The following is a 139,605-nucleotide window of genomic DNA, read 5'->3' as shown; positions in this document are numbered from 1 at the left end:
CAGAGCGAATCGGTGGTGGAGCTGCAGCACGTGCCCCCCTGGGTGTGAGTCGTGTGGAACGTCGAGATGGAGTCACCTGTTCAGCTGAAGCTGTGGGTGTGAAAGGATGGGCAGCTTGGAGTGGCACTGACGTGGAGGCAGAAAGGGCACCGCTGCGTGGGGAGGTTAGGGAGACCGGAGGGCAAACCAGGGCAGACGAAGATGATGAGGCAGAAAGGAGCTGTAAGACGGGAGAAAGAGCTGGAGCTAGCAGGAGAGGGCACTGATGTTAAACTGACATTTTTGTAGGTCAAACACAATGAAAAATCAGCAATTTCATTCAACACACACAGAGTAGAGCTGAAAGAGTCTGCATGAAAATTCGTGCATAAAGACGTCCGTTTCCACATCACTTATGACAGTGGAAATTCTCAGTTAATCTAGTGGCCTAATAAGAAGGAACTGATCGAGCAAATAAATGATGCCATTGTATTAGAACATGTGACAAACCCTCTAAATAATGTTCAAGAAAACATTTTAGAGGCTACAGGCTATAAAAGGATCGAGCACTTCTGAAAAAAGCCGCCTTCATTACAATAATCCGTCACGGTCACCACGTTAAAGGACTGTGATGGAGCCAGTGAGCACATTCTGGGGTGTGTAGGGTGCAGGGCACAGAGGTTATTTACCTTGGAAAGACGGGCTTTTAGGATTCGCGACTGTCTCTAAGCATTTGCAGGGTGATTTGAAAGACTGTGGCGGCCTGCCGTCCTCCATGTCCACAGAGAACTCTGCTTTGGGTACAAACTCGGGGCTCTTAGAAGGCAGCAGCACCTGGCTGGGGGTGTGACCAGCAGAAGCAGAGGATGCAGGACACAGGAGGACATGACCCTCCACGCTCTTCCCAGATCCTGGGCCCAGGGGTCTGCCAGCAGAAAAACGAAACCCTATCCTGGAAAACCTCCTGGAAATGGAACTTTTGAGAACCGCCTGGCACAGGCCCTGGGGCACGGCCACTCCGCCAGGAAGCTGTGCTCCCCCACCTTCTAGCTGCCGCCCCGCCGCGTTCTGTGGCCGCTGGGCCTCAGTTTCCTCATCTGTAAACTGGGAATGCAGTGGTCTCTCCGTCTCTGGGTCACTGTGAGGATTAAAGAGTCCCGGCTTTAACGGGCTCGTAAGGGTCCATGTGGACCGGCAACCCCTGGCCACAAGACCTATTGCGCGGGTCCCGGGTTTGCCGTAGGTGGGGAAACAGCCCGGGTCCGGGTAAGACCTCGATTCACAGACAGGGTGCAGGTCTCTCTGGAGAGGGCAGAGGCGCCTGGCTCTGGCTCGTGGGCAGAACCTGCTCGCCCTGCACCCAGGCTCCGTGCCCACCCGGCTCTGGTGCTGCCTGTGGATGGGGGCCCCTGATCTCCCATGCACGCAGGCGTCTCTGCCACAGGTCTGCACCCCAGTCCTCATGCTGCAGGAGCCCCTCCACGGCAGCAGACGGTTGTCCCTGTCGATGGCGGGCAGCCGGCCCTCCTCCAGCTGTGCAGACCCACGGGGGCTGTGCCCGGGCCACCCTGTGCACAGGTCTATCTGGAGGATCCCTTCGACCCCACCGTTCCTGGGCCTTAGGCCGCCTCCTCACGCGCCAGCCAGCGCTGCCGCAGCAGCTTCCTGTGTGACGCCGTGGGTTCCTGTGTTTCGGAACTGGGACCCATTAGGATGGGGCCAAACTCCACATGCTCGGAGTGGAAGTAACGGTGAGGATGACGTGATTCTTCGTGAAATTAGGTCATCCTCAGAAACTCTGAGCTGTGTCAGTGAAATATAAAGGAAATCACTTTGTATTTTAAGAGATAGATTTTACACTGTCCAGAAGAAGAGATTTGAGGCCAGAGGAACGAAATGTCCTCTTGCTCTAGGGTTTAAACTGATTGATCTGTTGGTCTCCTTCTCTTTTGTTCTGCCCAGTTAGGCAGGCACCCGGCGGCACATAAAGAACACACAGCATTCTGCTTCTGGAGGCTTGACCACCAGTACAACCATGTGATTCCTGCTCTCATCAAGTGGCTTACACGTCAAGAAATAAATATTCGGAGGTGGGCACAGAATGGTCTGGTTTAACGGAACGACGCTAATTCATTACTCGAGATCTGCACTGAATACATTGCCACGCCCCCTGTTCCCGGCTTCCTGCCAGGTCAGCAGGGAGACTAGAGAAGATTTCTGGTGCAGTTACCACCACTCCTTTCCAGGTGAGACAGGCTTAACTGGTTACTTAGAGGTATTTTATTTTTGATACGTGACTTGTTTCTTCCTTATGAGAAACCTGCCTTTTCCATTTTCCTGGGTTTTAAGCTGACATCTTCAGTGTTGTGTTAGTTTAGCCGTAACAGTAACTGGAGCAGAACCGCAAGTTACCTTGACTTCCCGAGCTTCAGGCGGAGGTGGCTAAGGGTCCACGGGGCGCAGGGGTCCACCAGCGGCCGGGCCTCCTGCACCTGTGCCGAGCAGGCAGTGTGACCCAGGCACACTCTTACCAGGCAATTAACGTAGCTTTGATCGGGCAGCTCCTTGGCGGCAGGCACTGGGAACGTGTATAGATCGTCATTCACGGCACCAGAGCTTTCAAGTTGGCCTGGGCAGAAAGTTCTGAATGAGGCTCAGGCCTTGATTCAGAGCCTGAGCAGCCCCTGGAGGCAGCCGGGCAGCCCTCGGGAATGAGCCTACGTGGTCATTTTCAAGTAGAGAATCAGGTGCATGTGGAGGGCAGCTGACCTTCTGCTCTGCACTCTGTGGCCAAAGCGCTCTGAGACAGTGCATCATGTCCCTGAACCCACCTGACTCCAATTTCTGAGCCTCTGGCAGTGTTTTCAGAATGAGAACCTTAGCCATTGATTAAGTGCAAAACGATCCATGCGGAGTTTCCCATCAGAAAGTGTACAAACAAGGGAAGAATTTATACTGTAAAATGTGGTGGACTAAACGCGCAAGGGCCGTAGGTATTACCGCTTCCAATAAGAAGGCGCCCCCACATTCTAGACACGAGCTCCCAAATCACCGGCTGACCTGGAAGCGGCAGCTCCCCCCGCATCTGTCCAACGTGCCGGCTGAGTACCAGGCAGCCGGGACCCGAACCCACAGAGCCGCGTGGCGACGGAGCAGGCACGCGCGCAGAGAGCCAGGAGATGGCCAGAGGGTTTGGCTACCGTGCTCAGGAAGCAGCACTTGTGTCCGGAAGTAAGGGGGCCCCTGGAGAGCAGAGGCAAGGGAGAGGTCCTCTGCCACTGCTGCGGAGCGGGACAAGGCCTCACGCGCGCGGTCACCATGGGGACCAGGGGAGTGACCCAGGCTCGGGGGCGAGCCTGCTGGGGGGGGAGGGGGAGGGGAGGGGTGGAGACGGCCCCAGGCTTACGTTAAGGAAACATCAATAGCAATTTCTGTTTTGTTATTTATTGTTTATCTTTGGCATGAATGAGTGTTGAGGTTCCGAGGCTGAGGCCCTGCTGAGACGCGGGGCTGGGGGAGGGGTCTGAATCTGCAGGTGCTGTGGGCGCCGCCCTCCTACAAGTTGCACCAAAGTCCCTTCCATCCCCATCCATGCTGATATGGAAGAAGAACCGGGGAGATATCAGGTGGTGAACCCTTCCCCACCGACAGCTCTCTGCTGAGCGCGCATGACATACCCTGGGTGACAGGACCAGGCCACCGCCCTCCCAGACTGGGGGACACAAACAAGAGAACCGAGCGAACGCTTTCCATCCGCTACGCAGCGACGCGAAGCAGGAGAGCAAGATGCAGAGTGAGAGGCTGCGCGCCCGTCCCTGTTCTCAGAGAGCTGGCGGGGAGGCTGCAGAACCGGAGGTCGCAGTGAGCCCAGGACGTGGCCAAGAGGCTCCACGGGGCTCCCATGGGGACACGGGTGCAGGGCCACGTGAGGGGGCCCTGGGCCAGCCTTGCACCCAGGCACGCAGCACCCCGGGAGGAGCGGGAATCTTGGGTTCACTCCTGGGTGGCCCCCCAGATCATCCCAGGGCACCCCAGTTCCCAGAACGGCCGCTTCTTCAGAGCATTTCTCAGCCTTGACGGCCAGCCCGCACCCTGCACTTGGACGACTCCGCGAGGTCTCGGGGGCAGAAGACCGCCGGGCTGTTTGGGACCACAGAGCCGCCTTCTCAGACGAGTTCCAAGTTTGCATCAGGTAAGTGGAAAGAATAACATGTGTCCTAACAGAGACAAAAGTCAGCTTGCAGTCCCCACTGGAGTGTGCTGTTTGGATAGGGGAAAGGGTCCCTGGGATCTCTTTGCCTTTTGGGTCATTTAGGAAAAGCTAAGTACTTTATAAACACGTGCCACGTTTGAGAAAGGATGGTCCTAACACGTAGCACTTGAAAACCGTAGTCTGTTTAATGGAATTTTTATTGTATGGCAACATACATGACCAAGCTTTTAAGGAAATGCCATTTCAACTATTCCATCTCTGAAAAGAAAATTCGCCTTTGGCTTCCAGGGGAGCCCTGGCATCCGGAGTCCTGCTCTGCGCACCTGGCCCCTACCTTCCTCCTGAGATCCGGGTAGGCTTTCTCCCACGTGCCCTGAAGGCAGCCCCTGCCATGGGGAAGAGTCAGCCGGGGGGCTCTGGGTATCTCCCACAGCAGAGAGGAGCCCCCGGCCGTGCAGCCCTGGAGGGACTGTGTTTGCTGGGTCACATGACAGTCGTCATGGCTTCCAAGCTCTGGGGAGGGCAAGAGAGCAGAGGGTGGCCTGTGCACTTGGCAGGAAGAGCTGAACGTCCTTCCCTCCAGTGGGCATTTTCTCAGAGATGCCATTTTGAGGAGCGCCCCTCACCACCGCACACTCACGAATAAGGTAAAGAATTTCTCCCCCAGCTAACCTCTCCCCACCCCATCTTTTCCTCCCCTCCTTCCCCACATTATCCTCCCCTTCCTTAGCCCCTTCCTCTTCTGTCTTTGAATTTGATAATAATTTGGACAACTCCAGATATTTTTATTTGCAGCTTAGGTGGCAGGTCTTCATTAAATTTGTTTGTTTGTTTGTTTTTATTTTTGGCTGCGTTGGGTCTTCGTGGCTGTGCGCGGGCTTTCTCTAGTTGCGGCAAGCGGGGGCGACTCCTCATTGCGGTGCGCGGGCTTCTCATTGTCGTGGCTTCTCTTGTTGCAGAGCACGGGCTCTAGGCACGCAGGTTTCAGTAGTTGTGGCTCGCGGGCTCAGTTGCTCTGCGGCATGTGGGATCTTCCCGCACCAGGGATCGAACCCGTGTCCCCTGCGTTGGCAGACAGATTCTTAACCACCGCGCCACCAGGGAAGCCCCTTCGTTAAACGTTTTGGCAATGGACTTGAAGATTAGCTATAGAAAGCTTTAGCCATTTTAGGCCATTCCTCTCTCTCTGGCTTTTTTCTGGTTGGGGTGGGTTTTCCGTGAGACAAATGAAGTAAAGCGATGGGAGCATATCTGTTGAGCCATTCATCTTTGTCAAAATCATATGCTTCATTTTGGAGATGGCATGATTAGAGGAATTGGTTAATGACAAAGTAGCAGTATCGTTTTCAGAATTCTGGTCTTCATTACATTACAGAATCCATTACAAACACTTTGCGGTGTGGCATTAGCGAATGGGAGCTCACTGTTCAGCTATGTGTAAGTAAAGTGTCGAAAAGAGGCATTTTGTGAGGAATCGAGCTCTGCATATTAACATGACTCAGCGGCTGTCAGTCTGAGAGAGAATTAGCCAAGCTTAAGTTGAATCAGATTTGGGAAAAGTAAGATGAGAATAAAACCTGAATATGACTCTCTCCTGTCCTGCTCCAGGCGCCTGAGCTGCAACGTACTTAAAAGTTATCTGAGTAGAATAAATTATTAAAAGAACTAATTTATTTTAGTTCAGGATTGTTCACAAGTATTAACTTTAGAAAACTATACACATACAGTAGAAGACAGATGTAAGAATTACTGCCTAAAAAATACAGGCGGCACCTTAAGACATAGGCTTCGTTAAGACTTCTTAGCCTATAAAACCTGCACGTCACAGTCAGAGGAATTCTGTTAAAGTAGTTCATTGTCTTTACCCAGTTACAGTCATCGATCAAACCCGATATCTGCCATTAATGATGATGGAAGATGGGACTGACGGTAGGCGCTGAGTCCCCAGTTGGGAAGCCGAGACTTCTTGTTCCACCGTCACATCACTCTTGTCTTTCGTTTCCTGAAGCCCGTTGGCCTCACAGGCTGAGAGATATTTGACGACCTCAGAGTCCTGCCAGGTGCCTGGGGGTGGAGGCCACTCTGTCCAGTTTGCTCGAGGTCGTGTGGACAGCCTGGGGATTGAGGACAAAGCAGAAACGGGACAGGATAAAGGATGTTTGAGGGCTTTTGAATATGTGCTTTTGCTGCACACGTTGGTACGGATTCGCCCGTCCAGCTGTGTGCTGACCGTCCACCTGGGCTTGCTCTCGACTGACCAGCCCCTCGATTCACGTTTGCTGTTTGATTTGACTGGAAGGCGGGACCCAGGGCAGAGGACCTGGAGAAGGTAGATGTGGCCCCATGAACCAGAAAGGCCACCATCAAGCTACGTGGCCTGGCTCCCATGTGCCTGCCCACCCAGGCTCGAGCTAAGTTGTAGTTTTCAACACGTTTTCAACAAGATCAGACAGAAAAGACAGTTAGCCAGGAGCCCCTTGGGGTTTGTCCCGAGGAAAGACTCTGAAACACTGACAAGGATTTACACACATCAAAGAATTACTCATAAAAGTGGGAGATTAGAAGGCCTGGAGTTTAATTAGTCACAAGAGCCCACGTTAGCTTCCACTGATGGTCCTTTTCTGCCCAAGACCCAATCCGTGACACCACTTTGCATTTTGTGAACTTTTAAGTAGAGAATTTTTTTTATATGGTCCTAGGTTTGAATGTTGAATATTATACAGTTTCCTCCTATGCTCTGCAGAAAATAAACACCAAAGCCTGATTTCGATTTGATTTTTCACATGACACCTGTGTGTTCGGCTCAGCCGTACTCAGCGTTTTGGCCCAATATTGACCTGAAAATTGAGTTTATTAATAATGCCTTGAAACGTTACCCAGTGATACGATGACTGCGTGAAGCCCTTGCACGTGATTGGTTATGATGTATACACGGGATCAAGCATTTGTGCTATAATATGTGTTAATTAAATCCTTAATAGTCATAATTCCTTGCTTGTGTCCTATGACTGTAATTGGTTTTTCTGTTCCTTTGCCCTCCCACAGGGGCGGCGAGAGCCACGCAGAGCAACGGGCTTCGTTCTTATTTCACAGGACACAGTAGTTTAGGAACAATCTCAAATTGCCTCAGACTCATTCACTTTTGGAGGGAAACTGGCCCACAGATGTTTGTTCTCAGAAACAAGGAGGTGGCCCCAGTGGCCACTGATGAGTGCAGGTCACTGGGAGGCCTTGGTGAAGCCACTGGGCACCTACATCCAGTAAGGGGTTGGCTGTTCCCCCAGCACTGAGAACACCTGAAAACATGGATAGCGTCTTAAATGCACCAAGGAGCTGACTTAGGGGTCAGGAGTTTCGAGGCTACAGTCAAAGAAACCAGAGTCCTGAGCCAGCCCATGGGGAGCTCTTCCTGGGGGCACTCACGGTCCCCAAAATTGGGGTCTCTGCAAGTGAGAGACATGGGGAGCCCAATAGGAGACCACGGCTGCACCCTTGGGAAAAGGTGAATCAGAAACAATCTCCAGGACTTCCCTGGTGGCACAGTGGTTAAGAATCCGCCTGCCAGTGCAGGGGACATGGGTTCAATCCCTGGTCCGGGAAGATCCCACATGCCACAGAGCGACTAAGCCCGTGCGCCACAACTACTGAGCCCGCGAGCCACGACTACTGAAGCCCCACGCCCTAGAGCCCATGCTCCGCAACAAGAGAAGCCACCGCAATGAGAAGCCCACACCCCGCAACGAAGAGTAGCCCCCACTCGCCGCAACTAGAGAAACCCCGCACACAGCAACAAAGACCCAACGCAGCCAAAAAACAAAAGAAACAATCTCCAAAAGCAACTGGCAGGTTCCTGCAGAGCAGGCCAGAGAGGCGGAGACCCTGCAGCCCATCTCGAGTGCCTGGCAGCCACACACCCTCACCTGGGGCACGGGCTGAAACAGCCCTGGACGGAGACGTCCCAAGATGCCGAGAAAAAGCGATGGCCTCCCTCCAAGGCCCCGAACTTTCCCAGTGTCTCCAGGGCACGACCGTCTTACAAAGTGAGTCGATGTGAGTAGAGCCAGCAGAAGCCTCAGAACCGACGCCCAGAGATGACAGCTACCGAAATCATGAGACGATTATGGGACAACGGTGCTTACTGTGTTTTAAGGGGGAAAAAAAGCCGAAATCTGAAATACCTGCAGGATACAGGAAACCACAAAACTTTTCAATACAGGAAGACCATTTACAGAATTTGCAAAATTTGACCATATGCTGAGCTATAAAAATATCTCCACAAGTTTCAAAGGACCACAATCATACAGATAACATTAAAGTGAGATTGGGCTAAGAATTAACGACAGAGCTCGCTAGGAATCGCGTGTATTTGGATGAGCTCTAAGGTCAGGAACAGGGGTGTTCCTGTGACCTGCGTGTGCTTTTAGGATAAACTGGATGTATTTGTTGGGTGTTTTGAAACCAAGGAATTTTAGTTGCCAGTAATTAGTGATGTTGGGCTTATTTGTAGCCTCAGTTATGCAACCACTTCTCAAGAATGTTAGTCCCAGAAAGATTCACTTAGGTCTGTTAATCCTACTCTGAAGATGGTCTTACAGGGAGTTAATCCAGAAAAAAAAGAAAAGCTAAATATACACGGACGACGAACTTCAATGTTTCTAATTTTACTGCTAGCGGAGCGATGCGCCTGCAGTGTCCTCTGCGGGGGAAGGTCACCTGTGCACATCACATGATGGGATATAGTGCAGCCGAACTACTACGATTACAAAGATTGTAAACCCACTAAAGCAGATACACAATTGTTCCTCTTCCAGCACATAGGCGTCAGGAGAGCTCACAGAGCCTAGAGGACGTCCTGGAAAGGCTGATTTGTTATAGGTGGGAATGAAGCAGGTGTTGATCTTTAAAATGGACCTATCATATGGATGTGAGTACTTAAAAAGTCTCCTTGGGGTGCAGAGTGGGCCTTGTTGACACCATCTGCAGCCCACCCGGCTCCCTAACCCCTGCTCTCATCCACTGAGCCTGGAGAGTTCCAACCGCGGGCCACCCCCCATGACAGAGCCTCTGGTGAAGCGCACAGAATCCCCGGGGCCTCCCATCTGAACAGGGCCTCCCTGGGGTCTCCTGTTTTCCGGTCACGCGGCCTCCCGCTGCTTTCAGGGCGTTCGGCTGCCCCGGGCCCTGCAGCGGGGAGCCCACGTATGGAGGAAGAACCAAACACGGAGAAGTTTTCAGGCCACAGAGCATTCCCGGGAAGAGTGCCTGGAAGGATGTGAGGGGCACCTCCCTTCTGTGCCTTCCTGCCTCTTCCAAGCCAGGCTGAGTGAGAGTGGATTTGAATTTTCAGGCAACTGGGAAAAAGGCAAAGAAGTGACACGTGAGCGGCTCCCAGTGGGCTCCTCCAAGGCCAGGCCGGGTGCCCGGGTTTGCACAAGGAACCAGTCCTGCAGGGCCTCTACCCCGGTTCACTTTTCCATCTGGCTCGAGAAGGCTTTTGTGCAGCTAGATAATTTTGTCGCCAGTTATGGGTCCTGCGGTGTGGCCTCTGGCAAAGCCCTGCCTCTGCAGGGCAGGGATGCGGATGCTGGCGGGACCTGTAGGACCACCTGCCGGGAGGCCCCCGGGAGAGCCTTTGACCCACCGGCGGCCGCAGACACTGTCTCAATAGCCCTGAAGTTCGGGCTCTGCAGGGGCGCAGGCTGAACAGGATGTGTGTGTTCTGGGCCCCAGGGCTGCGTCCAGGGGACCCTCCAGATGCTCGTGAGCTCGTCGGGAGCCCAGGGAAGGAGCGGGTCCCAGGTCTCAATCCCACCGTCCCTTGCTGCCATTTTAACGTAGATGCCACTGTACGATAAGAAGCCATTTCCTCCCTCATGGAAACAAGGAGACAAGGAAGCGGTTGACCAGTAGTCTTGGCAGCACGTTGAGGAAAAGGAGAAAATGTACCTGGAAAGAAAACTGCACCCCCCCAACTAGAAGAAAAAGGAGATGTGAGAAGAGTGCCGTTCACCCACGCCGTAACAAAGGGCCTCGGCCTCCGTGTGGGAAAGCAGTTCTGGGGGCATCTGCTGCCCCGTCCGCACCTCTGTGCGGCCACCCTGGGGGGCGGCTGGCTCGGCCGGGGGAGGCCGCATCTCAGCGCAGCTGGCGAAGCCAGTTGAAGTAGTTATGTGTATGGTCTCCCTCCTTCCACACTCTCCCCCAACAGTGAGTGGATGAGTTCTTAAAGCTTGTTTCCTCTAGGACAAAATTGAGGTTAAATGCCAGAAAAGTGTCGTGTTGTCATCTTGTCCTCGGGCCAGAGGCACTCGTGAGCTACTTAATTTTTAAAAATGGAAGTGATTGCTGTCAAAGTGGCAGCAGATCCAGTTAGCAGTAATAATAACAAGGGTTCCAACCTTACACAGTAGGCCCGGCTCTGGTGGAGACAGAGCTGGGCCCAGGGGCTCTGACTCTTGGTCCAGTGATGTCTCCCTCTGCCTAGATCTCGGTGTCTGTCGTGTCTTGGTGAAATAAGCCAGATGTGTCACTGGTAATAGCTTACCTTCTTCTACAGACATCACAGTAGCTATCTTGGTGTCAAGGACATACAAGTTAGAAGGTCTGACCAGGTCTCTCGTTGAAGATGAGCTGTTGCTTTCCTTGAGGCCATGATGTGCAGGCGAAGTGTGTTCACTCTGCAGTGTCACTGACAGTGGCCTGGAAAGGGGAGGGCAGGGCTGGGCTGTGGTTTCCCCCGCTCCTTCCCCTGGCTCACCAGCTGCTACAAGCTGTTTCCTCTGCTGTGTGAGCTTCCAGGGCCCTTTCAGTCAGGCTCCTGACCGTGAGTCTCCATGGAGACCACACCAATGAAAATCTCCAAAATCTGACCTGCTCACTGCCCAGCCCGAAGGTTCCTGTCCCGCCCCTGACCTCGCCTCGCTTCTCTCCCACCTGCTTCTGTACCACTGGTCCCTCCGCAGGAAAAATGCAAGTTCACCCTGAAGCTGAGGAAGCTGACGTCCGGAGCCTACACTGCACCCCCCAGACCCCAACCCCGAGGCCTTGGGAAGAGGCTGCCATTTTCTCTTTGTAACTTTAACCCCTTTTCTTTTTGACAGACAACCTCTCCCAATGTCAAATCATATCGGCTTCAGGGTCTCCCTACCTTTTCCTTCTCTGCAAAATGCTTCCTGTTCCCGTGTTCTCTGCCGGGTAGACGTCTCCTGAGGTGGCCCCTGAGCCACCAGAGGGGGTGAGGCTGACACGGCAGGACCCCGGGCGCCTTCCAAACCCAAGCAGAGCAACTCCTCCTGAACACGCTTAAATATGTTGGTTCTGTGCTTTTGTTGGAAGAAAACGTCCTGACGCTCACAGGAACTATGAAAAGCTAAGTGATCCGTAGCTGGACTATCAAGTGGTCAAGCTAATAACTGGTGCGTGTGACGTGTGATATTTGCCCATAAACAAGGGCAAAAAATCTGCTGTGATGTCTAATTTTAAAAGATGTCAGTGAATTGGGCAATGAATCAGCACAATTCTGCCCAATTCAGTGGAGCTGCTGAGCTCACACATGCAGGTAAGTAGAAGACACGGTCGTAGATACTGTTTTCCCCTCTCTGTCCTCGAGTATAGGGATTTGGCCTATTAGTGAGGCCAGGAGATTCTTACCCATGCCACAAGGCACCCTCACAGAGATGAGTGGCACAGGGAGGGTTGATGGGACCTGCGACATCCTGCAGGCCGTCCAGGAGAGCGTGACGGGTCTTCTGGGAGCGCCACACAGACCAATTCAGAACGGAGCAGGCAGAGCCCTTCCCCGTAACCCCACAGGTATGTTAGGCCCCCCGCTCCGAGCCTGGCCTTTACTAGAAAACCGATTCACCCAAAAGGTCGACAGTCAATAGTGACAGAGCGGCGTCTGAAGACCCCAAGTGTCCAAGCACTTCCGCACAAGCTGAACCTTAATGACCAGACAACAGGACAAAGGAAAGACGAGCGAGGGTCCTGTTGTGTTGAAGGTGGATCAGCAACAGAGGCGATTTTGAAAAGATGATAACCTGCTGCCCAGTGTTGTTTCCAGGGAAAGACCAGAGAGAGTAACTACCCCGTCTCAGCACTTCTCGAGCTCCTAGAAGAGTGACAGGTCAGTTTCGCTCCACACCGGGGGTCGTGAAGTGGCAGGACGCCCCCAGACATCTGGGCCTCCCCCCGCCTCAGGCCTCACCAGCGGGGAAGGAGACACACGCAGGCAGGATGACCCCAGCGCTGCGGAGGCTGCGCTCACCCGTGGGAAGGGCCCTAGGCCCGAGGTGTGGGCGTCACGGGGCGTGGTTTTGTGCACGAGCTCCCGCGCCTGCCCCCTGCCCCCCCAGCCCCTCGGCTCGCCCGTGGGGCAGACACAGAGGGCCCTCCTTCAAAGACCTGGGTTGGGCTGCAGCTTCTAACCGTGTCTGTGGACCCCCGAGTAAAGGCTTCCTTATTCTGCTTGGGTTGGGATATGGTGGGGGTGGGGGAGGGGGATGGCCCGTCTACTTCCCAGCTGACTCCTCGCCCATCTACCCAAATAAAGCAGCAAAACCCATCTGTGGACGCACAACCCCAGCTAACCTCTCCACTTTGAGCACCCAGGGGAACCCACAGCTGCTCTCCAGAAACAGCCTGATTCTTAACCTAGAGCCTTCCAGAAGAAAGTCAACACAGAGGAGAGACATGAATCTCTACAGAGACGCTGACCTTGGAGCAGACAGCTAAGTAGAAAACAAAAGAGAATTAAAAGTCCAATTATTGTCCTCAGAAACGTTCCAGAAAATATTGCATGTCCATAACGTAAGAACAGGATGCTCTTTTCAAACAGGCAGAGAACAGGAAAGAAATTAAAGAATGACTGCTGAACTTAAATCCCACGGAAAAGCTGGCGGCCAGGATGGAGCTCAAATGGGGAGAGATGGGGAAACACACAAGGAGAGGAAGGGCGATCGATGATCAGCCTGGGAGCGATACGCCTGACTACTAGGGTGTCAGAGAGAAAAAAGAAGGGTGAGTACTCACTGGCACGTAACAGAGAAAACTTCCCAAGCAGGAAGAAGCCGTGGCTAAGGAGACTGACCCCACGGAGGCTGAGGACGTCAGGAGTGGGACGGGCTACCCAGACCCGGCCCGAGGGGATCTGGGGACACCGGACCCGTCAACGCCAGTTCACAGGACGCGAGCCATCAAGCCACACAGGGTGAAACAGCAGAGGGGAGGTGATGTCCACCCCCACTTCTGGGAACAGAAATACACACAGGGTGAAACAGCAGAGGGGAGGTGATGTCCATCCCCACTTCTGGGAACAGAAATACACACAGAAAAGGAGAAGAAACACATTCCACCTCCAGCGAGACAAGGAGCCAGCCGAGAGTCTGAACTACGCGGACTGGAGACATGCGAGGGGCAGGAGACTGCGGGCCACGAACCTTCGGAGTCAACGCCAGGCCCCCAGCGAGGAACAGAGCGTGGGCGTCAGGGCTCGCGGCGCGAAAAAGCAGCGGTTAGAGCCACCAGACCAGGCCTCGCGCCTCGCGCCTGCCAGCGGGCTGGGGGTCACCCGGGCCCAGCCCTGGTCTGGGGCGGGTGCTGCCAGCTGGACAGGCCCCACCCCCGATGGAGCCCCCTGTAAATAGCTGATCCAGGGAGGACTTGCTACGCACAGGTGAGTCATCATCAGAAAGGAACCAGCACAGGACCTGTGCAAAGACACGGTGAGAATAAAACACACAAAATAAAGGGAAGAGAGCAAGCAAAACACAGCAGAAGGAGCAGAAAAAATGGCCATGAAGGGGGTGAAAACTGAGCAGACACCCCTTCGGGAACAAAAAGATTGCCCTTCCAAACGAGAACACGCAGCAAATGAGAGGCACAGCGTGAAGTTTCTTAAGGAGAATTAATTATAACCAGAAGCTATAACAAGAAATATGATGACAAAACTAAGACTAACCGTGTCCTTGATATCAACAAATGTCCTTAGTTCAGCTCAGCTCGCCTTTTAAAAGAAGAAGGCCGTCAGGTCGAATCACAAAGCAGGAACCTGCCTAAAGCAGAGGGATTCAGGGTTTGCAATGAGAGGACGGGCAGAGGCATGCCAGGCAAATGATCCCGAAAAGAACATCAGAACGGGGTTGCATATTTTTTTAACTATAGACAAGGTAAAGAACCAAAGATAGCCGCAAAAAATATGTGAGGAAAAAGAATCATGGTGGTGGGGTGGTGCTGGTCTATAAATAGACCCATTAACAAGTTAGAAAACCCAGAACTACCCTCAAGTTTATACAAGAATCTATAATAAAAATGGTGCTTCAAATAACCAGGGAAAGGATTAGTCCTCATGTGGTCCTGAGAGAAGTAAATAGCCATCTGAAAAATCAACTTCAGTCCACACCAAAATAAATCCTAGAGGAATCAGAATTTAACTGGAGGAAATGAAAGCATGAAAGTAGTAAATGAAAATATGAATGACTTTTAAAATAATATGAGAGGGGAATTTCTTTCTAAAGTATGATACAGAACTCCAGAAGATAAAGATTAATAAAAATAATTTTTAACATAAAATATCAATAAATCTTATCACATAAAAATAAAATATATCTTCAACAAAACACAAGCCAAAGACAAAAATTGCAACCTATAAGCATAAACAAAAGGTTAATTTCTTTAACAAATGAGGATACCAACAAATCAGTACAAAAGACCGCAGACCCAACAGAAAAGTGAGCAACAATTACGGACAGACATTCCACAGCAAAGGAAATGCGTTGGCCTTAAAACTGTGAAAAGATTCACGACCCCAAGAAACACACACAAACGTTACGAGGAGTGTGGGGTGGGGTCTGCTGTGGTCCTGCTGGGCGTGTGGCTGAGTGCCTCTGTGCCCCCGTTCCTCAAAGCATTTTTACACTTCTTCAGAGCCAGCCGTGCCTTCTTTGGAGTATCCTTATATATGGCAAATCTCTGTCATTGAAGGTAAGTGTGAATTTTATTTTTCAACACAGACCACAGTAATTTGGAATCATGACTTTAAGTGACGCGAGTGTCGAGGACAAGGCAGCAGCACTTCCCAGAGCTGAAGGTGCCGCGCAGTGGTTCCAGGAGATGCCGTGGCGGCTACGGCTCTGGGCTCCGCCGCTGGACGGGTCCAGCCTCAGCCTGTGGCTTACTCACAAGAGCATCTGGGACAATCCGTTCATGCCCCCAGGCCCCGTTTCCTCCCCTGCAAGATGGGGTAACAGTGGGTGGGAGTCACGGGGTGATTACAGGGTGACTGCTGTCTCAGTTTGCCCAGGCTGAGGGGTGTCCTTGGACACTAGATGGGGGCTGTGCTGGGGGACTGTCTGATCGGCCCCAAGGAACTAGAACTGGACGTGCCTCTCGGCACGGATTTGGGGGGCACTCTGCTGGTGAGTGCCCTGCTGGTGAGTGCTCTGCTGGTTAGAGCCCTGCTGGTGCGTGCCCTGCTGGTTAGAGCTCTGCTGGTTAGAGCTCTGCTGGTGAGTGCCCTGCTGGTGAGTGCCCTGCTGGTTAGAGCTCTGCTGGTTAGAGCTCTGCTGGTGAGTGCCCTGCTGGTGAGTGCCCTGCTGGTTAGAGCTCTGCTGGTGAGCCTCTCCTTTCTCACAAGTTGCTTTGAAAGACAATTCAGAAACCATGAAGTTTTTGTTCAGAAATTGTGGCAAACTGCTTAAGGGTTTGTGGCTGAGCACAGGTGGTCCCTTTCCATGCTGTTTCTGGGCTCGGCCAGGTGACTTGGTTCGGCCGATGGGACAAAAGCAGATGCTTGAAACGTGCATGGATCTTGGGGTTTGCCACCTGTGCTGTGGGGAACCCCTTGGTACCGAGTTAGCAAGCCCACTTTGCTGGCCTGAGAACGAGTGACCAAATGGTGGGGCCAGCCCTGCACTGGTGAGTGAGGCCCTCCTAGGCCACCAGCCTGGCCACCAGGAGAACTGCCCACCAACCCCAGAATGAGAGAGCGACGCCGCTTTAAGCCACAAGATGTGTGGCGGTTGTTTTATAACCGGCAGAGAGATTTTGTTAAAAAGTTAGTGGTTGAAGCTACAGTTGCTTAGTGCATAAAATGAAGATGTGGAATGATTCTATGCGTGGACGTTAGAAAAGAACATAACACTTTATAAAGTGCAGAGCTAAGACCTAAAGAAGTGAAGTGTATAAAATACATCTTTAGCTTAGATGCACAATGGTCTCTGAAAGGTTTTTTACCCCCGTTTGAATGGTTACGTCTTTCAAAGTTCCTCTTTGTAAGAGAAACTTTCTTGTAAACAAATCCAGGTTAGGTGTTGGGGCTTGTTCTGCTGTCTTCCTGGTGCGTTTATATCTCAGGAGAATGTCTGCCATGAACGCAACAACGTTCTGGACGATTCATTGGTACTACAGGTAGAACTCCATCACTGGGGTGGGTGCTCAGGTCAGGGTCTCAAAGTGCCCTCCCAGGTTTGCCCCAGGATGCTCCAGTTTTAAAACTGAAGTCCCATGTCCTGAGAACCCCCTTTGTCCCTGGCAGACCAGGACTGCTGGTCATACCTTTCCAGGAACAACAGTGAAGAATCCTTTGGGACCTGACAGAAATGTCAATTCTGGGCCTGCCTTGGACCTGCTGAGTCAGAACCTCAGGCCGTGCTGTGCAGCTAAGGGTTGTGCGCTGGCTCCAGGAGGGGCTGGGGTCCAGGCGCGTCTGGCAGGGGCCCAGGGAGGGCTGGAGTTTAGCAGAAGCACCTCAGGAGCCCAGTGGCTGGGCAAGCCGGCAGACCTGTGGTCTGACCACCGGCTCTCAGCCCTAAGCAGCCAAGACTCAGGAAGCTGGGTTTTCCCGGCTGGCTCCAGGCCACCTTCCAGGCTTCCTTTTCACGTGGGGACATTGTCAATGTTTCCAGCAGGTGGCCCATGCTAATCACCCCGTCAGAAATCTGAGTAAACCCAGTGGTTGACTTGGTTGCTGAAGCATCAGGTGTCTCTATTGGCAAAGCACACGCGGTCAATCGCGCCATCAGCGGTGATGAAGAGAAACGTATAATTGGCGTAATTAGCGCTGCAGCGCGGTCGTGTGTAATTACAAAGAACTCTCTCCGGCTCCAGTCAGGCTGAAACTGGTAAGCACAGATTTTTGAGGAAAAAGAATAAAGGAGGATATTCTGAAATTCAGCCCATTTACTCAATCACATTTTAGCTTTTACTTTGCTTTGGAGGTGATGCGCCAATGTTGCCCGGTCCTGGTAAAGACCTATGGGGTACCTTCACCAGGACAGAGAAGAAAGTAAGATGGTTTAGTGACGAGTGTGGCCAAAAATGCAATCTCTTTTTTATTTCTTAAGGAGGAAATTTGAGACAAAGTAAAGACAGTAGCTGTATAAATTTTTGTAGTATTCCCGTTACTTCACAGTTGGCTTAAAATAAAACACACATAGTATAGGTTATTTCTGTTACCTGAGAAATTGCCCACATCACAGCGACTTCTGGTGACTGACTTCCACGAGTGACTGTCTACTCTCTTGGCGTTGGAATCTCCTGCAATGGCAGCAGAGGACGTGATCATGGGGCTGCTCTGAGCAGGACGTGAGCTGAGAGCAGCAGAGCCGATGCAACGCGATACCTGAGCTCCCAGCCCGGCCACGGCTGGTGCGGAAAACTTGGCAGGTCCCAGTAGCCCGTCGGGGCCACAGTGGAGACATAGCTGAGAACCGCAGCGACAGGTGTGCACAGAGCCTCGGCTGCCCTCATCACTGGCCAGATTTTGGGAGAAAAGTTAGCTTTGAGATCAGCAGTGACATGGGCCTCTCTGAGTTTTGAATAGAGAGTCTTGTAACTTAACCAGGGATTAAGCATTTCAGCACAGTGTCGAGTAGGTAAATATGGCTGGTTATCCTTGACGCTCTGGGTTGAGCTGGGCTTTGCCAACCAGCTCTGAAAGTCTCATACAGAGATCAAGCCGTTAAGGGCACTATGAACATGGTTGGGAGTTTTTTAAAAATCTGTTAGTACAAAAGCCTTTGAATATCTAAGTCCATCTTAGGAGAGTCTCATACTGGTAATTACACAATGATGCCTATCTATATATAGTTTAGATGTTGGTGTTTAGTTTAGAGCACACAAAAAAAATGAAAACAAAGATGAAACAGAAGTACCAGATCCTCTCCAAAATGAACCAAATACAGCCCTTTTGAATAAGAACTTCAAAATACCATGCAACCACCTTTTTCGTATTTCTGATTATTTTATGGGGAGACTGAGACACAGATGACGCTAACACACACCAGCAGCTGAGGACAGCCAGGAGCGGCTTATGTCAATGCCAGATTCTCATCTCGAGCTGGAGCAGTTGTTTCTGCTTCCTTTTCTCAGTTCTGGCTTAACCCCACTTAAGAGTTAAAGAAATTAAATCTGTATGTGTTTCCGGCCCTGGGACTTCTCAGTTGCCTTTTTAAACTCAGCACTGAGGGCTAGAAAGGAATTCGGGGAAATCCGCCAGCGAGGTGCTCTGGTTTGCTTAGCGGTCCAGAAATCGCGCCGGGGGTTTCCCATCTCGACACCTGATGGGACCCACCAAACCTTAACTCCTGGCTGCTTGGGGGTCAGACAGCTGCTAAATCAGAAAACATCGTCAATCGCAACGACAAAGACGATGATGCCACACATCTTAATCCACCGTCTAAATTCCCTGTGGGCCGAGTGCCACGTGTGTGGAGGGAGGTCAGACCAGGGCACAGGCCACGCACACAGTGGGAGACCTGCTCGCGGGCTTCTGGGCCACGGGAGGCCGGGGCGGCAATGCTTCTCGTCTCCCTGGCAGGAAGCCCTCCTCCAGGGAGCAGGAAGGAAGTGACTGGAGGGCCGTGAGTCACCAGACTCCGGCTGAGAATCCTCCGGTGAGGGCATGCGGAACGTTCAGGCCCTGATTAGCTCTGTAGGCCAGACGGCCGCGAGCATCCCTGAGGCTCAGTCCCTCCCGCCTTCAGATGTACACTCACCACGGTTTAGAGACGGAATGCCTGACATAAACATGGGGGGCAGATTGACTGACGCCTGGGGGTGCGGCCTGGCCCTCTTCCCACTGGGAATCACCTTTCAAGTAAACACGTGAGTCTCAGGAGGAGCCTCGGTGTCACTGTGGTAGACTTTTAAAAGTAAATTTCTCTTTCACTGGCTTAGAAATTTGGGATGAATTAGAGCACGGTCACTGCGACCCAGCCAGCACAGGGATAAACATCTTTTCCTCGCCTCGCAGCGAAAAGGCGACCCTCAGGAACCTGACAGCCGCTGCCGCTCTGTGCAGACCCCAGGCCGGCGGCCTCCGTCGAGTCTCAGGCCCTGTGTGACCAGGCACTGCTCTGGCCACCGGCCTCCGGCTCTTCCATCCAGCAGACTCATACATTTACGTTCTGAGTCCCGTCCACTGTGTGAGCTGGAATTACAAAGACAATTCAGCTGGGAGCCATGAGGCTTCCTGCTACCCCGGCCCCCAAACCTGGCACCTCAGCCCGGAGGCCCCGTCTGGCCCCCTCTGGCCCCGTCTATCCCGGGGCTCCTCCAGGGGCCTCTCCCTCCTTCTGCTTCAGGAAGCTGCTCTACACGATGGGGGTGGGCGCGGGACACTGAAGGCGGGACCTTTGGGTGGTTGGGGTCCAGGGTCATGATCTCGTTAGGGGCACACGGCGTTTGCCGCTTTCTTCGTCCAGAGGAAAAGAGGCCCCGCTAATTGCATCTGTCCTTAATCAAAGCTGGAAAAGGCAGGGAGAGAGTTGTGGTGGGAGAGGGAAATCGTGGCCTCACTTACCTCATCCCCTTCCGACGCGCAGAGCCCAGTTTCGCCGTCCATGCCAGGGAAACCCTCAGGCCGTAGTGCGCGCTCCGCTGGTGTGGTGCAGGGGTCCGGCTGTCCAGGACCTTGTGAAAATACAGGCGCTCAGGGACAGGACTGCTGCAGACGGGAGGGGGGCACGCGTGGGCTCTCAGGTTTCCCGTAGCACTGCTCGTTCAGCAACTGGCAGCGGACACGCAGAGAAGTGCTCTGGGCGCTGGAGTTGGACGGAGTGCGTAAGCAACACACGGCCACATGCAGCTCCCGCCGTGTGCTGTCCAGAGGGGCGGCTTGGAGGACGGCCCTCCGGAAGGCTGGGCGTTCTCACTCGGTCACTGGCCTCTCCCCACGCCTCCTCCGCCAGGTGTCTTGACAGGGACAGTGAAGACGCCCCCCGAGTCAGCAGGACGGCAGGAAGCCAGGGCCCACACCTCCCCGAAGCTGATGCCCGGTCTCCACGGCACGATTGTGGGTGTGACAGCACTGCACCCCCAGCTCAAACACCAGCCAGTCCTGGGCGCCGGGCCCTCCCACACCCCCGTCAGTCCCTCCACATAAAACAGAGCTGGGCAGGCGAGGGGACCTGCCTGGAATAGGGCGTTTCAAGCAGTGGGTCATGGCCAGCGACGGGCAGGTAAGAGCTCGACAGCTGCCGGGGAGCGGGGAGAGGGGTGCGTGCAGGGCTTGTCCATTTCCATGGCATCAACCCTCTGGCCGGGAAGAGACGAAAGGGGCCCATCATATGCGGTGTTTCCACCGTGTAACAGCCAGTGAGGACTTCAAGAGCAGGGGTTTGTACAGTTTTATAAACTTATATAAAGCTTCTATAATTTAATTTAAAATAATGGTCCTGTTTAACAACGAGCTGGCAGAACTCCCGAAAATGTAGCAGTTGATCTCGTGGGCTGCTCCCTCCAGGCCACCAGTGGCTCGCTGGCTCATTGAGGTCCTGAAAGCAATTTCAAACTTATGTAAACCAGACGAGGTTAAGTGAAGCTGGAATAGAATACGAAATTTTAGAGCAGATTATATCTAGTCAGGATGTCAAGTACTTGTGTGAGTGCGTCAGGTTGTGACCTAAAGTGTATTTACTTTTGTGGGTCTTTTAACAAGAAGTGTGAGCAGTTCTGGAATCGGGACTCCAGCTGCCTTTCCGTCCAGCTTCAGAGTGACCGTCGGGAGGGCCGCGCCCATGACCTGCTGCCTGAGGGAGATGCCCCGAGAGCTTGAGGAGACAGACTCTGCGAAAGGAGACCCTGGAGGGGAAAGAAGATGCAGAGCCGGGTTTCTCCTCGGGCCCCTGAGCCGCGGGCGCCAGTCGCCGTCCTAGGTGTGGACAGGGACCCACACGTCACCGTCTCGTGACACCAAGGGCAAGGTGAGCGGTCGTGAGGGGACCCCTCCCGGGGCGCCGGGTCTCAGACTCCCCGCAGGAGGGGCCTGGGTCCTGCGGGGCTGCAGCAGGAGCACAGGAGGGACGGTGAGTGCTCACCTACCACCGTCTTGTCCTTTGCAGAAAAATTATTTGGGGCTTCCCTGGTGGCGCAGTGGTTGAGAGTCCGCCTGCCGATGCAGGGGATGCAGGTTCGTGCCCCGGTACGGGAGGATCCTGCGTGCCGCGGAGCGGCTGGGCCCGTGAGCCATGGCCGCTGAGCCTGCGTGTCCGGAGTCTGTGCTCTGCAACGGGAGAGGCCGCGGCAGTGAGAGGCCCACGTACCGCAAAGAAAAAAATTTTTGTTATTTTGAGGTCATCGTAGGTTCTCGTGTGATTATAAGGCGTAGGACAGAGACCCCGCGTCGCCGTCCCCAAGGCCTCGTGTGGCGACGTCCTGCGTGACCATGGTGATTCCACAGATCTCAGCAGGAGGTGGGAGAGATACAGCCCGCTTCCCGCTCGGGGTGCACTGGGGCACAAGCACGCGCGCACGTGTGTGTGTAGATCTGTGTCATTCTGTCACATGTGCACACGCGTGTGGCCACCACCACTGTCAGGGCACAGAACACGTCCACCCCCCAGGGTCCCTCCTGCTGCCTTGTTATGTCCACAGCCGTCGCCTCCCCCTTCCCCGGGCCCTGACCCCCACTGTCCCTTCCCCGACTCTGCAGTTTGTCATTCTAAGAAATTTGTGTAGGAAGTTCCTGGTGGCCTAGTGGTTAGGATTCCAGACTCTCACTGCCAGGGCCCAGGTTCAATCCCCGGTCGGGGAACTGAGATCCCGCAAGCCTCACGGCCAAAAAAAAGAAGAAAGAAAAGAAGTTGTGTAAGTGGCATCACGCATGAGCGCGGCAGGCTCTCCTCGGCCTCAAGGTCGCCGGGGTTACTGCGTCAGTCGTCTGTTCCTTTCTGTTGCAGAGCAGAGTCGGCTTCCGCTCCTACCTGCGGAAGGGTGGGTGGAGGTCGCCTCTGGTTTGCGGCGTCAGTGAGCAGCGTGGTTTTGTGAGTGTCCTGTCTTTCGAAGGAGACTTTCTTCCTCCAGGCGGAGGGTCTGGGGAGAGCGTAAGGCCTCCCTCTGCACTGGCTACAGGCTCACCGGGGGCGGGCGGGGGGGACTGACTCCTGGGAGGAGGTGGAGGTCTGGAGGGACCTGCGGGGACCGCATCCCAAGGTCCCAGGGCAGAGTCGCCGTCGCCCACCCCCCAGCGTCTCCCAGGCCCAGCACAGGTGCTGCAGGACAGCCAGTGTCTCCTGGGCACTGGCGGGGGGGAAGCACCCCGCCCTCACCCTGGGGCTGATGAAACCGCCAAGCCGGCCCGGGTGCTGAGCGCCGCACAGCAGCACACGGGCCCCACGGCAGCCGGGTGGTTGGGCACTGCTGCTGGCCCATTTCACAGGCCAAGACACTTAGAGACAATCGGGGGGAAGAGTTCTGTTCACCTCAAACCATGTGGAAGGAAGAGAGGTAATTTAAGTGGGGTGTCGTGGGCTACGTCTGTAGTAAAAGCAGTGTCAGCCCGTCACTTTCACACTCAAAGTTGATTGCCACGTGTTCACACCCCCAGGTGCTGTGCTTGTACAGTCTGCCAGCTGCCACCGTCCACTCCCTCCTGTGCCACCCACGGCCCTGAAGCTGGGAGTGATGGCCACACAGCTCCCGTGATGGGGTGAGGGGAAGTCCCGGCCAGGCCGTCCCGAGGCAGCTCCCCCATCCCCAGAGTCAGCACAACCTCAGAAATGGGCTTTCCCACCATTGCAAAGCAATTATACTCCAATAAAGACGTAACAACAAAAAAGAAAGAAATGGTCTTTCCATTCTTCCTCAGTGCTGCCACTGTGTTCATAGCTTCGAGACCACGTCGGCTTCTGGGGTTGTCTCCTCTGTTTGTTTCCCTGCACCATTCCAGGTGGAACTAACTGCAGGCCGCGGGGTAGACAGTGATTTCCTGCTCTTCCCACGGGGTCTCGCGGCTTCTGGACATGTGCCCCGTGCTCAGTAAACGAATTGCTAAACAAGAGTACACACTCATTCAAACACCTTGTCCGGCCACTGTGCAAGATTGTCTATAGATATTAATAAAACCCTGGAGGAAATACAATGTAATGGTGGGCGCACAGGTATCATTTTGCCCTTTTCCAGTTTCTTTACTATTACGTTGCATCTCCCAACCTAATGTTTCACAAAAGCGGCAGCTCCTACTGGCCACTGATAGAATCTGCTGCGCGGTTGTAACAGCCTGCCGAGCAGTTTGCCACCGCGGCTGCCTTTGTCGCTGGGTCTCTGGAGCCTGACTCGCTGGACAGGAAGTGTCTGCGGTCAGAGCTCCTGGGTTTTGTCCTTTGCAGCTTGTGCTGTGATTCTGTTGTGAGGACTGACTGACAGCAAATCCCCATCTCCCGTGGTGGGGATCAGTTACCTCCTCCGCTCCTTTTAGCTTCTGGGATCCTTCGATGGAGATTTTAGAAGAAAAAACACACCATCCGTCCATAGCTAAGAAGGCAAGACTTGGAGGCTAGTTAATTGCTGATTTCAGGGGTGTCTTCAAGGAGCTACTTGATATTTGGCTAATTATGGTCAAAAATAACAAGTTAAACTTTACTATGATGAAAACGTAGATATTTTGAGCAAATGTTCTTGATAATAAGCGATCAGGGCATATGCGAGTGTATCAACAGGTGACCATTAGGTACCTAGGGTTATATTTCACTATTAACTCAACCTGACAGGTATACTGATACGGATCAACGGCGTCGCACATCAGCGGTTAGGGCTCCGTTAGTGAGGCCGGGCCAGGCGTGGGCTGGGCCCGGGATCCCTACATCTCGTTGGCTTTACACAACAGGGGCCATTTCTCACGTTTGTTCATCAAGACGGTTCCAGGGCAGCTGTCTCTCCACAGGGACTCAGGGGTCCACTTAGCTCTGAACTTTGAAGCGAGGCCTCCCAGTCGCCGTCGATGGAGAAGAGAGAGACGAAGCTACACGGTGGCTTTTCCTAGCTTCCAACCAGATGCACTCACTTCCTAGGCACCCGGTCCCTCGGCGAGCTGCCAGGAGGGAGGCGGCGTGGTCCCTGCTCCCCCCCGCCCCCCAGCCCATCCCAGGAGGAGCTCCTGGTGCTGGCAGTGGCTCTGGCGCTGTCTCCTTGTAGGCGGGCCGAGCCGGGCCTCCTTTCCACCAGCAGCACAGAACCTCTGGGCTTCGAGCATCCAACGGGAACTTCAGTGCAGGCGTCTCCCCTCTATGGCTTTTCTCCCCAGTGTGGCCCAAACGACAAATATTGGAGAAAGATTATTTGAGGGTGTTATTACTCATCTCTCTGGATTCTCCAAATGCTTTCTCTCCTAGACTATCAGGTCACCAGAGCCACATTCCTTGACTCCTACGGGCCTGAGTAAACTATCAGAGAATTAGGATTGAACGTTACGTTCCCAACTTTTCCATGTGACAGTAGGAGAAACCACTATGTTCATTCAGAGAATATTAGTTGGACTTCTACCATGTGCCAGGCAGTGCTGTGAGCAGAGCAGCACAGGTCAGTCATTTGAGACGGAAAAATCCTTCCCTGACTTGTTGAATATCCATATGAAAAAATTTGTCTAAAAAATTCCTCCTGTTGCTTAGTTGGCCAAAATATTCTTTTCTGAAAAAGTGGATACACTTCCTTTTATGAAGTAATATATAACATATATGGAAATATGTTTCCATATTTCCCTTTTCACCTTGACTATCAGGAAACTCAGAGCTGAGCTCTACATTCATTGCAGTAGCTGTTTTCACTGCAGATGTTTGATACAATAATTTCTTCCTTCAAAAATTTTTTGAGTTCATTGTATACTGGTCATTTATTTTATGTCACTTCAGATCCTTTGAAAGTAGACTGAGCAGATATGAATAATAAACTATCTAATTATGCTGTTTTAGCCAATACATAAATATCCACTGGTTGATAGATTGACACTTCTCAATAAATATTCTTTGGGGGGGTTGCAGAAGAGGATTCTATCAGAGAGAAAAAGACAACAGCGAGTTATAAACAAAGAGAGTATAGATCACCTTTTCCTTTAATCCCTCAGATCTTCCTGTCTCTTATAATCACAACTCTAAGGGAACAGATTCTAATTTAGAAAAGAAGGATCAGTCCCTTTGGGCAGAACACAGATTTAAGAAGGCACGGTGCCCGCACAGGGCTACGGAGGTGAGTCTTCTTAGGGAAGGAACAGAGGAAGCGTGCTGTGTGGGTCTCCGTGTTGCGTGGGGGGAAAGCGAGGTGCTCACCCACATCTGGCCCCACTGATGTGTGGCCCCGCATCCTCATAAACTTATTTCCTACCCTCTGAGCACACGCGTCTTATCAAACCCTCTGATGAGCTGCCAACCTCGTGCTCATTTGGTCAGATTAAAATGATGTCATCGATATGGCAAACCAGACTGATGCTCTGCAGACTGTCCAGACTGTCCAGGTCTCTTTGGGCTGCATTATAACAGAGGGCAGGAAAGCCTAAGGGTGCAGTGAGATTCCAAGTGTGTGCTAGAGTCTATGCCGTGTGGTGTAAACGGCTTCTGCTTCTCCTCCTTATTCGGGACGGAGCAGAGGGCATTTCCCAGTTCCATGGCCATATACCATGGATCAGAGGCCATGCTGGTGTGGCCTGGAAGTGGCACCACCTCTGGCGTGGCAGCTGCAATGGGGGCTACTGTGTGGTTGAGTTTTTGGTGGTTCAGTGTCATCCTCCAGAACCTATCCGGCATCAGACATGGGACTGGCGAATTATATGATCCTTTAGGTCTTTAAGGGCGGTCTTGATCTCCATGGTTCCTCCAGGACGTGTCATTGCTTTTGAGCCTTCCCTGCTGGTATGGCTGTTAACCCACATACCAAGGAACCAAGGTGGGTGTTTTGACAACTGTCACATGCATCCCTACTGGTCCCTCACCTGTGGTGCAAGGAGAAATGATCACTTGGGGGTTCCCTGTGAGCCGCTCCTAGCAGAGTTCCATGTGTTTCTTGGGCCTCACAAGTTTTGCTTTAACAGGGGCGTGACGAGCCCTCGACTCAGACCTCAGCCCGGCAGCCCTTCAAACGTCTAGGTGTTTCCCTTTCCATGTGGAATTACATGAGTAAATGGCCACAGGCCCCTCTGGGGACATCCCAGGGGCATCCTCACTGTCAACACGTGCAGCTGGGTCCTCTCCTCCAGTCAGCAGGCTCCAGGGCTGAGAACTGGCTCCCGCCTGGAAACTGGGTAAAGGGTTGTGACGTTTTATTGAAGCAACTTTCTTCAGCACCCCCGACCCCATCTACGATTTCCTTTGGCAGCATAAACTGACTTATACCGCTGCCGGCCGGCTCTCCGTCCTGCCCTGACACTGTGCTCGACTGACCATCACTACAGCCTCTGCAGGTCAGGGCGCCGGGGCTGCCGCTGCAGCCTTGCTGCACAGTAACTGCCCCTGCCTGGCTTCTGATGTTAAGTGTCACCTCTGGCCTCTATCATGTCACCACCCCATCATCCTCACGCTCTTAGGAGGCCCAGCGCTCCCTGTGACAGCGTCTCCGCCCTCGGCCCAGTCCTGCATGTGCAGCCGCGGTCGAGCTCTCTCCGGCACATTCCTCGTCCCAGGCACTGACGAGGTTTCCTGGTCTCGTGGAGCGTATTTACTCTCCCGTGCCACCTCTAAGCACTGGGATGCCTTCCTCGCTGTCTGCCGTGACCACAGGGCATTTCCACTTCACTTAGTGTGGGATGATGCTTTTTACAAGCTTTCAAAGGCCACACTAGGGGCCTGGGGTCCTGGCCAGTGTGCCAAATCCTGCATCGTGGTTGAATGATGCCGTACCAGTGAACTCTAACCTGGTCCCCCTTGCGTGCTGCCTCTCCTGGGTCCAGCATTCTCTGGCTCTGCTTCTGCCTTTGCTCACCCACCCCCACTGGCATGCTTCCCGGGTCTGTTTGCAGACCCAGCGCTTCCCTGGCTGGGAGTGGAGCTGGACACAGCGCTGGTACCGTCCTGCAATCATCTCCAAGCGCAGGGGAAGGGGGACACCTCTTCCAGTCCAGAAGGTTTACGGAAAGCTGGGAGTCAAGGTTTTGAGTGCATTAATTCAGATGATGCTCCCCCAAGCTGCAGGGTTACAGCAACCTTCCTTGGGTTGAGCCTGCAGGCAGCCCTGGAGCACCACTACCTTCATGATTAAGTTCTCGCTCTGATCTGCACCTGTTTTGGTTCTCTGGGGTAGGAGATGAGGCTGTCTTTATATGGTAGCAAGAAAACCTTTTTGTCACACTTTTCTTTAAATGGGTGATCTTTTCACTGCCTTGCCCTCAGCAAGAACCACCTGATCCCAAAGTCGAGGTGATTCCTGCTTCCCAGCCTCCCCATGCCTGAGACGCTGCACCCCACTGTGTGCCCCCCACGCTCAGCACTGCTGCGTCCACCAGCGGGTGTCCTGCTCTCAAACAGAGGCTGCTCCTAGAACACTCCCGGCCCCAACCATCTTATGCCGGGTTCCTTTGGAAACAGACTCTGAAGAGACGTCTGTGTGCGGGCTTTTATTGGCAGTGTTCTCAGAAGGGAAGTCCTGTGAGGGTGTGAGGGAAGGTGGGCTGGACAGAGAAGCAGCTTGCCAACAAGGCTGCTGCTACCGGGGCTCCGGCCGATCCTCTGAGAAGCTCGGGAGCTGGGAGTGCTTTTCAGTTACGTTGATGGAGGCAAAGCCTTGGTCATGCAGAGGGATGGCGGCACTCGCTACAGAAGCCGCCTGAGGTCCAGGCTTGGAGACAGCAGCTCTAACTGGCTGCTTTTCTACGCTCCGTGTTAAACCTGAGTAAACACCTCCTATGAAGGTCTCGAGAAGATAGACTCAAGCAGAGGACTGAGGACCTGGAAGGAGGCGCGGGTAGTCTGGGTGAAGAAGGGTCATTAAGCTTTTTTAACACGTACCTAAGCATTTTTTTTAGGAAGTGAGGTAAAGCAATGAGAAGAACAGGCCTTTCTCTTTATTAAGCTTGTAGTGTGGTCTACACGTGCTGTGTGTGTGTGTGTGTGTGTGTGTGTGTGTGTGTGTGTGAGAGAGAGAGAGAGAGAGAGAGAGAGAGAGTGGTGTTGGGCGCTATGAAGCCAGAGGAGTAGGAAGTGGACAGGAAATCAGGAGACACAGAAAATGAGCTGAGGTTGGTGGCCTGCGGGTCAGCAAGGGCAGACAAGAGTGCACTTGGCCTGTGTGAGAAGCTAGGAGCCAGGGTGGCCCGAGGGAGGCCCGGAGACAGCAGAGGGGCAGGAGGGCAGCAGGAGGGACTGGACAGCTTTGGAGCCTGGTCAGGATCTCACCCGGACTGCGCACCCCCCCTGACCCCAGGTGGCCGGCAGCCCCTACTCTGAGGGGGCTGAGCTGGGCCAGGGAATTCTTTTCCTTTGATACCTGTAGGTCTGAGTTTCTTAAAACCCTGTGCATGTGCCCCCCTCCCAAGCCTCCCGGCCAGGTTCCACCGCCCCCGCCCGGTCCCCACCACCACCAACCCTAGCCCGGTCGCCCCCCCCCCCCCCCCCCCCTGCAAATCTCGCCCGGTCGCCCCCGCCGCCCGACTAGGTACACCGGCACTCCCGGCCGGATCCTCCCCGTGAGGCGAGACGCCCCCTCCGGGTCCCTTCGATGCCTCCTCGGAGGCCAACCCCGCCCCGCTGCGGGCCTTGGGATGTGGGCGGAGCCGTCTTGCTCCCGCCTCCTAGCCCTCAGCCAATGGGCAGTTGGGGACGCGCTGTTGGCGGAACCGTAACGCTCCCGCCCCTCTGCGGGCCTTGGACAATCGGGAACTGGGCAGGGCCGTGGGCGGGGCCTCCCCGCCCCCACCCGCGTCCTCGGCCAATGAGCGGGCGTGTGGGCGGAGCCGGAGGTGGAGGTGCAGCGGACGCGCGGGCACGGGGTAGGGCACAGAGCTCCGGGACTGCGCCGCCGCTCGGGCTCTGCTGCTCCGCGGGGCTCGGCGCGCGAATTCCGGGCAGACCCAGCATGGCGGTGGAGGAAGAGGGGCTCCGGGTTTTCCAGAGCGTGAAGATCAAGATCGGTGAGCTCCCGGGAGCTGGCGGGGGCGCTGGGGTCTTCGAGGGGGCTCGCGGCGGGCGCCCCCAGGCCCCCGACCCCTTTCCTGGGGACCAAGGCCCTGACGCCTCCTGGCCATGTGTGCTCCCCGGTTGCGGCCCCTCCCCACCCCCTGGAGATCCCCAGCCGCGGCCCCTCCCCACCACCCCGGAGGCCGCGGGCCTCGGCCCCCTCCCCATCACAGGGAGATGATGGGCCGCGGCTCCCTCCTCATCTCCAGGAGATGCCCGGCCGCTGCCCTCTCCCCACCTCCCCCAAGGACGGACTGGGCCGAGCCGGGCTGGCGGCTCCGGGGGACGCAGCTCCCTGCGCTGCCTCCACGCCACTAGCGGCCCCAGGTCCCCGGAGGTGGGGTCGCCTGCAGCAGAGGGAGGTGCGGTGCCGGTCTTGGGTCGGGTCCCCGTTGGGAGTGTGTATCTGCGTGTGCATGAGCGCGCGCGCGGGTGCTCTCCGGATGAGTGCACTTCAGGTGCCAAAAAGACCAACCCCGGGGTTCCGAGCCTCGCTGAGTGCGGTACCCAGACGCTTCCTTCGCTGGGGACGTGGAAGCTCTTTCACATTCCCCCAGGGGCGAGGGGCCGAGCGGGCGGCTCAATAGAGCCTGGGTGTGCACGCGACTGTGTAGGTGGATGTGTGGGCATGTGTGTGTTCCTGCGTGTTTGTGTGTGTGTGTGTGTGTCTGCCTGTGACTCTGTGGAACGCTCTGGCCCAGGGCTCCCTCCGGGCAGGTCGCCACAAGAGCCACCCCTCCCCCTTCCATTGAGAACTGGCTGCGGGAGCTTTTGGCCACCAGGGCCTGCCATTCAGGTCGTGTCCCCAGAGCAGTCCGCCTTTCTCACTGGACCCAGGAGCTGGGGGAGGGAAGTGCAGACTCTGGAGTGGCTGGAAGGCTGTATCAGGACTTCCTGGGTTCGGTTTTAACTTGGGAGGGTGATGTGCAAGTTTCTTCCCCCCAAAACAAGATCGGTTCCTGGAGTGACTGTTGCACGTTAATGCCGTAAATGCGCCAGCTGAGGGGACAGCTCCCCTTGGAGAGGGCTGCTGAGACCTGGTGTGTTGCCCGTCCTCGGGGCCCTTCTTGCCCACTGAATGCCTGGGTCCTCCACACTCCCATGTGAAAAAGGGGCTCCGAGAACCAAGCCAGGCGCCCAGTGACTGCTGGAGCGTCAGTTGCTGGTGACATTCGATGCTGCTTAGGAATTCCAGCTACCCCAAGTCAGCGTGTTGTTTCCCGTCTGCTTTATTTTGGTTTATGGATCATCGCTGAGACGCTGTTGATATCTGGCTCAGAAGCGCTGCAGATAGGATGTGGTCGCGCTTCACCTCGAGGAGCCTGCCTGGAGAGGGTCTCTCTTGTTCACTTGGTTGAAATCTGCTGCCACTTCTGCTGAGAGGTTCAACATGGCACTCCACCTGAAGGCACAGGGAAAGTGCCTCTCAGTGCCAGGGTCCAGTGAGCATGAGGGGGATGCCAACCCAGAGGCCTTGAGGTGCTTCCTTAATCGGGGTACAGGAAGGGGTGGGGCACGGCTGTGAGGCCTGGGCCAGGCTTCTGGGTGCAGCAGGCAGGAAGGGGTCTGGGGACTTCGGGGCTCAGGCCCTGCACGGCCAGCCTGGACTCCACTCAGGAGGGCTCTGGAATGGGGGTCTGTTAAGCAGAGTGGATTGACTTCTTGCGAGAATGGCACCGAGATCTGCTGGCCTGGCAGGGCGCCCTCACGGGAGGTTCTGGACCTCACACACGGGGGCCACGTGTGGAAGGAAGGGCTTTGAAGATGCTGCTCGGTTAGGCTTTCCCTCTTTTGTGCTTCAGTTTAAACAAGTGAGAGAAATGCCCAGCTCAGCTGAGGATTAGTGCAGCGACTGAACATCTGCTGGTCTAACTCCATGTGGGCACGGGGTATTATTAGAACCTTTGGAGCCCCGCCCCCACGTCTGGGGGCTGTGGCAGAGCGGATGAGCAGAAACGTCTGTGCGCAGTGGTCCACCTCCCTGGACGCGGCTCCAGCTCTCAGAAGCCCCTGTCTTCTCCCCTCTCCAAGGGTCTTCACCTGCAGCTCGGGGCTGCAGGAGGGAGACATCTGTGTCCCACCCTGGCTGCTGGGGCTTGCAGGGAGCAAGGGCCTGCGCACAGCACAGGCATTGGAGCAAAGAGGTGTCCTGGGCTGTGCTGCCGACTTAGAGGCGGGGCCGGCCCCAGAGGTGAGCTGTGGGGACTGGCCTGGGGCTTCATCTTGTTCCGCTGTGAGTAGACAGGGCCTGGTGGGTGGTGCCCCGAGCTCTCCGTTTCTCTCCTTAGTCCGCTGCTGTGGCCAGTCTTGACTCTGACTTGCCTGAGTGCCCCAGCCGTGAAGGTACAATGACGAGGAAGGACACCAGAGATGACCTGGAGGAGGGGCGGCTGTGCAGGAATCACAGGCATGCTCGCCTCCTTGTTCCGGGAGACCCTGGCTGGCTGGCCATTCACGCTGAGCCCTGTCTCTGGGCGGCTGGCAGCGTGCCCGTGTCTGCTGGTGGCCTGCCGGCCTGCCGGCTGGAAGACCCAGGGCAGGCGCCCCCGCCCCCCGCCCCCCTTTCATGGCCTCGTTTTTCCATTTGCGAAATGCCAGCAGTCATTGTCTGCAGCATCCGGTGGGAGCCCCTCATCCCAGAAAGAGACAGAGAGAAATTCTCCCTCCAGTTACACCCTCAGCAGTGTCACCATTCCTGTTGCTGAGGGGAAAGGCGGAACATTTTGGGGGGCTGAAGAGTTTTTAGTGGGGGGGCCTTGGCCGTTAAGTCCTTCGAAAGTCTGGAGCGTGTGGTGGTAGTACGTGGTCACTGAGAGGCTAACGCTGGGGAAAATGAGAAGAATCTCTTCCTTTTTTCCCTCTTCTCCTTCTTCCTTCCACCTTAAGTGCCAAATAAAAGGGGGGTATTTTTATTGTAACCATTTCAAGTCCTCGTCCTGAAGAGCTTGTGTCTTTCCCCACTTAAATCTCGCAGTTATTTTGGGCCGTTCTGCTGCACACTTGAAAATCTTACCCGCGGTCTATCTTTGGTAACAGCAGTATCTCATGTCACGTAAGACTGAACACACTTCCTGTGAGGCTGCTTGAGGAAGTGTGCTCCTCTGGCTTTCCATGAGTCAGGGCTTCAGCCCTGGAAGGGAAGCGACGTGAAGATTTGTAGGCGGCGACGGGTGAAGACGCCTGGCGAGAGCGCCTCTGCCCAGCAGGGTTGTTTTGGACCCAGCACTCCTGTAGGCCTTGCAACATAGCTTTACTTTCTGGTGATATTTCCCGTTTTCCTTGTTTTTAAAAGTGTCGTCTTGATAAATATGTCCAATTAAGAGCAATGTACAAAGGTATTTCTCTCAAGCTAAAAAAAGAGAAAATCCTGGCCTTGCCCTTGAGGGTGAGAAAAGCCCTCTTGGGCTGTGAGTGGGTCTCGTCGTTGTCAGGTTCGAGGGCAGCTTGGGGATGCGTGGCGAGGCCACAGGGCAGACCTTCCTTCTTGGACCCAGAGCAGCGGCCCCCCTGCTCTCCCCGGGCGCAGAGCACCCACTCCCGTCCCTTCTCATTCAGATTAGAACCCGTCACCAAGAAGGGCCAGGGCGGTCTGTGCAGCGCGAGCACGGGGGAAGCGGCGCGCCCCCACTCAGCCAGACATGGCCACGCAGCAGCTGGCTGTCGCCCGTCTGCCCCCCAAACGTCACCCCCATGGAAGCAGGCGGCCCCTCAGGTCGGGGAAGCGGGGAGCAGGCAGGGCCCCTGGGCGGCCTGGAGAAGAAGCCCCAGACCACAGGGGCTGGGAGCTCAGGGTTCCAGGGCCACGCTGCCGAGACTGTGATGTTTTTAACCCAATGTCCAATGTGGGAGGCAGTGGCGCACCAGCTCCGGGGTCTGTAAGACCCAGGCGGGGTGGTCCAGCGTATAAGTGGCAGTGGTCGCCAGCAGCCGGGCGTCACAGGCCCCGTTAGAGGACACGCTCTGTGCCCACGACGGCCGACGTCTGCGCAAGGCTGCGCGTGAGTCGGGGAGTGGGGAGCCGCGCCGGCCACGCACGGTTCTTGGTATCAGGGGCTGCGTGTTCTCCAGAGCTCTCTGATGCTAAAATTAGCCTGGATACTCTATTAACCTGGGAGCGCAGCTCGTGAGCTATTTTTGGCCCCCGAGGACCGGCGTGCAGACTGGCGCTGCCCACGGGGCCGCGAGGTCGGCCACCTGGCCGCAGCCCGCGGATCTGGGCTCCTCCGGGCAGCGGCGTGTGCTGACGTGTGAGGTGGGGAGGGTGCAGACTTAAGGGTCTGGCGTGCGCCTTCTCTCATTGCACCTAAGCTCTCACAAGCCCGCGTGGAGTCACCTGCCCAGGGTCTTGGCCTGCAGGGGGCGGGAGCTCGCCTCGCGTGCTGCCCCCTACCCGGTAATGCGCATGGACAGGAGGGGCCCCTGGTGCCCCTGAGGGGAGGGCCCGGGCCACTGGCGCCTGTGGGAGGACCGGGGCGTGCGCACACGGCCCGTAGTGCAGGTGCTGGCCGGAAGCTGGAGGGGACAGAACTCATGAAGGTGCGATTGAACAGGGCACGAGATCCAGAGGCGACCCCTCGAGCGGGGCCACCTGCAGCCCACGGAGCCCCGGGCACGCAGGGAAAAGGGTCTGCAGGTGGTGGGGCCCCGTGGATGGGTCATGGGGCTGCAAAACACCATTTGGCAGGAAACGTCTGGATTTGTTTCTCTGAAGCTAACGAGGCACTTGTGTGCGTCAACACTCACACCTTGCGGAGAGTATTTGGGAAATCAGGACATCGGAGCAGCGCGCTTTAGAAACAACCACAGGGGGAGCAGCGAAGCCCGAGAAGTGAGGTTTGCAAGTCACACTGGAAGGTGGAGGCTGCAGGTGCCCCAGCTGCTTCCGAGCGAGGAGGGTCCATGCTGGGCCCAGGCGGCTCAGGAGGGGAGGCTGGGACCTGAGACTGAGTCCCGGCCACCTTTCTCGCTAACTCTGCAACTTCAGGTTCATCGGAGCCCACTCTGCTTCAGTTTCTTCCTCTGCAATAGGGGAGAGTAAGGCCCTTTCTGTGCAGCTCAGCGAGCTCGTGTGGACACAGGCACTTGCATTGCTCCGGTCCTGATGGCAAGGTGTGACTGCTGGTACAGTTTGAAGCTTCTTGTTCTCTTAATCTTGTAACGGGTTAGAGATCAGCTCAGCAAGTCAGGAGGAGTTGGTGAGGCAGCAGTGGGGAGGGCTCGCCGGTTGTCTGTCCCCTGCACCCAGTGTCAGCATGGGGGTCTGTGTTCCAGCTGTGCCCAGTCGGTGGGACGTTCAGATAGCAAAATGGGGAGACAGAGTATTGATAAACGCCAGATGAAGGGGCAGTTACATTATGGAGCCTGGAATACTATGCAGCTTTCAGAGAAATAAGTTGGAGCCCGGCCCGGCCATGTGACAGGCAGGAAGCCCGTGGGGTGTGACTGGAAAGAAAGCAGCATGCGGAGCGTGTCTCCAAAGGTCCCGGAGAAGCGCAAGGCAACAGCTACGGGTGTGCAGGTGTGGGGGTGAGACCCACACACGTCTGTCACTTGGACCCCGGGGCTGGGGAGAGTGGAAATGGTTTAGTAGGAAGAGGGAATAAAAGGTCTGTTTGAAAAAGCAAGAATATTACTGGGATGTATAAGATAGGTCAGTAAGGAGTTTAGAAATCACAACCACTTAAAAAATGGAATGAACACGTTCTGTAGGGGACACTGAGGCCCAGAAAGATAAAATGATCTCCTAGACACACACAAGGCTCACTCGGTGCAGGAGAAGTGCAGGGCTGCCGTCAGGTCCAGGAGCGAGTGAGTAGCGGGCTGAGGGCTGGCCTGGGAGGGGACCTCGAATGGACCCAGACACGCGGGCGGCGCGGGCTGCAGCCGTGTTCAGGAAACGCTGACCCGGATGAGAGGGGATTTGAAGTCCCACCATCCACACAAATGACCCTGTGCTTCTCTTTAAGTGTGAGGCAACTTCCAAAATTAACAGTGAACACATTCGAGTTGCGGTGTAAATGCACGTTTCGTGACCCTCCTTAGAGAAAAGCGGACGAGCGTCCCGACCGCGCGTCCCAGCTCTCGCCGTGGCCCGGGACCCACGTGTCGTTTCCGCACGACGGCTCTTGGGTCAGACTCAGAGCTGCTCGTTATCGGAAGCTTCTTCGCCGGAAGTGAGGGATCGACGAGTGGACCGTGGGGCCACAGGTCGTGACCCTGGTCCTCCGAGTGTCTGCAAACACGGGTTGTGTTTCTGCATGGAGGGCAGATCCCGGGCCGGCCCGGCCCGTCCTGAGGTTTGGCCTCGCTCGTTTGCATTTTCAAACAAGCCTGCAGCCCGTGGCAGGGCCAGTCAGCATCTGGGCAAGGGCCCTGTTGGTGAGGCCACGTGTCTACGCCTGAGACCTGCCGTGGAGGCCTGGGGGAGGCTGGACCGCCCCGCTCAGGGTTTGAGCCGAACGCTGTGCCCTTCACTCCTAAGTCAGACCAGTGCCTGTTTCCCTCTTCGCATAGTTTCTCTTCCTGTTGTCTGAATAATTTCCAAAGTGTGAAGGAGTGCTCTGTCTCGGCCCCCATTGCCAACGGGATGAAATCCAGAGGCCGGCAAAGTCGCCGCGTCTCTCTCGGACTCAGGGTGACTCAGAGCCTGGAGCCTCGGTCGGCGGCCGCTTCCCCAGCCAGGCCGCCCCGTTGGTGCTCCGGACACAGCCTCGCTCTCGACTTGGCGGCCACCAGTGCTGTTGGGGCCTGCGGCAGCGCCAGGACCAGGGCCTGGTCGCCGGCCTCTCCTGGGACCGGCTCCCCCTTCGCGCCCCCCAGGGCGTCGGGAGCCCAGGAGTGGGCCTGGGCTTCTGGGTTTTCGGGACGTTTAGCCGACTAGGGGGCTGGTAACCAGCCCGCCTTTCTCTGGAGCTTTGATTTGGACTCGACAGTGGGTCCCGTCGGGTGTGACCCGTGTGTGGAGTCAGGCCTGTCTCTCCTTCCTGTGACGCCCCTTGGCCCTCCCAGGAGCCCCCGTGGCCAGCCCCCCGTGGTTGAGGGCAGCTACACGTGCCCCTGGATCTTCTCTGGGGCTTTGTCTTGTGTGGTTTTTCCTCTGAGGAAAAAGTTGTCGTTTTCCTTTTTTGCTCTGTGGGACTGGTCTGATTTTGTGCACTCTGTCCGTTTCCACGATGCCGGATCCATCGTTGCCCGCGGAGCCCTGGACACGCCGGGGAGCAGCAGGTGCCCCTGCAGAACGTGGTCTTGTCAGAGTCTGGCAACGACTCTGTGCCTTGTGCAGGCACATGTCTTAACTGCCCCCCACCCCCCCGAGGCCCAGAGAAGCCAGGTCACTTTCCCGAAGTCACACAGCAGGAGAGGTTGTGACTGTCTCAGTTGTCCTGTAATGAACTCGAAATTACCAAGGCCCAGGCACTCCTCCTGTGGTCAGTGAGGAACGGCCTTCTTGGGTGTGTTATCAAGTCACTTCCTCAGTAGACAGCTCACTTCCCACCAAGGCCTCTCCTTCCCTGAGAATCTTTGAACGAGCATTTCTGGGAGAGTCTCAGGAGAGTGACACCTGCGCCTGAACGTGTGGTCCTGAGAGGCCAGGACACCCGGGGCTCAGGGCCTGCTGACCACCTCCCAGCTGAGTGTCTTGAGCTGCTGGACACCTGAGCAATTTCACCCGAGACCATGCTTTCCACAGGGGGCCAGCCTCCGAGTGGACAGACTGCAGGCTGCCCTGGGGGCGGGAGCAGCCCTGTTTCTTCCTGACGCTGCCGTCTGGCTTCTGACCATCTCTTCCTCCTGCTGGGGTGGGACCCAGGCCCAGAGGTTGCCTTACACAGGAAAAGCCCCCGGGCCAGGCAGGCAACAGCGGGGAGGGGTGAAGTGGGGCAGTTAAACTCCAGCCGGAGGTGGTTCAGCCCCAGGCCCGGAGCCTCTGGGCCTTTGCTTGTTCAGCCCCAGGCCCGGAGCCTCTGGGCCTTTGCTTGTTTGGACCCAGCCGACTGGGGACTTCCCAGAGCCGGGCTCAGATGGTGGTACAGAGCTGCTTGCAGAGATCCTGGAACCCGAGCTGGTTCCAGAAATCCCATCGGTGTGCAGATCCCAGGGGGCCTGGCCGAGTGCCTTGTTGCAGAGGTCTGCAGTGGGCTGCTGTGCCGGGACTGCTTTTCCCATGGCCTTTGGGGTGAGCGCGGGCTGGGGAATTCCAGATTGTTCTGGGCTGCGGCTTGGCGAGCTCACCCTTCTCAGGGGGCCCTGCTGGCCCGTCCTGGGGCTGACGGCCACAAGCAGTTTTTAGCTTAGGATCTGACGACTGGGTGTTTTATCTACTTTTTTTATCTACTAGGAGTGAGTTTCAAGGGCAGAAGACACCGTGTATGCGATGTTCCCATGGAGGGCACACCCCACCCGTGTGTGGTGTGTCCAGGACCTTCTGGAGGAGCGAGGTGTCCCTGGGCTCCCCTGAGAAAGGCCTGCACCCCACGAGGCAGAGCGTTCAGTTGAGGGAGGGGTGGTTCGCCCTGACCTTCTCACGGGGGCGCCTCACGTCCTAGTACGGGTGTGCGCGCACACGCGCACACACGCCCCCGGCCTGTCTCGGGGCAGAGGTGCGTGGTGTCGTGTCACCGCGCGGTGATGGCGGGGGAGGCCGGGAGGCCCACGGCGGCTCCTGCTGGCTCTTTCCCGTTGGCGGGACCCGTGGTGCCAGGGAACCAGCCTCGTCTGCGCAGCAAGGCGCGCGGAGTTTAGAAGAGCTTCCTGTGTCTCAGGCATTCTTGCTGTCCTCTCTTCTGCCCGTCGTGGCGGAGGCTGCAGAGTCACGTGGCCGCGTGGGCCCGACCCGGGGGTCTGGGGGTGTGCGTTGGGCGGCACCTGCCGTCTGAGAGCCCTGAGGGCGGCTTGGCCGGGTCCCCGCCCCGCCCTGGGGCCTCGCTGCTGGGACGCCTGCCTTTGCGCTTTCTGTGACTCCAGCGTCTTTTCTGCACTTTTTGATTCTTTAATATTTTGTACGTGCATCAGACACCTTTCACATTTTAGGCCCACAGCCGGGTTTTTCCTGTAGCTTCTTTTCCTGTGCGTTTCTGGCCCGTTCTCTCTCCTGGCTGCGCTCAGGTGGGAGCCCCCAGACTTTGAGAAGCTCCGAGGACCCCGGGCAGGGCGGGGCTGCCTGGGATGGAGCGAGAGGACGTGAAGGTGAACAGGGAAGTACTGCAAACGGGGGTGCATGAGCCATAGTGGGTGGGGGCTGCCGGGGGGCCTCCTCGCCCCCCGAGGTGTGAGGCTCTTGTTTCCTGCCCGGCTGTACGGGTGAGAGAGCCCAGCTCCCTGGAAGTGGGCGCCCTGCCTGGTGGGACCCGAGCCGCCCGAGCCAGGTGGGCTGCAGATGCCCCATGGTCCCCTGGCTCTCCTGGCCGTGCTCCCGGAGACCTTGTAGCTCCTGGGCGATGCTTCCAGGGGCGTTGGGAGGGGAAGGGCAGAGGACCCTGTGCTTCCTGAGCCCCAGCTGGCCCCGTCCATCTGGAGTCCGTGGCGTTCCTTTCTCTGTTCATCATTTCCTGCTCCACTCAGCTCCGCCTCCGTATTTGGAGAAAGGATTTCTCAGCGTTTGGACCCGAGGATGTGTTTGTGCACATCCTGGCCAGAAGGAAGGGTCTCGGGGACAGAAAACCCCTGGTCGCTACGGTGTTGCTCAGTCTCCTGACTTTCTGTTTATTGGTTTTGCGGAGGGTGTTCTGGCCTTCTCTTCGAGGGCCTTTCCCTCGCTGCCGGTGTCCTTCCCGGACGGGCAGGCTGTCCAGTCAGGAGGGCAGAGCCTGGGTCCTGAACGAGACGCTTCCACCTCTTTTTCGCCCACACAGGATTCACTATAGTTAGTAGCAATGTAGTTCTAATTGTTACTAGACCTTCTCCTGCCTCTCCCCAGCCCAGCCCGCTTCCCTATCAGTATCTGTGTGAGGACCCACCAGTTTGGTGAATAATATAAGAGTGTTGGGTTTTCTTTTTCTTTTTTTTTTTTTTTTTTGTGGTACGCGGGCCTCTCACCGCTGTGGCCTCTCCCATTGTGGAGCACAGGCTCCGGACGCGCAGGCTCAGCGGCCATGGCTCACGGGCCCAGCCGCTCCGCGGCATGTGGGATCCTCCCGGCCCGGGGCACGAACCCGCGTCACCTGCATCGGCAGGCGGACTCTCAACCACTGCGCCACCAGGGAAGCCCCGAGTGTTGGGTTTTCTTTAGCAGGAATTTCTGTGGCCGGAAGGAGCTGGCTGGGGGGCAGTGGGTGTTGGCCCCCAGCACACAGATCTCTTCAGCCCTTCACGTGCAGGAGGCCAGCCCAGGTTTCCTGTCACCGGGGCCTGAAAGCGGTGGAGGCACCCTTTTCGACAGAATATTTCCGACGAGTGTGGGAGGGCTCCGTGCATCTGACCTGGGATGTGTTGGGGGCGTGTACACACGTGTTGATTTTGTGTATCGGGGCCCGTGGAGGCCAGTGTAAGGGCCACCCTGAGGCAGCGGCAGGAACTCTGAGCCTGACCTAACGTGTGAATCACAAAGACCGTTTGGGAAAAGCTAGTTTCCAAAAGCTCTCCTCCTTGCAAAAAGTGCTCCGGCGTCGTCTGGGGGGCGATTCTGCCTCGCATGGGCTGACCTTTAGGTGAGTCGGCCCGGGGGTGGGGTGGGGGGTGACCTTTGCCTCCCTGGTTGTCCCACGGCAGTTGGACGCCACCTGCAGATGCTGCACGTGGGCCCGTGGGGCCATAAATTGGGCATTTCACAGGATGCATGGGAAACGTTGGCCTTGCCTTCCAAGACTACAGATCAAAGGATAAATAAGACAAACCGTCAACATAGTCACGCTTTTATGGGAATAATAATAACTGAGATTTTCAGGTCTTGGGGAGGCGCTAAGGAAGACTGGAAGGGGTCTCCCTGCGCTCTTCCTGTTCTCCCAGGAACGGGAACCTATGCGTGCAGACGTGCGCACGCACACACTCTGCACACGGTGTATTTTCCAAACCTGGAGAGTTCTTAGAAGTAATAGAAACTGTATGTGCAGAATTAATTTCTGAATATGTAAAGTGACCCCCATCGAACAAGGGCAGCACTTACTCTTATCATTAAAACTAAACTAAACATTAACTTACCGTTTTCTACTCTAAGGCTTAGTCTGTCCCAAGGTGTACCTGCGCCCTGGTTAACAGCTCTGGGGAGGGGACGCCTCTACAGCGGCCCCTTGATGGTCACTGCTTCCCGCTTTTAGTAGCAGATGACAATAGTCTGTCTTGTTATGAAGGTGTCTTGGGGTCCTTGAAACGTGCCGTCTTCCTTGGAAAGCAGAGGCCGGGAGGGTGGCGGACAGGACACTGTACGTCTGTTTTAGTGTGTCTGAATTTCTGGGTCGCAAACCACCTTAGGTAAAGCAGGGCCCTGGGCAGGGCGGGCCTGCTCCGGGGACCTGGCCGCCCCCTTGGGCCAGGCTCTTGGGCTGTGCCCCAGCTCGCGGTTTGGTCCTCTGTCTCTTCCTTTTCAGGGTTTTTGTAACCTGTGGGGTCCCTGTAGAGAAGGTGCAGAGCAGGGCACAGAGGAGGAGCACCACTGAGAAGTGAGGGCGCAGCAGGCCCCCTTCTGCAAGGTCCCCCTGGCCCCGGGGAGCTTGCTGGGCTCTGCCCCCGAGGAGCAGAGCGGAAAACAGCAGGACGGCCCGTGGGTTCTCTAAGATGCGCTTGTTCCTGGGTGACCAGTGAGCGTAGTTCCTGCCTTGAGAGCAGACGTCCTGCGGGGGGGACAGTCTCCCCATCGGGCTCCGAAAGACCCGTCCTGAGCTCCCTGCCGCGGCGGAAGGCGTCTCCACTTTCCTCCAGTGCCCCGGTTCTAGCCAGGGAACCGCCCCCCGGGGACAGGTGGCCCTGCTCTGGGACTTGTTGTTTGTCACGCTGGGGGTGGGGAGTGCGGACCTAGTGGGCGGAACACCCCCCCCACCCCCCCGCAGCTCAGTGCCTGACTGTGCCACGGGGCGTGCCCGGGAGAGGGGGCTGTGCGGGCGGCATCGGACCCCGGTGAGACCCGCGCGTGTGTCCTCTGCTCTCTGCCTCTCCTCAGGAGCGTGCGGGCAGGGAGCAGCTAGACCCCATGCTCGCCTCGGGGAGAGACGCCTGCGGTGTGGACCCACCACACTGCCTGACGGTTTAGGGCGTGGACGGGCCGGCAGGACCCTGGGGCAGCGGCACAGTGGCCAGTCCGCTGGCGACCTCCCGCTCTGCAGCTAGCTTGTGGCAAGTCGCTTAACCTCTCTGTGCCTTAGTTTTAGTGGTTGTAAAGTGAGGATACTGATAGCTGCTTTGCAGGGCTGTTAGAGGGCTGAGTGCAACTGTCGCCGTCCTGCCAGCTCTCACTTCACGCTGGAGGCGAGTGAGCCTCAGAGGGTCTGGACCTGCTCGGGTCGCCAGGTTGGGTCCGTGAGCCGAAGCTGCTTTCACGAGCGGTGGGAAGCAGGACCGCGCCGCGGACTCCCGGGGAGGATGTGTCTGTGCGGAAGGGCTGGGCTGGGAGGGCGTGGGCTTGTGTGGCCGCCCCTGGGGTCTGGCGGCACCCTCCCTGGCCGTGCGGTCTGAGCTGCGCTACCCGACCCCACGAGGGGACCCCGGGATGGTACCAGCTCCGCCGCGGGCTGCTTCCGAGCCCGAGTTCTCTTCGGAGTGTCGGTGCTCCTCTGGGCAGCCGCCGATGACTTAAAGGTGAAGGGTTAACCAAGAAGCATGATCTCGCATCCGGGTGTGGCTTTGCGGGAGCAGGGACCTGTAGCCGCGTAATTAGGGGCTGTGTTCCCCGAGAGAGGCAGGGAGGGGGGGCGGCAGGTGCTTCTGGCTCCCGGGCTAGCACAGAGCACTTAGCCCGGCTAAAAAGCTCGCACAGGGCTGCATGGGTCTGGGAAGAAACGGGAAGAGCAGTCCCCCTTTAGATACTGTGGGCGTCAGGGGACAGTTGCTTATCTACCATGTTTTGAATGCTGTAACTGTTTTCTGGATCATTCTGTGCTTTTATCTCTATGGCGCAATGCTTTATGGCAGGAGGTGCGTATTAATGAATCAGTTGACTATTTTGTAAATCTAGGGTGCTGTCTTATGATGTCTTTGTAGCCCCCAAACACAGGCGCCACGGGCAGGACTTGCACAGGTGGGTAGGGACAGCTGCCCTGACCGCCCTGTGCTAACCTCGCGCGGGAGATGCTTGGGGAAACTGCTCAGCCTGTCACAGTGGGACAAGGGTGTAAATATTTACCCACCTCTGTGGGCTGGGAATACTGCACTGTCGCCGTGCCCCCCTGCAGCGGTGACCTCTCCATGGCCGGGGGTGCTCTCAGCACGCAGACATTAGCCAGGGGTGGTGGTGGGGGGAGAATCTAGCTCCCGTGTCCCCTGCTCGGGTGACGTGGATCATTTCACCAGTGATTTAGAGAGTCTGCTTCTCCCCACACATGGAAATGAGGCCGCTGAGAAACCAACACCAAACAAGTTTGGAGGATGTGTTTAACCCACTCTCAGGCTCGTCCAAAAAACTTGTCCCAATTTTATTAATGGATAAGAGTGAACAAAGGTTCGGGACTTCCCTGGTGGTCCAGTGGTAAAGAATCCGCCTTCCAATGCAGGGGACGCGGGTTCGATCTCTGGTCAGGGAACTAAGATCCCACATGTCGAGGGCAACTAAGCCCGCGAGCCACAACTACTGAGCTCCCACGCCCGACTAGAGAGCCTTCGAGCCGCAAACTACAGAGCCCATGCGCTCTGGAGCCCGCGCCACAGCTGCAGGCCCACACGCTGCGGTGAAGAGCCCGTATGCCACAACGAAAGATCCCGCATGCCTCCACAAAGGTCCTGCGTGCCGCGACTAAGACCCAACACAGCCAAAAAAAAAAAAAAAAGAGTAAACAAAGGTTCGTGAAGAAAGCCACGTTGCTTTTATAAGTAAAATCATACACATAATAATGTTCCACTCATTTTGGCCCATGCACCGTAAAGACCAGCCGAGAATAAGGCATTTTTAAAGGCAGGATGAGGTGCTGGCCCTTTGGCAGCGTGAGCAGTGTTGTGGCTGGTCCCTGAGGGCCCCAGAGCAGGGATGCGCCCACTTCCACGCCCCTCCGCAGGTTAACTGTCCTCCTCACCCCCTTACAAGTGCGAGGCCGACATGACCCAGAGTCCTTTCTGAGATAGACTTGGACTCGAGTCTAATAAAGGAAACCCCAGGAAGTCCAGAATACACAGTAGCACGTGACAAGGGAAGTTCACTTTTAAGCTCTGCAGATAAATGCGGTTTGGCCTCCTCACATCACGGCAAAGGGCAGGGGCGCCGGGGCCCTCGGCGTAAACTGGGGTAAATTAAGGAAGCGTGTGCGAGCTAACAGGTCTCAGTCCTGAGTTCGGGTAACGAAGGCTACCGGACTGGTTTCCTTACTCGCACGTTTCTCTCCTTCTTAGAAGTTTGCTGAAAGCAATGGTGGTTATTCCCCGTGGGGTGACGGGGATCCGCACAGCCTTTTCACATATGTTTCTTTGATGTTCCTTTTGTTTGTTCGGAGGTGGCAGGAACGCCCCGAGCCACAGCTGCTGGTTAGGGTGTGGTGTGCAGGGGGCGGGGCCTGTCCTGGGGGAGACTCTCGGGACCAGAGGCCTGACGATGAATAAGCTCGATGAAGAGGCTGCCAGGCCCACCTGGACGTGGGAGAGGACAGGACCCTCCCCCTCCTGAGTTTCTCCCCCTCGACCCGCTGAGGGCTCTCCCTGGGGGGTCCTCTGGGGCGGGGCCTGGTGGTGTTGCTTAAGCATCCCACGCGAAGGGGGTCCGAGGGCCCAGGTCCAAGGTCTGCTCCCTTACAGCTGAGCTGGGCACCCGCGTGCTTCCTGCGTTGTCATCCTGCACTGTCATCGGCAAGGCTGCGCTTGGCCCTGGGCCCGGCTTTCCCGGCGGGCGGGGAAATCCTCCCTGCCCTGCGGCCAGGTTCCGGCTCCCACGGGGGCCAGTGGCTTTGGCAGCTCCGGAAGGACGCCCCCCCCCCACCCCGCGTCTGCAGGAGAGGGTGGGACCCCACGGTCTGATCTGCTTTGGCTTCTGCTGCTTCCACTAAAATCCACCCCCTCTCCCGTTCTTTGGAATTAGACGGAGGGTGGAACCTGTCAGCGGGACAGGTTTAGGATGGTTGCGTTCTGTGCGTGGTGACCCCGGCCACAGCTCGGGGGCGCACAGCCCCCGGAAGCGCCGGTTTCGCTCAGGTTGCACCAGGGAGGCCCCGATCGCCGGCCGGGCACGGAGACTCCACACGCTCTGCTCTTACTTCTGAGCTGCTCTGAGCAGCTCGTGTGGCTAGAGACTGTTCTGGAAGGCGATTGTCACAAATGTACTTGGAGCACCGAGGCTTTTCACGGTGCTGTTGAGAGGCTGGCCCTGCGTGCGAGCATGGGGTGTGGGACCTGGTGCTTCTTCCCTGGAGCCGCCAGCCCCCTGGAACTTTCTCTCTGCTCGTTGGTGGCATCAGCAGTGTTCCGTTCTGTAGTTCTACCTGGTTCACCTGGAGCAGCCCTGAGTGGCGGCGGTGCTGGTCCCACGTCCTCTGGGCTGCCACGCCGGCAGCTTGCAGGCCCAGGTCAGGGTCTCAGCGCCGTCCTGCGTGCCGACCGGTCTCCACGGGCCCCAGACAGGCGTGAACCAGGGCTCAGCTTCTTAGTTTCCAGAGCAGTGTGTCCCTGTGCAGTGAGGTGCATGCGGGCTGATGACCGAGTGGGTGGAGGCATCCCCCAACCCATAGGAGACGCCCACGGGGCCGGGGCCTACCTCTGTGTCCCCCTGACGCCCACAGGCAGTCAGGCAGCTGTGCCCAGGCGGCCCTAGAGAGCTCTAGGACAACAGCAGTGCCGGGTCCCCCCCAGGACCTGCTTCCGGGGGCTGGGCCAGGCGCCGTCCACTTCCAGAGCCCAGGGTTGGAGACAGAGAACAAGGGGAGTGCAGCGAGGGGCGGGGGCGGGGGGCGGGGGGCTCCTGCTGCGTTGCCCTCGCCTCTCCCCTCGCGCTTCCGTCTCGGGGTCTCGGCTGCCCGCTCCCCAGGCTCGTCCCCTGAGGACTGAAGCAAGCGCCCTCTGGATGCCGTGTGTGTGTGTGTGTGTGTGTGTGTGTGTGTGTGTGTGTGTTCAGAAGTAAACATCTTCCCTGAAGAAGGTGTGGGGAACATAGAAAAGCAGAGTGAGAACGTGAACAGCTGTAATTGCACGTCGGGTGCCTCGGGCCTGGGTCACCCCAGCCCATCAGCCGGCAGCGCGAAGCGGGGCACGTTTGCACTCCACGTGCACACGTCCGTGTGGGTTCCGACCTATCGGCCCGTTTCAAAGCTGGGAGGCCCCCGAATCAAAGGGCGGTCCCGCACCCAGGGCCAGCTGCAGCCTCTGCTCTGGGAGCCGGAGCGGAGAGGGGCCTGCGGGTGGCGGTCAGAGGCCGAGGGCCTTTGTTTCGCCCGCGTGGGTGCGTGACCCTGGTGCCCGGCGAGTGGCGCAGGCTTAGAGGCGGCCTCGGCTTGGGAGAACGTGGCTCGGCCTCTCAGCCCGTGCCGCGCAGTGGCCGGCCCCGCGTCTGGAGCTGTCGGTGGTTGGGAGTCGTGACGAGACCCGGCTGTACCTGGGCCGGGCTCTGGAGGGGCGTCGAGAGAGAGGCAGCCGGCAACGGGCCCCGAGGGCCTGGCTGGGCTTCTGGGTTGGTGGGAAGAGCTCTGTGACAAAGCAGAGCCGTGAAGGGGACCAAGAGCTCGGTGCCCAGCGCTGCAGAGTGCCGGCTGCCTGCCTAAAGCTCTTCTCTAGACGAGAGCTTTGCACTGAAGTAGGCAGCCGAACGTCCTGCGGCCGTGGGGAGGCTCGCAGAGCCCAGGAGTCTGGCCGGCCCGCGTGGCCTGTGGTCAGACCCGAGGGCCTGACGGCTCCTCGGAAGAGCCTCCCTGGGAAACGCCTGGGATGCTGAGCCCGTTGAAGGCTGTGGGCACCGCGTCCCTGCGTCTGGATCTGGATCTGCACTGACCGTCCACGCAGCCCGAGCCTCCTTCCTGCAGCTCTGAAGGGAGTGGTCACCCGTCTGCTCGCTGCTGCCTCTGTCATTCTGGACGCCTCTCTGTGACGAACTGGACCTTCACGGTGATAACTGTGGAACCAGAGTTCCGTGGAAGGACTCTGACTTACACGGGACGTTTGGCTCGGCTCAGAAACACGCAGGCTGAAGCGCTGTCGGTGTGATTGGGGGCGTGACACCCCGCCGTGGACCCGGCCTCCAGTGTGAGGCTGTGGACCCGGTGGGTCTGGGCGCGCAGCAGGAGCCTCTCCCCGCTGGTCTGGCACCAAGAGAGCCGAGCAAGGTGGTGACAGCAACGGCCCCTGTGTTGTGGCAGGAGCGGGAAGACGAGGGCTCCGATGGTCCCAGGGGAGCGCCTGCCCTGGGAGAGTGCCAGGAGCCGGGCATCTCGCAGGCGGTGTGTCCCCTTTTTACCGACGGGGACACAGGCAGCTGCCGATCTCAGGTGACAGCGGGGAGGCCGCTGGTTCGGAGCGTCGTGCTGGCTCTGTCCTGGAGAGCACAGCCGCGCCGTGAGCCCTGACCCCGGAGGCTTGGAGCGCCCCGGGAGGATGGGGGGACGCCCGCGTTGGGAGCGGGGCGTGAGGGGCAGGACCGCAGACCTTCGAAGGGCGGGTAACGGGGGTGGGAAGTGGCACCGCTGGGCCGCGCTTGAGGGAGGTGGGGACGAAACGTTACATCTGCCATCACCAGCCAGTGGAACAGAAAACGCGGGAAAGACACCCAGGGCGCTCGGGATGTGCGAGGGCCGTAGGCTTCTGCTTCTCCTCCCTCCTTTCTTCTGGGTTTCAGATGTCCTGGGCCGTTGTTCCACTGTTGTAACACACACACAGTGGTAGCTGCTTCCCGTGTTGCTAATTCAGGGAGCGTTCCCTCTGCCCTTGGGCCTCCACCTTCCCTGACGCCCCGCCCTGCCCTTTGGCCTTCGTCCCCGGCTCCCTGCCTGACCTCGGCCCTCTCCCGTCCTCTCGCCCCCGGTCCCCTGACCCGGCCATCGGGGCTGCTCCTCCGTCACTGCCCTGGGGAGGGGCCGCCAGACGGCCGCTGCAGCTGGAAGCACTTTTCATTTCTTAGAAGTGGTGGTGGCGTTAGGACTGGGCTCTTCTACGAGTGCAGTTTGTTTTAATTCATGGAAAATGGCGAATTGGCCCTTGGTTGATTAACGAACGGGCAGGCTAGGCCAGGCCAGGCCAGCCAAGGGCTCAGATTGTGGGAGCTGAAATAGAGGTGCTCTGGGGAGGGCGAGTGTCCCCAGGTGAGGTGCTGGGGCCCAGACGGCACACGGCCGGCAGGGCACGCGGCCGGAGGAGTTTCTGTAGTTTTGTGTTTTGCTCAGGCACTGTAGACTGTTAAGCAGGAAGAGGATGGTTACATTCAGATTAGAATAAATTAAAGAGTAAGGGTGGAGCGTTCAGTGTTGGCTTATTAGCTGGTGTATAAGTTAGTGTGGGAAATGTGATTATCACTTGGAGGGTGACAAGTGATGGGGTTGTCAGCTTGCGTATATGTCAGTCACCTTTTAGTAGGCAGACATGGTCGACTCAAAAACGTTAGGTAGATATTCTTAGATTCCTAATAGAAAGAAAATATCACAGAGGATACGGAAGCAGATCAAAACGTATATGGGCACCTAATCCACAATGAAGATGCGTTTTAGTCCCTGGAGAATGTGGGAGCTGCCTTCTTTGGCATCCGGCTTGAAAAAAGTTACATCCTAACTCACACCATGTAAAACAAATGCCGAATGGATTAAAGGTTACAAAGTGAAAAACCAAAGCCAGATATCAGAAACATTTTGGAGAATATTGTGAATAACCTCTGGAATGTGGGAGAACTTCTAAGCAGTCAGTAAACTAAAAAGATAGACCGATCTGATTATATAAGAATAAACATTTCTGTCTAAGGATGACCTCATAGCGGCCGAGCGCTCATGCCCGGGACAGGCTGGCCGGGAGGTGGGGGACAGGCGGGCGGGGCCCAGGCCACGTGCTCGCAGACACTTTCCCTGGTGGCTCGGCCTCGCCCTCAGCCCTGCCTGCACGAGGTAGCGGGTGGACACTCCGTGTTGGTGCCACGTCCTGAGGGTGGCTGGCTCGTCCCTGGATCCATGGGTGGAAGCAGACGTGTCTCGTGGTAAAGAGAAAATCGCTCTCGCCAAGCCGTGATCCATGATCCTGTTTCAGTGACCAAGTTGAGGCTCTCCCCCCACCCCTGACACTTCCTCCCTGTGGGGCTGTGAGGGTGCAGCGCAGGGTCTGGAAGTGAACCAGCAGGGCTGGTGTAGCTCAGGGCTGTGGGGCGGGCAGAGGGAGGCTGGTGACGAACCTTATCTGTAGGTGCTTACCCAGCATTACCGGTTACAATGAATATGTATTTCTTTTGTAATAAAAAGTGTTCAAAAAGAGGACGAAAAAAGAGTTTCTCTATAAAACTCAGTTTCAAACATAGAGCTTCTAAAAGAGCCTGTGCCTGTCCTTCGGTGGCCATGGACTGTGTGCCCCCCGTGTGCCCTGAGATGGGACAGGTGACTTCCTGGCATGTGTCACAGTTTGGACCCAGCTGGTTCAGGACTTAAGCAGAAAACACTTAATAAGATTAAGTGATTAATTTACCATCTGCCAGGGACTCAGCCTCTGGAGCTGGAAGCTCTCGGCCTCAGTGGGGTTTGTGAGTGAATTTCTAGTTTAGAGTTAATAAAGGGGGCATTTGTTCACAAAGCCCTGAGTTGCACTCTGTCATTTTACCTTTAAACTTACTTATCAGCAATGGCTGTTAGCATGACACATAATAAATTGACTCAGTGTTTAACGTAGAAGGAAGGAATAGCTGGCGAAAGAGAGATTAGACCTAAAATTTATATTTAAAATAAATCTCAGATGCGGTTGAATTTCGAAGCATTTCTATTCAAACAGTGCAGGCTCTACAGAAATTTTAGAAAACCTAGTTCTTAAGTTTTCAGGGTTGAGAGAAAGGTGACTCATTTCCCCGCTGAAAGCTGTGCCCCTGTTAGCATGTTGGTCCTTCTGCTCAGTTGTTTCCATTTTTGTTTTTCATATGCAGATATATTGTGTGGGCCCATATACTTATTAGATATTAAATACACACATACATACGTGTGCATTACGTTTGCCCCTTAAATTTCCCCTTCAGACATTTCTGTGTGTTACTGGAAGTTCTTCGTAACCTCCACTCTGGTTGCTGTGTCGCAGCCCGCTTCCCTCCTGCAGCCCCCGGCCCTCGCGTCTCCTGCGCTCTGGACACCGGGGGTCCTGCCGTCGGCTCTGGAGGCCGGGCCCAGGCCGTTGGAATCTCCTGTTTTTGGACATTTACCTGTTCCCTTTCTTTTGGCCAACATAAATATTGTTATAATAAACATCGATCCTTCATAAATCTTTGTTTTATGGATTATTTTATTAGGGCAGCAGTCCCCAACCTTTTTCGCACCAGGGACCGGTTTCTCAGAAGACAGGGGGTGAGGGTGGTGGTTCAGGCGGTAACGCGAGTGATGGGGGGCGGCAGATGCTCGCCCGCCGCTCACCTCCTGCTGTGCGGCCCGGTTCCTAACAGGCCACGGACCGGTACCGGTCTGTGGCCCCGGGGGTTGGGGACCCCTGCCTCAGGAGACGTAGATGTAGATGTATTCATGGCCTTTAAAACATGGTTTTGAAAGTTTGAGAAGAAACGGCAGCTATGGGCATGGTAGCCAGGCGTCAGGGGAGGCCGTGGGGCTGCGGGCACGTGTGCCCTGCTTCCTGGATACGGGGCCTCTGCAGTGAGGCGTCCCCACCTCAGGCCGGTGAAGAGGCGGAGGTGGATTTCTGCTTTGTCAGCCGTGGCCCTTGATGTGACAGTGGCTTTGGGGGAGGTGGGTGGCCAGTGGGGGGCAGGTCCCACGCAGGGGCCGCGGTGGCGGGGCTGCTCTGCCCTCGGCCGGGTGGCCCCAGAGTGCCCTTCCCCGCAGGCCCTCGCCCTGGGCGCCCTCCGCGGAGCCCGTGCTGCTGGCCAGACCCAGGGGTAAGGAGCTTCAGCGCAGGTGTCGGAGGGCCGGCACCCGCTCCCTGCGCCCCGAGCTTCTGCTGCTCTTGTGAACGGACCTGCCCCTCGTGGTTCACACAGCTTGGGGCGCAGGCCTGTCAGGCAGCGGGGGTCCCTCTGCCCCGCCCAGGACCACCCACTGCCTCCTCTCTGCGCACTGTGGGCGGGGCCTCCTGCCCCGGGGCGGCGGCAAGCCTTGGGTTGGGAGAAGGTGGGCCACCCGTGTGCACCCGGGTGGGCCGCAGGTTTGCCGCGGCTGTGATTCAGGAGCGAAGGGACAAACACAGCACCGTGTCTCTGACGTGGAACCTGATCTCGCTCCTGGCCGCTCTTTTCAGTAATGAATGAGGAAGGAAAAACCAAAGTCTTAATTTTGTCGTTTCCTCCTGTCCTAAAGTTGCCACGAAGACTCAGATCCAGAGGCCAGAGCGGCCTTTAGGCTGCGGTTCTCTGCAGGGACAGCGGATTAGAGACTGTCTTTGCAGCGGGTGCACGGAAGCGGGCTGATGCTCTCCGCGGTCACCCACGCCCGACGACCAGGCCTCAGGCGGCTCTCCTGGTGGGCTCACGGCCTATGCTCGCGGACCCCAGGGGCCGTGCTGTGGCTGGCTTGTGCGGGCCCTGGGCCCAGCTTCCAGTGTGGCTGCACCTGGCAGTTGGTCACCTCGTGGCAGGAGCCCCCCAGGCCCGGGTCCGTGCCCCGTGAAACGGGGCTCCCTTTGGGGCGCTGAAGTCTGGGGTGCTGGGCACAGACCCAGCGTGCCTGGGATCCTGAGATGCTGTGTTTGCTGGCATCTCCGAGCCTCTCAGACCCTCGTGCTTTGATGGGGCCGGGATTGCCCTGAGGGGGTCCCGAGTGGCGGACCGCAGTACAGTCGGCGCCAGGCGACGGCGCGCGTGCCAAGACCTGAGGCCTGGGGTCTTGCCGCGTCTGAGCTGGTCAGCCTGCCTCTCCTCCTGCCGGACCCCCCAGAGTGTGGGCACCGCCGAGCTGGCGAGCTCAGAGGGGCCCTGCCTCGGCCGCTCGCTGCTCTGGGCCGGGCCGTCTACCCCTCAAGACCCTGGAGCTGTGCACACCTTCTGGGGAAGCCAGTCCGCAGACTGACCCTCTGCTGTTTGCTTGTTCTACGTGACCTCTGGTCACTCACCGAGACTCTGCCCCCAGACCCGGAAGGGATGACGGCGGGGCTCCCTCGGGGGTGGGTCCCTGTCTCCGGCCTCCAGGGCGCGGCCTGTGCGCTGCGTGGAGCCCTGCGGGTGAGGGGTGAGGCCGCGACCAGCGTGGGCATCTCTGGCACGCTTTGGTCCCCGCTCAGGCCGGTGCCCGTCTGCTCCCTGCGACCTGACGAGTCTGCAGCGGGAATGGCTGGGCAGGAGCCCAACCCTGGAGGCCCACGTCCTGGCGTGGAGGTCCCCCCGCTGGCCGGTCGGGGTGGTGGCCGCGGGGAGAAGGGCCGCAGCGATGCCGCGCCCACGCGGCCGCCGGGATCGCAGCATCTCGTGCCCGGGCGGGTCCTGGGCTCTTCCTTGGCGCGGTCCTCCAGCAGCCAGAGAGCAGGCCGTTGCCACGGACGGTGGAGTCGAGTCGCGAAGCCTGGGGCGCGGCAGCTGTTTCTGGGCGGACGCCGTGCACACAGCCCTCGGGCTCGGGCAGAGGCAGGCTCAGCCTGTGTCCTCTGACCGAGCCGCGCCCGCAGTGTGGGGGCAGCCCAGGCGCCCCCTGGTTCGCATCTGCCGGGTGCCTCCGGGCCTCAGTTCCCCGTGGAGTGGGTGCTGGGGGCTGTGCTTGGCGAGGCCCAGCTGTCGAGCCCTTCGCTGCTGCAGGTCCTGGGGGCCCCTCCCTCCTCCTCCACACAACAGGAGGTGTGTCTAGCGGCCGAGGCGGTAAACTTGGTGGTGTTTCGTGCCTCCCTCAACAGACAGCAGTGTTGAAAATGACTTTGGAGTTTTAAACAGCTCTTGAGATGCAGAGCCCCGGGGGCTGCCGTGGGGCTGGGTCTGCAGCCGTATTCAGGCCCCGAGGGTGGGGAGTGCAGGCGGCGGAGGCCTGAGTCACCCGGGGACACATGGTCCTGGCCTGCTGGGTGGGCCTGAGATCCTTCCCACCCAGAGACACTCGTGCATATGAATCACAGCTGAGCACAGCCCACAGCCCTTTAGAAATCGTTCTGAAGCTTTTATTACTTCACTCGCGGAACCCCTGGCAGGGTCCCGCCTCCCCCCACCCCACCCGCGTGCCTTCCAGCTGCCTCTCTCCTGGGCCCCAGGCTCAAGGAAGCCTGTGTTCCGGAATGTTCCTGGGGCGTGACGCCTTCTCTGACTCAAGCCAGCCTCCACTGTGCCTGCCCTTCCCACGTCCCCTTGTCACCCCCAGGGGCGGTCACCCCCAGCCTCCACCTTCCAGACTCCTGCCCACCTTTCTGCCTCCACGGGGCCTGCCCTTCCCGCGTCCCCTTGTCACCCCCTTCGCTCTTGCGGGCGCCCTCGCCTGGCCCTGGCTTCCTCTGCGTGGTGGTGCATGTGGTCAGCCGCATGGCTGCTGCTCCGCTGAGAGAAGGCAGGTGACGAGCCAAGGTCATCCTCCCCTCTGGGCAGGTCCCCGTTAGCGCCAAGCGCGCTCCTTGTTCCCGCGTTTGCCGAGAACCGCCCAGCGACTTGAACGGGGAGGCCTGGCCCCTGCAGGCGCGACCCTCCTGTGGGACCGCGTGGGACGGAAAGGAAGCACCATGGCCTCCGCGGAAATGGCAGAGCGCTGGGGGCAGGGGGTGGGCCTCGGGGTGGGGAGGTGGGCGACGCGGGGGTCTGGACGCAGGGACGCACTGGCAGCGGGAACCGTGGGGGCCTCAGGGGCCCAGCTGAGGGCTGTGCCTCGTTCAGGGGGAGTAGGCGGCTTTGGAGGGGTGGGGCGGGAGGGGTTGTCAGGGAGGTGACAGGCACGCCCACGTGAGCCACCGGGGAGGCCCCTGAGCATCCGTGACCGGGAGAAGCGTGCTTCCCGGGACAGCTAGAACGCTGTGGAATGTCCTGGAATACAGCGCGAGGCATGGGCAGGGAGGCGCCGGCTTTGGGACCGTAAGCGGTTCTCAAACGTGGGCCGGCTCCTGAGGCCGCGGGACCGGTGGGCCTGGGAGTCTACCTTTCCAACCAGGCGCCCAGTGATGCCACTGCTGCCGGTCTGGCCCCCGGCTCAGAGCTGCCGGGTGGACGGACACGGGGAGCCGCTCGTCCTGACAACCAGCCGCGCACCGGTCACCTGGCGGGTGTCCCGGTGAAGCCGTGCCCACACCCTAGAGATGCCGCCTGACACGGGCCACACACGGGGGAGCCTGGACCCGAGGTCAGGGCCACGCTGCCGTCGCACGAGACGCCCAGGGAAGGCAGGCCTGGTGGGCGCGTGGACATGGGGCTGGGGCAGGAGTGCTCACGGGACTGTGCTTCTGCTTCAGGTGATGAAGGTCCTGGGCATTAGTGCTGATGGCCGTGCAACTCTGTATACTAAAAAGCACTGAATCGTACGTTTCCAAAGGTTGCATTTTATGCTGTATAAATTACATCTCAATAAAAAACAAAGGTTGCAAAAAAATTACAAAAAACTCAAATTATCCACCTTCTGAGGGCAACAGGGAGCTAATTCATTCTTTGGAAACTTGGTAAATAAAAGGCAGTTACCGAGTGTTTGCCCTTGGTGTGTGGACCTCAGCAGTGGGTCAGCAAACGGCAGAAGAGGGGCGCTCTCTCATAAAATTACTTCAGCTTATAAACCAGAATCAAAGACTATTACCATTTGCAACCCCGAGTGGGTTAGTGGATTTGGCTCCATTTTTATGAGGTACAGAGTGGGCAAAACCGATGATTCTGTGGAATTCCGAGAGGGCCAGGCTCTGGATGGGGAGGGGCCTGAGGATGTGCTGAGCGCCGGAGATGTTCCCCATCGTACCCGGCCGTGCACGTAGGGAAACTCGTGGAGCTCTGTTTACCGAGTGTGCGTTGTACCCCAACAAAAAAGTACAAGTGAAAAACAACCGAATCAAATGCATACTCCAAAAGAGGTATTTATTTATTCCCACCCTTTCTCTCTCCAGAAAAGGGTCTGGGGAGGTGCGTGGCCGTGAATGACACACGGTCACACTGAACAACCAGTGCTCTGTCCACACCCGTAACCAGCTTTTCTTCGTTTTGCTTAAAATGTGGTAAAATGCACATAACGTAGAATTCAGCAGTCCAGCCGTTCCTAAGTGCACAGTTCAGGGCATTTGGTACGTTTACATGTGATGCCACTACGTGGTCTAGTTCTAGAGCTTCTGAGTCGCCTGTAAGGACATGTCTCATCCCACCCCCCTGGCAACACGGAGGATACACCATGTGTTATCAGCATGAATAGAGTTGTTGTGGACATTCACGTACACGTGTGTTTTTTTGTTTTTTTAAAAATAAATTTATTTATTTATTTTTGGCTGCGTTGGGTCTTCGTTGCTGCGCACGGGCTTTCTCTAGTTGCGGCGAGCGGGGCCTACTCTTCGTTGTGGTGCGCGGGCTTCTCATTGCGGTGGCTTCTCTTGTTGCAGAGCACGGGCTCTAGGCACGCGGGCTCAGTAGTTGTGGCTCACGGGCTCTAGAGCGCAGGCTCAGTAGCTGTGGCGCACGGGCTTAGTTGCTCCGCGGCATGTGGGATCTTCCCGGACCAGGGCTCGAACCCGTGTCCCCTGCGTTGGCAGGTGGATTCTTAACCGCTGCGCCACGAGGGAAGTCCCCAAGTATTTGTCTGAGCACCTGTTTTCACTTCTTTCCAGCGGAATTGCTGGGCTGGTTGGTGACTCTGTGCTTAAGTTTTTCTTCCCACCCTGGCTGCACCGCTTTGTGTTTTCTTCCTCAAGTTCAAGACAGGACTCTTTCAGAGAAAGGTGTGGGAGAAAGAAAAGCAAAAATAGTCCCAAAATATACAGGGTGGGGTCGTGTGTGGATTGCTTCTGGAAAATGAACCTGGGTCTTTCTGCCAGTGGAGTGGGGGTCTTTGGAGGCCAGCGTCTTCCTTTGCACATCGAGACCAGCGGGGCTCGTGGCTGCGCCGCACTTGGCGACTTTCCCCAGATTCATGTTTCCCAGATTGTCTTTCCTCCTTGAATTCAAAATAACACTAATGCAAGCTGTGAAGAATGTCTTGCTGTCAGAATCCAGAAACCCGGGCTGCAGCGGAGCCAGGCAGCCCTTCGCCCGGGGTGAGGGTCCTTGGCCTTCACCGGGGGACCTGCTGGAGGGCGGGCGGCTGCCCTGCCGCGTCGGGCCGTGCGGGGGTCCCAGCCCCTCCAATCAGTGCACCACAGGATACTGTAGGGCTAGTCGGGAAGGTGGATCTAGACACAGCTGGAAAATCAGAATGTGACAGCAAAGGAGGTCTCGGCTCCCTAACCCTTGCTTTCACAGCCTCTGTCAGAGCTGGGTGTGCTAACCCTTGTCAGGACTGGTTTTGAGGCCCTTGTCCTCGGAGGACAGAGAAGAGGGACAGGAGAGGCTGGGAGCGGCTTCAACTCCCAAATAAATGGAATGGAATCAGGTCCTTCAAAAAGAGCCCTTCTTAGCAAACGGAGGGCAAAGCACACACAGCATTTTTACGTCTCAGACGCAGAGATGCATGATTTCGACGACTCAGTTCTAGCAAGGATCTGGGAAAGAGCGTGTTAAAACGCGGTGGTGGGCCTGCGAATCGGTGCTCCCGACGAGAGCTGTTTGGCAGCGCGGTACATGCGTATGAAAGTTACAAGCTGCCCTTCTGCCAGAAAGTCTGAGTCCGGGCACTCGTTGTTGCTGCCCTCTCGGTCCCAGGAAGGGACCTGTCACTCAGTGGGAGGCAGAGCAGCCCCCCCCCCCCCGGCAGAGGGGGTTCTGCCCGGTCCTCACGCGCGGCGCTCACGCGGCCTGGTGGTCGCTGCTGCCCGGGTGCTGCGCTAGCTCCTGTTCACCCTGGATCTCCAGCGGGAGCAGGACCCGGCACGTTGCCGCCCGTGGAGGAGGCCGAGGGTGGGGCTGAAATGCGGACCATTCAATGCGCGCGAGCTGCTCCGCGGCTGGGATGGGGCCCTGCAGGCGTGAGGGGAAGCAGCTTGAACCCTGAATTGACACGCGGTCAAACCACGAGGCCCCTCGGGCGGAACGAAGCTGCCAGGGCCTGGGAGTGGGTGTGGGGTGTGAGGGGTGAGTTGCACACGCTGTGAATGTGCTGAAAGCACTGAGTTGTGCACTTGAAATGGGTGAACTTCATGGTGCCCCGATCCTCTCGCCAGAAATCTGTTAAAAACAGAGACCAAGACATGCACGTGGGGCTTCCCTGGGGGCGCAGCGGTTGAGAGTCCGCCTGCCGAGGCAGGGGACACGGGTTCGTGCCCCGGTCCGGGAGGATCCCACATGCCGCGGAGCGGCTGGGCCCGTGAGCCATGGCCGCTGAGCCTGTGCGTCTGGAGCCTGTGCTCCGCAACGGGAGAGGCCACAACAGTGAGAGGCCCGTGTACCTCAAAAAAAAAAAAAAGAATCTGCCTGCCGATGCAGGGGACACGGGTTCGAGCCCCGGTCCGGGAGGATCCCACGTGCCGCGGAGCAGCTGGGCCCGTGAGCCATGGCTGCTGAGGCTGCACATCCGGAGCCTGTGCTCCGCAACGGGAGAGGCCACAGCGGTGAGAGGCCCGCGTACCGCAAAAAAAAAAAAAAAAAAAAAAAAAAACCATGCACGTACACACCTGTCCATGCCAGCCACGTGCAGCATGGCTGTCTGGCCATATGCCCACTGCCAGGTGTCGGCCCGGGTGTCCCCACCTCTCCTGGCTCTCTTCTGGGTCCCTCCCTCACCCCTCACATCTGGGTCTCGTAGCGCGGAAACGTCCCAAGGCTTGTGTTCTGTTCTGTGTCGTCTGTGCTCACGGGCACCTCCGGATCGCTGCCCACATGTGCAGGGACGCAAGGGGTGGCCTCCCTGCCCTTGCGGAGCTCGTATACAGAGGTCCTCACTCTTCCCGAAGTTTCCACAATATCCTCACCTTAGTTTGTTTCATTAAAAAGAAAAAATCTAGTCATATCCCTGCCACCTCTGTTTCCTTTTTCTCCTTCACCCTCTCAGCTACCTTGAAATCCTCACCCCACCCTTTTACTGATGACCTCCTAGAGATTCCTGTGCAGTTAGTAAAAGCAAAGCCCAGAGGAGCAGAGGACGGGGTCGCGCAGCCGAGCGGGCAGTGGGGGCCTTGCCGACAGCCTTCAGCTGCTGCTTTAGTCGTAACGATGCCGCACGTAATGATATTCTTGGTCCCTGTTTATTTCTTAGGTGTTTTCCCTACTTTGTTTTCCAGAAGCTTCTTCATTGATCTTAGTAACCAGCTAACCAACATCTTCTCGTGTGAAAGTCAATCGGGAGATTTGCAGTTTACAAATGTATGCAAATGTGTCAAACGGCGGTTCTCGGGAGGACCCCGGCTTCCTCAGACTCTGCTCCTGTTCTCGAGGGGCTCGCAGTCAAGAGGAGAGACGGGCGGGAACTTCCACCCGGACGAGGCGCGGGTGCCCGGAGCTCGGGTGGGGAGGGTCCCGAGGCCGGTCGCAGGCCGGGGGCGAGAGCGGAGGCACAGCTGCTCGGGGTACCCGGCACACGGGGCAGTGGCGACCGGCACGTTGGTCAGATGCTGTGTCTCAGTCGTGGGGCCTTTGACCGTGCTGTTGATGGAGTGAGCGTGTGTCACGTAGCACTCCTCCTCCTGTCCTGCCCCAGAGGGAGCCCTGGAGGGGGGGCCGTGTGCCCCCGAGTGCCCGCTGGGGCGCCCGCTGCCCCGTTTCCAGTGTCCCCGAGGCCCCTCAGGTGCGTCCCCAGGGTTAGGGGGGCAGAGTAAGTGCCGCTTGTTCTTTTCTGGCCTTAGCAGCCCTTAGGAATGCAGCATTAGGGGAAGAAGGACGTCCTAAACAGAGGCACAAAGTTTCAGGTCCCAAGGAATCGGAAATCCCCATTCACCACAGCATTCTGAAATTAAAGGAAACAAGTGGTTTCTTTTTCCCTGGGCTTAATTGTACAGCTTTTATTTCAGGATTGGGTTGTTGTCCAAGAGCACTATTTTCATTTCTAGCTTAATTGGAAAAGCACAAGAGAATAGCACTTGCTTTTTTTTCCCGATGGGAAGAGACCAGCCTGTAAGTAAAAGCAAAGTTAGCTAATATTTTGTGCGTTTTTAGGTGCTGAATAGGTTGAGTTCAGTTCAGATGGAAGATCTAAACGATCCTGGGGCTGCGCCGTCGTCCACAAAATCCGCCGGAACGTGGGGAAATGGACGACTTTCCACCTGCTGTTCTTCGTGCCATAGGCGTTCTTTCTTGCCCAGGAGCCTAAACTGCACTTTTCTTTAGAGTCTAAGGCCTTCTCAGTTCAAGCAGAGAAGTGTGTAGGGTTCTCCACGCCCCCTTGCCTTCGGGGGTCTGCCGGGCTCTGCATGAAGGAGCTCTGCGGGCGGGGGGACAGCCCAGGGTGGAGGAGGCGCCCACCCGCCCCCTGCAGCCCCGACATTTTCCACCGGCTCGGAAGCTGGGGGGTTCCCACGGGTGTCGGGGCACCGGGCCGAGCAGCCCGGCAGGTGTTGCCAGCCCTGCATTTTATGGTTGCAGGAGTGCCAGAGATCTGTGCCCCAGAGGACCCCCGCAAGCCGTGCAGGGCCGTCCAGCCAGCCAGAAATTCCCGTCCCTCCAGGTGACCGGTGCTCGGGCCACGGGGAGAGACGGAAGCTTCCAGGGGCGGGTGGAGGCCTCAGGCGGGAGGAGGAGACCCTCATGTAGCTGGGGGTCCCGTCAGTACTTCTTTCCACAAGTCTTCTGGGCGGCGACAAGATAGAATCTGACAGTCACAGCACATGAGGAGGGCGGACAGGTGCCCCGGGAGGGGCTGCCCCGACCCGGCCAGGGACTGTTAAGACGGGGCCGTGGCCCAGCACCGCTGGATCTTCTGAGTTTTCTCAGGGAGCGGCAGTCCTGGCTTAGGAAAACGTGAAATCACCAGTTTTAAATGGCGTCAACTTATTCAGAATTGAAAACTCCCCGTGTAGGGAGAGCACTGCCTTCGCCGCCAGCCCCCAGCTGAGACCTGAGGGGCAGCTCCCAGCCCGGGAGGCCCTCGGTCATCGCCGCACTCGCCCAGCTGTCGACGGTGCTGCTGGAGCCCGGGTGTCCCCCGGCTGCACGGCTGCCGCACTTCATCATTATTCTCACTAGAGTTGGAGGTACTTTGAGTCAGAGTCAGAAGGCAGCAGGGGTGCAGGGCAGGGCCTCCTTATCTGGAGGGACTCTGGGTGTCTCCTGGGCTCTCCACTGCTGGGTTAGTCACACCTTTAAGTCCTCACCGTGTGCAGGGAGGGGACCGGTGAAGAGCTGCTTCGCCTGGAGCCCCGTGAGCGTCTGACAGCTGTGCTATCACATCTCACAACGTTGGGGCCAAGGGATTCGGGCTGGACGTGAGGCCTGGTTGGAGCCATGGGGGGCAGCTGGTGGGCGGGCTGCCCCGCAGGCACGAGACGTGTCCGTCACCAGTGTGGAGCGCTGGGAAGCTAGGCTGGCCCGGGCTGTCCAGGCAGCTGCACTGCCCCCCCAGCGGTGGCCTCCGGGGCCTGGCCTGTGGCTCAGGAACAGAGGGTGTCCAGTGGCCAGGGTGGAAGCACATGGCTCTGACATCTCCCAGGGAGCCGGCAGTCACTGCTGGTCAGTCAGGGCCCTGAGGCCAGCCCAGACCAAAGGGAGGGACACGGGAGTCCCCCTCGGAGGAGCAGAGTAGGAGCTGTGACCGCCCCCACGTCGTGTCTCTGGCGACTGTCTTCAGAAGCTGCCGTGCGTGGTCATTTCATCACAGACTTTCTCCTTTAATCCCTGGAACCAACATTTCAGGGACGCTCGTCATCTGCCCGGCGCTGCTGGGGTGCTGGACGCAGAGAGGAAACGAGACCAGGCGCGGCCGTGGGGTCCACAGAGAGGAGGGGGTGACCAGAGGCTCCTGCAGGGTCCCTCCGCCCCGCGGTCCCCGGGCCTGAGGGGCGACCCTGTCGTGTCTGCGTGCGGAATGGGGCCTCACCGGGCTCTTCCTGGGACTCCTGGCCGCCCAGCGTCCTCGGCCCCCGTCGGCGTGCCCCCCTGTGCCAAGCGATTCTCACAGGTTGTCACTCGAGTCCCCACCTGCTGAGGACAGAAAAGAGCCTTGAGCATGCTTCTGCATCTTTTGTCAGATTTTCTCGGAAGCCGTGCCAGCCCCTCTTTTCATGGTGTTTCCTCCTGGAGAGCTGGTGTGTTTCATTTTTAGGTAAATCGTGAGAAGTGTGTGTCCCGCCATATTTCCATTTGTTCCTCAGCTACCGGGAAACTCGGGACCACTCATGGTGGGGTTGGATAGGTGTAACTTTCCTCCCTCTCACCATATGTTAAACGTTTAATTTCCATTTTAACAGCCTTATTTTAAACTTGTCTTTCATGGTGTCACCTATTCCTTCTGGAAATTGGAGGAAACCTGCGATGCATGTTAGTAAATCTTCCCGTGTCCTGGTCATGCCCCTCCCCGGGCGCAGACATCAGCCGAGCCCTGCGGGGTCTGGCAGCTCAGCCTGGAGGTCTCCTGACTTGTAACTCAGCGTGCAGTAGAGGAGGCTGTTGGTAACTTGACTATAAAGTCCAATCTCGTCAGGTTTTACGGACCTTTGTTCTATTCAATATCTAGTGCTAGAGTCACCTAGCAAGGCCGTCAACAACATATTCATGGAAATAGGATGTTTTAGTCATGAAAGTGATCTTCTGAGACCAATAGGCTTCTACGTAGGTATCATGAGCTGTGCTGGCTGCCAGAATTTGTAGACCCGTTAGGTGTTTAGAATGACCAGAAAGACGGGAGCGCCGGGGGCTCTAATTCCTCCACGTGTCCTGCCTCTGTGCACAGAGGCCCTGGGCCGGGGAGGTTCGCTTTTACAGGACTAGTGCACTGGGCTCGAGTACCTGTTTAGGTGTTATTTGCAGAGGTTGGCCTGTAGTTGAGGTGAAAACCAACACACTGAGTAGGAAAGAGCCAAGTTCCGACACTCCGTGGATGTGGCAGACTCGAGGCCCCAGCTCACGGCTGGGAGTCTCTCTTGGGGTGGCTGAGGACACTCTTCTCGAGGGCAGCAGACAGACAGAGCCCCTCGGAGGTGAGCTGGCTGACGTGCGGTGCCCAGGCCGGTTAGACGTCCAACACCCCTCTTGGGGTGCAGACAGCGTTGTTGCCCCACAAGGGCAGTGGGCTTCCTCGTCAGGGCAGGACCTAGCGGTGCCGCGAAGACCGCCCACAGCCCTGCGGGAGGCGTGGACAGCCACACGTGGCCCTTCCCTCCACCGGGTCAGGTGCCTGTGGGTCTGGGGCTCTCTGGCCGTGATCACCCCGAGTGTGGCGCCTGTGATCAGGAACAGGTTTGCTGTTTCAGTGCTGTTTCATCACCGATTTTTAAGTGCTGCCTTTTGCTTCCGTGTAAATTCAGGGTTCAGAGGCGGCACCGGGCGCCAATTTACCGTCTTTATCAAATCCACCAGCAGACAGTTCTGGTGGGTGGACAGTGTACGTTTTGGAGACGTGGATAACGGGAGGGAGGCGTATGAAACGTGACTTGGCTGTAGACTGAAACCAGAGTTTACTTTCCTTTTTCCTTGCAGGCGTTTATCCATCCAGTCGTTCAACAAATGTATACGAGGCGTGGCTTTACCTTCTTAGGCAAATGCCTCCACACGCTGGAGAAAGGGTCATGGCTCTTCTCCTTTGACGGAGACGAAAGGCCCCTAATCTGCCTCCAGGGAGGGGAGCGGCCTCCGGCCTTTGGCACAAGTAACACGCATGGAGGAGACGTCATCTGCTCTGAGTGTGGCTGGGACACGCCCCGCCCAGCCCCCTGGGCCACGGTGGGGTCCGCAGCTGGAGGACCCTGGGCAGACGACACGGCCAGGACCGGGTGCCGGCCCACTCCCAACCCTCCTGGCCTGAGCCGCTCCTTAATGTTGGCTCTGCTCTGCCTGCCGGTGCTCTGGTGTCGCCACTGTCATAGCAACCGGGATGTTTCTGTAACCGGTGGGGTTGGGCAGGGCCAGGGCTGGGAGGCGGGGAGCCAGGCCACGCTCACAGCCACACAAGGTAGTTCGGTATCTCGCAGCTGTTAACCCGATCGTTCAGGGGAGGTGCGTCCGTCTCTTCTGTCCTTGAAGAGAAGTGTCAGCTGCCGCTGCTTGTGTTCTGAGGTTCTTCCGAGAATAAACAGAAAAAAAATCCCAGTTCTGTGTTTTCCACCAATGGCCATCTCCAATAAGACTTTCCAAAAAAAAGGATTTTTTTTCTACTTTTAAGAAACACAGGAATTTGCAGCTAAATATTTCATTTGTTGCCCAAAAAGTTCCAGCAGGAAATAGGGTCACATCCTAGAGGTGTCAGCTGGAAAGTCAGCAGAGCCGGGCTGTGTTAGGGGGAAGATTTGTGAACGTAAATCAGTTTGGAAAGTGGGTGGGAAGCCGCTGGGCCCCTTCGGATGTGGGTCGTCACGCCCCCCGCACGCACCTGTGTGTGCCCACCTGACTGCTCACATCTGCCAGGAGCCGTCGGAAAGTCTGTCTTTGGACACTTAACAGCGGGCTCGAAGCCGGGTGGGATCACGCGCCTCTTCTCAGATGGTCCGTGGTTCTGTGCCTGACGCTTGTGGACGCGCTTCCCGGAGCCTTGCGGCGTGATGTACCGTGAGGATAGCCGCACCCCTAGGAAAACATTCATTGGTTATTTCTTTTTCTTCACCATCTGAGAGTCACTGACGATTCCCAAAAGAAAACTTCCTAGAACCTTTTGAGTTAGAGGAGGCTGGGAGACGTGTGCTGTCTTGCTTTTACGGTCGGGGAAGCCGAGGCCCGGGGGAGAGGCCTGGTGTCCCGGCCGCGTGTGCGGCAGACCCGCCTGTGCAGAGTACAGCTGGGGCTGCTAGGAAGCCTCAGAACACTCGATTTATTGGCCCAGTTACTGAGCCACTTCTGTTCATTGCTGCTCTCCTCCGTCCCGAGCAATAAGGCCAATCAGAAGTTTGAGAGAAAGACTTCGGCCCGTCAAGCTCACCTCCACCCTGGGCAGCAGGAAGTTGCCACCTGCGTGTTTCCCCGAGAGCGGCGTCAAGTGTGTTTGTGGGGTGCGGGCGCGGCTCCTCTGGGGGCTGAGCTCTGAGGTTTTGGTTTGCTTTCTGTTGTTGCTGCTTTTCCTTCGGTTTTAACCAGAAGCGGTAGCGCGGCCCTGGGTGGTACTAACAGGTGTCGGCCGCGAGGTAGCGCGGCCCTGGGTGGTACTAACAGGTGTCGGCCGCGAGGTAGCGCGGCCCTGGGTGGTGCTAACAGGTGTCGGCCGGGCCTGGGCTGCGTTGGTGGGTGCTGGGTGCTCGGCCCCGGCCCCCTTCCTGGCCCTGGGTCTGGTGCCTGAAAACGCCCAGCTGGGGGACAGGAGGCCCCTGGGAGGCGGGAGCTCATCAGTGGGGGTTCCTTCCAGGGAGGGGGCTTCTCCTCCCTGGTTGCAAGCCCCTCTGCTCCCTATCAGTCCACAAGCAAAGGGGCTGTTCACATTTGCAGCCCAGGTGCACTCCCAGCTTCTGGCAGAGGGTCCAGCAGCTGCGGCTTCACTAATGGTCTTCGGTCAGACCCAAGATCAAAGGCGACATGGCGTCCAAGATTCCACGGGGCCGTTGGCAGCTCCTCCCTTTTCTCCAGCGTGTGTCGGGGAGGCATGGCCCGTGGCTGGTCTCCCCACCCCAGACTTCTCCTCACCGGCTTCTAAACAGCTGGAGTTCGTAGCTTACTCATCAGTAAAAAAAGAGTCCTTCTCCTTAATAGTGCCCCAACTTTGACCTAATACTATCAAATTAAATTCAAAATGAAAAGGGACCCGGGGGATGAATAGACAAGCAAAACGTTAGCCTTGGAAAAGAAGCGAATCCTGTCTCAGGCCATGACGTGGATGAGCCTTGAGGACATTGTGCTCAGTGACATCAACCAGGCCCAGAAGGACAGGCAGTGTGTGGTTCCACTTCTGCGAGGTGCCTGGGCAGCAGGTGGGCGGCAGGGGCTGGGCGGTGGCGGGGACACGGGGCTTGTTGTTTAGTGGGGGCAGTTTCAGCTTCACGAGGTGAAGGAGTTCTGTAGGTTGACTGTGCAGCAGTGTGAATAGAGTTAACTGCGGTGCCGCTGAGCTGTATGTGTGAAGGTGGGTGAGAGGATACATTTTAATTTCTGTGTATCTTACCATAATTTAAACATTAAAAATATTAAAGGGACCAATGTGGGTAAAGCGAAACAATCCTTAATTCCTAGGCCAATGGATTACTGCTGTTATAGGAACCATCGCTTTAGAGGTTAATGTATATGTTACCTTACACTGTAACAGTACAGATGGTTTTCTCATCAACACTTTGGTGGCAAGAAAACCGAGACCTCGTGAAGAGCTAATGAACGTACAGAAGTGAGCGGGTGCCTTGCTGTGAGAGAAATCCATCATTGGGAAGGTGTCTGTGGTTATCAAGGAGACTGAATAATTCCATGCTAAACTGATGATAGATTTACGTTTGCTTTTTAGGTGAAGCCAAAAATCTTCCCACTTACCCGGGGCCAAACAAGATGCGAGACTGTTACTGCACCGTGAACCTAGACCAGGAGGAGGTTTTCAGGACCCAGATCGTGGAGAAATCACTCTGGTAACGTCTGCTGCCGCTTTATTTGCTGCTGACAGTTGCTTCTGTGCGGAGGGTGTCCTCACTCCATCCTTATCCTCTCTCTCTGCCTGAGAGAGGAACGGGCTCCCGGGGCGGTGACGGGCTCATGGTCCCTAAATGCCCGTAATGACCGGGGCAGAGCGGGAAGGACAGAGCGCGTAGACTTATTAGTCGGCTGAGAGGTGGGTGAGGACTTTCTAAGTCGAGATGAGCTGGGCAGTGTATAGTGCAACGAAAGAGTACAAAGCAAGGATTTCAGAGCATAAATACTTGGGGAGCTTTTTTTAACCATCTTCCTTTTTCTGAAGAGGCTCAAGACGGGGGTGGAGGTAACTGTTCACAGAGATCAGAGACCTAGAAAGCATTGTTGCTAGACTTGAGGAACAGAGGGGTCAGGTGAGAGAGGCTAGCATTGAAGCCTTAAGACTGAGAGGTTTTCAACCTAAGAAACACGTCCGTGCCCCTCACCCCCAGCTTGTGTAGGAACCGTTCGGAGAGCCTGTTAAGGCCCGGGTGTCGCCCCAGGCGGGTAGGGTAGGGCGGTGATTTGCATTTCCCACCAGCTCCAGGCCTGCTGGCCCCGGACCCCGCCCTGGGGTAGGAAGTGGTGGCACCTGTGGTCACAGTATGTCTCCGGGAGAGGGAGTGGGTAGGTGAGGGGGGCCTCTGCTGCCCTGGCAGGCGGGCGGGGACGGTGGTGTGAGCCTGGGGGAAGCACAGCAAAGCCGGTGGAGTCCCAACCAGAGTAAGTGGTTCTGGAGCCCGTGCTGACAGTGGGCCACCCTCGGGCTTAGAACTGTGGGCTGTATGGGTCCATCCAAAGAGCTGTCTTGGGCTTGAGAACATTTTTAGCAGATGAATCATATCCTTGCATAGTGCTGCTTCTAAGTGGGAACAAACAGCACGTTCTGGTGACTTAATGAATTTAACTTTTAGAAACTGTTAAGATCTCCTGCCCCCGAAACATGCAGACACTTCCCTTCTCCGTGTGCCCCGTTGTCGCCCAGACCGGCAGGGCTGCTCCTGAGGCCCTGTGTTACTTGAATGCGCCCTCCGGATTCTCTGAAGTAATTTGTTGAAGGAGAACGAGAAGACTGAGGAGTTTGTCAGGAGTCGCGTGTGGCTTTGGCGCTGATGTTGAAGGTGCTACCGTCGCCCTCAGGGCCATTTCCTTGAGCTCCCCAGGAGAAGAGTCCACGTTAGAGGGTCTCTGCAGAGCTGGGCTCCCCGCAGACCTGCCGGGTGAGGGTCTCTGGGAAGGGAATTTGGGAACCTCTGCTTTAGTTGAGGCCGAGAAATAGGGACCATTCCTGAAAATATTTCTTACACGTTTAGAGGTAGAAATCATAGTTTCTGGTTTTGATGGCATAAGAAAATGAGCTTTTGGAGCAGAAAAGGGAGGCTGAGAGCGAAATAAAAAGAGTGGTGTAGTAATACTGTCTCTTCTGGGAAGTCGGCTACCTGTGATGCAGCCGGAATCGGGCAGCCCCCAAACACTGTCACCAGGAGCCAGTTAGCTCTAGTGAGTATGCCGAGGTGATTCTCCCAACTCGTCAGAGCGCCTAACCCTTCACAGACCATTCCTGCTTTCCTCAGACAGTTTTAATAAGCTTAGTTTTTGAAAGGTTAATTTATTCATTAGCTCAATTAATATTTATTGAGTGCTTATCTAATATGCCAGGTAAGTCAGGGAGCGCTGTAAGCAGAAAGTTAAAGCTGACAGCAAATAAAGAGACAAACCTACATGAAATAATTCCAAGAGGTTAAAAAAATATGAGACAAGAAACAAATGGGACCTAATTAAACCTAAAAGCTTTGCACAGCAAAGGAAACCGTAAACAAAGTGAAAAGACAACCTACGGAATGGGGGAAAGTATTTATAAATGATACTACTGACAAGGGATTAATTTCCAAAATATACAAACAGCTCATACAGCTTAATAACAAAAACTCAAACAACCCAATAAAAAAATGGGCAGAAAACCTAAATAGACATTTCTCCAAAGAAGACGTACAAATGGCCAACAAACACATGAAAAGATGTTCAACATCGCTAATTATTAGAGAAATGCAAATCCAAACCTCACTGTAATGAGGTACCACCTTACACAGGTCAGAATGGCCATCATTAAAAAGTCTACAAATAATAAATGCTGGAGCGGGTGTGGAGAAAATGGAACCCTCCTACGTGATTGGTGGGAATGTAAACTGGTGCAGCCACTATGGAGAACAGTATGGAGCTTCCTTAAAAAACTAAAAACAGAGCTACCATATGATCCACTAGTCCCATTCCTGGGTGTATATCCAGAGAAAACCATAATTTGTAAAGATGCATGCACGCCAGTGCTCACAGCAGCACTATTGACAATAGCCAAGACATGGAAGCAACCTAGATGTCCATCACCAGGTGAATGGATAAAGAAGATGTGGTACATATAAATATAATGGAATATTACTCAGCCATAAAAAAGATGAAATAGTGCCATTTGCAGCAACACAGATGGACCTAGAGATGATCAGACTAAATGAAGTAAGTCAGACAGAGAAGGACAAATATACGATATCGCTTATATGTGGAATCTAAAAAAATGATATGAATGAACTTATTTACAAAACAGAAACAGACTCAGACATAGAAAACAAACACAGTTACCAAAGGGCATAGCAGGGGAGGGGAGAGGGATAAATTAGGAGTTTGGGATTAACCATACACAATACTATATATAAAATAGATAAACAGCAAAGCCCTACTGTATAGCACAGGGAACTATATTCAATATCTTGCAAGAACCTATAATGGAAAAAAAGAACATATATATATATTCTGAATATATATTCCTGGATCACTTTGCTGTACACCTGAAACTAATACACATTGTAAATTAACTATACTTTAATTTTAAAAATGATTTAAAAATATGGGTGTATGTGACCATTTAGTATTGAGGCAAAACCCCTATTTATACTGGTGAGGGGCAAGCTGGTAGCCCCAGACCTTGACTCTGCAGTGTAAGGGCAAAAGCAAATAACCTGCTGCATAAAAGAAGTTAGCGAGGAAATTGTGCCTCCACTTGGTGCTGAGTACTTGAAATCACAGGCTGGCTCTTGGAGTGTGTAGCCTGAATCCGCACCACATCTGTGGTTCAGAAACCACAATCCACACACATACGTTAATGCAGTCTTGGGTTGGTAGTTTGTACCTCCTGCTGAGGCAGTGACAGGGCAGTCGAAAGCAAATCCACTCCTCTCCTTCAATCTAGGTCTCAGGATTCTCCAGTATAACGTTTCAGGGAGCTTGAGCTCAGAGGAGAAAATGCACAGAGAACACAGAAATAAAGCGTCATGTGCATTTTCCAAGAGAAACAACAGACAGCAGAATCAGGCCTGCAGTGTTTGCAGAATGTCAGCTAACAAAGTTTAGTGAACTTAAAAGTAATGAGACAAGATTGAAAACATGAGCAGGATAAGGAACGATGAAGAATGCCTGCACCAATTTGAAAAAGAATCTAACAGAATTTCTAAAAGTGCAGATCACAAGAATTTAGATGAAAAACTCAGTGAATGAACTAAATAGTTGATTAGACATAGCTGAAAGGAAAATTGGTAAAGTAGAAGGTACATTTGAAATATACCCCAGAGGGACTTCCCTGGTGGTCCAGTGGTTAAGACTTTGCCTTCCAATGCAGGAGGTGCAGGTTCAATCCCTGGTCAGGGAGTTAAGATCCCACATGCCTCGTGGCCATAAAACCAAAACATAAAACAGAAGCAATATTGTAACAAATTCAATAAAGATTTTAAAAATGGTCCACATCAAAAAAAATCTTAAAAAAAACCCGAAATCTACCCCAGAGACACAAAGGAATGGAAAGTGTGAGAGAGGTTTAGAGACACAGAAGGTAGAGGGATGTCTGAACACGTCCTGTGGGAATTCCTAAGGCCAGAGACCACGGGTGGAGGTCACAGGAGGTGGTGTCTTAATGCAGCTCAGTTCTTGAGGGGCCGAACCTGGGGGGCAGAGCCCAGTGGCACAAGACCCAGACCCAGATGGCAGCTGCGAGGGTGGAGGGAAGGGGGCATGCCTGGGTGACAAGGAGGGCACTGCGCCCTGGACAGGCCACCGGCACCGGCAGCCGTCAGGGTTCAGTGTTGCCCGCACAGAGCAGCTGCACGCCTTGCTGTGTTATGGCCCTAACTCCCGCATCGTCCTCCAGGCTCAGCATCGCCTGTGAGGGTTGACCATCTGTTTGGCAACGTTGCTGTAGGAAACAAAGAGCCTACGTCTGATCTCTGGACCTGAGGGAGCCGGCAGGACCTGGTGCCCTGTCTGGGGCTCGTAGCCAGAGGGGCCTCGGTGGCCACAGAGGGTCAGTGCCACCCAGCGTGGTCTGTCCTCCCTCAGGCTGGAGTGCAGATGGAGCGTGAGGGTGAGAGGGAGGACACACACCCCCTTCCCTCCTTTCTCCAGGGGAAGGGGGTCCAGGAATCGGGCTGCGGCCTGGCTCTGTGGGTGTCCCCACGCCCTGGGTCTGCAGAACGCCGCTCACCCGTGAGCAGGTGTCACCGTCCCTGCCTTCCTTTCCTGCATGTCTGGTGTGGGACAGTGGGCACTGAGAGGGGACTGCTGTTGCAAATTTACTGGGGGAACCCCCCTGGTCAGACCCTTCGGGGAGAAGGAGGCTTTTCCGGACCGTCTCTCCTGCAGGACGGTGATTCGGGGAAAGTTCTGTCCTCCTGAGAACGGTATCTTCCTGATGGTGCAAGTGGACGGTGTTCACATTTAACTTTTTACAGCTATAATTTTTAATCATTTAAATGGCAAGTCATCATTTCTTTACCATTTATTTAAACAGAAAGGCTCTATGAAACTGTGTTGTCAGGGTCCGGACGGGTTAGCTGCCTGCCTGGGGCCACAGTGCATCTGTGGAGGGCATCCTGGGGTCCCCGGGAGGGCAAAGCGGAGCTGAAGGCTGCCTGTGGAGAAAGCCACCGTCCTATCCAGTAAAGGGAGCACGTTCGTGCTACAGTTAAAAAAAGGAACTCTTAGGAGCTGGGTTGGCCCAATCGTTTGCAGGCGTATCCCATGAAGTGCTAGTTTTTCATTTCCTTTTGTCCATGTAAGTGATTATTTTGAGGATGACATTGCCCGCCTCTCCCCTCGACAGGCAGGAAGCGGCTCCTACTCTGACCCTCACTTTCCCCCAGGGCAGCTCTGTTGAGGCTGTGCTGAGCCTCCTGCCTGGACGCCCGCCCCCCCATATCCAGCCCAGAAGCCCCTCCCTCCCGCCCCCGTGGGCCTCTGGACCAGACGGCCCTGACCCCGCGACTGTGCCTCCTTGCCTCCCGCAGAGTTTGGTTGTGTCTGTCAAGCGATAAAGGCAAGTTAGAAAGTTGTGTTCACAGTAAGATTCCTTTTTGTTTAAAAAACTGGCATAGCTCTAAAAATGGTCTGGCACGTGAGGACTTAAACGCCAATGTGGTTATTTTTTCTGGGTAGTGGGATTATGGGCAGTATTTTTGTTCTTTTGTTGGTAGGTTTTTTGTTTGTTTGTTTTTGTATTTTACGTAACATTAGAAGTTAGTAAAATAACCGCTTTCTAGAGCACAGTGAGGAAGGAGCTAGCTCATCACCACGCTTATCGATTTGCGTGTCATTACAGAATCTCTAATCCCGTCATTCTCGCCAAGAATTCTCCCGAATGAAAGGCTGTTCCCCTGCGGGTGGGCGCGAGCTTCCGGTTTGGAATCAGAAGGAGCCTGTGGGTCAGTGACTTGAGAGGGTCTCTCTGTTCCTCCGAGAGATGCAAATTGCTCAGAAAATAGAGCTTTGTGTGGTGGCCTCCGCGGTCTTCGTCTCCGGGAGGGAGAAGTTGTTTGGGGTTAGGGTGTGACAGCACAAGAGGGAGTCTGTGGTTTGGGACGAAAGACGTCATTTTCTCAGATGTTCTTAATGAAAACCAAGTTGTTGACTAGAAAACACCAACTTTGAGATTATGAGACTGTACAGATAGCATCATCTCTCCTTATGTTTCTTTTCTCTCTAATTTCTCAAGTTAAAGCTTAAAAAGGAAGTCTTTTTGACATAAATGCAGGTCTCAGGCCCAGACGTTCCACACCACCCTTCGCCCCAACGGTCCTGGGGAGCTCCAGGCGGGGACCCTTACCTCCGGTCCTGGGGAGCTCCAGGTGGGGACCCTTCCACCCCACCGGTCCTGGGGAGCTCCAGGCGGGGACCCTTCCACTCCCCCGGTCATGGGGAGCTCCAGTCCGGGGAACCCTTCCCCTCAGTCCTGGGGCACTCCAGGCGGGACCCTTCCACCCCCCCAGTCCTGGGGAGCTCCAGGTGGGGACCCTTCCACCCCCCTGGTCCTGGGGAGCTCCAGGCGGGGACCCTTCCCCCCCGGTCCTGGGGAGCTCCAGGCGGGGACCCTTCCCCCCGGTTCTGGGGAGCTCCAGGCGGGGACCCTTCCCCCCGGTCCTGGGGAGCTCCAGGCGGGGACCCTTCCCCTCGGTTCTGGGGAGCTCCAGGTGGGGACCCTTCCCCCCCCCGGTCCTGGGGAGCTCCAGGCGGGGACCCTTCCCCCCGGTCCTGGGGAGCTCCAGGCGGGGACCCTTCCCCCCGGTCCTGGGGAGCTCCAGGTGGGGACCCTTCCCCTCGGTCCTGGGGAGCTCCAGGTGGGGACCCTTCCCCTCGGTCCTGGGGAGCTCCAGGCGGGGACCCTTCCCCCCGGTCCTGGGGAGCTCTCTGGTCCAGGGTGGGCCTTCAGCTCAGAGCATCCCCCCGACGTCGGGCTCCAGTCCTCACTGAGCCCCTGAATCTCAGGATGTGGGGCTTCTCACAGGGCTTCCCAGATGCCCAGCTGACCGCCGTGCCCAGGCCCAGGTAAGGCTGGGACCCTGCAGGGAGAGACCACCCTGCAGGGAGAGACCCTGGGCCCACCCTGTCCACTCTCCCTGAGTAGACAGTCAGTCCCCGTGGAGCTGTGGGCTGGGCAGTTTGGGTGTCAGAATGCTGTGGTTAATGGGTTCCTCTGGGGTCCCCAAAAGCTCCCCAGGCTGCCGGCCCCCTCACGCCTCCAGGCTTCTCCCTGACACCCTCCTTCCCTTGGGGCCTTTCTGAAGGTTCTGCAGTCCGGGGGCTTCAGTTACCTTAAGAAGCGTGGCCAGGCCTTAAAAGGACAGTCTGGGTGTGAGTTTTTGGTGAGGACACGTGATTTCTCTGGGGAGGGTGCAGGGAGGGGAGGGGCTGCAGGTGGGAGTCCCGTGTGGGGTGCACCCCATGTGAGCAGATGGGGAAACTGAGTCTGGAAGAAGTGAGGAACCCGCCAAGGCCACGTGGCCGTCCGCCTTGGGCTGCTTAGGCCAGGACAACGGGCTGCAGGTCACCCATGAGGCCGGGCTCCGGCACAGACACCCGGCTGTGCTTCTGGAAGAGCGTGTGGCTGGCCCTGTAGGCGGGCGCCCCGGGTGCCCTCGTGTCCTGTGATCCAGCCTTGTCCTGCGGGCCAAGACTGGCCCAGGTGGGGTCCAGGTGGGGTGCCTCTTCCCCAGCAGTTGGAGGAAACTGTGATCTGACCTCCAAGGCTCCTTCCCCGGGAGGGTCAGCTGCATCCCTCCGTCCACATCTGCATGAAGCTGGGGGCAGGCCCTCATTTCTCCATCCGTCCTTCACGTGGACGGAGCGCCTTTCTCTCCTGGGAGCCGCCCCTCCCCGTGTTCAGGCCGTGACCCACGGCTTGGGGGGAGGCTTCAGCTGAGCACCCGGCCTCCCAGTGAGATGCAGTAGCTTATCGGAGCCTCAGAGACAGGCTCTCGGGTGCCGAGGGCCGCGCTGCTTTAAAATCACCATTTAGAGGAAGTGAGGGAGAAAGCAGACGGGGCTCCTCCTGCTTCTGGGCGCCATGGGTGGTTGGCGCCTGGGGCGCGGGCCCTGCCGGTGCCGGGTCCCGCGAGCGCCAGCCGCGCGGGGTGCAGGCTGCAGGGTCCCCTCCCTTCCCGACTCCTCTGCGGGCGTCTGAACGCAGCATTCGGTCTCGTGAATTTCAACCCAGGTTAGTGACTGGTTTAACCACCTGCACGCTTATTAGCCGAACGCAGAGCTGTTCAGAGCCGGCCGGCACCCTTTTCGGAGAACGGGCCCTGCCTGCCTGGCTTCCAGCTCTCTCTGGGCCTCGGCGTGGGCCCCCGGTCCCCGCTTCTGGGCACCCGGGCTCCGCCAGGGCTGCCCTGTGGCGCATCCGGGGCTTGCGAGGAGGCTCCCCTCTGTCCCCGTGGCTCCCGCGCTCCCCTCCCCCAGATGCTGGGAAACGGATGCTGGTGTTTGCAACATAGGACACAGCACACAGCGCGAAACCGGGGAGAACCTCGCGTCTGGCGGCGGCGGGGGCAGGGCAGTGCCAGCCGGGCTCTGGGGGGCCGGGGAAGGACTCTGCGGTCCTGCGGGGGGCGCCCTGCCGGGACCTCTCCGCTGCACATCTGGGCTCGCGGAGCCAGAGGCCAACAGCTTCCTGTCGGAGGCTTTTTCTCTTTTCCCAATTCTGTGAAACTGCATTTAAACTTCTCCCTGTAATTAGCGAGGAAAGCGCTCTGGCCGGCCTCAGACGCCAGAGGCCGCGTTTTAATTCCCTTGTCAGATAGTGGTAGTTAAGGCCGTCCAGTCCTTTGGGTGGCATTTTCCCTTTCCCTGGACAAGCCTGCAACCGTGCAGGGCATGAGTCCTGCCTCTGCTGCTGCTGAGCTGTGTGCAGAGATGCCCAGGCAGAGGCGCCAGCTGGGGGAGCTGGGGTTGTGCAGCCCCTCTCAGTGCCCCAGAAAGGAGAGTCTGTGTTGCAGGCATGTGGGGGGACCTCACCCCACTCCCCACCACCCACAGCTTCCTTTTCTTTTGGAAATATGCTTCCAACTCTGCCCCCTTGAAGAAACACTGCAGGCTTTCCCATCGACCAAGAAGGGGGTGGCCTGGCCACATGCGGGCACCAGGGGGCACGCCTGTCCCACCCCCGGATGTCTGCCCTGCTCCCTCACGCCCCTGTGGGCCCTGCTGATGCCAGCCCCGACCTGAGAGATGCCACGATTGGGCTGAGGAGGCCTTTGTGCAGGGACCCCCTGGGCTTCTGGTGGGGACAGCCGGGTCGCCTGCCTGTCCCTGTTCGTGGACGACAAACATATTCCTTGTCTGTTGGGCGTCAGGTACTTGTCTTTTACTTTGCAACATAAATTTAAAAGTTCTCAGTGGATTAGTATCCTGAACTTGAAAAGAATGTGAAAAGATGGTCATTTGACAGAAAATGAGCCAGACATTTCAGCACAAAACGAAACAAAAAGTGCGTACACACACACACATGACAGACATTCAGCCTCACCAATAATGTAAACTTTTCAAATGAAAGCAGTAGTTTTGGTCACCAGCTTAGCAGAGTTTGTAAACATTGATGGAGACCTTCCTGGAAGGTCCGTGGTCCCAGAGCCCAGGATGGAGGACGCCCTCCCACCAAGCAGGCCACCTCGGGGACTGTCCTGAGGACACCAGGGCTAGGGACGCTCCCGGTGGTGGACGTGGGGGAGGACTTGCTGTCCGCGTGTTGGAAGGTGTGAGTCCTGCGGTTGTGGTCACTCAGACCTCAGGTGCCGTTTGGCCTTTATTTACTTGGGAAGTGGTCCATGGCCTCATGTTAAAGGAAGAAGCCGACTGTGTATCAGGTTGAAGAATGTAGTCCCACTTTTATTTAAAAACATGTCTTTATTTTTATTCTATATCCATGTATCTTTAGAGAAAAAAACCTTAAGCATGATATACCCTAGGATGTTAATTCTGTTACTCACGTGCTGACATCTTTATGTATTTTTTAAATTTTGGGGTTTTGAAAAATAGCTTCGCTGAGATATAATTCACATAGCATATAATTTACCCATTTAAGATGTGCAGTTCTGTGGTTTTTATTATATTCAGAGTTGTGTGGCCATCACCACAGTCACTGTTAGAACATTTTCATCTCCCTAAAGAGAAAGCCATTCCCTTCCCCTGCTCCCCAGCCCCTGGCCACCAGGAATCCACTTTGTCTCCACAGATGAGCCAGTTCTGGTCATTTCACGTACAGGGAACGGCACCCTGTGTGGCCACTTGCGTTGGCTTCTCTCGTTGAGCCTCAGCGTCAGAGCTGAAGGCGCCAGTGGGTCAGGGGCTCCGTTCGGTGTGTCCGTCCTCTGTTGATGGACGCTTGGGTTGTTTCTGCTGTAACCTTGCACGTACCGGTTTTTGTGTGGATGTGTTTTCATTGCTCCCGGACATACCCCTGGGGGTGGGCTGTTGGGCTATAATGGTTACTCCGGGTTTACCGTTTTGGAAGAGCGATGGCCCCGTTTTACATTCCTACGAGCAGCTCAGTTTCTGCACGTCCTCACCTGGGAAAGTGCATTCTGGGTGCACTTGTCCCGGGCCCTGTCCCGGGGCTCCTGTGCCTCCAGGGGCCGGGGGTGAGATTTGTGTCCCCCATGTGTAACCGGCTGGTGTCACAGCTCTGTGTCAGGAGGTGGCAGGTGTGGGACTGAAGGTGCTACCCTGTGAGCCACCCATGAAGAGGGTCCTCTGAGTGGGGCCTGGGCAGTGTGTTTTCTAGAAACCTCTCCAGGTGATCCTGATTTGCAGCCGAGAGTGGGGACAGTCCCCCGAGATAAAGCCGGGATGGGGGCCAGGCCGTGGGCAGGGACACTGGAGTCAGGACTCGCGTGTGTGGCCGTCTCGGGGGCAGCCCTGGAAACACCTGCCGTACGCGTGCGCCTTCTCGCGAGGCCTCGGCCGCAGCTCTGACTCCTGGGGGACGTGCCTTCTGGGCTCTGGCCCCCAGGACATGGCGGGGGGAGAGCAGCTGCCTTCTCTGCACGCCTGGACCTCAGGCCAGCGCGGTCCCTCTTCCTGCTCTGGATCTGAGCTGGTCAGTAAAACAAGCGATACCTGTTGGGTGCTTCTGACGGCAGCACCACAGGTGGGCTCGTCCCCCTCCCGAGGGGAGGCTCTGAGGCAGCTCCTGCGTACAGGTCCTTCCGTGTCTGTCACCTGCCATCGCCTCCCTCCGCCCCCCCCCCCCGCCTCCCTCGGCCCGCCGGGACCACCAGCTCCCAATTTCGTGTCCCCCACGTGAGGTCACAGGTGCATGCCTGAGGCAGGCGCTTGGAAGCCGGCCCCCCCCAGGACTGACCCCCCCTCAGGACTGATGACCCCCCCAGGACTGACCCCCCAGGACTGACCCCCCCTAAAGAATGATCCCCACAGGACTGATTCCCCACAGGACGGATCGCCCCCAGGACTGACCCCCCCTCAGGACTGATGACCCCCCAGGACTGACCCCCCTCAGGACTGATCACCCCCCCAGGACTGACCCCCCCTCAGGACTGATCCCCCCCCCAGGACTGACCACCCCACAGGACTGATCCCCACCCCAGGACTGAGTCCCCCCTCAGGACTGATTCCCCCCAGGACTGACCCCCCAGGACTGAACCACCCTCAGGACTGATCAGCCCCCAGGGACTGACCCCCGCCTCAGGTCTGATTCCCCACAGGACTGATCCCCGCCCCAGGACGGATCCCCCCAGGACCGATCCCCCCAGGACCGATCCCCCCTCAGGACCGATCCCCTCAGGACTGATCCCCCCAGGACCGATCCCCCCAGGACCGATCCCCCAGGACTGATCCCCCCAGGACGGATCCCCCTAGGACGGATCCCCCCAGGACTGATTGCCCCCAGGGCAGGGGACGCCGCCTCGTAGAATCTAACGGTGCCCCTTCTGTCTGTGTCCAGCCCCTTCTACGGAGAGGACTTCTACTGCGAGATTCCGCGGAGTTTCCGTCACCTGTCCTTTTACATTTTCGATAGAGACGTTTTCCGGAGGGATTCAATCATAGGTAGGTACCGACCGACCAGGGTTTTCTTCATTTTCTCCGCCTCTTCTGAGCGGGGCTCATTCTGGCAGAACTCCCGGGCACGCCGTCTGAGCCGGTGAGCCACACCAGCATCTCGCCTGCCCTTGCTGGCCGTTCCGGAGCTGCCCTGTCACTGTGTTCTGGGGCGACACACCACGAGCTCACGCGGGGACACGGGGACACGCGGCAAAGGCAAACCATCCTTCAAGGCAAGAGTGGCGTCCCCCCAAACGACTCCCGAAGCCTTCTCCAACCATCCCACCACCCCAGACCTTGCCCATCCCTGAACCCAGCACCCATGTATGGGGGACTGGGATGGTATTGGGGTGCTCAGAGGTATTGGGGTGCACTCATAAGTATTAGGGGCTCTCAGAGGCACTGGGATGCTGTCAGAGGTACTGGGGGTCTCAGGTATTGAGGGTCCCAGAGGCACCAGCGTCCTGGAGAGAGTGAGACCCACCTTGAACGTGGAGCCCAGAGCCGCCCGTTTGGTGGGCGCCTCTGTCCCGGGAAACCTATCAGCTCCCCGTGGCACCAGAATTAGACCCGAGCTGCCCAACGTGGGCTCAGCTGTGGCCATGGGACCCCAGCTGATCGTCGCTGGCCCGGCTGCTCCTGGCAGGAGGCGTCTCGGTGCTTTGCTCCTGGACAGAGCAGTTGAATCTGGCGGGCCCGTGACACTGCAGTCTCCCGCCCGCTCCTGGGGCGTCTGACCAGCTCCACGCACTGCCCATACGTGACTGGTCAGGGGTGTTTGCGCCCAGGCCAGCAGCCCTCAAAAAAAAAAAAGTCTGGGGCTTCCCTGGTGGCGCAGTGGTTGAGAGTCCACCTGCCGATGCAGGGGACGCAAGTTCGTGCCCCGGTCCAGGAGGATCCCACGTGCCGCGGAGCGGCTGGGCCCGTGAGCCATGGCCGCTGAGCCTGCGCGTCCGGAGCCTGTGCTCCGCAACGGGAGAGGCCACAGCAGAGAGGCCCACGTACCGCCAGAAAAAAAAGAAAGAAAAAAAAAGTCTGAAGGCAGCTCTGGAGCTGAGGTCCTTTGAAGAAGCATCTGGCAGTGTTTCCAGCACATGGATCAGAGCTTCCCACACTGTCAAAATGCAGATGCTGGGTATTGGGTCTGGGGCAGGGCCCAGGGTCTGCATTTCCAACAAATAGCGTTCTTGGAGACTGCTGTGTTTTACGTAGAAATCACCAGTTTGTTCAGGAAGCACATGGCCTAGATGACACAGCAACTCAGGTAATTCACACTTGACTTCATTTAAGATGGAGCCGTGATGGGGCCCCTCCGCAGCCCTTTACCTCGGAAGCGAGGATGTTCGCGTTTGCGGGACCACGTCTGTGCCGGGCCTGTGGGCCTGCCCGCTTTGCCCTCAGGATGGCGCCCGAACCTTAGCTTGGCGTCCCGCTCCGGGCATTCCTCCTCCAGCCCAGACATAGGCTCTGGCCCTCCCGGCCCCTCTCCCGGTGCCTCGCAGCCTGACGCCCACCTCAGGCCCTTCTCCGATGCCCTCGTGGCTGCCACTGTCGGCCGAGACCCTGGTCAGCTGGAGGCTGCCCCTCGGTGTGTGTTATTCTCACCGTCGCCTGTGGGAGCATTTCTTTTGTGTCCACTGGCCCGTACTTCCTGTGGCCTGGGGCTGTCGGAGCAGGGCCCGGGGATGTCTCCGTCTAGCGCCTGCTGGGCGCACCAAGGTTTGTTCAAGGAGGAAAGGAGGGGGGCAGAGTGGTGGGTCGGAAGTTTACACGTTACTTGATGGAGCTCACCTGGGCGACAGGTGCGACCCACAGGGAGATGCAGTACCACCAGGGCAGTTGGCTCAGATTATACCAGAATGAAGAGGAGTTTGACTAATCCCTGGAGCTACACGGGAGCTTCTTTGAGTGGTAATCCTAAGGAAAAAGAAATTTTAAAATATCTGCCCATTTGAATCAAAGAACCTGATCTAGCTGGTTTGGGGTTATTTCCGCTCATAAAGACCAAAGAAGATGTTTATCGATCATTCTGTTTAAGGCGCCTGCTGTTTTTAAAGAGAACCAGCGGAACCAGCAGAACCATGGTTTAGCAATTCCTGGTGACTTTAAAATGGGGATGTGTCAGGGTGCAACCAGATTTAGATGTTTCCAACATTGTTCTCACAGCCGTAAAAATAAGAGGCTGTCTGGATCTCCAAGGATAATTTGAAGTTATGACTAGCAATTATGTTGTTACCAGGATGAGAAACCAAGTTCTAGGGTATAAATTTATGTCGCGGAAACGAGTGTAGTGTCACCGGCTTCTCACGTCTGCCATGTGATCTGACGGCGCCGCGCCAGGTTCTCCGGTGCAGCAGCGCGTGGGCCCCCCCCGGGCCGAGTCCAGGGGTGGGGTTTGTCCCAGGGAGGGTGTGGCGGTGCAGTGCGGGTGTGGTCGAGGCAGTGCTGGCTCAGGGCCACCGGCTCCACTTCCAGTGCGGGGCGTGGGCTGCTGGGGCTCTGGGGGCCCAGCCAGGCCTCCCCCTCTGCCCCACTCCGGCTGTGGGCCTGTCATCCCAGCATCTCCCCGCTTGGTCCGTCCAGCCCCGCTGGCAGGGGCTTCCTGCAGGTTCTCTATTGAAGGGTGGGGGTGTGAAGTGAGACCGTGGTGCTTTTGTTGATAAGCCAGGGTCATCGAGGTGTAATTTGCACAGTGCGCCCACTGCCCACTGCGGGGGCTCGTCATTCGACGGAGGTGGGGTTGTGTCCTGCTTTTAGTGATCGTGAGCAAAGCTGCCGTAAGCATTCTTGCCTAGGTCTCTGTGTTGGCAAATGTGTTCATTTCTCTTAGAAAATACCTAAGAGTGAGATTGCTGGGGCGTACTGTAGGTTTTAAAGGACGGCAGAATTTGCCATCCCAAATAGGCCGCTGTGGCATAACGATTTGTTTGAGCTGCAGGCAGCTGGGAAGAAGCAGACACAAGGAAATCTCTCTACCCTAGAAGCAGAACATAAATTTGTCCAAATCCGAGACGACCCTAGACCCTTGGCGGCCCAGAGGCTACACCGAGGAACCCACACAACGAGCCTTCCGGGCCATTGGTTCCCACATACATTTGCCTTCCTCGAAACTCAGAGTCCTTTCCTTGGTCTTGTCACTTCTCTGAAAATTGGTGGTGGTTGTTTTAGGTTAAGATGCTACGAGTTCCAGCCACCCACCGCCTTGCGATACTCATCACCGAGTTTCCCCCACGTATATCTGAGATACACATGTTGATAAACTTCTGTTTGTTTTTCTCTTGTTAATCTTTCTTTTGTTACAGTTCTCTTTGTCCAGAGAACCTAAAAGAGTAGAAGGAAAAAGTTTTCCTCCCCTGCAGTGTGTTTACCTTTATTAGAAACTGACAAGCTGCTTTCCTGAGTGCAGCATTTTGAATTCTCTCCGGCACTTGTATCATCAACTTTCATTTTTGATTCATTTTTGCCCTTCTAATATGTGTGCAGTGTTTTATTGTAGCTTCACTGCTTTTTCATGATGAAGAATGATGTTGGGCACCTTTTCATGTGTTTTGTTTACCATCTGTATCTCTTCTTTGGTAAATCATTCAAATCTTCTGCCCTTTTAATTGGATTTTCTTATTGAGTTTTTGAAGTTTTTAAAATATATTCTGGATACAAGTCCTTTATCAGATGTATGTTTTGCAAATATTTTCTTCTAGCTTGTGGCTCGTCTTTTCATTTTCTTATGAGTGTCTTTTGAAGAGCAGAAGTTTTTAATTTTGATGAAGTCCAATTCATCAAACATTGTTTTTTTTTTTTTTTTTTGCGGTACGCGGGCCTCTCCCTGTTGTGGCCTCTCCCGTTGCGGAGCACAGGCTCCGGACGCGCAGGCTCAGCGGCCATGGCTCACGGGCCCAGCCGCTCCGCGGCGTGTGGGATCTTCCCAGACCGGGGCACGAACCCGCGTCCCCTGCATCGGCAGGCAGACTCTCAACCAGTGCGCCACCAGGGAAGCCCCCCATTTTTTTCTTTTATAGTTTGTATTTTTGATGTCATGTCTAAGAAATCTTTGCCTACCACAGGGTTGTGAAGGTTTTCTTCTCTCTTTTCTTCTAGAAAGCTTTTGGTTTTAGCTCTCATGTTGCGATCCATTTCAAGTGAATTTTACATATGACAGGCTTCGTTTTTCTCCTTACAGGTGTCCAGTTGAATTACCTTAGCACCTTCTGAAAGTCAACTGACTTCATATGCATGGGTCTGTCTATGGCTTCTGTGTTCTGTTCCACTGACCTGTATTCCTCTCCTCACACCGACACCAAACTGTCTTAATTCCTGTATCTTCACAGCAAGTCTTAAGTCAGTCGTGTGAGCTCACCAACTTTATTCTTTTCCAAACTTGCTTTGCCATTCTAGGTCCTTTGAATTGTCACTTACGTCTTCAGTCATCTTCTCAGTTTCCAAAATGACTGAGATTACACTGATCTATAGATTAATTTGGGGAGAGTTAGCGTCTTAACGAAACTGAGTCTTCAGACCCTCCAGCGTGGCTTGTCTCTCCACGTACTTGGGTCTTTAATTTCTCTCCTCAGGGTTTTGTGACGTGTTTTCAGCACACACACGTGTGTGTGTGTGTGTGTGTGTGTGTGTGTGTGTGTGTGTGTGTACATACAATTTGTCCCTATATGTTGTGATTTTGATAGAGTAGACAAAGACTTCTGGGCTAGTACACCACAAGCTGAAGGCGTAAAGGCATCATTTTGTGGATGTGCTGTTGGTATCTTTTCAGTTTCAGCTTCCATCGTCATTGCTCGTGTGTACAAATACAATTGATTTTATGTATTGACCTTTGTTCTAAACACACCTACTCTGCCAGCTTTTCTTGTAGCTTTTCCTATAGATTCTGTGAATAAAGACTTGTTTCTTCACTTCAAGTCTCCAGGCCTTGTCTCTCTCTCTTGCCTCTGTGCACTTGCTGGGCACCAGGGTGAACAGGCGCGATGAGAAAGACACCTCTGCCCCCTGCCAGGCCCGGGCAGCGGGGGGCATCCGGCTGTCCCTCCTTAGTCGCCACCCTGCAGGGGTCACCCCTGGCTGCCCACCTTCCCGCACCCTCTGACCTACCGTACCTGGTTCCCCACGTCACATGCTGCCTCTTGAACTACCTGACGTGCTTCTCTCTTCTGAACAGACCCTGGCAGGTACAGCACCCACCAGAGGAAGTAATACCTGGGGCTTTTAGTGGCGGAAAGGCTGCCACACCACCTCTGTCCTCATCAGAGGGTGAGGCCCAGGGGGCATAGTGACCTGATGTCACTCAGATCGATGGGGACAGCTGTGGATTATGACACATCAGGCACGTTTAAGTGGGAATTGTGGTCTGCAGCTCAGGTGCTCCCCAAGACAGCCTGTGCAAACACCTACCTCTCACGTGTAAAGAGTGCATGTTCATGTGTTCTTGATGTGGTCGGTCTCTAGAAGGACAGACTGGCAGCTGGTGACAGAGGTGACCCTGAGGTGGGACCCTAGTAGCAGGGGAGAGAGAAAGTTATTCTTGGCTGTATTTTATATCCTTTCTAATGTTTCAGACTTTGTTCTATGTTCTGGTATTACCCGTTTAAAATTAAGTACTTCCAGAAATAAAGAATAATGATGATGTGTAAGTTGTAGGGGTCATATGAGCATTAAATACGTGTCTCCTCCTATTCCAGCCAAAGCTCATAAAAACATTGTAGTTACTTAAAATTTCAGACTTCAAACGTCACCTCCTATCCAGCTGAACTAATCGTGGAGTCTGCAAGTTTCTTTATCCCTTTTTAGTAGAATATTATTGCCCAATTTAGTTCCAAGAAATGTTTTTTTCTTGTGGCTTTATTCCTGCAAGACTCAAAATTGTATTCCCATCAGGGAAGGGGGTGGAGTTTTGCAGGAGCCAAGCAGAGAGAAAGCCAGGGGCTCTGCCTGGTGACAGGTGGTTGGAGGTGGCGGGGTGCCCCCAAGGCCAGGAGCGGTGGGAGGGGCTGGGCTGGGCCGGCCCGGGCCGGGGTTAGTCCTTGTGACTTGATGCTGGCTGGAGAGAGGCCTGTGTGGCCGGTAGCTCCGGTTCTCTGAATCCCTGTGAGCCCCTCTTTCTGCAGCCTGTGCGCTCTGTCTTCTGTCCTCTGCCCCTGCCCAGCACCTACGGACTCTGCGTGCCGTGGCCTCGGTGCCCTGTGAGGCCTATGGCTGGGTAGGACTTGGCCGCAGACGGGTCTGCGTGGCCAGAGCTGAGCCAGCGAGGTTGATGTGGGCAGCGTGTTGACCCTTGCAGCCAGCTGTGCTGCGCCCACCTTGCAAGTGGACAGAGGGGCTGGCCTTTCCCGAGGCTGTGTGACGGTGGGAGGTGAGCGTGCTGAGGTGCTGCGGGGACAGTGGGCAGGGAGACGGGGCTGCCGCGGGTGATGGTGGGGAGTAAACAGACCCGAGTCCGCCGCGCTCAGCCCGTGGTGCTCGGGCCGGCGTGTCCCTGCTTCATTTCCAGTTTCCCGTCTGTGCCCGGCGGGTGTGCCTGTCGGGTCTGGAGACCAGGCGTGAAGACTGCAGGGCGAGACCCTTCTCTCACCCACCTGGGTTCCCCGGCTGGACCCCTACAAAACTAGACGGAAGATGGGCTAACGAGAGAAGCAGGCATTTCTAACGCCTTTCAAACGCACGTCTCGGGAGGAACCTTGGCGTCGAGTAGCTGGGCGCTGGCGACACGTGGGCCCGCAGTGCATCTTAGCAAAGGGCCAGCACATTCAGAGGAGGCAAGGGGTGCAGGCTCCTGGGGCACCGTGCGCTGGAAGGGACCATGGAGGCTGCCTGGTGGGGTGCGTGCACGGGCCTCTGGGCCGACGCCCCCTCCTCACGTCTGAGCCGCCCTCACCTCTCGCTCACCTCGAGACGCGCCGCGTGTACGTTGGGTGATGGTCTGAGCTCCCCCAGGAGCCAACTGCAGAGTGTCCTTTCCCTTAAGCCTACCAACCAGCAGGTGGCTGGGCCCCAGCAAGGCCTCGTGTGAGCCCCTGGGAGCAGAGTGGAGGCTGCCCTGCGGGCCCCAGGGGAGGCCGGAGAGGAGGTGACGTCACAGGAGGGCCTCGTGGGACGGGGGCGTTTGGGGAGAAGGAGTGGTAGGAGAAGCAGAGGGCAGAGCTGCAGCGACGAGGCCCGAAGCCCATGAGCGGGACGCCTGCCACATCTGTGACCAGCACCCGCCGTCTCGTGCCGGGGTTGCTACAGGGCGACGTGAGGGGAGGGTGCAAGGGGCTGGCGGGCAGCATGTGTGGGCAACCCCAGGATCAGCTGGGGCGTCCGGCCCCGCTGTGAGGCCGCCGGGTGCTTCTCCTCAGAAGCACAAGTCTTTGAAGAAACAGGAAACGGAAAGCAGTCCCTTTGCGGAGAGGACTCTGCGTCCTGGGTGAGGGCAGGGTGGGCCAGCCAGCTCGGGGCTCTGCAGGGTGGCCGCAGGGGCCTGGGGAGCGTCCCAAGCAGCAGATGACGCGGGGTGAGACGGCGCCAGGGGCCCAAAACGTCTCCTTTGGTAACTGGACTGCAATCCCGAGTTAGGCAGTGTGTCCTGGGCTGTACGCCAGGAACACCTGAACTTCAAAAATGTTTACTTTTATGTTGTCCTTTATCGTTCCTATTTCCGTGTGTGATTTACAGTGTACGTAAGACATTGTGTGTGTGTACGTGTGTACTGCATGCATATACACGTGTACGCAGGGTTGCTCGCGTGGGCAAGCACCCGACTCCCCTATCCTGGTGGACAGCGTGGTCCCCGGGCCCGAGGCCACGGGGTGTGGGGACAGGAGGACAGCCAGTGCCCGGCGCCCTCCGTCCTCCCGAGCGGTGGGGTGGGTGCTTGCTGGCCGCCACGTACGTCTTTGGAATAAACAAGGTGAATGAACGATGCATGGCGGTGGTAGATGGATATTTAAATACTGTAAATCTATGTCAGTGATGTACATCACACACGTATGTTTACATGTGTATTTTCGTTGAAATTCTAGCTCCTAAGTACCCAGCCTATGTCAGGAATGTAAAACTATTGCGAGCAGACGTCCTTAAACTTTGGGACCCACAGAAGTTCCCTGGGGACCTCGCGAAAACGAAGATTCCAGGGCCCCACCCCAGAGATTGTTTTCTCACGCAGGATGGGGCCGGGGAACTTGCATTCAGGAAACTCTCCGGCTGTTTTGAGGCAGGTGGCCTGTGATTACACTTTGAGAGACACTGATTCATAGACCCAAGCAGGCGACAGCCCGGCTCATTCCACGGGCCCGACAGGAACACGTGTGCACACATGCTGCGTAAGCTAGATGTGCACGCACACGCATGTGCACACTCTGTGTGAGCCGGCTGTGCGCGTTGCCTGTGAGCTAGACGCGCACGTGAATTCTAAGCCACAGCTCATACGGGCGCACGCGCACTTCCAGGGACTCTGCAGCAAAGCCCTCCCGGCAGACGCCGCCCTGCCTCGCTCTGCAGCTCGGGCATCGGGGCAGGGGCTGGCCGGGACGTGGCTGCCCGGGGCGCCGGCTGCCTCACCCCATCCCACACGCCGCCCTCCGGGCCCTGAGCAGTGCACCTGGCGTAGCCGCGCCCTGATCTGTAGGGTCTGCGCCAGGTGCCCTCATCTCCCGCAGCCTGGGTGGCGGGGAGAGGCTCCCGTCCACGCCCAGGCTGTGGACACCGTGGCAGTGACCTCGGGACGGGCTCTGCTCAGGGTGGACGTGGCACCTCCGAGGTGCAAAGTGGCATCTGTTGCTCTTACTGCGTCATCTCTTTCCCGATGATCTGTTCTGGATTTCCCATCTGGAGTGACTGGCAGAGGTAGTGGAGACTGCTCCCAGCCCTGCTGGGTGGGTGGGTTGGTGCCCTCGTGACTGGTCTCCTCTGCATTGATCTTCCAGGGAAGGTGGCCATCCGGAAGGAAGACCTGCAGAAGTACCACAACCGGGACACGTGGTTCCAGCTGCAGCACGTGGACGCCGACTCCGAGGTGCAGGTGAGGCCTTGCGGAGCCCGTGGGACATGGGGGCCTTGGCGGAGGAGGCCTGATTGTGGCTAGAGACATAGACGCTGGACTCCGGTCTTCAGAGGGAGTGAGGCGTAGCAAGCTGTCCCCTGCATCTGTCTTCCTGGGCTTAGGCATTAGGTTGGTTCCATCGGTTACTGTCGGACTTAGTCGTGCAGCTTAAAAAATGTAACACGCGAAAGAATGCAACGCGTAACTGAAGGTAAAGAGAGAATAGGTGAGAAGACGTAAGGCTGTGGGCCTTGCCCACTGGAGGTGCCCATGTGTGTTCCGGGCTCCCTGCCCTCAGCAAGGCGGGGCTGGAGCTGAAGGGAGTGACCGGAGTGATGACGTCCCCTGGCCTGAGCGTCCCTGGGGCTCGCCCAGCGCCCTGGCGATGTGTTAACTGGAAGTGACCCCTTGACCGGTGCAAGGTGCCCCCACCCCGGGACTGGGGGTTTCTCCCCCAGCTGGCCCGCTCCCCATGCCCAGGGTCCAGGAGACGCCCGTCGGGGGGGCCGCCTGCATCTTCTCTTCTCTGGTGACCCTGGCATGAGTTTCCGGTCAAGCCCGTCCCCGAGCCCGGGCCATGCCTGGAATTCCGGGGCCAGCGCCGAGCCAGGCCTGCTCTGAGCTCAGCAGAGTGTGTGGCTCTGGTGCTCTCTGAGCCTCGGTTTCCTCCCCTGTAAAGCGGGGTTTTGTGAACAGCAGGGTCAAACAGCAGGTGTCGCAGACAAAATCCCCAAGTGGGCACCTCGCGAGGCCTTCCCCGGGCTCCCAGCCCAGCGTCAGCACGCCTCCTCGTGGACCCGGGGCCTTGGCCGGGCTTGGAACTGCACACCGGCGGCTCAGGGTGTCCACTGCCGAGGCCCCTGGTGGCCGCCGGGCCCGATGCTCAAACTGCGACAAAGAGGCAGCCAGAGGGACGCCTTGAGAGGCCCAGCCCGAGGGGCATCGTAAGGGTGCTTCACGCTCAGTTAATTCCGACCGAGGGGCCCACACGTGCTGTGGAAATTGGGGGGCTGCTCAGAACTAGTCACGGAGCCCCAGATCCAGGAGGACGGCGGCCACTGCTGCTCAGGAAATCGCCTCCTTAGGAAGAAGTTTCCGGCCCCCTGTGCCGTGTGTGCTTTACGCCTGGGCCCCGCCTGCCTCCATCGCCGTCGTTCTTGAGAGATTCTGCCTGTGGCCGCGATGAGCCCAGATTTAAGTTCTGTTTTGTTGGCAAGTGTAGCTTTTCCTTTTTCTTGCCTTTAAAAAAAAAAAAAAAACCAACTTTTAATTTTGAAATGGTTACAGAGTCATAGGAAGCCACAGGAAACCCTGCACAGGGAGTGATGGTTAGCAAGCCGTGTGTTCTGCTGTTTACACTCAAAGACTGAAAATAGGAGCAGGGCCACGTCCCTTCCCGGGTCCCGCACAGTGACATCCGCGTAACTGGTACAGGGTCCCCGACTCCATTCAGGTCTCACCAGCCCCGCGTGTGCCTGCATGTCCCCATGGGTGCGTTTCACGCGTGTGGCTGTGTAACCACCACTGTCCAGATCCAGAGCCGCTGGGTCACCGCAGCCTTGGGAACGTGACGCGTGTGTCCACCTGCAGCCTGAGGACGTCCGGGCCATTCCCTGATGGTCCCCGTGACATGGGTCCCGACCCACTGGTGATTCCACGGAAGCGGGACTGGGCGGTGGCGGCCGCTGAGTTCCAGGCACCAGAGGGGACCTGTCAGGTGCCAGGGCAGCAGCCTTTAAAGGGGCAGTTACACACCTGCAGCCACGAAGGTCAGGGGACACATACGGTTTCTCCAGCTATCTGCTCAGCGATTCACAAAGACAGCAGAAAGGGAATGTCACAAAGCCGGGGCCCACGAGAGACCAGCAAGTCATGGCATTGGGGGAAGAGAGGCGTGAAGGGACGTCTGGCTTCCCTCTGGAGCTGATGCTTGTAAAGGCCTCTGCTCAGTCACCTCATTAAAAAGGACCCGTCGCTCTGCTCCTTCCCCGTCCCCGGCCGGGCACCTTCTGGATGAGGCAGTCGGCAGGGACGGCCCTACCCGTGGTCCGCGCCAGGCAGGGTGGCCAGATGCACGCTCACGTCCACGAGGGCCCCTGCCGATCCTCCAAGGACGCCAGCAGCCGCGAGCTCTGCATTGAGCGGCTTCTGTGAAACTTGTTCTTGGAGCACATGTTCCGAAAAGGCAGAGGCAGGGGGGCTGCCCCAGCAGAGCCGCAGCCCCCCAGCCCGTGGCCTCCTCTTGCACCTTTAGCGACAGGGCAGTAACTTTGGCCTCGTAGTGGACGCCCTGGGAACGTCCTCTGTGTGTCTGCCGTCCTGTCTGAGGATCTCCCCAACAGTCAGCGCCTGCAGCCATACACCTGCGAGGACCCGAGTCTTTCTAAGGTTCGGGGGTGTCAGAAGGAGAGGATGGGGTGGCCCGCGCCTCCCCTCGAGGACGTGGCTGCTTCCCTTGGTCGCCCTCGCGTCCCTGCCCCTTCCCGATGCTCTCAGCTCCAGCAGGGCTGCAGGTCCAGCACTCAGTCGCCTGCGCCTGCGTTTGCTCTGCGCGGACCTCCGCCCGGCCTCGCAGGCCCTGTGCAGAATGAGGACGGGGCAGTGATGGCTTGTGTGCTGCTGGGCCCCTGCCTGCAGCCACGGGCCCTGCAGACCAGGGACCGACGCCTTCCTGAGAAAATTGCACAGGAAACACCAGTGCTTTTCTCTCGTAATTAATAAACTTTATTTTTCGAGCAGTTTTATCTCTGCAGAACAGTTGAGGGGAGTGTATGAAGAACCCCGTGTACTCCTCCCCCAACCATTGCTAGCGTCCTGGGTGCATTTGCTATGGCTGACACCTTATATTCGCTGAAGCCCCCGGCTTACAGTGGGGTCCACCTTGGGCTCTGGGCCCCCCTGGCCGACAGGTGGGTGACGTTTCGGATCCCCTGTCGGAACCACTGCTGGTTTTCTGCAGCCAGGAGTGACGGCCCTGCTTTCATTTCTGTTTTTTCTTAGCTAGAACTTTACCAATTTTATTGATCTTTTCAAGAAAGCAGATTTGGTTTGTTTATTTTCTGTATTGATTTCCAGTTTCCATTTTCATTGATTTCTGCTCTAGCTTTTATTATTTCTTTCCTGCTCACTTTGGATTTAATTTGCTCTTCTTTTTCTAGTTTCCTAAGGTTAGAAACTTACATTATTGATTTTTGCCTTTCGTCTTTCCCAATATATGCATTCACTGCTTTAAATTTCCCTCTAAGCATTGCTTTTGCTGCATGTCACAAATTTTGATGTTTTATTTCATTTTCACTTATGAAAAGAAATGAATTCAAAGTATTTTTCAGTTTCTCCTGGAACTTCTTCTGCGGCCTGCTTGTTACTTGGAAGTGTGTTCTGTAACCTCCACGCATTTGGGGGTTTTCTAGCTATCTCTCTGTCACTGAGTTCTAGTTTAATTTCCACTGTGGTCTGAGAGCAGCTGTGATGTAATTTTTATTTTCCTAGACTTGCTGACGTGTTTAAGGCCAGGTCGGTCGATCCCAGTGGATGTTCCGTGAGGGTGGGTGATGCTGTTCAGTCCCAGCTGTTTTTTTAAACAACTTCTTATCCTTACTCTCCTTAAATGAGACTGGGAACGACTATGAAGTCAGCATTCTCAGTGCTCTGTCCTAAGGTTTCTCTTCTCATCTCATACACCAACGTTAATGCGAGAACTCCGGCCAAGTCTCAGCACGTCCTGCCTGGGCTAACTGTTAACGAGCACGATTCAGCTGGACCCCCCTCCGGGGTTCCAGCCCCTATGGGAGGCATGGCCACCTCTGCCCTCAGCCTGCCAGGTGGGCCTGTGACCGCCTCCCTGGGGAGAGGGCTCCCGCTGGGGTCAGAACAAGCGGAGGGGAAGTTGTGTGTGTAGCTGTGCGTCCATGGAAGGTCGCGTGCCCTGCAGAGGCCGAGCCTGGGAAACCACACTTCCTGCCTGCCCTGTGCAGGGTGTGGCCCGCACCACCCCGGGCGTTGGTGTTTGCGGTGGGATTGTTTGTGCAGTGAGGATGGGTGTGAACTTCCGAGCTGCAGATCCTGGGTGGTTCTGCAGGGGTTTCTCTCCGAGATGTGTGTGTTTGTGTTTTATTTACCTCATACCCCCCTCCCCCAAAGCCCCCGAACTGTAACAGCACGAGTCGGCTGACAGCACTGCCCCTCCTGGAGGACGCGCTGCCCCAGGAGAGGAGCGCCAACGGTCACAGCCCGCGCCCGTCCCCCACTGGGGGTGCGTCGGTCTGAGGGGCCGTGGCCCACCGTCGGCCTCAGAGCGGGCGCCCGTGCACCTGGGGTGCGACAAAGGACAGCAGGCTGACCGGGCCACCAGTGACAGCTGAGCTTCCTGCGGGGCTGGTTTCCAGGCCGTCAGTCTTTCTTGTTCGATTGTAAGGACGGCGGTGCCCGCTGGGGGACAGTGCTGAGGGTGGGGTCGCTCAGGATGCGCCACTGGCCTTTGGGGACTTTGTTTCTTCCACCCGCACAGGGAGGCCACCCACCCCCCGCCACTGCCACCCCAGTTACCGGCCTCAAGGATTCGCTGTCGGACCAGCCTGCCGCGTGCGAGGGTTGCGGTGTGCCGTGGACCCTGTGTCCGCGCCTGGCGGGTGAAGGGCGCTCGGGCGGACGCCCCGAGCCGCTGTGGGAAGAGCTGCTGCTCTAGGCGAGTGCGTCCCCGCGAGGGGCGGGACCTGTCCCGGGCCCAGGAGCTGCTGGCCAGGTCTGCACACGCCCCGTGCCGACGGCCCGGAGCGCCGGATGCTCCCGCGTGGGCTCGGGGTCCCGCGCTGCAGTGGGCGACTGTCGGGGCTGAGCGCCCCACACCGACCCCCCAGCTGGTGAGCCGTCCCCACCGCGTCCTGGGCTCTCCTGAGACGTGGCGGCCCTCACAGGCTCTTCCCAGGCTGCAGGGTCCGGGGGTTTCAACTGGAAAGGACCTTAGAGACAATGGATCCAGTTCACCTCCGTGTCTAAGGAAAGTCAGTTTAGTTTAACCGAACGCTCGCTCACGGAAACACGCGCATCATGCATCTTCCTGGTGGACTTTTCGGGAGCTCGTCTCCCCGCTGCTCCTCGTGGCCCTCATGATGCCCTGGCCATGTCCGCCCCGCCCACTCGCCGTCCTCAGCCGGCGCCCTTTGCACAGCCAGACGGGTGGAAGCACAGCCGCAGCTGCTCCATTACCCCAGCTGCTCTGCCCCTCCTCCCAGAGCGCGCGTGAGCGTCCGCTTCCTTCCTAAAGAGCGGGGCTGAGGTTCCTGGCCTCCGACCCTGCCTGTCGCAGACGCAGAAGCACTGAGACGCCTGGGCAGAGCTGCCCACGCCTGCCCGGGGCCTGCGCGCCATGAGTGAACACAGCCCAGAGCAGACAGTCAGGCCCATTTGGGACACTGCTCCCTCCAGTACCTTTTCCTTTTCTTTCTTCTGAAACAGTGCCTGCTGTCAGCGTCGTGCCCGATGGGCTGGAAGCTTCTTTAACTCTCTGGGATCTGAGCCGGGCGGCTGGACACGTGTGGATGCCATGCAGGGTCACGTGTCACCAGCCTGTGATCGGAGCCCAAGAGCTCCCGCCGCTTGTGGCCCCCCGTGACCCCCTGTCATTGTCACTTTCAGGGCAAGGTCCACCTGGCGCTGAGGCTGAGTGAGGTCATCACCGACTCGGGTGTCGTCTGCCACAAGCTAGCCACGCGGTAAGACGCGGGACGGCCGCCACGGCCTGTCTGCCCAGGGCTGTCTAACCCCAGGGCGCGGGGCGGCCCATGCTTTATAAACAAATGACTCAGGAGTCCCAGACTTGGGCATTCCCCAGACGACTGTCTTAACATCCTTGCTCACCCTGGAGGTGACGCGTTTGGCTTTTGCAAATAACCAGTTACTCAGGGCGACGTTTAGGCAAAGAGGTTGGGGTTGTGGAAACGGTGAGATGGGGGCTGAGCTGGGGCCTGACCTCAGACCTCGACCCCGAAATCGGGGCTCCTGCTACCCTGTACGCTTGCTGAGTGTGCACGTGTGAGTGTGTGCAGGCGTGAGTGTGCACGTGTGTGTATGGGATCGGCGTAGACAAATGCCTGGGGTGTGAACATACCTTTTCCAGTGAAATAGGCTCTGGTCGGATGTGATGCAAGCAGCCGTGACCCCCAGATTGTACAGCTGAGCCGTGACCCCCAGGTTGTGCAGCTGGTGAAGTGACGTCTGAGGGAGGAGGGTGCGATGTGCCCATGACCCCTGTTTTCCTGCTGTGCGTTTTGCATCCAGGTGTCAGCGTGTCGGTTTTTCTTTTTCTCCGGGATGTGTAACTGCGGTCGGGGCCGGTCAGCGTGTTGGTTAGCGCCTTCCTCACGGTGGTCTGTGAGGAGCGGCAGTGGCGTTGACGGGCGGCTGCGCCCTTCCTCTGGCAGCGCTTCCCCAGACGCCAGCCGCGGGAAGAACTGCTCCCCCTGTCTGAGCTGCTGCCGGGAAAACCGTTACCTCTGCGGATCCAAAATGCACCACTGTCCCAACCTTCCTGATCAACAGCTGAATGTGATAAAAATGCATTTGCCTTGAACTCTGGGCTTTGGTGCAGGGAGGGGACGAGTGAGCCCCTTCTCATGCTTCCAGCCCCAGAGGCAGCAGCCCCCCAACTGAGGGCGAGTCGGTCTTGTCCTGAGACCTCCTCCCACCTGCCCACCCGACGGGTCGCCCTGTGTGTTCCTCCCATGCGTGACCCACCGCTGTCCCTCTGGCTGCCAGGACCCCGAGCCCCCGGGGGCTTCTCAGGGTGTCAGCCCCTTGTACAAGCTCTCGGCTGGCTCAGGGTTCTGTGCCTGTCCCTGGAAATGTGCCTGAAGATACTTGTTTAGTGACGAGTTAGTTCACAGAGGGAGGAAGATGACCCAAGACCAGGTTATAGCAGGGAGAGAAGTGCAGAAACTCCAGAAAGAAGAGTGAAAGGAGAAAGAGTTGAAAAGATTCACTAAAGTCCCTGAGGGCCAGCCTGTGTAGCGGGGCGGAACACAGTGGTGGAGAAATGGAGAGAGAAGGGGCCCCACACTCCAGGGAGCAGGAACGGAGGAGACGGGCCCTCGGCCCGAGAGAAGAGGCCCCGTAACGCGTCAGGACCACCAGGCTCCCAAGGGGCGGCAGCCGCCCGGGCCAGCTGGCGTGCAGGAGTGAGCGAGGAGGCAGGGCACGCAGATCCTCGCATCCGAGTGTGGGTTAGGGCTCTGCTTCCAGCCAGGACGGGACAGGGGGCCTCACCCCTCTCCCGCCACAAAGGACTAAGGAGCCGACGCCGTGTGAGCCAGCCGTGCGGGCGGAGGGCGATTGGCCCCCAAGTGGGGAAACAAACAAGGTCGCCGCAGGCCAGCTTTCGTCCTGGAGGTGCATCGGCGACATGGCCAGCAGGGCGTCCCCAGCAGGGCCCAAGGCGGGTTAGGCAATGGGAGCTGGGGCGTCAAGGCCACCGTGGGCACGTTCTGCAGGGGAGGGGACCTCGTGGCACTCCCCAGACCTGCGCCAACGAGCAAGGTGGAGTCCCTCAGGGCCGGGCAGGCGAGGGGGCAAAGGGGCGACGGGGCCATAGAGCTGGGGGTCATTCGAGTTTCCACCAGCCCAGTGGAGCGCCTGCACTCACTCCGACCCTCAGCACGGACTCCAGGGGCCACACCGGGCGGTCGGGCCGCGCTGTCCCCGAACAAGGCTGCTGACGCCTCCCGGACAGAGCCGCAGACGAGAATTGCTCTCCAGACAAGAGACCCCGACCACTGACGGCACGGATGAGCCCAGAATCCGGGCACCAGCGACGTGAAGTTCACAGCGCCCAGTGTCCAGCCGAAGCAGGAGCAGGAGCTGTCCAGCGACAGCCCAGGGTGACAGGCGCAGGAGTGACGAGGGCGGTCCAAGAGCTGGAGTAACTGCGGTCCAGAACCCAAAGGGGGCCAGGCGCCGGGGCGGTCGGCAGAGTGAAGCCTGAGACGGGGTCTCCCGGCCCGAGAGGTGCGTTGCAGGCAACGCCCGGCCTAGGGCTCTAAGCCCCTGGGGTGCCAGGCCCTCAGGTCCCCACCGATAACACAGACTTCACCACAGTTCCTACCTGGCAGGCCGGGCCGGGCGGACCTCTCTCGAGCTCCCAGGAAGGGAGGGCAGGGGCTTCGCTCAGGAAATCTCCACTGTGGACGAAGAACGTCAGCTGCGGGATCAGGAGACAGGGTGTTGCGGCCCCCAAGCCTGCAGCCACTGCAGCTGCCTCCACGGCGCCCCTGAGGGGACTCCGGCTGGGAAAGCACAGGACGCGGCCCCAGAGAGCTGAGGTGCACGTCAAAGGAACGATTCCAGTGAGCCCAGACTCCCGTACCTCACTGCACATAGAGAAGCGCTACATTCCTTAACTGGAGATGTCGGGTTTTCTTTCATTAACAGTAATCTTTTGATGTTCCGACTACCTGGTCTTTGTTGCAGAAGCTCCTGTATATCCTGGCTTCCCCCCGACCTCTTCAGGGGAGTCCCTCCGAGCCTTCTGAGAGGCTGCGTCCCGGGCTTGAATCCTCAGAAAGTCCACCAAATAAAACAAGTCTCAACATTATTTGTTGTGCGTTTTTTTGCAGTCGACACCAGCAACGTGTCCTCCGCAGCCGGGCTGCTTTTCCCTTTTCCCTGGTTGCACGCACACCTTCTCCTGCCTCCAGATGTCTCATGACTGCTGACCAGCGCGTCCATCTCTGTTTATTAGACGGGAGCCCCTGGGAAGCACTTTGCAGGGACTCAGAGCTTTTGGCCTGAGAGCTGTTGAGACAGCTGCCCTCCCGGACCCCAGGGTGGCCTCGAGAGATGGCCCGCTGGCCTTGGGTCCCCTCCTGACCTCCCACTTCTTTCCTCAGCATCCTCGAGTGCCAGGGCCTCCCCATCGTGAATGGGCAGTGTGACCCCTACGCCACGGTGACGCTGGCGGGACCGTGCAGGCAAGTACAGCCTCGGCTGGGGGGGAGGGTGAGGTCGGATCCCCCCCCCCCCCCGTGGGGTATCTTTGGCTCAGTAAAGGGCCCTGATTTGCATACCATCTGGGGTTAGAGACAAACAGACACGCCCGTAGGCCACGTGACGTGCGTGCTGGGTAGCCCAGCCGCAGAGGAGAGATTCGGCGTCAACAGTGTTTGTTTTCCACCCCGATCTTTCCCCCTCGATTACAGGTCGGAAGCAAAGAAGACAAAAGTGAAAAAGAAGACAAACAACCCCCAGTTTGACGAAGTGTTTTACTTTGAGGTTGGTGTTTCAGTGGCACAAATGCAGTTGAAGCGCACACCCCAGGGTCTTTGGCACAAAGACCAGTCGCTTCTGAGAGTTCTGGGGTGCTGTCCCCCCACGTGAAGACCCCCTCCTGCCCTGCAGCTCGAATTCCTAGGAACTGTCCTTCCTTCCCTGGGCAGAAAGGCTGTTTGTTGCTTCCAGCATGACCCGGTTTTGAGTTGAATGCTGACAGATTAATACTTGCCAGATTATCAAGACGTTGATTTTTTGTTTGGTTGGTTTGGTTTGGGGTTTCTTGCGTTTTGCCCGCCCCACCCAGTCTTCCCTGAGCAGTGGAGGGAGGCTTGTTTCACCGGAAGTAGTGAGGGTCTTAAGGCAGAAGGGGAAGTGCATGCAGATGAGAGCCCCCGGCTGCCCCTCAGAACGCGAACCACCAGCAGGACGGCGGCGTGGGGGCCGCGGCCCCGGTGACGCGCAGGTGGCCGTTCTCGCCCCGCAAGGGCCGGCACAGATGAGCGCGAGGGGGCCTGGCTCCCAGTGCAGGGAGAACGGGCAGCCAGGGGCAGCAGAGGCCTGACGCTCTCCCTCCGGCCCCCAGGTGACCAGGCCCTGCAGCTACAACCGCAAGTCCCACTTCGACTTCGAGGACGAGGACGTGGACAAGCTGGAAATCCGGTGAGCGCGGGAGGCGCTCGGGGTCGAGGCTCCGGCTCGGCGGGGCGGCCTGACTTCCTCCAACATTGGGGAGTGGATGGAAAGGAACTTCCGTTTTCTGGATTATTTTAATGCGAGGATGTTGGGTGGTGGCGAAAGGGCAAAGGTGGCGTGTGTTCGCTTTGCAGTATCTTCCGCCGGCTTGAAGGGCGGAGGCTCCGAGCCCCTCTGCGTGTGCAAGGCCCGGCCTGGCTCGCGGTCCCGCTGCTGCGGGGGCCTCGCTGTGCCAGGTCGCAGCGTCCGCTGGGGGACTCACCAGCCCTCTTGCCGCGCTGGCCGCAGCACCGCCCCCGTGTCAGGGACAGGTCATGAGCCTGAGGCTGGGGTGACCGCATTAGGTCCGATGGGCCCTGCTCACGAGAACCCTAGGGATTCTCCGGATTTGACATCACTTAAAATCCGCTTTCCTGTGGGTCAGGGTTTCCCGAGGCGCCTGAGGTTCGGAAGCTCAGAGGGGGCAGAATCGGGTCCCTCCCGCAAGCCCGGCCTCGAGCAGTGACAGGCATGGGGGTGGGGCTCCGGGCAGGCGGGCTTGTCCCTCCAAGGGCCTGAACTGCCCGACCTCATGCTCCAGCTGTGCTCAGCGTGGCCTTCATGCCCCATCCCGTCCTGCCCCGGGTTCTCTGGGGAGAGCTCGGGGGCGCAGGGACCCCGCCCCTCCTCGCCGCCAGGTAAGAGACCCCGCATAACTGCTGTTTTCTAGGGTGGACCTCTGGAACGCCAGCAACCTGAAGTTTGGGGACGAGTTTCTGGGGGAGCTGAGGGTCCCGCTAAAGGTGCTGCGGCAGTCCAGCCCCCACGAGGCCTGGTGAGGGCACCCGGGGCCCCGCAGCGGCCTCCGCACGGAAGGGGGCCGTGCCAGCCGTGCCCGCCGCACTCAAAGCCCTCGCGTGTCCCGGAGACCACCGTCCTGCGCCCCGTCTCCCTCCCTGGTCTCCAGGGCGCCCGGTTCCCTTTCACCAGGGCTTCCAGGTCACATCGCGTGACAGGGAGCAGGTGCCAGTCTCGGCCGCTCCGGCCCCAGGCTGGCTTCACTCCCCACGGCCCCGCAGCAGACGCTTGGGCGGGGCAGGTGCCCGCACCCCACGCCACACAGCAGAGCCCTGAACGCCTGCAGACCCGGGTGGGTAAAATTTGGGTTGTGCCCTGGGGAAACTGGAATTCTCGATTCAGTGCCCCAGGCGACCCTGCTCAGCCAGCAGCCTGGCCTCGTGACGGGGCTGTGCCGGGCGGCCCCAGTGGCCAGTGCCTCAGCCCGCAGTGCGCCGCCCGGCACGTGCGCTCAGAGCAGCCGGCTGCGCCTCCGTCAGGAGGACCGCTGGGTGCCTGTGTGCCCGGGGCCGCCCGCCCTGCAGCACAAGCCCAGCCCCCGGCGTGCACTTAGGGTGATTCCACCCGGGCTCTGCTCAGGGCTGGCCGCTGTCGGGTGTCAGTCTTCAGGGGTAAATTATTTCACCGCAGTTTCCTAAACTGCTCGTGACCCCCTCCCCTGTCCTACCTGTTCCCCCACCCTCCCGCCTCCCCACCCCAGCGTCTGAGTTGTGGCTCAGTGTGACCAGCGCGAAGTACACAATGTGGGGGACCCCCCAGGTGCAGGGACCCTGCGGGGGTGTCAGATGGGGGACCCCCCAGGTGCAGGGACCCTGCGGGGGGATCAGATGGTGGACCCCCCAGGTGCAGGGACCCTGCGGAGGTGTCAGATGGGGGATGCCCATGCAGACGCTGCGGGGGTGTCAGATGGGGGATGCCCCAGGTGCGGGGACCCTGCGGGGGTATCAGACGGGGGACACCCCAGGTGCAGGGACCCTGCGGGGGTATCAGATGGTGGACCCCCCAGGTGCAGGGACCCTGCGGGGGTGTCAGGTTGGGGCCACTGAGGCAGAGGGACTTAAGCAGGGTGTCCTGCAGAATCTCCCGAGTCCCCTTGCCTGCGACGGGAGGACCACCCAAGCGGGGTCCCTGGGGGAGCTGCTGCCTCAGACTGCCTCGTTTGTCTGTGTGTCCTGCACCAGGTACTTCCTTCAGCCCCGGGACAACGGCAGTAAGAGCCTGAAGCCGGAAGACCTGGGGTCGCTGCGCTTGAACGTGGTTTACACGGAAGACCACGTCTTCTCCTCCGACTACTACAGCCCCCTGCGGGACCTGCTTCTGCGGTCGGCGGACGTGGAGGTACCCGCGTGGCTCGCGCACCGTAGCCCCCACCTTGGGCCTGCCGTGTGTTTGGGACCATCTGGGCCTCCCTCTGCTGGGGAAGGGAGCCCTCACGTCCCCCGCAGCGAGAGCCACAGGACCCGGCATGGCCCACGCCTGGCGCTCTGTCTGACAGTGACCCCAGGGTCATGGCCCTCTGCTCACTGGCCCCGGTGCTGTGTGGGGGTGCGGGGGGGAGGCGCAGACCCGCCGGGCGCACGCAAAGTGGGGGGCTGGGCCTGGGGCTCGCCTCCTTCATGCCCTGTCTCCCCAGCCCGTCTCAGCGTCTGCGGCCCACATCCTGGGCGAGGTCTGCAGGGAGAAGCAGGAGGCGGCCGTCCCGCTGGTGCGGCTCTTCCTGCACTACGGCCGGGTGGTGCCCTTCATCAGTGCCATCGCCAGTGCCGAGGTCCAGAGGACCCAGTGAGTGCCAAGCGCGCCCCGAGACCCTCCAGGGGTCCGGCCTGTTCAGGGGCTGGACGGGGGTCCGGGCAGCCAGAGGAAGCCACACGGTCAGGGTTCCTTCAGAGACACACTTGCGCTTCTAAAAATGCGCCTTTTCTCCTGGGAACTGGGAGGCACGTGGCACGGAGCGGTGAGCGGGGCACCGGGTGCCTCGGGGGCGGCTCCGTTCCTGAGGCTGGGCCCGCGGGCCTTCCGGGGAGGTGGGTTCTGCTGGGAGTGGCTCCCTGGGACCGTTGGCTCAGAAGGATCCAGAGCGTGCCCTGCTGGAGGTGTCGTTGGGCCTCGCCTCCCGTGCTGACCCCAGGCCCTGAGGAGCGGAGGAGGCCCTCAAAGCGCAGGGTGGGGGGCGCACGGCTGCTGCGCCCTGGGGACCCGGCGGTGGCCGCGGTGGGTTTGTTACACGGCAGGCAGGCCCAGGGCTCAGGCCCCACTGCGAGGCTTCGGTCAGGTGGCCTCCCTGCCCCCTGGATGCCTCCCTATCCGACACTGTTTTCCAGGGATCCCAATACCATCTTCCGAGGAAACTCGCTAACGTCCAAGTGCATCGACGAGACGATGAAGCTGGCGGGGATGCACTACCTGCACGTCACCCTGAAGCCCACCATAGAGGAGGTGAGGGGGCGCTGCTGGCGGGCCAGAGAGTCCCGAGGGAAGGGCAGGTGACACAGAGCCCGCAGCCCCGGGCCCCGCCTAAGCCCAGAACTGTGGCTTCCATGTCAGCTTCTCTCCGGCTTCCCAAGGGGACCTTCTGAGCATCCCAGAAGCTTCCTTGTTTTCTCAAATTAGAAAAATACTTAAGCAAGTCCATCATTCCGCTAAGACAGAATGACACGCAAGAGAAAAACTGGTTCTTCCGAGGACGCCTCCTCCCCCGAATCCACGAGGCCAGAGAGACAGCCCTGCTGCTGTCCCCCCACCCCAAACCCCTGCCCCGGTCAGACACCCTGGGAGGAGTGACCCTCCATCTCTTACTGACACCTTCCTGGGAGGGGGTGTTTCCCCCAGAACAGTTTCACCAAAAAGCAGGTCCTTTGCGGTCCTTGCGGTCCTTTGAGGGAATTGAGAGTAGATTCTGGTTTGATCTGTGAGCCAAACCCTGAGAGCACTTTGAGGTAAAACGTTAATAAGCTGGTGAAGCCTCATCCCGTGTCAGCCGCCGCGCTGCAGTCTCGAGAAGGACCGCCCCGCCTAGGCCAGGCCTCAAGCTGCCCCTCCTGGCCCAGGCCCGCCTCGCCCGCCGTGACCCCGCCCACCTGGGCTCCAGGTTCGGCTCACGCACTGCGTGTCTCCAACGCTCTCCGCAGATCTGCCAGAGTCACAAGTCCTGTGAGATCGACCCCGTGAGGCTGAAGGACGGTGAGAGCCTGGAGAGCAACACGGTGAGGCCCGGCTCGCCCTCCAGCGCCTTGGACGCTGCGACCCCCGGATGGTGGGCGGTGGCAGGCGCCTGAGCTGCAGCGGCCTCGGGGGACCACCCCCCCCCCCCCCCGCCCCCGGCGCCAGCCACCACCTCCCCTGCTCTGTGCCCGGCCTGCGCCTCCCGCCACCCATACCCGGGAGCCTCCATGGTTGGGGGCGTCTCCCTCAGCTCAGCAAACGCGGCTCCCCAGCCTGGGCCACCTGTGGCTGCTCCTGGAGCTCTGCCCCAGTTTTTAAAACAGCCAAGTCCCTGTTTCCATCTTTCCGCCAAGTCTTTGCCTCTAAAGAGCAGAGCCCGGTCCTGGCGCTCGGGAGGCCACGTCGCCGCGGGCACGGCCTCTAGGCTGCCGGTCGATGTGGGCACACAGCGTGCTCCCTCCACCCGCGCCCCTGGCTGGTTGCGTGGGTCACTGTGATTGCAGCGTGCTGCTCCTGGCCCACGGCGGGAAGTCTGTCTTTGCTGCTCTGGGACCCCAGCCTCGCCCTTGCCCCTCCTGGCGGCCGCGGGGCACGGCAGCCCAGGGGAGTCTGGAGCAGACGGCTGAGCCCCCCCCCTTGCAGGAGAACCTACGGCAGTACGTGGACCGCGTCTTCAGCGTCATCACCACGTCGGGGCTGAGCTGCCCCACCGTCATGTGTGACATCTTCTTCTCCCTGCGAGAAGCGGCCGCCAAGCGCTTCCAAGGCGAGTGCTCGTGGCGCCCACACCGTGGGGACACCCGCACCCCTCACTGGACGGAGGCCTCCAGGCAGAGACGGACGTTCAGGGCCCCGTAACGAGGGTTCTGACCCCCACACCGTGGGGACACCCGCACCCCTCACTGGACGGAGGCCTCCAGGCAGAGACGGACGCTCAGGGCCCCGTAACGAGGGTTCTGACCCTCACACCGTGGGGACACCCGCACCCCTCACCGGACGGAGGCCTCCAGGCAGAGACGGACGCTCAGGGCCCCGTAGCGAGGGTTCTGACCCCGTAGCCAGTGGGCAGCGTCAGGCACCAGCATGGGGGCTGCACGGCGGGCAGGGCCCCTGGCTCCTGTCTGCACTCGCCCCTGTGTGAGTTGGGCCCCAGCCCCACCCGGAGGCCACAGCCGAGCTCTGTCCCAGTGGTTCCCAGTTTCTTCCTGCCCCCGGTTATTCCCTGCGGCTCCAGCAGCCCCGGTGAGTCCTGTCTCTGTGTCCTGGCCACAGATGACCTGGACGTGAGGTACACGGCCGTCAGCAGCTTCATCTTCCTGAGGTTCTTTGCTCCAGCCATCCTGTCCCCCAACCTCTTCCAGCTCACACCCCACCACACGGTAAGTGAGCCCCTGTCCCGGAAACTAGTCAACCGGACCTCCTGACCGTCCGGCCCCCTGGGCCAGCAGGTGGCCGGGGCAGCTCCCGTGAGCCGAGCCGGGGAGGTGCAGAGGTAGCCCCAGGTGGTGGCTGGGTTGTGGACGTGCACATGCCCTTACGTCTTTGTCTCAGGAAGGTTTCAAGACGTTCTAATCAAAGTTGTGTTGTTAAAACCGCTGGATGGTGTGGGCCCAGGGCTTCCTCTGGGCTTTTGTTATGACGTTACCCACTGCCCACACACAGGAGGACGGAGCGTGGATATCAGTCATCATTCAGGCCATGTGGTCCGCAGATGATTTCTGAGCTCCCACCGTGAAAAGGCCCGAGGCCCGAGCCCTTGCAGAGAGAGTGCCAGGGGGCCACAGTGCCAGGCGGAAAGCCCAGGGTGATGGGCCCATTCCTGGTTTTGCTGGTTTTAAATTAAGCCTGCGAACCGTGTGGAGGGTGAGAGGCCCCCAGGCTGGGTTCCCCGGAGACTCAGGCCCAGGGTCGCCAGGGGGATCCGCTCCTTTGCTGGAAACGTGGGGTCTGGGGTCAGGGGTGGCCCGAGAGCCCGCATGTCAGCAGCTCGCAGCCACCTGGGTTGGAGGGCCCACAGGGACCTCCGACTCCAGCGCCAGCGGTTCACCTGCTCACTCACGGACGACGCTCGCTCCGTGCAGCTGTTAGGGGTGTCGTTCGTTCTGTCGGCGGCGGTTCTGGGCTCATTCACGACTCAACTGTGAGACCGTCCCCTTCCCGTCTCCGGCAGGACCCGCAGACATCGAGGACGCTGACGCTTGTCTCAAAGACCATTCAGACTCTCGGCAGCCTGTCCAAGTCCAAGTCCGTGAGTCACTGACTTGAGTTCTCTTTTCAACATGAAGGAGGAGGAAGGAGTAGTAGGACGAGGAGCAGGCATTGCCCAGAGTCCCCGCGGGCCGTGGGGGGGGGGGCCTCACCGCGTGGAGGCGTCCCCCGTGGGCGGTGACCGTCCCCTGTGGGTGGTGACCGTCCCCTGTGGGCGATGACTGTCCCCCGTGGGCGATGACTGTCCCCTGTGGGCGGAGGCGTCCCCTGTGGGCAGTGACCATCCCCTGTGGGCGGTGACCGTCCCCTGTGGGCGATGACCATCCCCTGTGGGCGGTGATGTCCCCTGTGGTCAGTGACCGTCCCCTGTGCGTCCCCCGTGGGCAGCTAACACTCCCGCTGCCATGTCTGGATCCACAAACCATGTCCCCTTGGCTCTAGGGACTGCGTAGCCCTGCCACACAGCCGGGCGTCCTCGGCCTGAGCACCTTAAGGAAGTCGGGGTGCTGCCTGGTGACCGAGGGCTCGTCTACGTGGGGCCAGCGAGAGCCCCTCCTTCCCTGGGTCTGAGCTCATTTTACCCCATTTGGTGACAAATCTGCGTCTCCCCTTCACGGGGGCGTCCTGGAGACTGACGACGTGCCAGGGCCCCGGGGGTCCACCCCGTGACAGCAGCAGCAGTGTGGGCTCTGGGTTCCCCGCACACAGGCGGTGACGTGGCCTGTTCCTCAGGGACGGGCCTGTCAGGCTCTGTCTGGAAAGGGTTGAGCCATGACCTACAGGATCACCCCAGCTCTCCCCATTCTGTTCTTTGTGGGGCGGAGTGACCCAGGCTCTCAGCACTGCAGACAAGCAGCCCCCTGCAGGGCAAACGTTCGGCTTTCTCTGAATCCGAGGGACACAAAGCCGTGGGCCAACGCTCTCCTCCATCCGTCAGCCCCAGCGTTTGTCGGCTGGAAGCCCAGATAAACAGGCACCTGCTGGGCTGAGGTCTACACAGACTCGCTCGTTTTCACACCCAGGGTAGCAAAGTGCCGTCATGCGGACACAGGTCCCCCCGGGTCCCTCTTGCCGCTGCCCCAGCTCCTGGAGGTGAGGACCCCTCCCGTCCCAGCAACCGCGTCTGGGAGCCACGCGCCCGCAAAAGCTGTTGAGTCGTGCGTGACGAAGATCTCACCAAGGACCCCGTGCGGGTCGCGTTTTGAACACGGCTTGCGTGGAATCCGCCCTGCGGCTGGGGCCCCTCCCTGCGACTGGGGCCGGGGTACTCGGCACCCGGGACAGCATCCACCCCTGCGTGTTTTGCTGTTCAGCGCCCGTGGCCGCACTCCAGATCTTTCAGGTTCGGGCCGGGAGACCTTAGGCCTCCATTAAGTGACCTGTTTCATTTTAGGCCAGCTTTAAGGAATCCTACATGGCTGCATTCTATGAATTTTTCAACGAGCAGAAGTACGCTGATGCAGTGAAAAATGTAAGCATCGGCGTCGATGAACGCAGACTCGCGGCAGCAGAGGCGGCTGACTCGGTGGGAGGGATCCGGACGGTCGTGGGTGGTTGAACTGAGCGGGGAGGCCCCGTGGGGGCAAAACCCGGGGCGGGGGCCAGGGAGGGGAGCCGCGATGGCTTCCAGCTCCACGAGGGGAGCAGGTGGACCTCCAGGTGTTACCTGAGGCCTGGCGGCCTCTCAGGAGCAGTAACAGCTGTGGGTGCGGCCAGCCCTTCCCGGGAGGGGCCGGGATTCAGCTAGGGCTGGAAGCGGCTCAGTCTCAACAGAGTCAAGACCCCATGGTCCTCTCAGAGGGACCCTCGCCCGACAACTTGCTTCTCAGAGTCTCCTCTCTCCTCTGGTTCCAGAAGGAGATGCAGGGCACCCAGGCACTGTTCCTACGAAGGTTCGCCTTTTAACCATCCGGTTTCTTTCCACTTCAGTTCTTAGATTTGATCTCGTCCTCCGGGAGAAGAGACCCCAAGAGTGTGCAGCAGCCCATCCTGCTTAAGGAAGGGTAGGGCTGGCGGGAGAGAGGCAGGGTGGGGCTCCCAGGCTGGCTCAGCGCCAAGCAGGCATCCCTGCCCGCGGGGCCAGAGGGCATCCAGACCCGTCTGGGGCCTTGGTCCGTCTGGGAGAGATGCCCCAGGGCTGCGCCACGGCGTGTCTTCAGTCCTGTGCCTGTTCTCTGCTGAGGCTGCGAGTGGAGGAATGCCCATCTGGGAGTGGAGTTTGAAGGCGGGGGAGACTGAACAGCCCCCAGATAATCAGAGGCTTCTGCCCGGGTGGCCCCCTCACCCGAGTCCAAGGCCCCCCTGCCCTCCATCAGCCCCTCGCTCAGAAGTGCCCCCCGTCAGGGGCTCAGAATACAGGACGCAGCGGAGAGCAGCTGCCTCTCGCCTCCCGTCTTTGCTCCCAGAGCACACCTGCGGGCTGGGAGCCTGCCGCCGGCACTGTGGGAGCATCTCTTGCCCATGTTTTCAGGGTGGGGGTGAGGGGGGTGCCCTTTGCTGGAGCTCAGATAGACCCGTGGTTCACCAGCTTGTAACTTGAAGTTGACACCAGCACAGGAGCTAAACTTTTCCAAAGTAGAGACCTTTGCCTTTTGATTTTTAAATCCTGTCCCTTGGAAATAAAATTATAAGATACTGAAATCCCACAGTCTGCTTCGAGTACCACAGGTACGGCAGCGGCGACCTGTTGTGATTCTGCAGGCTTTGACTTTGTGACTTTGGGCTGCCGGAGCTGGCGGGCAGGGGGGACATGCACCCCGCCCTAAGCCGCTCACCCACCAGCCTGTGCCGTTCACGACAGGTTCATGATTAAGAGAGCACAAGGGCGAAAACGCTTTGGGATGAAGAATTTTAAGAAGAGATGGTTTCGCCTGACAAACCATGAATTTACCTACCAGAAAAGCAAAGGTACCAAGAACAGTGCGCTTTTTATTTGTTCTCACATATTGTATTCCGAGGGACCAGAGCCTTGCCTCAGCCCCCGTGGCGGTACCGGTCGCTTTTCTGGGGTGGGCGGGTCCTTACCCGGGAGGCGGGCACCGAGAGGGCGGCCTGGGCATCGTGGAGAGCAGGGTCTCGGGGTGGACGCTCTTGTCCTGCGTGGGTGGCTCTGATCTAGATCACAGGATGTCCCCATGGAAACGTGGGGTTGGCTTCTCAGGGACCCGGGTCCTGTGGGGGGTGAGCGCGTGAGGCCGGCGTCACCTGCCTTCGAGGGGAGACCGGCCCCTCCTGGCGGCTCACGGGCACACTCTGCCACAGGGGACCCGCCTCTCTACAGCATCCCCATCGAGAATATCCTGGCGGTGGAGCCTCTGGAAGAGGAGTCCTTCAAGATGAAGAACGTGAGTGCCACCCCATCCCCTCGACCTCGCCGCCGTCCGCGTCCCGCACCTGCTCCCAGACCCTTGTGAGCTGGCAGCCGCAAGGCGCTGCCGCGGGGCAGAGAGCCCGACCCCGCCCGCTGGGTTGGCAGGACCCGCGGGGTTTCTCTAAGACTTTCGGTTTAGATTGAGTCTTGCGTCTACAAGCTCCAAACATAGAGCGAGGGCTGCAGCCCCTCACCGCGAGCCCCGCACCGCGAGCAGTTGCTCGTCTGCACTTGTCCTGTCGGCTGGCTGAGCCCCCGACCTCCTCCCGTCTCTCTCCGTGTACATGTGCGTATGGCTTCTGAAGCATGTGTATCTTCAGTGTGTTTCTTAAAAACAAGGACATCCTTTATGTAACCCTGCAGCCAGCATCAGGACACCCAACCCGCGCGCAGCGTCACTGCTAAACCGCCGCCCAGCTGCCCAGTGACATTCTCTAAGCCGTTGTGTGTCCCAGGCCAACACCGGTACTTGGTTCTCTGCTGTCTCCTTAATCCGGGACATGGCTCAGCCTTTCTCTGTGTTCTGTGGCCTCGGCATTTCTGAAGCAGAAAGGCCAGTGTTTGGAGACGGCCCTTGGTTTGGGTGTGTCAGGGGGTCAGTGTGGCAGCTTCAAGTGATGTGTTTTGTAGGGACTCCCTCGGATGTGGCACAAGTGCTAGTGACTTGTATCAGGGACCCATGGCCCGGGGTCTGTTGGGGACTCGTGGCCCGGGGTCGGTCGGGGACCTGTGGCCTGGGGTCAGTCGGGGACATGTGGCCAGGGTGAGTCAGGGACATGTGGCCCGGGGTCAGCTGGGGGCCCATGGCCAGGGGTCGGTCGGGGACATGTGGCCCAGGGTCAGCTGGCAGCCCGTGGCCGGGGTCGGTCGGGGACACGTGGCCCCACTGGACGCATCAGCTCTGCCCCGTCTTGCTCGGCCTCACGCTTTTTGCTTCTCTTGTCACTTTGCTGCATCCTGTCGCTTCCTTCTGCCGAGGGCCTTTCTCTCTCCCTGGTGTGTTTTGGGCTGTGCGGCCCCGCAGGGCCCCGTTTCATTCAGGCCGGAGCCCCTCATTGGTGAGACCACATGGGTGCTCACGTGGCCCGGATCTGGCCGTGGGAATGGCACGGTTTTTGCTGCCCCTGTAGCTCCCCCCTCCGGGTACATGCCGTCCATGCCGTCGGGCCCCACGGAGGTGTCCGCGTCTGCAGGAGCCCACGCATGGCCTGACCGGCAGGAGTGAGCAGCTGCCACTGGTCATTTCGAAGCCAGACTTTGGGCGGAGGCTCTGGGGGACCCTCCCATGAGGTCCGCCTCTGCTGACCATCCAGGTGCTTGCAGACAGCTTGGGGAACCCCCGCTTTGCGTTCACTTCCCGACACTGTGGGCACCATGGTGGAGGGGGGCTGGGGGGACGGTGCCTGAGTTCTCGTCGCCGAGCACCTCCGAACGCTGGGGAGGAGAAAACACTCCTGCCCATCCCCCGCCATCACCGCCGTGTCCCCTCCTGTCCCCTCCGAGGGGGAGCACGGGGTTCCCACCGGGTGCCAGGACAACTCTGCTCTCCAAGGGGTGCTCTCGTGGGGAAGTCCCCTGCAGCCTCGCGCGGCCACTGGGGGGCGATGGCCTTGCGTCCCACCTCCCCAGGCCACCAGCCCGTAGCCCGATCTGAGGGCTTTTCTGGGTTGTCTGTTTTCATTAGAAAATCTGCGCGCTTAGGTCCTGTTTCTCCCAAGTCTGTTCCCATTTCTCTTTCTCTGCTCCTAATTTTCTAAATATTTTTTATATTTTTCAGTTTCGTTAGATATATTTTGTATGAGTCACACGCGGTCTTTTTTGAAGGAAGGTGGGGCTGTAAATAATAACTAAGAGTTAAAACTTCAAATCCTCCAAATTCTTCCCTAGTCTTCCAGCTTTAAAGAGACCCCAGCCTGTGGCCGGCGCCGAGGGTGACTGGCGGCATGGGCGCCACGCCCAGGGGCCGTGGGCGGAGCCTCCCTCAGGAGTGCGGGCAGCTCCCCAGCGTCCCAGACTGGGCACCTCTTCTCTGTGGCTCTCCCTCCTGTCCTGAGGCTGCAGTGGTTGGAGGGATGGCCCCACCGGCCGGGGTCTCCCTGAGGGTGATGGTGGCGGGGACGTCCCTTCCACAGATAGGCAGAGCAGGTGGGACCCTCGCGGCTGGGCGGTCAGCCCTTCAAGCCCTCCGCTGCAGACGACGGCAGTCCCCGGGGTGGTTGCCGGGCGAGGCAAACGGCAGATGAGGCTCCACGCAGTTCATTCCCCTCGTGACGCGTTGACTTGGAATGTTTTATTCGGGGGAAGGTCCAGTCGGGCAGAACCCTGCAGAAGCCTAACCGAGGGTAATAATTTGGAATCCTTTGCCCAAAGGGACACCTTGCTTTAAGGAGGAGGGAGGTGTTCTCGGGAGATCAACCCTGTTTAAGGCTCTTCACTTCAACGTTCAGACAAATTACTGCCCTTACTCTTAAGAGCTGCGGCTGGGGGCCTTAGCGGGGTCCAGGCCCTGGGCGTCCGCGCTCTCCCGAGGTCACTGAGAGCCGTCTCCCCCCATGGCCGTGCTGAGGAGGGGTCACGATGCTGACCCAGAGCTCACACCCGTGCGTGGGGGCAGAGCCCGGCCCAGACCGTGCGGCCCCAGAGCCTGGACGTGCTCCACGCAGCCACAGACCCGGCCTCCCCTCCTGTGTTTCACGTCGCCACCCCGCCCTGCTGCCCTCGAGCCCCCTCCGGGCCCCGGGAGCCCCGGTGTCTCTGTGGGTCACGCGCTCCCGGCTCACAGACCCCCGAAGAGTCGGGCTTGCCCCCGGGACCCGACTGGCCGCCAGCCTCCTTCCCCGTCCTCGCGTCCATCTGCCTTGCGCTTCCGGTTTCAGTAGGTGCCCACGGCCGCACTGGGTCTGTCTGTCCGGCCTCCGTCTGGTCTGAGGCCGGCCCCACGGCCTCAGAGGGTTAGGCTGCTCGCTGGACGGGTGGTCGGAGACGGCAGCTGCGCTCGCCCCGCGCTGGCTCCGACCTTGGCGCCTGGTCCTGCCCCAGGACAACTTGAGGCCATGTTTTGGGCCGCTGATGGCCCCGTGGCAGGTGCGGGCGGGTTTCTGGGCCTGAGGGAGGTTAGCACCCTCGACCTGCCCCCTTGGTGGGCAGCGTCCTGCCGTGTGTGTCTGCACGGCACCTCCCACCCCTCCCCTGGATGGGGCTGGGGACGCTGTGCTCTCAGCCGGTGGCCTTCCCGACGACCACAGAGGGACAGAGTGTGGAAAATACCCTGGAAGCAGCCGTGAGCTGCTTCGTTCCGTCAGGGCTACAATTTCAGGATCCTTTTCTCATCGGCCTGTGCTGTCCCGCTGCCTTCCCCAGAGGCGGCTTCCACGCGCTAACTACCAGGCCAACGTCCTCTTCCATTTGTGAGACGTCTTTGAAGGCCTGTGGTGTGCCGGGCCCTGGCGGAGGGGCCCGCCTGTGAGGACGATCGGAGCAGAGCGCTCCCTCCAGGGCCTTCCCTCCATCGGGGATCGCAGCCACGTACAGAGCATGCAGTCTGAGGCCTGTGCGACGGTGCACGTGTGGGTGGGGTGGGGCTGGGGGGAGCCGTGGCTGTTCACTCCGGAACTTGGGCCCAGGCCCCTCCCAGAATCCTTCGAATCCTGTTCGTCCTCCGGGCACACCGCCCCACCTTGCAGAAGGCCTCCGTGGACTTTGACGTCCCGACTCCTGGCCTCCCACATGCCCTCTGCCAAGTCCAGCCTGACAGCCTCCCAGGGCTCAGGGCTGCCGACCTCCCTGCCCTTCTGTGTGCAGCCGGGCCTGCGTCTGCTGGGAGCACCTGCCCCTCGCTGCCCCCAGGGCCTTTGCACCTCCCGTCCCCTGCTGCCTGCTTTCCCCACTGAGCTTAATTAACTCTGCGTCGCCCGTCTGATCGCAGCTGGGGGATCGTCTGTCTCGAGGGCTCCCTCCTGACCCTCCTTTTGGCCTCCTCCTCCCCCCTCACAGCCCCCGTGCTTTGTGTTCACTCTTGTCTTTCTTGCTGGCCGGGAGCTCACGAGAGCAGAAACTATGTTTGGGCCACTGTGTCCCCAGGACCTAGGACAGTGCCTGGTACTCAGGAATGTTGGTTGAGTGAATAATAAATAGGAAAGGCAGTGGAGGCTCCGAGAAGCCTCACGGGGGAAGTAACTTCTGCCTGGAAGAAGGAGGGGTCCCTGGAGTGGTCAGTCTTGCAGCGGGAGTACATTTCAGATGGACAACAGCACATGCAAAGGCCCCGAGGCAAGTCTGGGGAAGCGGACGGGAGAGAGGGCAGGGTGTGCTGTGGCGTCTTGTACGAAGCCCATCCCGCCCAGAGACGAAGGAGGCTGAGGAGCCAGCGCGTCTGTGTGACGGCCACGTCCCAGTTCACGTGTCCTGGTGCAAGTGGTGCAGCGCCTTTGCTTTTCCAGGGGGACCCCAAGGCCCCCGAAAGGCAGCGCCCTGGCCCGGGTGACCGGGGCTGACCCCGCCGAGCCGCGCAGCCTCCTGTGTCCCCGCTCTGCCCCCACTCGGCCCCAGGCTGGTTGGCGTGGACAAGAGTGGCCCTCGCGGTTCAGGCAGGAGGCCCTGCCGTGGAGCCCCCTGAGCCCGCCCTTGCCCCTCAGATGTTCCAGGTCATCCAGCCCGAGCGGGCACTGTACATCCAGGCCAACAACTGCGTGGAGGCCAAGGCCTGGATCGACATCCTCACCAAGGTGAGCCAGTGCAACCAGAAGCGCCTGGCCGTCTACCACCCGTCCGCCTACCTGAACGGCCACTGGCTGTGCTGCAGGGCCTCCTCGGACACGGCCGCCGGCTGCTCCCCCTGCACCAGGTAGCTTGTGCCTGGTACCCCAGCCCGGGGCGGGGATAAGTGCGGGGTGGGGCCCCCGTGTTTAGTGACCTTTAAATGACCACCGCCACAACTGACCCCTCCTCCTCTCCGCCCGCTCGCGCGGTGTCTGGGCAGCGGCCTCCCAGCAAACATCCAGCTGGACATCGACGGGGACCGAGAGACCGAGCGCATCTACTCTCTCTTCAGCTCGTACATGAGCAAACTCGAGAAGATGCAAGGTGAGGCGGGGCGGATGGGGGTGAGCCCTGGGGGCCGCCAGGGGCTGCGCGCGGTGTCATCGTTTATGGCGCCGACGGGGAAAACGTTCTGCAGGTTGAGTGGCTGTTGGGGGGCAGTTACTTAGATAACAGGTTCTATGGATAATTTTAAGATGGAATTTAGCTTGCAGCCTCTGAAACTGCCAGATTCTTGAGAAGATCCTGTGTCTTAATAACCTCCCATGCCTCCAAACAAGGAGTTTCAATCTTGTGTGTTTTCCAGAGGGACGTGTGCACGTGTGTGTGTGTGTGGACCCGTGTGTGAGTGTGCGTGTGCTCGTGCCCCTGCCGGCAGCTCCAGGTGTTTTCCTGCATTCCGTTGCTCTCCGTGCCCTGCAGAATGAAGCAGTGTAGGTGGCGCAAGTCGGGAGACCAGGGGGGCACTTGGGCTGTAGCAGGAGAGGCAGATGCAAGGCGAGCTGGGGGCGGTGAGCTGTGTGACCCTGCACTGGGGCTGGCACTCCTCGGAGCTGCTGTTAGAGATTCTGTGGTGGGCCCTGCAGCCCCCTCAGAAGGTGCCCGGACACAAGCCTGTTGGACTCTTTTCCTGTTCGTCTCCTGGTCAGTTGTGGGCCGCAGCCTGGAGGGTACTTTAGCCATGCCTTGGTGAGCACGCAGCTGCCCGCCCATGTTCTCCAGACCCCCGCCTCCCTCTCTGCCCCGGCACCACGCGGCAGACCCCTGTGCCTTTGCCCCCGATGCGCCCCTCATCTGGCTGACGCCGTGTGTCCTGGGGGGGCCCCTCCCGAGCTTATCCTGCCCCGCTGCGGACAGCCTGTGCTGATCTCTGCCATTACGATGATGCCCTCTCAGATCTGTTCACCAGCGACACACATGACCTTGCGAGGAGAGGCAGGTGTCATTCATCCCAGTGCCTAGCACACAGGAGGGACTCAGTACCTGTTTGCTGGATGCGTGGATGGATGGGTGGGTGCATGGGTAGATGGATGGACAGTCAAATGGAAAGGGGTCTTGAACACCCAGCCTCCCTCCCAGGATAGCAGTGATCTTGACAACAAGGGTTCACAGAAGGTCAGCCGGATTGGAGGCCTTACTGCTCACTTCACGGAGGCACCAAAGCACTGAGTCACTTTCCACAGTCTTCAGGCCTCTGCCTGGAACCTCAGCGCTTTCTTGAGGCCGATACTCTGCTGTCAGGGGCTCTCATCTCCTTGAGACCCTCGTTTACGTCGGTCAAACTGCCCTGAGCGCTCAGCCCGTGGGCTGACGACATACCAAGGCCTCTCCTCCGGGCACAGCAGCCTTTCCGTGCTGGGAGGCGGCTGTGTCCCGGTCGCCTGTGAGTCTGTCCCCCCACCTCCCTCACGGCGGTGTCCCCCTGGAGTTCGGTGCCCAGTGCTGCAGGTGGCGCCGGGCCAGTGCAGGGCTGGGTGGGATCGTGTGCGGAAGGGCTGCCGGACCGAGGTCACGCGGCCAAGGTCTCGGTGATGGTGGCCGGCCACCCCGTCTGCGCCCTGGAAGGCAGCCTGCACGCACACCTTCCCGCAGGCATGGCGAGGGGGCCTGGGAAGGTCTCGGGGTGACTTCCACAGACACGGAGCCGTGCTGCACGCGAGCCCGTTAAATCAGCATGAAGGCTTTTCGCCCTCCCCCCCCTCCCCCCGCAGCTCAGCCAGCACCTCGGTGCAGCCCATCAGCTACGGGCCACCGTCTGCCCTTAGAAGGGACCAGGACGCACTTTTAGTCTCGCCCTTCCCACCTCGGGGCACGGACATTGGGCTCACTGTCAGGGCCTCTGTGTCCTGTGCCACCTGGCTGTTGGGTGTCCTCCCGACGTAGATATCTGCCCCTCAGTGTCACCGGCAGGGGCCGTGCTCGCTGTCCTCCCGTCCTTGTCGGTCAGCAAGTCCACCTTTGCACTGTCCTGCGTCTGCCCTGTGCTCTTCCTCGTTCCTAGGGCCGTTTTAGAAACGTGTACCCGCCGCCAGCCGGCCCCAGCACGCGCTCCAGCGTTGCCCAGGCTTGGTTTGGGGAGCCCCGTCAAAGAGGAGCGGAGGGCGAGCTTGCCGCCCGGCCCCGTGGATGCTCCGGGTCTGTTTTGGGTCCAGTCACAAATCTCGCGTCTGACGTTGGGCCCCGAATTAAGAGCTGCTCCCCAGCCCGGTCCCGGGACCTCCTCCCGGGTCTGTCCCAGCTCCCGCCACTGCAGCCACACTCGTTGGCGCCCTAGCAGGAGATTCCCCGCGACGCACAGGCCTCAGTGCAGAGCTGCCTTGGCATCCGCTGCGAGACCAGCTGGGCACACAGCCCCCTCCTCTGGGAAATGGCAGCGACGGGCCCCACCCGCCAGGCTGGCCCAGGGGCCGTGTGGAACAACCCCTGTGAAGCGGTTCACGCAGCCCCCGAGCTGAGGCGGCTGGGCGTCCCTGCCTGTGTCCCGACCCTGCCACCGCCCGGCCCCCCGCGTGGGATCGTGGTCCTTCGGTGATTCCCATCCTACTCCTAAGCTGCCCTGTTTCCCAGAAGGGTTCACTGAGGCTCGGGAGCCTGAGGGACTCGCTCGAGGCCAAGCAGGCACAGCCAGAGGGGACTCGGGGGGGACGTGCAGGCAGCCGGGCTCCAGGGACTCATCAGTGCGGCTCACCGCGCCCTGGGCGCTCCCGCCCGCGTCTCTGCCCCTTTATCCCTCGCGTGCGCAGCCCTTATGTCTTTCTCACGTCATGTTCCCATTTCCTTTGAAATTTTGAATCTTCCCAGGTTCCCTTTGCACAGACTTGTGGTTTTTCAGTAAGAATTAAGAGGTTTCCCTTGAGTTGGGAGTGACGGCAGTAAATCTTTCCGTGACGGTGAGCCGGCAGCACGTCACAGGCCGCGCCGAAGGGGCCTGCTGCCAGCTCACCTGGGCCGGGCACCCGTCTCTCTGTGGCCCTGGAGTGCAGGACGCAGCTCGGGTGTTTGTGGGCAGGTGGGGGCCCGGAGGCCACAGCGTGGTCTTCAGCAGGAGTGCGGTGGTCGGATGAGAAAGGTACCTGTTGAGCAGGTGGGGCGATGGAGGCTCTAAGAAGCTGCTAGCACAGACTGGCCGACAGGTGACGGCCGAGAGGATGGCTTCTCGTCCGCCCTGCACCCTGCAGGTCCCTGCCGTGGCACGGCCCAGGAGCAGCCGTCTGGGAGCCCGGGCCAGGCTGCACAGAGCCCGGTCACCCTGGAGAGGGGTTGGGCCCTCGTGCTCGGCGTTGGACCCTCGGGTCTGTGGTTCCGGCGCCGCAGGCTTCTTCGGGGTTCAGGGTTGGCCCCACTCTTAGCGGCTTCTGGTTCGTGTGCGTTTGCGTGAGCGGTCGGCCCTTCCCGTGCGCTCGGGGGGCAGCCTGTCCGCTCGCCCCAAGCTGACCTCAGCCCCTGCCCCCGATGCTGCAGAGGCCTGCGGGAGCAGGTCTGTGTACGATGGTCCAGAGCGCGAGGAGTACTCCACGTTCGTCATCGACGACCCCCAGGAGACCTACAAGACGCTGAAGCAGGTCATCACCGGGGTCGGGGCCCTGGAGCTGGAGCACGCCCAGCACAGAAGGGACAAGTTCAAGAGGACCAAGTACGGGAGCCAGTGAGTCCGGGGTCTTGGAGGCGTGGGGAGCCGGGGAGGGGCCGCCTCGGGCTGCCTGCCTGTGGGGCGCGGCGGGCCCCCATCTGGCTTCACCCCCAGCGCCCTCTGCACCGGGTCCCCAGAGGCGCCTCCTGCTCCCGCCTCGCGACCCATGTGCTTCTGAAATCAGGCTTCCATCGCGGGCCAGCGGCCCTGCCCCTGGGAAGCACGTTTTGCCTCTCCAGGCTGGCTCTGGACCCCCCCCCGCCCCCCGCCCCCCGCATCCTGGGAGGGAGGGGTCGGCCGCAGAGGGGCAGGCGCAGCCGGGCCACCCGCGCTCTGTGCCGGGGCTGCAGCTCCGGCTCCGGGCAGGCAACCAGGCGGCGCCCTCCCCCTGCACGAAGGGTGTGGGTGACGAGAGCCTATGAGTACTTGGAGCCCACGGACCCACGGCAGAGCCCCCCCGGCACCTGAGGCGGGAGCCCTGCGTGGGCCCAGCCCCCTCCCTGCTGGCTACTTCCTTCCAGGGAAGACGTGGCTTGGGTCTGGGAAGGGAAGGGGGGCTCTGGGAGAGACCCCGACTCTGGCCAGGCTGCAAGGGTGCCCAGCACCCCTGGGGATGCCGACCGTGCCTGCTGCCGGCTCCACAGACGTTCACGTCACATTCTAGACCCTTTAACACCCTCTGTCAGAACCCACGCCGACCGTCTAAAAACGCCTTTTCTTAGACACGGCAGAGCCCGTGACTCACGGCTGTGCCAGCGTCTATCAGCTAACAGGGCGCAGCGCCACGGTGCTCACTCCAGGAGGCCACGGTCTCCCCACGCATGAGCACACGCGCCCCGCACGTTGAGGCCGGGGTCACGGGCTGTGCTTCCACAGGCAGTTTTGGGCTAACTTCTTCCTTTCTGGTCCATACTTCTCATGCGTATTACGATGAACACGCATCACAAGCAAAGGTAGGGAAAGGTGATGAGAACAACACACACAGGAAAGGGTGCTCAGCGTCACTAATTATTAGAGAGAAATGCAGATCTCCCCACTACGGTGAGGTACCACCTCACAGCAGTCAGAACGGCCACCGTCAGAAAATCTACAAACAATAAATGCTGGAGAGGGTGTGGCGAAAAGGGAACCCTCCTGCACTGTTGGTGGGAATGTAAATCGATACAGCCACTATGGAGAACAGTATGGAGGTTCCTTAAAAAACTACAAATAGAACTACCATACGACCCAGCAATCCCACTACTGGGCATATACCCTGAGAAAACCATAATTCAAAAGGGTCATGTACCACAATGTTCACTGCAGCACTATTTACAGTAGCCATGTCATGAAAGCAACTGAAATGCCCATTGACAGATGAATGCGTAAAGAAGGTGTGTCACATATATATAGTGGAATATTACTCAGCCATAAAAAAGAACGAAATTGAGTTATTTGTAGTGAGGTGGATGCACCTAGAGTCTGTCATACAGAGTGAAGTAAGTCAGAAAGAGAAAAACAATACCATATGCTAACACACATATATGGTATCTTAAAAAAAAAAAATGGTTCTGAAGAACCTAGGGGCAGGACAGGAAGAATAAACACGCAGATGTAGAGAATGGACTTGAGGCCACAGGGAGGGGGAGGGGTAAGCTGGGACAAAGTGAGAGAGTGGCATGGACATATATCCACTCCCAAACGTAAAATAGCTAGCTAGTGGGAAGCAGCCGCATAGCACAGGGAGATCAGCTCGGTGCTCTGTGACCACCTAGAGGGGTGGGATAGGGAGAGTGGGAGGGAGATGCAAGAGGGAGGGGCTATGGGGATATATGTATACGTATAGCTGATTCACTTTGTTATATGGCAGCAACTAACACACCATTTTAAAGCAATTCTACCCCAATAAAAATTAAAAAAAAAAAACAAAAAACAGGCGATGGCAGTTCAGAGGCGCACCAGCCACAGGGCGGCCCACGCTCACGCTGCTCCCCCTACACCCCCGCAGGGAGCACCCCATCGGAGACAAGAGCTTCCAGAGCTACATCAGGCAGCAGTCTGAGACCCCCGCCCATTCCATGTGAAGCCCGCGGGACCCCCTGTCCCAGGATGGTGCCCTGAGCTGCGCCGGGTGAGCCCGTGTCCAGGAAGGAGAGAACACCAGACCAGAGGGCAGCTCCTCAGCTTGCAAGCCGACAGGGGTCGAGCTTGTGAACTTCTGAGGCTCCCGGGCCATTTCCGGGTGGCTGTGCACTTGATCACGCCAGTGGCAGGCAACCTGAGCTGGCCTTTCGGGAACAGGGTGCCGGCGACACCGCGGCCTGCGGAGCGTGTGCCCTGTGCCGCGTGCACGTTTGTCTCTGCTGGTCTGTGACGCCCGCACCGTGGAGCCTCCGGCACTAACGTTCTGCTTCGACTCAGCGGGGGTGTTGCGAGCGTTATTCTTCTCCTATGAGCCAGACGTCCAGGCGGCCACCAGCACGAAGCCTCCTGGTTTCAGCTTTTGACGTTTGTATCGGTCCTGGCCAGAGGGTCGGAACCGCACGGAGATCCCAGTTTGAGGATGCCCTCGCTCTTTGGGGACACGGGGTCCTTTTGCAGAGAGATTTCCTAGGGGTCCCAGCCTTCGTTCCCGGGGTGGGAGCCCCCCTGCCTGCTGCTGATACGCGTCCACGCAGCCTCCACGTCAAGCGAAGTTGTGTTGTTTGCTGTCAGTGGGGCTAAAAGAATCCACGTTTGCCACCCTGGTGGGAGTTGGGGGAAGGTTGTAAAAATAGAAATGTGCATTATTTTCAAGCTGTTTTTCTTAATGTTTTTAAAGGACTGTTTTTAATTAGCTCTTTGATATCAAGTAACTCAGAACATCCAGGCCTCTATGTGCCTCCAGACGACAGAAAAGGGAGTGGTTGTGTCTCATGGCAGCCAAGTAAAGGTCCCCGAGGGAGAACGGGGAGGGAGGCAGGGGGAAACCTGGGCCCGCGCTGGAGGCTTGGGAGCGGACGCCGGGCCAGCGGCAGAGCTCGCCGTCTCTGAGGCCCTGGGGGCTGCCAGGGCTGCCGTGCGTCTGGGGCTGGGGGTCCTGACGAGCTTCTGCTGACTCCCCCGAAGGCCTCGGCTGTGTTCAGACTCGAGATCTAGATGGCAGATGGTAACATTGCCTGTTGTCGCAAAAATGGTGGAGGAAAGTGTTGCAAAAAAAAAGCTCCGTACCCGCAGCTCTGAGGCTGCTCCAAACCGCAGTTTTCAACGTGGATTTGTAACAGTGTCTCTGTTTGTACGATACTAATGATCGGGATGCATTTTACTGGCCAATTAAAACAGCCCTTTTATTCTTTCTGAGACTGGCGTGGTTTCACAGGAGCGCCCGCTGATAAGGCACACGTGGAGATGGGGGGTGTGGTGGAGTGGGGCAGGAGGGAGCTGGACGACATGCCTGTGATGACAGGTGAGGTACCTTGACAACAAATATGGTCCCTCTGATGATAGAGGGTGTCCCCCTGATGATAGGACAGGTCCCCCTTACGACAAGTGTGATCCCCCTGATGACAGGTGAGGTCCCCCTAGCGACAGGGTCCCTTTGATGACATGTGGGATCCACCTGACAACAGGTTTGGTCCCCTGACAACAGGTAAGGTTCCCCTGACGACAGGTGGGGTCCCCCTAACGACAGGTGAGGTCCCTCTGATGACAGGTGTGATCCCCCTGATGACAGGTGTAGTCCCCTTGATGACAGGTGAGGTCCCTCAGATGACAGGTGAGGTCCCCCTGATGACAGGTGAGGTCCCTCAGATGACAGGTGAGGTCCCTCTGACGACAGGTGGGATCACTCTGACAACACATTTTGTCCTCTGATGACAGGTGTGATCCCCCTGATGACAGCTGTGGTCCCCCTGACGACAGGTGAGTTCCCTCTGACAACAGGTGTGGTACCCCTGATGACAGATGTCCATTTGACGACAGGTGGGATCCCCTGATGACAGATGAGGTCCCCCTTAATGACAGGTGGGGTCCCCGTGATGACAGGTGAGGTGCTTCTGATGACAGGTGAGGTCCCTATGATGATAGGTGAGGCCCTCAGGACGACAGGTGAGGCTCCTTGGATGACAGGTGAGATCCCTCTAGTGACAGGTGAGGTCTAGTTGTGGGGCTTTGGGTTGTGCTGGAAACCACAATGCTTCTGGGATGGAAAGGTGTGGAGTGGGGCCCTGTGAGGGCCATGGGGACCTCAGGGCGGACAGAGACGGCGTCAAGCTCAAGGAGGGTGGGAAAGGCAGGGCCCCTCGTGTCTCCGAGGACTCAGCAGCGGGGTGTGTGCTCGAGGGCCAGACACAGGTCGGTGTCCCGAGGGAGGGGGGACAGGAGGCCGGTGGCCCGAGGGGAGACAGAGGGAGCTCAGTGCCGTTGAGCAGATATGGCTGCTCCCCTTCGAAAGGGGGGGAGGAGCTGGGTGCACAACATGGGGGACCCGCCCCGCCCCCTTCTCCTTTCTCCTGTCTTCTCCATTTGGTTTCCACTCAGTTGTCTTTTTACTTCCAGCCCCGGTCGGCCGCCTGGTATGAGAGAGTCGTGGGGGGGAGGGGGTGGGATCTGGCTCTGGGGAAGCCGGGTCAGGCCTTCAGGGGTGCCACGGCCCTGAGCCGAGGACAGTGGCGATGAGCGTCCTTCCCAGGTGCACGTGGACTGGGGAGGAAAGCGCTGTTCTGCTGCTCTCCGGCTCCCCCTGTCTGCTCTGGGTGGGGGCCAAGGGGTTCAGACGCCCCGAACACGAGCGTCCACGGCAGGGCCGCAGGGCGGCTCCCAGGGGCCTGTGCAACGCAGATTCACACGCAGGACCAGGCCCAGCGGAGAGAGTTGGGGCTGGCGGGGGCAGGGAACGAGCTCTGCCCATGTCGGGGTATGTGGGAGGACTGAAAAGAGAACACCTGGGAGAATGAGGACCCAAAGCCCCGCTCCGAGGACCCCAATCTTTTGCGACCCCAGTCTGTGCCCACTGACTTTCTCCAGCCCACCTGTTACCCCAAGAGGGAGCTGGTTCAGCTGCCCGCCTCCATCCGTGTCCCCCCGAGGCGCAGAGCCTCTGAGCAGCCTCCAGGGCGGCCCCTGCACCGGCCCCCGGCTGGCGGACCCGAGGCCTCCCGGGAGCTAAGGTGCGTGAGCTTGTTTAGGGAATGGAAGTGCACGTGGAAAAAGGGAGCTCGTCACTTGTACTTCATTCGGAACATTACGACACACTTAGTGCTGTCGGCTGGGTCCTCAGGAAACACCTGCTCTGATTTTCCCCCGTGGTCCCAGGTGAGAAGAAAAAATTGTGTTGAATAGATTATCAGAAACTTTCTGTTAGGCTGTGTTATAGGCTGAACTGTGTCACCCCAAAATTCATGTGTGAAGTCCTGGTCCCCAGGACCTCAGAAAGTGACTGCCTTTGGAGATGGGCCTTTAAAGAGGTGATTAAGGTTACATGAGGTCACTAGGGTGGCCCTGATCCAGTCTGACTGCTGTCCTTTTAAGAAGAGGAGGTCAGGACACAGACACGCACAGAGGACGACCCCGTGAGGACACAGGGAGGAGACGGGCATCTACGCACCGAGGAGAGAAGCCTCAGGAGGCCAGCCCTGCCCACGCCTGGACCTCAGACCTCCAGGCTCCTGACCCAGAAAGCGAATGTCTACTGTGGAAGCCACCCGAGTGAGCCTTTGGTCACGGCAGTGTCAGCAAACAGCTCAACTGAAAACGCAGAGAAGAGTTTCCTCGGCACAGGCAGAGGTGCCTGTCCGCAGACGGCTGCCTTCCGAAGCTGCGTTTGCGTGACTCTCCCTCGTCTGGAGGGGAGGACGCAGGACGCCACCCAGGGCCCAGGCCGCCAAGTGGACTCCCCGCCGCAACCGCCGAGTCCTTCGTCCCTGCTAGGAATCGAGAGATTCGCCTGAAGGCTCAGCAGACCCAACACCAGAAGCGTCTGCAGAGCCGCATGAAGGCCCCCGGCCGCCTGGCCCTTTGCCGTCTCTGCTGAGAGGCAGGAGGCCCTGGGAGGAGGCCACTCCGACCTAGGGCCGCGGGAAGGGCCAGCGGGCTGGCCTCTGCCTCTGCAGTGATGTCACAGGGGCCACCTAGCAACGGGGCCCAGGAACACAAGGGCAGCTCCCCGTGGAGGGGGTGGAAGCCATGCGCTCCGTCTGAGGGCTGCGTGAGAGCCAGCGACCTTCTTCTTTCCCGTGGCCCGAAGGCAGGGAGGTTGGAGAAGGACACCACGGCTGCACACAGGAGGCACCAGCTGGGCCCCGGGGCCCCTCCCTCGGCCGTGAGCCCCGGACACCTCAAGGCGGCCAGCGGGATGGCTGAGCTCCAGAGGAGCCGATGTGTGGGCGGCCTGCACCAGAAAGGGGACCCCCCGAGCTGCATCAAGACGCTGTGCAAGGAGCTAGGTAGGGCCGGGGTTAGGGCGGGGCAGACCGCTCTCCCCGGGCCAGCGAGGGCCACACACCCACCCCCCACCCCGGACCCACTGCCCCTGCCTAAGATCCTGAAGGCCAGGGTGGGGCGTGTCGGGCACTGAGGTCTGAGGGGGCAGAGCCAGCCTGGGACTGTGTGGGGACACGCCGGGGTCCAGCACGGGAAGGGTCTCAGGTTGATGAGGAGGCCCTGGGGTGAGCCCCAGTCCCGCTGCCAGAGCCAGGGCCCTCGCGGCCAGGGGCAGCAGTGAACCCACGGGGCTGGGGGCCGCCCGTCTGCTCGTCACTAACGTGGCCTTTACGTTGTAAAGTGTGCAAACTTACACCTGTGTCAGCCACGTGTCCCACGTTTCTAACCCTGCGAGCGGGCCATGGTGTGGCCGAAATGGGGATGGGTGCCCGAAACGCCCTGGTCCTTACGTGGACCTGCCCCTGGAAGGTCAGCTACCCCAGGGCAGCGGGCCCGAGTTGGCGGAGAGACGGGGTGACTGCCAGTCGTCGGCAGGACCCCAGCAGTTGTGGTTCACACCAGCAAGTACCCTTTGCTATGACCGTCGTGTAGGAAGCCTAAGTGACGCTCTTAGGAGGCGAAACACAGTAGGCGGGAAATGCGGTTTGCTTGTTCAAGCCCTAGGAGCGATTTTAAGAGGTCATTGTATAAAAATATTTGTTCTTCTCTCAGCTTAAAAACCCAAAGCTGTGTTATCTCTGGAGGAGGAGGGGAAGGGGGAGCCGGCGGCCACAGCACAGGGGCCGCTGCATCTCCACTACCTCCGACCGATAAAAGTCCGCGCACAGGGCTTCCCTGCTGGCGCAGTGAGAGTCCGCCTGCCGATGCAGGGGACACGGGTTCGTGCCCCGGTCCGGGAAGATCCCACGTGCCGCGGAGCGGCTGGGCCCGTGAGCCATGGCCGCTGAGCCTGCGCGTCCGGAGCCTGTGCTCCGCAACGGGAGAGGCCACAGCGGTGAGAGGCCTGTGTACCACAAAAAAAAAAAAAAAAAAAAGTCCGATTACAGCCACTCCTTCTCAGGCTCTCAGGAGGGCCGAGCTCCCCAGAGAGGAAACCAACCTATAACCTGCTCAGGAAATATTGCAAGTAGCCACAGTGTGTCCCCAGTAGTGCCGGCCACGGACCTTCCCACCCAGCACCGATGGGTTTGCCGAGGCAGGATGGAGGGCAGGGACGCACCGAGCGCTGCACTGCCAGCCGCCGTGCACACACCCGCCCCAGGCGCCAGGCCCGGTGGGGCTCCCGGACAGCATGGAGGGGATGCGCCGCCCGGAGCCGGAGCCACGCGAAACACAGCTCGCTGTCTACAGGGTAAAACGAGACGAGGTGCGGCCTCCCGAGTGAGGGCGGGGCACCCGCCAGGCCTGGGCGCCCACACTTGGAAGCAAGAGCCAGGAGGCTGGTGCCGCCGGGCCCGCAAGCGCCAAGGTGACGTGGACGCAGGAGGCGGGGCCGAGCGCCTGTGGGACACGCCCCCCAGCCAGGCGGGAGAGGAGTCCGCGCACGGAGGGCCCGCGCGAACCCGCGGATCTGCGGCTGAGCTCGCGCCCGGGCCCTGAGCCTTTGCCTGGGACGCCAGACCGCAGCCGCCGGCCTCGCTGCCGCAGAGCCTCCGGGCCAGGCGCCCCAACGACGCCCCCACTGCAGGGGTGCGTCCAGGGCAAGGAGGGGGCTGTTCCCCGGAGGGGCTCCAGGCATCGGCGAACTGGGCCTGCTGAAATCCGCAAGGCGGAGGAGGGGGCGAGGGGCGCCCTGGTCGCGAGGTGGCGTCAGGCCGGTCGTGCAGCGGGTTCCCGCCCGTGTCGGCCCCGCCCCGGCCCGCGCCTGTCCCGCCCTCCGCTCCCACCGGCGCGAACCCCGACTTCCGGGGGCGGCTCGCGGTCCAGACAGTGACCTGTGAGTGTTTGGCGATCACTTAGAGGCCAGCTGAAGAAAGGCAGCAAAGGAAATAGTCTCTTCGCGTGCGGGGGCAGCTTCTGCCCGGCCTGCTACTCCTCCCGGAGCCACGCACGAGCCCAGCCTGGAGCCTTACTGGCTGAGCCCTGCAGGTGCGCCCAGAACCCCGAAGAAAGCAGGGCCTTTCTTAGAAAGCGGACAAAGGGGGAACCCGCGAACACACTGATATTTTTACTTTATGATAACGAGGCACGGGGGGCAGGTGTGTGTTTCTCATTCCACAGCTGCTTTGGAGCAAAGAAAAACCAGGCTCTCTTTTTACTGATTCTTTCCTTCCTGCCAAATACACGTTACAGGAAGGAGCAGGTTTGAAGATCTATCTGGAGCGGCCCTGTGTCTTCTAAAAACGGACACGCTTGCACACATACACAGACATGCACAAGCACACACGTGTGCACACACGTAGGGGCTGCTGAAGATTTTCCGGAAGAAGCCCACCGTAGATCCCTGCCAGAAAACCACTGAGCCGAACCATCCGGGCCCTTCCATCTGAGGTCGACGCAGCGCCCTTCCCTCTGAGAGCTGCCAAGTTCTGAAGTAGTCTCTGAAGACCCAGGGTCGCCTCAGCCTTGGCCTTCAGGGCTTTGTCTCTAGGTGGCCAGGGCCAGCCTGGGGGTGGCGGCACAGCCGCAGGTCAGCAGACGTCCCGGAGCCCGTGTGCGAAGAGGATGCACAGCACCTAATTCTCACCCACAGGGAACTCAGACCAGAGACAAGGAAAGTGTGCGGACGACCCGGCCCAGGGCGGGGGCCGAGTGCCGGGGAGAATGGGCGTGACGGAAAGCTCCCTCCAAGGAAGGTTGCTTAACACTGGGCAGGGGGCCCAGGTCCCCATGAAGGATGGCGCTGGAGGACGGCAGGGGTCGGGGGACACGGTCCAGGGGAGGGACAGCGTGCAAGACAGCGAGGACCAGCGAAAAAGCAGGAACAGAAAGCAGGGCACCTGCCGGAGCCGGGCCCTCGCCCCCTCTGTCCGGCAGGTATCCCCGGCCCCGAGGCCTGTGAGCTGAAAGGATCCCGAGTAGCTGATCTGGCCGCCAAATTCTGTAGGAAGTCCTCTGGGATGGCGGCTTGCAGAGGCATCCTGCTGGGTCTCCTGTCAAAAACTTTATTTAAAGCTCAGAGCTCACAGCTCCCGAGGCTCACGCTATCTCGCCGAGGTCACCAAAATGCAGCTTCCCGTAATTGTTTACTGACAACCACTCCATGCATGAGCCCGGGGCTGGATCCTGTGCCCCTTTCTCCTCACCAGACAAAGACCTTTCCCAGCCAGAGGACTCCCACCGCTGGCAACGGCCCTCAGAGGAGCCAGGAGGAGCGTCCTGGAGGGTGTGGTGTGGTTCAGATCTCACCTCCGGGGCTGGGTCGCCCCCCCCCCCCCCACCGGCCCTCAGTTCCTGCTGCTTCCAACCCCACCTGCTGCCACCAGGAGGACGCAAGGGGTCCCTGCGCCTGGCACAGTGACAGTAGTGGCAAGGCCAAGGCCTCCCGCCACGTGCCACGGAGCGGGCAGAGGCCCTGCGGGGAACCTGTGGGGGCCAGGGGGCCTTCGACACCCTGCACCGGCCTGCAGAGGGCTGATGTGAAGAGTCGGGACGGGAGGCCTCCTGGGCCGGGGATGCGTGAGAACGCTGCTCAGAACTGGGGCGGCAGCGCCCACACCCCGCAGGTGGCCCGACAGCATCCTCACAGGCTGACGACAGACCCGCTGCTTCCTCCTCAGAGCCTGAAGGTCATGGGAAGGACCTCAGAAGCGACACGGAAGATGCCCGCTGGTGAGTGGCCTTGTCCAGCGGAGGCAGCTGTGCAGAGACGTGCGGAGAACACGGCAGGCTGGGGTGGGAGTGGGCGCCAGGGTAAAGACCTGGCGGGGGAGGGGGGTGCTGAGGAAGGCCAGGGCGTCCGGAGAAGACCTCGAGGCTCAGACGGGAGGGTCGGGGGCCGGTGACCCAGGGGGCTCGCAGGGCCTCAAGCAGCCCCCCACCGGCAACCCCCCGGCCCAGCATCCTGGGGCTGGCGCCTATCGCTGCAGACCTTCCCCCTCGGATCCCCGGGCATCTCGCCCGAGAGCCTGCCAGGGCTGCCGGCGTCCCTTGTGTTGGGGCAGGTTGGGGTGACGGCTCCTCAGGGAGGTCAGCTCAGCAGCACTGCCGCGTCCTTCTCTGCTCTGCCCACCCCTCTACCCGGGTCTGCCTCGCCCACCGCCTGCCAGCCCCGCCCTGCTGACCCAGGGGCGCCGGTGCCCAGGAGGGAGGAAGGTGTCTTCTCAAAGCCCCGCTTGCTCCCGCTGCAGCCAGGCAAGCCCGGAGGAGCAGCGCCAGGACGCCGCTGGGCAGGTGCGGGGGCGTTGGAAGGAGGCGGAGCCCGAGGCCAGCGGCCAGGAGGAGCCGGACGGCAGGGAGGGCGCAGACAAGCGCGCCCTGGAGGCCAAGGTCAGGCCGTGGTCCTTTCATGTGCACGCGCTGCCGGCCCTGCGCCTTGGAGTCCTGCCTCTGTTTATCCGTTCGGTGTCTTCTTACAGGAAGGGGAGCCAGAGTCCGTACAGCTGGGTGACCTCCTGGAAAAAGAGGCAAGAGCTTTTCACTTTAGTAACAGAAGTCAGAGGGGAGGCCTGTCAGGCACAGTCCTGCCGAGGACACGCGGGCTGGGCCAGGCCCCACCTGAGCTGCCTCAGCGCCCAGTCTGTGCTCCTGGCTGGCGCCGGGGCACCTTAACCCCGGCTTGCCAAACAGCACAGCTGCTGAGGGAGCGGGGGTCCCGACAGGAGGTGACCCTCAGCTTGCCCTTGTCAGGGAGCCCCAGCCCCGGCCCGCCGCAGCCCAGGGGCAGCGGTGCTCACAGGACCTTGTCCAAGAGAGGCTTTCCTTCCCCTTCCCCATCCACGTGCAGGGGTGGAGGGGAGCTGGGCTTGGCCTGCATCCAGGGCCCCTGGGGTCCCCTCCACTCCCCAAAACACTTCTCCCATTGTTGACTAAACTGCTACCACTGGGCCAAGCCAAGGTGCCTGGTCAGAGACCTGGGGGCCGCTGCACCTGAGCCCCCCAGGCCTTCCCAGCTCACTGTGTGTCTCTGCAGCTCGGGCAGCGGGGCAGGGGGTCTACAGAGGCAGAGCTCAGGCGCTGCCCAGATGAGCAGGCCTGCAGTGGGCCTGGAGGGTCCACCCAGCTCTGGGCATCACCGGCCCTGATTCTCAGGGGGCAAAGCCGGGGGAGACCCTCTGAGTTCTCAGGGACCTGATGGGAGGTGAGCAGGGAGGGTTGGGAGGCCACATCCCTCCTCTCCCTGTGCCCGAGGGCACCTTAGCAACCACAGTGTCAGCAGGTCCCACCACACACTGCCGGTGTCTGGTGGGCTCAGTGTAACGCCCAGACCCTGGCCACCACTGGCCCAGAGCCCACGCTCCCTCCCAGGAATCTGTGTGCCTTCCTGGCTCCCCCAAGCCCACCAGCCACGCCTCTTTGGTTTCCATCCACAGAAGCCATCTGTGTTTGTGGAGGTTGATCTGGGAGACGGATCAGAGGAGGTAAAAAAACCCAAAGTTCACAAAGCCAAACCAGCCACCGGGAAACGCCTTGCTTGGAGCCATGCGGCGTTCCCAGGAGCTTGCCCCGTCACCATCACCACAAGCACGGGTGTGCTGGAGGCTGAGGCAGAGATGGGGCCCAGGGTTTGGAGACTGGCCAGGGGACCAGAGAGCACCTCGCTTCTTTCTCATTTTCCCTCACGCCAACCCACACACATTCCTGCACCTCCATAGATTCCAGGGCCTGGGTCAACCCTCGAGGTACCCAGGGGCCCTGAGAACCTCTTATGAGATTGTGCCCTTATGAGAAAGGGCACAAGCTGAGGAGCTGGGAGACCCAGCCTCCACAGCTCTCCAGTGAATGCTCAAACAAGTCACCATACCTCTCCACGCCTCAGTTTTCTCATCTGCAAAATGGGGATCTTAGTAGCACCCACAGTCCAGCGTTGTTTTGTGACACCCTCAGAACACTGCCTGGTACCCAGGAAGTCCCAGCATTAGATATCATCTTCACCACCTACACCACCACCACCATCATCACTATCTTCATCACCATCAGCGTCATCAAAACTACCACCCCAATCATCATCTTCATCGCCATCAGCATCACTATCCCCATAATCTTCATCACTATCCCCATCGCCTACACCACCACGGCCATCATCACCATCATCACCGCCATCATCACATCTTCACCATCATCACATCACCACCATCATCATCACCATCATCACCATCACCACCATCATCATCACCATCACCATCATCACCACCATCATCACATCTTCACCATTATCGTCACCACCATCATCACCATCACCATCATTGTCACCACCATCACCATCACCATCATCACCACCATCATCACATCTTCACCATCATCACCATCATCACCACCATCATCACCACCATCATCACCATCATCACCATCATCATCATCACGTCTTCACCATCATCACCACCACTGTCACCACCTACACCACCATCACCATCATCACCACCATCATCACATCTTCACCATCATCATCACCACCATCATCACATCTTCACCATCATCTTCACCATCATCGTCACCATCATCACCACCATCATCACATCATCATCACATTATCACATCACCACCATCATCATCACCATCATCACCATCACCACCATCATCACCATCACCATCATCACCACCATCATCACCACCATCATCACCATCACCATCATCACCACCATCATCACATCTTCACCATCATCGTCACCATCATCACATCTTCACCATCATCGTCACCATCATCGTCACCATCACCACCATCATCACGTCTTCACCATCATCACCACCACTGTCACCACCTACACCACCATCACCATCATCACCACCATCATCACCATCACCATCATCACCACCATCATCACATCACCACCATCATCATCACCATCACCATCATCACCACCATCATCACATCTTCACCATCATCGTCACCATCATCACATCTTCACCATCATCACCACCATCATCACCATCATCACCACCACTGTCACCACCTACACCACCATCACCATCATCATCACCATTATCACCATCACCATTGTCACATCATCATCACCATTATCACCATTTTCTGTAAAAGGAAGTGGGTAACCCCATGGCCTGATTGGGCCTTTCCAACACAAATATTCTCCATTTCTCTGCTATAGTGAGCAGCCATCTCTTTGGAAGTTTTTTGAAATTCTCTCCTGGCAAATGTAAGCCCCTACCCGGGGGTTGCTTTTTTCCAGATCGCACCTTCTATATCTGCCCTCAGAACATGCTGTACGATGAAGAGAGCTGGTTATTGACCGCCTCCACACACAAGGCTACCGCGGGGCACCACAGGCTTCAAGGACTCATGAAGAATCAGTCAGGGGCAGAGCTGGGACTTAGGGTCCAGGTCTTCTGACCTACAGTCCAGGGGTCATGGTAGCTCACATCCAGGCACAGTTCCTTGGTCAGGGTCCCCTAGTTAGAAATTCCCACTTGACGGTGGCCCGTCTCGTGGGAGGATGCTCAGTGCAGTCTCCACGCCCCACCTCGTCCTTGGGCAGGTTCAGCAGGTCCGGCCCTGGTCCCTGTCATGACCCCCTCGCCTGTCCCCTCAACTACTCCCACCACATCCCACAGGTGATCACATGTGCCATGAAAGAAGAGAAGCAGTCCCAGATGGACATGGGGGATTTGTCAGAGGACGAGTGAGTGAGGGGTTCACACTGGGGAAGGTGGGAGGCTTTTCCTCCATCAGGGTTTCTGGTGGGCAGAGCGAGCCCCGGGCTTTCGATTCCTCCTGGGCACACGCAGAGACCCAGGCGTTTACTGCAGCTGGGGGGGTGAGGCAGGATCCCCATGAGTCCCACCTCACCCCTAGCTAGACCCCTCTCCCCACCCTGTCAGCCAACAAAAGGGCCAGAGTAGGAGGGAGGGAAAGGTGGGAAGAAGAAGAGGGGGTGAGAGTGGGAGGGTGTCCTCTCTGTGCAGCTCCGAGGTTGCAGCCCTTGGTCCTGCAGGCAGTGGGGGGACCCGTCACACGTGGCTGCTGGCTCAGCAGGGCAGAGGGACCTGGGGGCGGGGGCGGGAGACATTTGTCCTGACCGCCTCCACCCTGTGGGCAGAGATTGTGAGGCTGCGAGTGCCTGGGAGCAGGTGAGACACTCGCCCAGGGCAGTGGCTCTGTGGTATTTTAAACAATACAGAGAAACACAAAGGAGAAAACAGCAATTTGTCCCCTTTCCAGCAGAGTCGGAATTAACAACCACGTCAGTGTCTTGGCTAATTTTCTTGCACGGTTTTTAAAAGAAAAATTTCTCTATTTACTTTGTAAAACCGATACGCGGTCATTTAAAATAAATGAAAATGTGAGATAGCCCAACACAGAGGAAAACTTTTAAATCTGCGAGCGCCACCTCGGAAACAGTGGGGGCTTCATGGGAGCGCGTGGCCCCAAAGGAAGATCTGGGCCGCGGGAGAACAGGGCCTTCGGGCCGTTGTGGGTCGCCAGCTGTGAACGTTTATAGCATCACAGCCCTTTGCTTACTTGGCAGTCGCTGTCACTGCCTTTCCCCAGGTTGTATGTTCTGGGGGAGAGCGTTCCTGTTAGGAAGCGTCACCCCACGTCTCTCCTGATCTCTGCTCACACAGCCGGCCGTGTGGCTTCCACCAAGATGTCAGGACTGGCTGGCACGCCCCCAAATCTATGCTTGGGGAATTCCCTGGTGGTCCAGCGGTTAGGTATCCGCGCTTTCACTGCCAAGGGCTCAGGTTCAATATCTGGTTGGGGAACTAAGATCCTGCGAGGTGCGTGGCATGGCCCAAAATAAAATTTTTTTTTAAATTTAAAAATTAAGAAAAAAATTAAACCAAATCTATGCTTGACATGGGAAGGTCTTTCCTAAGCAGACGTCTGTTTTTCTCATCAATTCTTGATAGATGTGGTGATGGATTCGGACACACCGGCCACAGCCTGGCAGCTCCTTTTCTGCCCCAGGCCAGGCGGGCCCAGGCCCACCCTCTCGGCCTCTTGGTCCGGCTCCCCACCCCCCGTGCTCAGTTGCCCCAGAGAACCTGCAGACGGGCCGTGCCCAGGAGCCAAGCCTCAGCTGCTGGAGGCTGCTTGGCCAGCAGGACAGGGTCTGCTCCACAGGGGCCTGGCCTGGACATTTGCCGGGCAGGGCCACCTGTCTGCCCTGCTCACCTGCAGCCTCAGTTTCCCTCAGAGCTAAGCCGCCTCTATCCAGCCAGCCCCCTAGGGCACCCAGGCACTAGCAGCCCATTAGCCGCCCGCTGGGGGGCTTTGGCACTGAGCCGTGGAGGTCCCTGCGAAGGGAAGGGGGCCACCTCGTCCCAGAGCCTCGGTTGCAAGCGGAACCCCCAGAGCCCACGCACAGGGACAGGCACGGGCTGCGATGCTCGGGAAACGCTGGGCTGGGCACCGTCCACCTGCAGCGCCTCTTCGGAGCCGGGCAGGGGAGGGAGGGCAGCTCGGCTCTGCTGACCTTCAAGGTCTGCTGTGCTCAAGGGGTCCCTCCTGGGCTGGAGACACAGGGCTGGCGGTGGGAGGGCAAAGCCCGGCTCTGCACCGGCCGGGAGCCCCGCTGGCCTTGGCAGGATGGGGCGGGGGCAGTTCTCTCACCCGCCCACCCGCCCCGCTCTGTCTCCAGGATCGGGAGCAGCTGGGCGTGCTGCATCCCATACTCCACCAGGAAGAAGGCGGAGGAGAGCTCATAGCAGCCGGAGAAGGCAGTTCACACTCAGAGATGGGCCGGGCCGAAGTGGGTGCCTGGAGGGGCAGGAAGTAGAAAGGGGGCGGGGACCAGGCCGCCTCCTGGGTCCCACCCTAGCCCTGCCCCCCCTGGCCAGGGGTCTAACCGAGGTCTCCACTTGTCTCCTAGGGTCGGCCAGGCCGGGAGGGGCGAGGGACGAAGCCAGCGGCCCTGAGAGACACCACGCAGACCTGGTGCCGTGACCACCCCACGTGTGACGTCCCCACCACCGCGAAGTGATGACGCCACCTTTAAAAAGGGCTCAGTAAAGCGTGAACGGAAGACGTTGTCCCTCTCCAGGGGCCCTGTCCCTTCTTTCCACACACCCTGTCCTGTGAAATGTAAGTTGGGGGGAGATGCAGCTCAGGGATGGACGGCACGGGCGGCCGCACCTCCCAGGTCAGTGGCCGCGCAGCCCCGCACTCAGCCCCAACGAGGGCTGCCACCAGAGCACGGTGGGACCCCAGGCATTGGTCCCCAAGCGCCGGGGGCAGACGTCCTTGCAGCTGGAACTGGGAGCCTCGAGGGCCACGTGGAGGAGATGAAGCCGCAGGGAGGTGCTGCTTGTGGGAGCGGGGAGGGGCGTCAGGGGCCGGGGAGCCGCACCAGGGAGACCCGACGGGCTTCGAGGCTCCTCTGTTCAACCAGCTGAGGCTCAACCTGTCCCAGGCCATTCCTGTGGTTCAGCCCAAGACTAAGGACGCGGTGGCCCGCAGGCCCCCAGCAGCAGGCACAGCCTCCTGAGCAAGTGCTCCCTGTCCCTGCCCGCTGGGTGGCAGCTCCTGGCTCCGGCACCGGCCCCCGAGTAAGGCAGAGAGGAGCTTCCAGAGAGTCCGCGGAGGAGGCTGTCTGGGCTGCAGTCATTTTACCGGTCCCTCTGCTCCCGGGGCTCAGCCACAGCAGGCCAGGAGGGGGACCGGCCCCCGGCCAGCCCTCGCCCTGGTCTGTCCGTGTCCACCTCTGGCCACCGCGGACAGCTGGCCTCGTTCAGAGCCACATGCCGCCTGTCCGGCCATGGAGGGGCCCCGGGGGGGCAGGGCGGCCTCACACGTGTGCACAACCCGGCTGGCTTGGCGGTGACCTTTCACCTCCCGTGTCGGCTGGGGTGCCTGCGGGGAGCCGGTCCGGGCAGCGCCATGGGAACCTGCAGGGCCGGCCGCAGGTGTGGAGGTGGCGGCTCCTGTCTCCTGCCCGCGGGCCAGGCTCCAGCCCGGCAGGTGGACGCGGCCCTGGGGGCCTCCGCTCTGGCGCCCCCAGGCCCGCCGAGGCCCATAGAGCAGGCGCTACCCATGGAGCCCGACCACAGCCCTGCGTCGCCCACCTCTGCATCCTGCCAGGGAGCACGCCAGTCCCAGGGGTGACGAGGGCGTGACACGGGCCTTGCGGATTTAAAAAGAGCCGACGACCTGGAGGGAAGCTGTACGATCTAGGGCAGTAGGAACCATTAGCTCGCCGTTGGCAACTCAATGCGCTCATGTCAGACCAGGAGGGAAGCCGGAGTCTCCAGCCTGAGCCGCCCTGGTGGCCGTCAGGCCGTCGGAGCTGCTTCTGCCCATCGCGCTGCTTGGAGCTCGGCAGGGGGCCAGCCTGGCCTTTGTGGTGTTTACATTTAGGGAGCGTTGCCCCCCAGCCTCCCCCTGCTCGGAGGCCCCGGTCCTCAGGGTCCCCCGACTCAGCCTGCAGGGGCACCTATGCAAGCTCACCAGAGGCTGGGCCCCCTGTCGCCTGACCCGGCTTCCTCCTCCGTCCCCGCTGGCCCCCCAGCTACTCAGGCACCAGTGAATGAGAAGCTGCAGGGCCCCCCCCCCAACCCGGGGCAGGGACAGCCCCGACACCTCTGGTGGACGCCAGCCGCACGCTGGCGCCCGTCCTGCCTGGGCCCCGGAGCACCACGCCAGTGCCTCCTGCTTGCCTCTCCCATTAGTATTCTCCCCCAAAGCACATATGCGTTTTCACTGTGGGAAACGTGGGAACCAGCAAAAAGCATCTAGCCTGTCATCTCGTCAGATTACCTCTAGATTATCACTGTTAGAATTTCCATCTATTTCTCGAGTGTTTCCTCTCTCTTGATGTATGTAGAGAGAGCTATATATGGAGATGGGTAAATAAAACTTTTTTACAAAATTGGCGTCACACTGCACCAGTTTTTTTTTTTTTTTTTACAGGTTTTCCTATGTCATAAGCCCTTTTCCCAATATCACCGTAAATGTTTGCTGAAAGCCTACCACGTGCCAGGCACCGTTCCAAGTGCCGGGGACATGGCGACGGTTGAACGAATCCTGGCCTCGCGGAGCTTCCATTCCAAGGGGGAAACGAGAGTGGGCGTCCGGTGCGTCTTGCTTTATCTGCACGCAGCCCCACAAAAATGCGCTCCATCGGGCTTCCCTGGTGGCGCAGTGGTTGGGAGTCCACCTGCCGATGAAGGGGACAAGGGTTCGTGCCCTGGTCTGGAAAGATCCCGCATGCCACGGAGCGGCTGGGCCCGTGAGCCATGGCCGCTGAGCCTGCGCATCCGGAGCCTGTGCTCCGCAGCGGGAGAGGCCACAACGGTGAGAGGCCCGCGTACCGCAAAAAAAAAAAAAAAAATTAGCTCCATCATCTGAAAAGTGATGCTCCAGGGCCACACCTCCCAGGGCACGGTGCACACCTGCTAATGAGCACGCAGAGTAATGTGAAACGTGGATGGCGGGCTGGGCGAGGAAGGGTCTCGGGGAGCGTGCGGCGAGCAGCGGTGACCACGTGACACCTCGAGACGTTTGGCGAGCCTCACTTCACTGATTCTACAAGGTGGGCCCTATTATGGTCCCGATTTGGCAGCAGGAAGGCCGGGTGTTGCGTGTGGAGAAGGGTCAATAGCATGGCGCCGCCCACCGGCTGCTGCCCTCAGAGGCCGCCGTGCCCACGTGCCAACCAGCGTGTGCTGTTGCTGCTGCTGCCGTCGATTCCTGGTCTTTTCCTGCTGCTCCAAGGACTTGGACGTGAAAGAGAGGCGTCCCCGCCCTCCCTGATCCCGCCTAGAACGGCAGCCGCGCTTGCCTCGCACGCCACCTGGTGGCGGGATGGCGCCCTCACAGCCTCTCTCTGTTTTTCAGTAGGGACGTCATCCTCCCAGACCTTTCACCAGGAGGCGGCCCATCTGAAGCAGCAGCCAGAATGTGAACGCGGTGGTGGCCGTCTGTTGTCGGGCAGAGTGAGGCCTGACCCAGGCCCCGTGTGCATGGCCACCGCGCCCTCCAGTCCAAGGCATGTAGCTTACACGCAGCCCGGCGGGCAAGTGTCCTGGCCACTGACCCTCCCTGCACCATGACCTCGCGACCCATGACCCCACGAGCTCTGTAGGACAAACAGACCTGCACCTCTGTCTAGAGTCCTGGGCGCCTCCGAGGGTGGACGACACTTGGCTCATGTGGAAACCCACCCCCCAAATAGATGCTTCCCGTGATGCCCTGACGTACTTCACCCAGCAAAACACAAACACAAAGGTCACTCACACGGCAGCATCCTGAGGCCTGTGCCCAGTATCCCTCCAGTGTCCCCATGTCCCCAGGTGCCCCCGTGTCCCCAGGTCCCCATGTCCCCAGGTGCCCTGAGTCTCTGGACTCCCTGGTGTCCCTGGTGACATCCGGCATGGAGGGCCCACTTGTAGGAGGATGGAGCTGAGTAAGGACGGCCTGGCCGCCGGGGGGAGGGGGGTACTTGCTAAGGCCTTTGGAGGTGAGAGGCTCACCAGAGCAACACGCAGAGCTTGTCAGGACCAGCCCGGGCCGTGCAGTGGGAAAGCATCCCCTCCTGTCCCATGAGTTGTCCCTTCCCAGAGTGCAACCTGCCTGAGGACTCTACCAGCTGCCTGGGAGAGGGGCAGGCAGGGGGCAGCCCTGAGGGCAGGAGAGGAGGGGAGCCCTGTCCTGGGCAGGGTTTGGGGGTGGGGGGACTTCAGCGTTTACATCAAAGAGACAGTTATGTGCGCTGGGCTGCAGGAAGCCCAGCGAGGTCTGGCTAGGCTCCCCCTCGGTCCCCCTCCATCTGCATGGACTTGGGATGCGTCTTCAGAGGAGTGGGATGCTCACCACGCAGGACGTTTCCTCCGTGGACCCGGCCCGCTGTGACAGTCTGTGGGCAAAGGGCTTTCCGGTCCTGTAAGCATGACTGTGGAGCAGGGTCTTCTGTGTGGAGCAGGTGCTCGGGAGCAAGGGTGCTCAGGAGCAGGTGCTTGGGAGCAGGTGTTCAGAAACCGGGTGCTCGGGAGCAGGTGCTCGGGAGCAAGTGCTCGGAAACCGGGTGCTCGGGAGCAGGTGCTCGGGAGCAGGTGTCCGGGAGCAGGTGCTCCGGAGCAGGTGTTCGGGAGCAGGTGTTCGGGAGCAGGTGCTCGGAAACCGGGTGCTCGGGAGCAGGTGTTCGGGAGCAGGTGCTCGGGAGCAGGTGTCCGGGAGCAGGTGCTCGGGAGCAGGTGCTCGGGAGCAGGTGCTCGGGAGGAGGTGCTCGGGAGCAGGTGTTCGGGAGCAGGTGCTCGGGAGCAGGTGCTCGGGAGCCGGGGAGCGCGCCCTCGGGGCGACAACAGCAGCGCTTAGCTGGATGCCACTCTGATGGCGCCTGAGACCAGCCAGGGAGTGGAATGATCCCACTCTACAGACAGGAGCACTGAGGCTCACAGAGGCAGGGACGGAGGTTCCAAGGGTGCCGGGCAGTCGTCCTGCCCCACAGGCGGGAGCTCTGGCCGGTGTCAGGGCACATCCCAACCAGGGGGCCCAGACAGCCCTGCCACCCACAAGTTTCGTCTGCTCTTGGGGCCGGTGTGAGGGGCCGCCTGGTATTCCAGCTATGACTGTATCTGGACAGGTCTTTGAGAACTTCACGCCAGTTCTCGGGAGTCAGTGGTACCCCCAGACCCCACAGCGGAGCAGCCTGAGCCCGCGCTGGGGCTGGGGCTGCTCTCTGGGACGTCCAGCGTCCCAAGACCCGACGTTGATTCCTGGGAAGGGCAGGAAGAGCTGTCAGTGCTGACAGCCCAGACTTATGGAGCAGGGAGCGAGCCAGGAGAGCACAAATCACCCCCCGCCCGGGGCTCTGTGCTGTCCCTCCCCAGGCACGGAGCCAGCAGGGGCAGCGCTGCCCCCGAGGGGCTGTGGCAGCGGGGAAGGACCCGGGACCCCCAGGGTAGCAGAGCCGCGGAGGACGCCCCACCCCCACCCCCACCTCCACCCCCCACTCATCTGCTTGACTCTGTGTTTGGAGCCTGCTCTTGTCAGCCACAGACACCCTCCGCGGGGCCGTGATGTAGAAGCTGGAGACTCAGATGTGGACGCCAGGGTGCAGCCAGCGGGAGACCCGGGACGTCCTGGAGCCCACGTGTGCGCGGGTGCTTGGGCCGGGGAGCGCCTGGCCTCCAGCAGGTCCTTCAGGAGCCCAACCCCTGCACGCTCCTTCGAGCCCTGCCCGGGCTACCGTCAGCTACCCTCACATCTGTCCAAGCCCTCACTCGTCCTGGACTCCATCAGTTTCGGTGAAGGAACAGACCATCAGACCTGGGCGCCCTGCTTCTCGAAGAGCCACCTGCCTGGTGCCTGGTGACCACACGAGGCAGGAAAAAGACCTCCTGCTTCTCGAGACGGCCGGTGGCACCCGCCCCCCTGGCCCCGTCTGGCTGCGGGCTCTGGGTTTGTCAGGGGCCCCGGAGGCTGCACCACTGACCGCCCCCGCCCCCGACCAGGCAGGAGCCCGTAAGCAAGCCCTGGTAGGTGCCCTGGGGTCACCGGCCCCAGGCCTGCAAGCAAGCCTGCCTCTCGCTTGTCCAGAGCGGAGGACGCCCTCGGTGTTAGGGTTCACACAGACCCTCCTCCAAGCGAGGAGCTCTGACTTCGCTGCCCGCGGCTTCCGCGTGGGTGTATATATTACATGTATACAGTGCACTCGTGTACAGCCCTGGGCTGCGTCCACCTGCCGCAGGACCTCCAGCCTGTCCTACCTCCTCCCATCACCTCTGCCTCCCCACAGACCAGGGGCTGACCTGGCCTGGCGCGCCAACCCTGGCTTCTCTGTTTTCAGCAAAATAGTTCAGGGTGTTACAGAGGCAGCCCTGGTGTTACTGAGGTCACCACGCAGCCAGGCGGTGAGGGCCACTCGGTGTCTCGTCTGACGAGTCCCAGGACGGCCTGCACAGCCCCAGCTGCTGACACACGCTACCCTTCCCAGTGGCCCTCCTGCTAAAGCAGTAGCTCTACTCCTGCCTCCGGCTTAAACCTCTGCCCTGACAGGACAGGACAGAGAGAACAGCTCAGACACCGGCTGTCCCTGCAGGGGTGCTCAGTTAACACGGAGCTGGCCGCCTAACCCAGTTTACTACACAACCAGATGACTACCTAACCCCTTCACTGCTTAACCCACCTTACTACTTAGCCCAACTAACTATCTAACCCAGCTGACCACATTTGTTAGCTACTACCTAACCCAGCTAACTACTTAACCCAGTTGACTACGGATCCAGCTCACTATCTGCCCAGCTAACTACCTATCCATCTGACCACTTACCCAGTTGACTACTTAGCCCAGATGACTACCCACCCATCTGACTTCCCACCCAGCTCACTACCTTTCCAGCTGACCACGTGCCCAGCTGATACCTACCCATCTGTCTACCTACCCTGCTAACTACCTAACCATCTGACTACCCACCCATCTGACTACCTGCCCATCTGGCTACCTACCCATCTGACTACCTACCCACCTGACTACCTACCCATCTGACTACCCGCCCATCTAACTACCCGCCCATCTGGCTACCCACCCAGCTGACTACCTGCCTACCTGACTACCCACCCATCTGGCTACCTGCCCATCTGACCACCTGCCCATCTGACCACCTGCCCAGCTCCTCTAAACCAGCGGCTCCCCCGCTGAGGGTTCTGCTTGCCACAGGGGTGCTGTCTGTCCAGCACCGCCCCGTGCTTGGACACCCACCTTAGAGAAAGACCCGGCTGCACTGTGGACTCGAGGACTAGCCGTGGGAGCCACGCCGATCCCATAAGCGATTCCAAAGGGGTGTCCGTCCTCACGCCCCTGAGATCTCTCTTCGGCTGGTGTGAGTTCGCCCAGCTAATTCTCTGTGTCCCTCCCTCTTTCCCCGTTACTTATTGATGGAAGCTCTCCCGAAAGGAGGGCCGCCCTTGTCCCGCCTTATCCAGGCGGCCGTTTCCATCGGTGCGGCTCTCACACGTTACTCTGTGGGTTAGGACCCATCACCACGTATTCGCTGCTCACAGGGCCCCACCTGTGGCCACCGGCGGCGCCTCCAGGGCTGGGACGCGCTCTTACTTCTCTAATTAACTAAAGTCGGGAGCATTTCCTGGCTTTCTGGCCCCGCTAGGTGTTCCGGGCTCATCTCACTGTTTGCCCTGCCCCTGCGGACCTCCCAGGACCTGGACCCCACTCAAAGGGGAGATTAAAGGCGTAATTGGAAACGCTGAAAGGACGTTCTAATAGGAAAATTGACACGCTGGTCGAGCCCAAGGGCAACCTCTCCACCCGGGTTGCCGCCGGGGGGTCCTTCAGGCCAGCCGGCCAGGCAGAGGCTGGTCCAGGTTGGGGACCATGCATGCGCCCCCTGCCACCTCTGCGGGGGCCCCACCGCGGCCTGAGGGGAGGGTGTGGCCCTGCAGAAGGAAGGGGCAGGCAGCCCGCAGGCTCCAGCAGGCCCCGCGGGCCCACGGCCATCCCCACGTCCCAGGGGGCAGAGCGGGGCCTGCTCCCAGAGTCTGGGGCACCCTCGGCTCACGGGTGCCCCGGGTGAGTCCAGAACACACAGCCACGTGCCTGAAAGGAGACCCTGACGCTGAGGGCGTGGAAACGTTCCTCTGAGGAATGCCCGGCGGACCTCCCCTGCCCGACACCAGCTCCTTGAGGCCCCGGCTCCTTCCCCGACAAGGAGGGACACTTATGAGCACCTCAGACGGGCGATCCATCTGGTCCTCATGTAAAGCGTCTGCAGCAGGGACTGCCGTTAGCGCTGCTTGCAGATGACAGCCTGGGTCACAGAGAGGTCAGCACGCTGGCCCGGGCCACACAGCACATACAAGGCAACCTGGACTCCAGACTGAGGGGTCGGTCAGGGCCTGACCACCGCCTTCCTGTAGGGGCTAGGACTGCTGCTTGTTCCCGATTCACAGCTGGGGAAACTGAGGCAGCCTCAAGGCTTCTCACCGGGGGGCTATGGAGGCCCTGGTCCAGCACGCCCACAGGTGTGTCCCCACCCCCGTTCTGGGGGCTGCTCCCCCCGAGTTCAGGAAGGCCCCGCTCTAAGCTGAGTCTTCAGAAGGGAAGGGGGCGGCAGGTGAGGGCCGTTTGGAAGGGGTGCTGAGTAGTGGGGACGGCTGAGCTAAGATGTGGAGACGGGAGAGGAGAGCACCTTTCCTGGAACATAAAGCTCAGGGCGGGCCACGTAGATAACCCTGTCTGGCAGAGACCCCCTGCCCCGAGCCCCGGGACCGGTGGGTACGTCGCCTCACTGGTGAAAAGGACTCGGCAGGTGAGTTTAAGGTGGGGTTCCTGCAACGGGAGACTGTCCCAGGGTATCCAGGTGGACCCGTCTACACACTGGGTCCTGGTCAGAGGGAGTCTGGGGGCCAGAGCCAGGCGAGGCTGGGAGATGCTGCACTGCTGGATTTGGACTCGGAGGCCTGGCCTCCAGTGCTGACAGGGGAGGCCGGCCTTCACGGAGCCTCTGGTGGACACAGCCTTGCAGCCCGCGGGGCCCGGTGAGGCCACGGCTGACCCCCAGCTCCAGGTGGGAAGGCGCTGAGTCGGCAGAATCCTGAACTGCGCAGCCTGTGGTCATTTATGGAGCAGCCGGAGGCCCCTCGCCAGGGG

The 139,605-nt window shown here is 58.7% G+C and overlaps 1 protein-coding gene across 2 annotated transcripts; it reads left to right on the top strand.

Annotated features, from left to right (window-relative positions):
• The first annotated feature begins 29,221 nt into the window (after positions 1–29,221).
• RASA3 (RAS p21 protein activator 3) lies at positions 29,222–117,868 on the top strand. 2 transcript variants are annotated; one of them, XM_079903422.1, is made up of 24 exons: positions 29,222–29,516; positions 65,301–65,418; positions 77,229–77,332; positions 86,236–86,330; positions 91,986–92,062; positions 95,231–95,311; positions 95,540–95,612; positions 96,196–96,272; positions 97,015–97,119; positions 98,324–98,480; positions 98,776–98,924; positions 99,464–99,578; positions 100,271–100,345; positions 100,947–101,070; positions 101,577–101,683; positions 102,475–102,552; positions 103,906–103,983; positions 104,442–104,515; positions 105,313–105,419; positions 105,774–105,856; positions 110,517–110,725; positions 110,861–110,964; positions 114,382–114,565; positions 116,538–117,868. In XM_079903422.1, exons 1-24 carry the CDS (start codon positions 29,318–29,320, stop codon positions 116,611–116,613), a joined length of 2,649 nt encoding a protein of 882 aa, XP_079759548.1. In that variant the 5' UTR covers positions 29,222–29,317; the 3' UTR covers positions 116,614–117,868. The 2 variants fall into 2 exon arrangements, with proteins under 2 accessions (XP_079759548.1, XP_079759549.1); XM_079903423.1 differs by lacking the exon at positions 29,222–29,516 and adding an exon at positions 30,953–31,041.
• The last annotated feature ends 21,737 nt before the right edge of the window (positions 117,869–139,605 follow it).

The sequence above is a fragment of the Stenella coeruleoalba genome (genome assembly GCF_951394435.1).
Source record: "Stenella coeruleoalba genome assembly, chromosome: 18".
Classification (NCBI taxonomy): domain Eukaryota; kingdom Metazoa; phylum Chordata; class Mammalia; order Artiodactyla; family Delphinidae; genus Stenella; species Stenella coeruleoalba.
This window is presented reverse-complemented; position numbering and strand designations above follow the sequence as displayed.

Coding starts and splice junctions, on each gene's coding strand:
- RASA3 (XM_079903422.1), top strand. CDS start 29,318: ATGAGCGGGCGTGTGGGCGGAGCCGGAGGTGGAGGTGCAGCGGACGCG. Junction 98,925..99,463: donor GCCGAGGTCCAGAGGACCCA/GTGAGTGCCAAG, acceptor ACTGTTTTCCAG/GGATCCCAATACCATCTTCC. Junction 110,726..110,860: donor GGCTGCTCCCCCTGCACCAG/GTAGCTTGTGCC, acceptor GTGTCTGGGCAG/CGGCCTCCCAGCAAACATCC.